The sequence below is a fragment of the Parasteatoda tepidariorum genome, chromosome 6 (genome assembly GCF_982258835.1).
Source record: "Parasteatoda tepidariorum strain Cologne lab strain chromosome 6, Ptep-v5.0, whole genome shotgun sequence".
Classification (NCBI taxonomy): Eukaryota; Metazoa; Arthropoda; class Arachnida; order Araneae; family Theridiidae; genus Parasteatoda; species Parasteatoda tepidariorum.
In genome coordinates this window covers 82,386,131-82,517,639 of record NC_141760.1, presented here as the reverse complement: position 1 = coordinate 82,517,639, position 131,509 = coordinate 82,386,131, and the positions used below count along the sequence as shown (strand labels likewise).

General features: G+C 28.5%; 2 protein-coding genes and 1 long non-coding RNA gene across 19 annotated transcripts; 1 reads left to right on the top strand and 2 right to left on the bottom strand.

Moving 5' to 3' along the window:
* Nucleotides 1-12,068: 12,068 nt before the first annotated feature.
* Nucleotides 12,069-72,330, bottom strand: LOC107439300 (Copper transporter 1A). Of its 5 annotated transcripts, none has more exons than XM_016051852.5 (5): nucleotides 72,191-72,330; nucleotides 21,618-21,841; nucleotides 16,586-16,652; nucleotides 14,770-14,935; nucleotides 12,069-13,976 (listed from the first exon to the last, which is right to left on the bottom strand). In XM_016051852.5, exons 2-5 carry the CDS (start codon nucleotides 21,813-21,815, stop codon nucleotides 13,775-13,777), a joined length of 633 nt encoding a protein of 210 aa, XP_015907338.2. In that variant the 5' UTR covers nucleotides 21,816-21,841; nucleotides 72,191-72,330; the 3' UTR covers nucleotides 12,069-13,774. The 5 variants fall into 5 exon arrangements, with proteins under 5 accessions (XP_015907338.2, XP_015907341.2, XP_015907340.2 ...); XM_016051855.5 differs by lacking the exon at nucleotides 72,191-72,330 and adding an exon at nucleotides 41,315-41,448; XM_016051854.5 differs by lacking the exon at nucleotides 72,191-72,330 and adding an exon at nucleotides 28,342-28,610.
* LOC122271405 (uncharacterized) lies at nucleotides 18,918-83,816 on the top strand. The gene is made up of 3 exons (XR_006226356.3): nucleotides 18,918-19,048; nucleotides 82,383-82,491; nucleotides 83,455-83,816. It is a non-coding gene; the product is annotated as an uncharacterized LOC122271405 (long non-coding RNA).
* On the bottom strand, nucleotides 81,652-129,194 carry LOC107439298 (FK506-binding protein 15). 13 transcript variants are annotated; one of them, XM_016051847.4, is made up of 31 exons: nucleotides 128,956-129,194; nucleotides 127,231-127,319; nucleotides 124,398-124,492; nucleotides 123,125-123,197; nucleotides 121,821-121,890; nucleotides 121,657-121,731; nucleotides 121,339-121,437; nucleotides 119,738-119,890; nucleotides 119,578-119,643; nucleotides 118,533-118,676; nucleotides 117,281-117,384; nucleotides 116,698-116,752; nucleotides 114,707-114,820; nucleotides 112,668-112,815; nucleotides 110,865-110,953; nucleotides 109,477-109,698; nucleotides 108,357-108,458; nucleotides 105,548-105,642; nucleotides 102,614-102,716; nucleotides 102,345-102,513; nucleotides 99,845-99,987; nucleotides 99,706-99,753; nucleotides 97,301-97,405; nucleotides 96,849-96,941; nucleotides 96,630-96,761; nucleotides 95,944-96,051; nucleotides 94,076-94,145; nucleotides 91,357-91,659; nucleotides 89,001-89,116; nucleotides 87,134-87,232; nucleotides 81,652-81,863 (listed from the first exon to the last, which is right to left on the bottom strand). In XM_016051847.4, exons 2-30 carry the CDS (start codon nucleotides 127,287-127,289, stop codon nucleotides 87,146-87,148), a joined length of 3,240 nt encoding a protein of 1,079 aa, XP_015907333.1. In that variant the 5' UTR covers nucleotides 127,290-127,319; nucleotides 128,956-129,194; the 3' UTR covers nucleotides 81,652-81,863; nucleotides 87,134-87,145. The 13 variants fall into 13 exon arrangements, with proteins under 13 accessions (XP_015907333.1, XP_015907334.1, XP_015907330.1 ...); XM_016051848.4 differs by having other exon boundaries at nucleotides 87,134-87,229; XM_016051844.4 differs by having other exon boundaries at nucleotides 87,182-87,229.
* Between the last annotated feature and the right edge of the window lie 2,315 nt (nucleotides 129,195-131,509).

Below are 131,509 nucleotides of genomic sequence, written 5' to 3'. Positions count from 1 at the left end.
ATATGTTTGTTGCATTAATTTAGCTGTTAAAAAAGTTCGATAAACTGGATCATCTATAAACTGGTTTTTTATCTGCCATATTTTAATCCCAAAACCATTGAATGTTAATCAGTAGATAGTAGAATTTCCGTCTCCCGTTTTACTTACTTTTCTTGAATTCTGCTGAGTGCTAATTAAAAATATCTATCGGTCATGTTCTATGTCTCCTAACTTCGTTTTTAGTTCTGAATTGTGATCTCCCTTTGTTAGTATTATTCCCTTATGCTATTACTTTCATGTTTTTGTAATGCTACTAAAGGATGAAAAATTAAATATTTAGTTTGTTGATATAGCAACATTCCCACCTAATGTATTCCTAAATGTTCAATTGAATATTACAGTTTTTGCAAATTTTAGTAAAGTTTTGCATGTGTGTATCTATTGAAATTATTTACTGGTTGTGTTTAGTTACAAGTAATTTATCTAAATTTCTGTAATTTAATTTTTTTAGTCTTATTATCTGTTTTAAAGTATTAAATTTGGGACCATCTTTTGATTCCGTTAACAAAATTTCACTTGCTGTTACATTTTTAGTAGATTAATGCTACAAATGTTCAAAAAAGATTTATATATATATATATATTTAATATATGTTTGCTGAAAAAACTATAAGAATTTAACAAAAATGACTACCTTTATTGATTTTAGTCTAGTTATATCTGTTAATTTCTTGATGAGAATTTTAACAAATGTAAATATTAAAAATTACAATTTGTATGTTGAATTCAATATATTCTTATATATCCCAATTTAAAATGTATTTTTTGCTTAACCCTTTTGTTACGGTTGTCCACTCTGAAGTGACACCATTTAACCGTGCATATTGATAAACTAATGTTCTGATTTTCTCATTTTAGTTTTACATTTGAATATATTTGAAGATTTTGCAAGTATTATAAATAGAAATGTAATTTAGGATAATTCAAAAGAATCTTAGTAATTTATTTCTGTGTGATAAATTTTGAAACAAGGCAAACCAACTTCTGCCCTGTGCGTATGAACTGGGGCTAAATTTGGTGCTAGTACACAGAGGGCATCACATGGATTTCGTCTAAATACAGCACTTGTAATGAAAGAGTTAACATTCAATACTAAGCATAATTATATTTTTAGAAATTGACTATAATACAATATATAATTTTATTGTAATAAAGTGTAATGATAATATTTTTGTAAGCTAAAATATCTTTGTCATATTTTTGAAAATCAAAAATTTAATTATTTTTGCATTTATTCATTCTTATTTGTTATCTAAGAAGAAATCATTTTATTTTAACTATCTTTTTAATTTTATTGATAGTTTTCATTATAAGTACAGGTTGGATAAATGTTCAAAAAATAAACTTTTGTATAAATGTTATCTCGTGCTTTTTCTATTTGTCTTAGAGTGATATCTGAAAATTTTTTACATTGTGCATTTTTGGCAATTTGTCTTCTAATTTAGGTGCCTTTTGTTATAAAAATGACTGCTTTTAAAAATATTTTGGGAATTGTTATAATGTGTACTGTTGCCATTTTAAAATCATATTTCAAATTGATCATATTCATTATGCTATGTAAACACCATAAAATCAATATTATTTATTCTGCACCAAAAAAACAACTCTTCTTTTTTTCTATTGGGAAAGTGCAGCAGAATTATTTTTAATACAATTTTGCTGTGAGACTTCACACTTAGAGGGTTAAAATGCTTATAGTAGACTTGATGGTAGAAAACAGCGTTTAATTATGCATGTTTTTCTGCACAACAAATCTGCTTTTCTCACTTTCATTGAAAACTCTGTATAAGAGTGAGATATTTACACAAAGTTGCCTACTTGCAAAATAATTGGCAGTTAATAATATTTGTACTGTTTTCTTATATAAAAATAACTGATTAATTTTAATAGTTTATGAATTTAACTTATTCTCTCATGTGTTTATTTTTTACTCTAAATATTTTAATTCAGTTTGTAAATAATCTGAATAAATATTTAAAGATATTATGAACTAGTGTGCCCAATGTGCATAAGAAAATATTTTTTTAAATATTGAGTTTCGTGCTAAAAAATAGTAACTTGCTGTAGAAGATGTAAGCAAATGATATTAACTGTAATTCTAAATAATTTAGAATTGAATGTTGTTATACCTATAATACCAATTCTGCATAATCTTTATGATATGGCATTGAGGGGAATGGTTGTTTAGATGTTGATAATATTAAAGTTTCTTTAAATGGTCTCAAAATAATTGAAATGCAAACAATTATTTATATTAAAATTTATAATAATAAGATATTTTTTCTCAAATTGTATGCAATTCTTAAAACTGTATAGAATAAATGATCCTCGTGATAATCAAAATTGTAACTTATGCTTTTTAAAATATTGCAGAAAAGGGACCTTTTTTGTTTTGGAATAAATATACCACAAATTAAACTAAAGCACAAATTAAACTAAAAAAGTTGTAGAAGTACTTTAAACATGTACCATCATTAAGTGCCAACTCACATGATGATCCAAGCTACAAATCAATCATCAGTGCCAGATCATGAGTCTTGGCACTGAGGATACTTGTTTATGCCATTGATACAGTAGTATGCCTGTAACTCTTTTATTTTGCCAGTTTTCTGCTTCATTTGTCTTTCTGTATTTACTCAAATGATGGTAAATGTATATTAAAGTAAGATTAAATTAGAAACCATTATTACTTTAACACATTTATGGTACATAAACTTTTTATTTCTCCAAATTTGTAATTTAAATCTGAAAAAAACGTTAAGCTCCTTATATTTATTATTTGCATAAGTTATAATCTCTATAATATTAATTTCTTAAACAAAAGTTTTGGTTACATGATAGCTAAATATTTTTTATAAATTAAAAACATCATTTAAAATTGTATGTATGGCTCTGATCATAGCTGTAAAAAAAAGAAAAAATATACAGTCTAAATTGAAAATACCTTTAAAAATGAAAACTGGCTATCAACAGCCATGCTCTAATGGTTGTAAATATGTCTTTTTATATGAAAACAGCTATATAGTTCAAACAAAATGCATTCCTCTTTCACTGAAATAAACTTAGTTTATTTAAACTGGTGTTTATAGTGAAATAGATGTTGACTCAGAGGGCCTAGTCATTAAAAATATATATATTAACATATTTGTTTTTATGTTGACATTATTTGTTGAAATTTGTTTTAATAGTGCATTTTTATTCAGTTGAGTCTGTTATTTATGTGCCCTTAAAGTTCTTTTGGCAAGTTTTGTTTAGATATTTAACTGAATACTTCCATTGTAATAGTCTTGCATATTTTCTCAGGGGGTGATTTAATTTCGAAGTTTCGTGAATTATAACCGTTCTACCTTGGACATTGCAGGGTCAGAAATCTTTGCTCCTTGTGCATGTTTAATCTGATACGATTTAACCTGGTTGCTTTCCTACATAAGATTCTTCCTATATCCTGTGATTGGAAGTTGGTACATATGTTCTTGGTTATTTAGGGGTTTTATTTTTTGGAATGCAATAAGCTCTAATCAATGTTTTTCCAAATGTTATTGCTTTATTGACGATAACGAACCTTTCGATTATTGATGGAATAAGATTTCATTCAACTGGCTTCCCCGATTAGTTTCACTATTGCCCATCCTGTGAATCTAATTTTCAGTACCTTTTCTATGGTTTTTTGTTACATTGCTCAAACAAAATCCCTCAAATAATTTGTGAATTACTTGTATAGCGACGATTTTCCGTTGCATTTCTTAAGAAACAGTCTAAATGGCATCAAATCACAGTTGCATAGAGGCCTATTGATCTCACTCAAATGGCAGACCATAGGATCACCAAACTTAATGTGAGAGAGGTTGGTTGTTTTATAGCTATTGTGGCTAGTGATGTCATCCTGCTTATACCAAAGGTTGTAGTAGATCAAGTCTTTACTCTCCAATACCATTGAAGTACACTCCACTACCATTGAAGTACTCTCCATTTATTTTAATGATTCTAAGTGTATACTTATAAACATGGGGATCCTATTTAATATCCACTTGCATGCCTCTCTCCTAAACTTGCGCAAGTTTTTAGTAGTATTTCCAAACGTTGACTGAATGAAAAATTATTTATTTCAAACCTCGGAGATAAGATTTTGTACCCTTGTCAAAAATTCAAGCTGAATCAAAATGGCATATTGATGGCTCAAGCAGTTAGTTATAAACAAAATAACCCACGTGTATACAGTGATTGATATCATTAAAAATAGTAGAGCACTAATCAGACTTGGATAAAATTGAAAACTACAGAAAATCTCTTTAAAAAAAACTTTCTGTGAGCAATTATAATTAACTCTTAAATATCACAACGCTAATTAACTCTTAAAACTAGTTTCAACCCTTTCATTACTGCCTAGTTGAGCGATTGCTGATTTTTTTAAAAAATATCTTTTATGAAACTCTATATTGATTATTTTACATCCCTGAATGTCAAATGCAGTGACGTAATTGCTGGTAAAATAAAGCTATTAGAATTGAGAATCCGTTATCAGTTAGAATTGAGAAATTACAACTGTTTTTTCAAACTAGTAATACCAAAATATTTTTTGCAATATTGAAAATTATTGACTACAGGATAAAATAAGGGAATTTCGACAGTATTTTGCTTCTATTAAGCTATGTTAAAAATCTTCTGCGATTGGCACAAACGGCATTTATTCATATCTGGCACCAATCGTAAACTAACATTGAATTCGAAGTGCAGCCCGATTTTATCTGCCAAATCTATAACAGCCCGATTTGATAGTGCATGAGATTTGGAATGGTAATTAGTAGATTTATTATTTTATTGGTGATAAATACTATCATGAAATTAAATTATGAAATATAACTCAACAAAGTACATAAATCCTACTTTATATGTTATTACATATATCTCAAACAATCGTGAACTGAATAACTGTTCATGCTACGCTACTAAGCTGTGCTGCAGCCATAAAAAAATAAATCTGGTATTGTTATCATTAGAGTAAAGCTCTATCCTATTACAAACATTCCTGCAATTAAGGTCTGGAAATCTAAAAATTCTACAGATCCCTCAATACATCATATATATATTCGCATGAAAAATGCCTCTCCATATTTGCCACTGAAATCTCAAACTGGATCTAAAATGGCTTGAATAGTGATATACTTATAATGGAATTACAGCAACTGACTTATGTAGTTTTTTTTTTATTTTAGTGTTTGTTACATAACTTTTTTTTAATACAGTAGGGAACCGATTATCCGGAACGATCGGGACCATTGCTATTCCGGATAACTGATTTTTCCGGTTTTCTGAATTGCTACAAAAAGCCGTTTTTTTTATTGTTAAACCCAACTAAAAAAAATTTTTTTTTGTGGAAATAATCTTAAAAAGATGAAAAAACGATGGAGATACACTAATGATTATTTCCAAAATGATGGTAAGGTAAACATCTTTCAAAAAAGAAAGAAAAATCCTAAAATCTTATGAGGAAAAAAAAATTTTTTTTTCAATAAATGGCGGTAAAATTTATCGAATTTTCGTTCCGGTTTTTTGGTTTTCCGATTTTCGGATAACGGGTTCTGTACTGTATATGTAATTAGATTTTCCTTGACATTACTTCCATGTACTGTATAAGCATGTTTTGCATCTGTATGAATTGTTTTGGTCACAGAATTTGAACCTTTATTTTTAAAGTAATGGATTTGTTAACAACGAGTTTGTGTATTTTAAGTAATATTTTATACAGTCATATGTACAGTCATTCGAAAGCTTCAGAGAACAATTAGCTCATCACTTGCATGTATCACCATTGTAACCTGAATAAATATTTCATACTATACACTTTGTTTTGCATACTTCATGCTTCTTTTCTCATGTTAACCTAAGGTTTATCACTTCAATATTTTAATTAGGCTTAGTTTTTTTTACAAAAACAAATATTTGGTCTTAATTATTTTTAACATTCAATTTTAAAACAAATTCCTTTTTCTATTTTTTAAAAAATTTGATTGCATGGAATTTATTTAATTTACATGTTTAAAAAAATCTTACAATGTAATTAAATCAGAAATCTGTACATGCTATAATCAAAATAGGGGGAGTCGGGGAGTACAACAAAGCATATTCATTTGTATAGATTATTGACCTTTGAATGGAAAATCTTAAGAAAAATATTTGGTACAGTCCATGAGAATAATAATTGCAGATCCTTTAAAATTTATCTATAGTTCAAGCAGTCTGATTTTATTTCCTTTTTCTATTTTTTAGATTTAAAAGTTCCTTTTCCTATTTTTATTTTTATTTGGTTGCATAGAATTTATTTAATTTCTATATTTAGAAAAATCTTGCAGTGTAATTAAATCTAAAATCTGTACATGCTTTAATCAAAAACGGAAGTACAATTTAGCATATTTATTTGTATAAATTATTGACTTTTGAACGGAAAATCTGAAGAGAAATATTTGGTGCAGTTCATAAGAATAATAGTTGCAGATCCTTGTTTAACTTTAAGCAAGCAACCTGATTTTATTTAATGCAATTCGCGATCGCAACGCTCGAGTACGCCCTCTATCGGGAGCCTGTAAATATCAGACATTAATTTATCACGTTTTCATTTAGTTCCATCGAAATCATCGGCCATGACGGACGCCATTTTCTTAGCAGCAAATAAAAATTTCCCTAAGGAACAGCTGAAGAACTTGAAAAAACTAACCAGAACATGCCAAACATTGAAGCAGAACACGCCAAGCATTTGAAGAACAATTTCACAATAATTTTTACCTTTCTATTACCAACAACATAACTTACAATTTCAGGATCACTTGCTGTTACAGATGTGTATATTACGGTAAAATAATTTTTTCTGTCTTCAATTCATTACAAATTAAAATGAAGTCAACATTGCTTTCGTCATTCCAATAAAGAAATGTGAATTCAGAACGTCAAGAACTGCAATAGTTATAGAATTCTTCTTTGTTATAGAACAGTATATATTTCTGTATCTATATAATTCGGAAAACAACAATAAAGAATCAACCAAATTACTTGAAATAGTGTCATTCGTGCTGATGATTAATAATTTTTTTATCGTTTTCTTGGTAAGTATTTCTTAGTTTTAAAAGAATAGATAATTTCAACTAGAATTCAGCTGTTCTGTTTTTAAGCTACATATTCAAATTCATATCGAGATCTTACAATTATAAAATTTTATGTGTGGTATGTTATCTAAAAGTAATAAAGGGATAATCTATGCACATATTACTTACTTATCCTCTACGTGCCTTGGGCACTTAAGGCCTCCAGCATATCCCTGCTGTGGCGTTAATACATAAGTACCGAATTTTTGTTCATACTTTTCTGAATCATATTACTTGAAACATTAGAATATGCAAAAAGTATACATAAACACATAATGTTATACCATTTATGTTCTCAAAAAAAGTATTTTGACAACAGTTTTATCAAAAAATTATAAACTATAAAACGGAAAATAAAGAATTCTTAGGATAAAAAACGATTTTAAGAATTCTTTACATTGAAATAAAAACTTTCATATAGTTTCTTTTCTTATTATTCTTATAGTTTAATATAGTTTAATACATAATACAGACGTAAGAAACCATTCTGTAGAGAACTATCATCAAATAAGAAGAAAAAGTTTTACAAGCTAATTTTTTTTTTAAAAAATCATAACACTTACCTTCTTTATAAATCCGTAGAGTTCCAAATGAAATGTTCTTCGTTTGAAAGTTTTATTTTCAAATAATGCATGCATAGATTATCCCTTTATTACTTTTAGATAACATACCACACATCAAAATTTTATAATTGTAAGATATCGATATGAATTTGAATATGTAGCTTAAAAACAGAACAGCTGAATTCTAGTTGAAATTATCTATTCTTTTAAAACTAAGAAATACTTACCAAGAAAACGATAAAAATGTGTTTTATCGGGATTTTTATTTATACTGGTGATAGACTGGATTATGCGAAACAGCTTGAAAGATGAAAAAAAAGGAATAAGGTGGAATTTCACAACTACTTTAGAAGACCTTGATTTTGCTGATGACATCGTACTTATTTCATCCAAATGTACAGACCTTCAGCTTAAAACAGACAAATTCAACAAATATTCAAATAGTGTAGGTTTATTCATGAACAAGAAGAAAACTAAAGTTATGAGAATAAATCAAAAAAAAAAATGACAAAATTAAAATCGAAAATCACGAAATAGATGACATAGAGTCACTTAGCTGTTTAGGTTCTATTGTAGATAAAAAAGGTGGAAGTAGTGAAGATATTAGACAGAGAATAATCAAAGCAAGAACATGTTTTAAGGGATTACATAAATTTTGGAGAGAGTCAAATATTGAAATAAAGACAAAAATAGTTGTTTACAAGGCCATTGTTAGAGCAGTATTATTATATGGCGCAGAAACCTGGAAACAGACTAAGATCGAAATACAAAAATTAGAAACCTTTCAAAACAAATGTTTAAGATTTATTTTTAAAATTTTCTGGCCTTACAAAGTATCAAATCAAAATCTATAAAAGAAAGCTAAAATAAAAACAATCGAAGATGAAATTAAAAAACGAAGATGGGGCTGGCTCGGACATATCCTTAGAATGCCCAAAGAAAAAATTTCATCTGTTGCGCTTACATGGGCCCCTGATGGTAAGAGAACAAGAGGAAGACCCAGACTTACCATCCAGCGCATGTTTTTGGGCGAATTAAAAGAATGTGGAATATCTGGCTGTCAAAATCTATTGCTGGAAGCAAGATCTATTGGCTGTTTTTAAGTGTCGCCAATCTACAACTAAAATTTTTGTGACAAATCATAAAACGAAATACTTTATTTAAAACCAAAGTAGTTTATCGGATTTCGGTGGACAATGGGCAAAATATTTCGCTCCAGAAAAAATAAATTTGCATCTTGTTCTATTTTTGGCAAATCCCAAACACGCATTTTCGTAGCACTAAAAAATGGTAACAAAAATCGAAGAGCAAATCATTTTGGAATTCTTCTGATTTATAAAGCAGATAAGTGTTAATTTTTATAAAATAAAAAATTTTACTTTTAAGTAGTTTTTTTCTTGATGATAGTTTTCTATAGAATGGTTTTCTACGTCCGATTATGAATCAAAAAAGAAAAAACATGAAAGTTGTTTATTTCAATATAAGGAATTTTTAGAATTTTTTTTTTTTTGTATCGTAAGCATTCTTTACTTTACGTTTTTCAGTTTCTAAATAATGGTTTTTATTAAAACTTAAAATTTTTTGATAAAATTACTTGTCAAAAAACTTTATTTACAAAATTAAATTACATAAAATTATGAAGCTTACGTATACTTTTTGCTTATCTTAATGTTTGAAGCAATATGATTCTTAAAACTATGGAATGTAAAGTTTAAATAGGCCTTTCAGGTTATATCATTAAATTTAGTAAAACTATTTCTCAGGCATTAAGTTTTAACTCTAATAAGAAGATACATATTTTTTTCTGTTTATTTACAAATATTTTTCAGATGTGTTTTGGATGTTCCTTCTTTAAAAAAAAAAAGAGATACCATCTTGTTTTCGGTTGTATAAGAAAGGATATCAAACATTTTTCTTTTTTAAATTTAATAAGCCACTTTAAAGAAGGAACGGTACAATGCTACACGCTACATTAAAGACGTCTCCAGAGTAACTGAATGACGGTTCATATAGAAATCGCAGGTATGCGTCTCATACAACAACGCCCCCTATAGTTCGTTGCGATCGCGAATAGATTAAGATGGCTCAAACGTCTGCTCCGATCTGATAATACAAATTTAGTAAAAAGGCTCACTTTCACTAATCCCATGGCGAACAGAAAACTAGGAAGACCACCAATTGGGTGGCTTGACTGTGGAGATGGACTTTCATATAGTAATTAAGGGAAACTGAAGGAGCCTTGCTGTGGATAGGACCAGATGGCAAAGACTAATTAGGAAGGCCTTGGATTGCAATAGCCTTGAAAAAAGATATTCATGTGGATATTAAAGTGTTATTTGTCCGAAATAGTTTATGAAATATTCATCTATATTTGAGCCATCCAGTATAGGAACTGTTGCAAACTGAAGAGTTTAATGGAAAATTGAGTTAACTGATAATTTTTTCAAAACTTGTGATTTTTGGATTTAAAAATGTATTGTGATTAGTTGTAAGTTTCTTCTAGCATACATTTACTCTTCTGAGAAATTAAAATAAAATGGAAAAATATAATTTTTAAGCAACTTCTTAATGGTTCTATTTGGATTTTCTAAAACTGATATTCTTAAGTTCGCAAGTGGTCTTATAACATGTCTATAGGCTAAGTGGGGTTTTTTGCAGTAAAACTATGTGTATATTGGTACCAATTTCAATTTTGTCTCGATTTTTCGTATGAGTAATAAACGATTGAATTTAAGTAAGGGTCCCCATATATCAGGCAAGGAAGTGTGCTTCCACCATGTTAAACTGTGTTGTTGTTGTTGTTGTTGATTTACGTCGCACTAGAGCTGCACAATGGGCTATTGGCGACGGTCTGGGAAACATCCCTGAGGATGATCCGAAGACATGCCATCACAATTTTGATCCTCTGCAGAGGGGATGGCACCCCCGCTTCGGTAGCCCAACGACCTGCGCGCGAAGTCGAGCACTTTACGGTAGCACAGTTTAACGAGGACCAATACCGCACACCCTCAGTCCCTACGCAGACTGATCCAAGTGGGTCACCCACCCGCACACTGACCGCAGCCAGTGATGCTTGACTTCGGTGATCTGATGAGAACCGTGTCTTAACGATCAGTCCACTGCGGGACGTTAAACTGTGGAGAATTAATAATTTCTTTTCTTATTGAGTAGTTAATGCGTTTGAATATTATTTGTTTCATTTTATTCATTCAAATGTGTTCTATTGAATTTGGTTTCTAAGTATTAAGGCTGAATACATTTTAAAAGCTTTTTCAAGTGTACAGGGACTTGGAAAAAATTTAAAAATATCTATCTTAATATGAAATATGTTAATAGGTTATGATACTAGAGTCAATGTTGAAGCAACATTTTTTAAAAATAGCCTGTTATAAGCATACTATTTCAAAAAATTGACCTGATTTTTCCTATTTTATGAAAATATTCCGAACTTTTTTTTTATCCTTTACTAAGCCAGAATACCTAAGTGTCAAGTATTAAATATGATTATTTTATATTTTTAATTAGGGACTAATGATTGTGATGTTAGTTTAAAGTAGTTTCTTGTGGTAATGGTAAATAAAATTTTTTAAATAAAAATTATATAAATCTTTTGTACATATTTTGAATAAATTTTTAAATGGCAGTTTTCGTTAATTTTTTCATACTTTATCTTTAAAGCATTTGTCATTCTATAGATTTACTAATGGATGCTATAGAATATTTATTTTTTATGTAAAATGCCTAGGTAAAGAATTTAATTATTCTCTTGTTTAATATTCAGAGATGATTGAGCTCTGGAAAAAATCCTGATTTCCTGATTTTTCACTTACCACGAACCGGAAAATCAAAGGTCCATAAGTTTCAAGAAATCACTGATGCATTTATGTATAAAAAATTCTTGTGTATTTTATTTAAAAATATTCGAACAAGAATTACGATGCATATAATTTATTTAGAATTTCATGTTGTGAAAATATCAATGTTTTAAATTTATAAAGACATAAATTTTTTGAAATGCGTCATTAATGATTTTACTCAAGAAATTTTCAGGATTTTTGAGTTGAGCTAACAATCACCCCTGAATATTTTAATAATTAATGGATGTAAAATGTCAGGTATGCAGTAAACTTATGGTTAATAATAATGGATATAAAATGCCAGGAAAATAATTAAAATTCTATAGAATGCTGGTATCTAAAAGTGACATATAAAAACTATTAAAATGTCTGACGTTTTTAAGTGACACTGCCTCTCAAATTAAGCAGGAAATAAAAATGTTTACCCCTAAAGTCGTTATATTCTGTTAAAGCGATTATAAGGAGGCATACACGTTTAAGGTATACATATATTTATTTACATGTACATAATCACAAACAGTTATAAATATTCAATATAAAAATTTACAAATATTTTTTACATTTGTATGTACAATTCAGATGATGCAATAGAGATCAATTGTATATTTAAATATATGAGATATTCATGATTTACATTCTTTGTATTGCATCACTTATTAGGTTTAATTACAAATATGCAGTTTCAAATTTTAATTTATATATTGTAAATAATTAATTAGTTTAATTTCTCATTATAATATTAAATGTATAAAAAATGCACTTATACAGTAGCTGTATGTATATTTTTATTTAAAATATATTTTTAAATCTGACAGAATTTATTTCTAAAGATCTGTATATTAATTACTGAAATTAAATATGCATGCTTATTATATAATAATTACATAGTATTTCAAAACAATTCTATGCAAAACGTAACAAGTGTTAAGTATAATCTCCTTTGAAGAAACATTTAAGTTCCTATCTCTTGTAAAATAAGTTGATAATTTTATGATTAATTATAAATAAAAGCTGTACATCTTTTTTTCATATTAAAAATATTTCATATTTTTTGGCATTGATATTAAGACAGCAATTTTTGAAAAAATATTTAAATATTTATTAAAAGTTATGCTTCTTAAAATTACTAATTTTTAAAATTAACATCCTTAAAATTATCAATATAAATGTTCAATTATTCTAAATTTTTTATTAAAAAAAATTCATATTATTTGAAAAGACATCTTAACTGTTTTAAACTTTTGTTGTAAAAACTGAATTTATTTCCTAACGAAATAAATTGGCAAATGCCAACGTTAAATATAAATATTTTAATGCACTTTTATTTAATGAAACCAAATATTCGCAATATATTTATACAAAACTTATACAAAAAATAAAATGGAAATGATGAAGCTACCACTGATATAAATTGTTAAAGCTGAAGAAAAAAAAATTCTTAAATATTATTTCCATTATTGCACGTAAGTTCATCACAGTCATATGAAAATATAATTCCCACAATGAAATTGTAAAATCTTCCTCAAAATAGACTTTCAGCCATTGTAGAATGAATCAGCAGGTGCAAGAATTTAATACATAGGTGGGGGTGTACGTTACATAAGTGGGAATATCTATATTTGCTGATTTGGAGACATGTATGAAATCGGACAATTTCTTTTTTACTAGTTATGAACCGTCATTAGCTTTTTCTGTAAGACAACGTTGAAGGTTAAATGTGATAAAAATAATTCTATCGACATCCAATGAAATTATTAAGTGTGGCTAGTTGACTAATTCCGTTACAGGAATTGACATATTTATATCATAATCAGAGTTAAATCATAAAGTAGTTTAGCGGAAAAGCTCGATATTACTTTTGTAAACTAATTTCAGTAGTCTTCCTTGGTTCAAACATGGATTGAAAACTCGTCATTGATTTATCTTACAAAAATAGATATTGCAATTTTCAGTACTCCTAGGTTACGAAATCAATCAATCAACACGTACAGTTAAGGGAATTGTTGTACATATTTATATCAAAATCAGATTTAATTCGTTAAATAGTTTGACAGGAAAGCTCGATATTACTTTTGTTAACTGATTTCAATGGTTTTCTTTTCTTGAAACACAAGAAGCGATGACTTGCTTTGAATTTATCTTATGAAATTGGTAGTTTACTTTCTAAATGTGTCTAAAAATCAATGGCAGTGTTCTGTAATGTCCACAACAGATGCTTTCCTCCATCCAAAGACGAAGTAACCGACTCCGGAGCCCAAGACTACGGCTATGCAAAGCCAACCATTGTAGGTCATGAAAATAAGCATCAAGAAATAGCTGACCACGATTTGAACTACGTGAAGACCAGTTTGAATCGCATGTGCATAGCTCAGCATGCGATGCCTGAAAAAGAAAAATTGCATGCAATGACCAACAGTTTTAGATGCATAGAAGTACCTAATTTATAACTTCAATCTTTTATCTTTGTGTCACTTACATTTTAATGGAAGAAAATCGAGCAAATAAGCTAAAGGTTTTGTTTGAAGCATTTAATATAAATTGCGCTATGTAAGTTAAAACATTTGTTCTTAAAAGTATCGAGCATTTTTGAGAAAGGAAACAAAGTTTTAAAAAAAATAGTATATTTTTGGATTTGAGGACTCAATGAATTTAAGTTTCGCGTTCCACTTTAACCAATCCCATTTTAATAGTTAATAGATGACGGCTTACTTCTTTAGTAAAGAGTGGAAGATTGCAAGTTCGATAAAAATAAAATAAGTGCATTTGGTGCCAAAAAGCAGGACGCTATATCACTGGGAAAAACTTTTCATGAAAAATTCTGTTTCAACTTCCATTGGTAACTTTAAGTATAGAAAAAATGAGTTTAGGTAAACCATAAAGTTTTTAACATTTAACTTAGAGGTGAAACTTAGAAGAAAAGTATGCAGTTTTACATTGCTATGTGATAAAAAATATTGAGTTCAATCTGATTATTTCATTGAGTTTAAAACGATTAAAAAGACTTCTTGAAAAAGAATTATGTGGTATTTCTAATGAGTTTGATAAAAAAAAAAAACAGCTTTAAAATGCTTAGAAACATTAAAAAGCTGTTCGCAAAATATCTTTTCCCAACGAAAATCGCCTTTAATAGCAGAATAACAGAAAGAGACATAACACGTTTTTTAAAATTGATTACCTTTCCACTTTGTGGACTTGGTTCACCTTTCCACTTTCTGCCGTGATGGCGACTGTTGAGAATTCGATGGTGGATACGTATTGCTTGAAGAGATGTTCTCGGAAATATTTCAAACCCTCGTACAGCATCCCCAGGATGAAGATCCCAATCACAGATGCGACCATACCTGAAATAAGTAAACATTTAAATTCAAATGAAGATAGGATATGCTTCGTGCTACGCATGAACAAAGCAGAACAACGTGAATTAAGCATTTGTGTCCATTTTTTCTGCTTTATTCATGCGAATTTGTCAGTTTATAATTTATTAAGTTTTTTTTTTAAATTGTTGACGAGCATTGTTTTGAGACCAGATTAATTTTGGTAACAGTTACGAATTGAAGTAAAAAAATTAGTTGTGTATTATAAAGCAAAATAAATGGAGGAGTGGTACTATTTCGTTTAAGAGAGCGTAAATTATTAGGAAAACAATTACTGACGTCAATGTTGCGTCATTCATTTTGTTAATAAGTAGATACTAACTGAAATTAAAAAACTAAGCTATGTACTGATTCGTTATGGGGAATCGTGAAAAGTCGCCATACTATCATTGGTGATAATGATGCTTAATTTTGGTAATACTTGCATTATAATAATTGTTGCAGTTTTAATAGGTACCAAATAAACTTTTATATAGGTTCAAACTATTTTATACTATATTTGGTGCCTATTAAAGCTGCATTAATACTGTGCATTTTCGGGGTAAATACTGCGCAAATAAGTTTTTTAAGGCCCCTCAAAGATATAAGTACAGGAGAAAGTTGCTTGAATAAGGTAAATTTTAAATATTATGAGTTCAACAACATGAGAAATGATACTAAATTCAATTAATCTCTATTTTGATGGGATATACTACTAAATACGTGTTTTGCTGAATCTAATAACGTAAAATAACCTTGAGGGGCAACAAATAATAATAAATAATTTTTTAAAAAAACATTGGAATTATTTTAGCTTTATTATTTGTGTCGGTGTTTGTCTTTCAGTTTTGTGTATGCCTTTATAGAACAGAACTTGACAGTTCAGAACTGATTCTGTTTTTTCACCCTGTATAAAATACGGGTATTCAACTAGTCTAAAATAATTCATCAATACGGGTATTCAGTTTGTCTAAAATAATTCATCAATACGGGTATTCAGTTTGTCTAAAATAATTCATCAATACGGGTATTCAGTTTGTCTAAAATAATTCATCAATACGGGTATTCAGTTTGTCTAAAATAATTCATCAATACGGGTATTCAGTTTGTCTAAAATAATTCATCAATACGGGTATTCAGTTTGTCTAAAATAATTCATCAATACGGGTATTCAGTTTGTCTAAAATAATTCATCAATACGGGTATTCAGTTTGTCTAAAATAATTCATCAATACGGGTATTCAGTTTGTCTAAAATAATTCATCAATACGGGTATTCAGTTTGTCTAAAATAATTCATCAATACGGGTATTCAGTTTGTCTAAAATAATTCATCAATACGGGTATTCAGTTTGTCTAAAATAATTCATCAATCTATGAAGTACGGGTATTCAGTTGGTCTAAAATAATTCATCAATCTATGAAGTACGGGTATTCAGTTGGTCTAAAATAATTCATCAATCTATGAAGTACGGGTATTCAGTTGGTCTAAAATAATTCATCAATCTATGAAGTACGGGTATTCAGTTGGTCTAAAATAATTCATCAATCTATGAAGTACAGGTATTCAGCAAGTCTAAAACAATTCATTAATCTATAGTATGAAAATGAAATTTAATTTAAATCATAATAATCCTACCTCCAACTGTAGTAATCTTCCAGTCGGCGAAAAGGACAACTTCGTGCACTCGGAAATGAAAAAACATCTAAAAAAATAATAAATTATTTGCAATAAAAATTAAGAAATGCTATTATTACACAAGTGTTTCAAAGAAAGCAACAAATGTGTTATGTAGCAACTTTAAATGTTTTGATGCGCACTGATTTCAACTCTATGTACTTTCTCTTTTTAAACACTCTATGAAATTTAAAAATGTATTTAGTTTTATTCATTCGAAATTTTTCATTTAACAAATTGGATGATTTTTGTTCTCTCTTGGAGGTGTTAGGCGGAAAAAAGTTCACAAATCAATTTAGTTGCATCGCTACTAAGCATGTGTACATAAAATGGTTTTTGTACCATGGATGGCTTTATAAAACTTTCAGAAATCACAATAAATACTATGAATAAAAAGGTAATCCTGTACGTAAATAATAAAAAAAGTTGCTCACAATAGGAAATGCAGAACACATCCTGGGAACGATTCCACCTACTCGATTTCGGATTCGCTTGATTAAACTGAAGTTAAAGCTTCAAATTTAGAGATTTTTCAACGACTATTTAGGAGAATGTTGGCTTACAAAGAAGCTTAGTGAGAAAACGTGTTACTTAATATTTAACTGAATTTAGAAATATGCGTTTTTAACAAAACATCTTTTCTCGTTCTCGTTATATAACAGGCCATGCGCAGATGAATGTAACGAGTTAAGGACATATGTTTTCAAGTAAAAATTTTAATAAGCATTAGTTTTCAATAAACTCTTAAGATTAAAGCTAGAGTTACTCAAAAGCAGAAATGACCGAGGGGTTTCAACTTACTACCAAACGCTCTTGGAGGAAATGGGTTCGTAATCCTGAATGTATGTTTGTGATGCCCTACTCTAACTTGTCTTATTTGTTCTTTAATTTAACAGTTATTATAAACCTTACTTTACAATAAGTACACAAGTTTGCATAAGAATGAATAAATAAATCCAAAATGTTTCGTGGTAGAACAATACGAACCGAGCGGTATCGCCCACCAAACGCTGTGCGTAGCGTGGATGTAGCGGGTTCGAATCCTGCTGTTACTCTGGATGCTGTCCTTCTCTGCATTGTGCTATCTGTTCTACTTGACAAAGGCTTAATTAAGCACACAAGTCTGCAAACGTATGTTGTACCAATAAACAATGCGAACAAGGCCTATAACGGGCCTCCCTCTGGCAGAGTAGTACCGCCCTTTAAGCGCACTGTTAAACGTGGAAGGAGCGGGTTCGAATCCCGTCTTAATCCTGGATGTATACTTTGTTTTCTGTATTGTGCTATCCGTCCTTCTACTTGACAAAGATTTGTTTGCCTTAATTGAGCCGTCCCGCAGTGGACTGATCGTTAAGATGTTCCCAGCAGATCACCGAAGTCAAGCGTCACTGGCTGCGATCAGTGTGCGGGTGGGTGACCACTTGGATCAGTCTACGTAGGGACCGAGGGTCTGCGGTATGGGTCCTCGTTAAACTAACTGTTCTATCGTAAAGTTCTCGACTTCGCGTGCAGGTCGTCGGGCTACCGAAGCGGTGGTGCCATCCCCTCGGCAGAGGATCAAAATTGCGATGGCATGTCTTCGGATCATCCTCAGGGATGTTTCCCAGACCGTCACCAATAGCCCATTGTGCAGGTATAGTGCGACGTAAATAAACTACTACTACTACCTTAGTTGAGCCCACTGGTCTGCAAATGTTTTTATTTATTTATTGGAATAACATACACTTGCAGGCTTGTGTATGCTCAATTTAGGATTATAAACCTTTGCCAAATAAAAGGACAGATAGCACAATACTGAAAATTATAGCACGATGATAATCCAAGGTAACAGTGGGATTCGAACCAGCTACCTCCACGCTTTGCAAATGTATGTTGCATTAATTAATAAATAAAATAAACAAGGCGGATAAGCAAACGCAGAGAGTTCGTCTCACTTTTCTGCAATCTAAATAAGGCCTATACGCTCCAAGGCATGTGTGTGTTGTTGTTGTAGTTGTTGTTCATTTACGTCGCACTAGAGCTGCACAATGGGCTATTGGCGACCGTCTGGGAAACGTCCCTGAGGATGATCCGAAGACATGCCATCACAATATTGATCCTCTGCAGAGGGGCTTCGCTTCAGTAGCCCGACGACCTGCACGAGAAGTCGAGAACTTTACGTTAGAACAGTTTAACGAGGACCAATACCGCACACCATATGCAGGCTGATCCAAGTGGTCACCCACCCGCTCACTGACCGCAGCCAGTGATGCTTGACTTCGGCGATCTGCTGGGAACCGTGTCTTAACGATCAGTCCACTGCGGGACGCATGTGTGTGTAAAATTACAGTTTTCGCTATTAAATGTGATTGTCTAGTTGATTGAGATTTTGTCTTCAACTGCTTAGTATCAAGCAATTGGCGAAGAAGAAAGAGTCGACTAAAGGTAAATTGTAATTATAATTATGTAAATCATGTTATTATGTTTGCCGTCATATAACCTATTCGTTTGTACAAAATGTGGTCATTAATTTCTAGAATTGATAATAACCCCTAAAAATATGTGTTATTGTTATTGTTGTTAATTTACATCGCACAATGGGCTATTGGCAAAAAATATATATGTTAATATATACCCATTTAATATAGTTTGAAGTTAACTTTACCTGACGTAATGCACTACTGCACCGGGCTGTAAGATATAAATTTTTAAGTCCATTCCTGGATCGCCCTTTGGTTCAGATAATACTTTCATTTTCACACTTTAAATTACAAATTCAGAATTTTAATCATTAGAACAATCAAGCTCTACCGTAATCTCCTTGTCTGTCGGTAACACTTAGCAATAGAGTTATTTTCTGATGTTAAATTGTGATCGGAAATTCTAAAACTCTCAATCTTGATCAAATATGTCAAAATTAGGTTTTAACATTTGCGAGTGGTGAGTTTTTAAATCTGGACTCAGATCGAAATGCGTGTTTACGGAAATGGACACCACTGGAAAAGCGTGTTTAAGAAAATAGGTACAGTAAAATGGACAGGCGAAAATTTCATCGATACGCACATCAATGAAAAAGTATTGACATTTATCATTTATATAAATTACACATGGTTCGTTGTCCTGATATTCCTTTGAAAAAAAAAAACTTTTGTCCTTATTTTCCTTGATTTCCAAGTTTTTGTCCTGATATTCCTAATTTTTGTGTGTGTGCTTAGAACATCAAATTTTCTTTGAATGCAAATGCGGATTTTAAAGTAAACGATTTAAAGAATCGAAAAATTTGGATTTTCGATTAGCATTTTTTATTTTTAATTAATAATGATAGTAAAAATCTTTTGATTCGATAGTTAAAACTTAGAACTCATCCATTAATTGTATACATTGTTCATGCATAAAGCCTTACTCGCAGGATTCATTGTTTTAAACTTTTTGGAAATTCAGTCATTTTGTCAAAAACCCAATTGCTAACTTTGCTTTATCAAATTTTTATGGTGAGAAATTCAGTGGTTTCACATTTATGTATTATTTTCGTCAAATGCGGTAACAAATCTTGTGAAATTTTGTAGCTTCTAAATCATGGATTCGTCACTGTCATCTGATTTTGAAAATAATCTATCCCTATCAATACAGTATAATTTACTTTTGTACAAAAATGTAAAGGGGCATAGTTACTTAGTTTTCATCCCAAAATTATAGAAAACCTTTAAAATTATTTGAGGGTCGTGGTACCTCAGAGGTACCATGGCCCTCAAATATTCGCAATTGGAGTTGGAAATAACGAACCCCCATCACTCTGACTTCTGTCAGGAGGGATGGGGGTTCGATCCTCGAAGTCGCTAAGACCCACAGAATACATGCGATATATATGCTCGTAAAATCTGTGGAACCGAAAGTCCTGTGATCAGTCACTGAGCCGAACCACTGGTTCAGAGATCTAGAAAAAATTTCCTTTCCTTCAGATCTATGTCTAAATTGTAGAAATGGCCTTGCGAATGTGTTGCTTTACTATCTATGAGTGAGATTCTGAGCTAAGTCGCAATTTCACCCTTGTGGTGCTCTCTTGTCACACGAAAAGAGCTTCTTCCGAACTTAATTTGAAAGGACAATGGCTGGTGAGCTTGGCTGGTCTAAATGCCATTAGCGACAACAACAAAATTATTTTATTAAAGAAATCTGCATTTCGATTACAAATTTTAATTAAACATTGATATAAGGGAATATTAACTAATTGGTACTGACTATGCTTTAATGTAACAGTTCTATAAGAATCTTTTATAGATTCATCTCAAACTATTACAAATTTTTCAGAGACTCCATTAATACAATTGTTTTGAGAACTGTTATAACTTTCTAAATAAACATTTGACTAAAGCTTTCTAATCAAACATTTCAAAACATTTTAAGATTTAAAAAAAAAAAAAAAATAATTATTATTCTTTTACAAAAAAATTTGCCCTTATTATTCTGAATCAGAGCTAATTATTGTTATTTTTTTTTTTTTTTTTAAGTTTGTCGTTTGCGTTTTTTAAAAGTAGTCTGGTACACGTAAACTGTTCTAAAAAATTTCACGATTTTTTAGAAAAATATTGTCCTGGCGATTTTTTTCTTCAGTTCACTATGAAGTATGAATTAAATTTTTACGAAAAATATTTTGGGCTGTGTATGAATGCATATTGTCGAATTCATTTTTTAAAAAAATTAAAAAAATTTTTAAAATATCCCCCTAAAAATTTATTTGAGAAAAGAATATTGATAAAAATGGTGAATTACAAAACTGCTTTCTTATTCGCGAAATTTCTCTTTCTTCTTTTAAATAATATAAAGCACATCAAGTGACTTTATTCTCAGGTAATGAAATGATCTTCAGTATATGTTTGCGAGAACCTAATTTTGAACAGTAGTAGACAGCAATTTTAATAATACTTTTAAAATAGGCTTAATAAAATTACTATATGTTTTTTAAGTATGAACTCAGCAGTAATATAAAAGAAGGTTTTATTGGAAGTACACTTACCGACATGCCCATGTCGTGAGTGTCATTTCCCATGTCCATTTTATCATGGTCATGGCCATCGTGTCCAGGATGCTCCATGGAATATGATTGGTCCATTATCATTTTTTCATGAGGTGCATTGGTAGAAGGAGCTGCGGAGTATGCCAGGGCGCATAAGCCCAATAAGATGAGGGATTTGTAGGTGAGCGGCAACATCATGATGGATAGAAGATTCTACTCTGAAACTGCAAAGATTTAAAAAAATTCATTAATACGGTTATCATATTTAGATATTTAAAACTATAATGCTAGTGGCAAATTCCGAATATTGTTCAAATGTATGCAATGTTGTGGAAAAATCAGAAACCACCACTAGATGGCATCATTAATGACCATAACTGTAAAGGTATTCTTCTCGGGGGGGGGGAATCCCTTTGAAATTACCATGCCGGTTTTAATACCACAACTTTATTGAGACAAAACACACAGAACTTAACTACATAATACATGAAAATTAACATTTACTAATCACGTGACTTTGTGCTGCCATCTATATTTCATTTCGTAAACTACTTTAAACAGAAACCTTCTTAAAAGATGCTTGTAAAAAAGGACGTGAGGAAACAACCTAACACTAAAAGGAAAAACCTTTTAGTGTAGTATCATCCATTGTCCTGTATTCATCATGTTGATATAATATATATTTTTTTGTAACTTGCCCCTTAGATTAGTTATTTATCATTTGAGTAGTTTTCCTGTATTTCAAGAATACGAGATGTATTCATTAATAATAGTTTAACCAATCTTCAGTCTAATTATAAACCCGATAGAAATAATTGAAGTCGGAAGATAAAAATTTAAAGTATGGCAAAGTAACATCAGCAAGATTTACTTTTGCTCTATTGATTATATTTTCACGTACTAAAAGCCAATCTTAACGGTGCAAGGGGTTGATCTTAAATATGTCAGTTAATAGTGCTAACTACAAATTAAGTTACAAAATCAGACACGCAACGGTTTTTCTCTGAATAAACATACCTTCTTTTTCCGACGGAATTTTTGAATTTTGATTATGAAGTGTAACTGCAATCTGGAAAATTTTGTTGAAATAGTTAAGTCTGGAAAGTGTCAAAAGTTGTGATCCTTTTTCTTATTTCTGCCAATTTCTAAAAATTAAGGGATTTTTTTTAAGCCTATCAAACAATTTTTAAGACAGTTTTAAGATTCGTTTTCCTCAAATAATAATAATTCCCAAAATAATAATAATAATGTAATAATTTTTTAATTACCTTATTTAATAATGGTGAAAAAAACTTAGAAATTGTAAGGTACATAAATGTTTACGTAATTTTAATTTACATGATTTTAAATGACAAAATCTAAAATTTAAATGAAATCGGTCAAATAGTTTTTGAGTTATAAAATTTGGAGAGGAAAAAAAAGAAAGTAAATTCCCAAAATCTATTCGTTTAATACTTTTTAAATCTTGGATTTTTCCCTTTAAAATCGTATAATTTAAAATGTTGCAAAAATTTACGTACCTTACCTTTAAAAAATTTTTATCGACTGTTATTAAATAAAATAATAAATGATTATTAAAAATTATTCATGCATGGAATTATCTTTATATGAACGGTTATAATGGTTGTGCAAAAATCTTTCGATTCGTTTATAATGTAGCAGAGTTATTTCTATAAATACGCAAAAAGATATATTAACATTAAGGGACCCGAAAAGAGATATTAACATTATGGGACCCGAACTTCCAAAAGCTCTCCTGATTATACTATTGGAAGAAATTTTTCCAAATTGTACCTACACCCCCTCATATTTTGATTGTTAAAAATCTAAATTAGTTGGAAAAAAACGCATATTTATTCAACGAAAATACGTGTTTTGTTTGATTCTGTAATTTAATTAGTAATAACTACTGACTACTTGGCATGAGGTCAACTTTTTGAATTTTTAAGACTCTAATTTAGGATTTAGTGCGCGAAAATATCCGATTATTAGAGCAAAAGTTATTTAAGGGGATTTATATCTTTTTTTTCTCCTTTCTCTTTCACTATACATAACATAGACTTAGAACTTTTTAAAACTATAAGAGGCTCCTGGGCCCCTTCATTAATTGTTCAGAGATTGCTCAACAATTATATGTTATGCCTGCGAAATTTACTGACTGCAGAACACTTTTTAAAAACTCCTTATATATTAGATATTAGATCCTAAACAAGGCGATTTGAAATAAAAATGCATGCAATCTAAAATTCAGATAGTATTTTAAGTTCGTATTCAAACTTATTCTCAAGACTTTTTTATTATGACAAGTGCACTTTCGAGCGAAATATACATAGTTCTAATATTAGAACATCGAAATTCAGAAAAGCGTGACAATGTCATCTACACCACTCTTACATGGAAACACAAAAATAACTTGAAATTATTCCGAAGTTAGCATTTAATATCGGAATATAGCTAGTATAAATCACGCATACAGATACCGTATTTCACTATCCGTAACTTTAAATTACAAGTGGAGAACTGTAAAATAACTGGCTTACTTAAATTAAAACCCTATTCTTTTACTCGCGAATTTCGGCAAATACCATTCTGAAAAGGGTTGTTAGCCCTTTACCGCAGATGGGACATCAATGTCCCTATTGTATATATATTTTTCTGACCCTCTAATTACAAGCAAAAATATATTTTGGTATTTTTTAATTATAAAAAATAATGTAATAGTTCTAAAAAAATTTCTTAGATTATCGGAATTATATTTGCCCTAAAATATAAAATCCAAAAAACAAAAAAAAGTAGTTGTAATTGTTTTTTCATTCATATTCAAAAATTTATCAGTAATTGATTTCATAAATTAAAGAAATTTCAATGATGAAAAACCGTTCCTCTTAAATCAGAATAACTGCAAATAAATGCAAATTTGAAAAATTATCGTTTGGAAGTGAGCCGAGTTTGGAAGATTTTATCTTGAACGCGAAAAAAGACATGGTTTTCATGCGGTATTTTACAACAAAAAATTATTGAAAAGCTTAATATCATAGTTTCATGTATTTTGACCTAATTAATACAAAATGACAAAAGTATGAATTATGTTCAATAAAAATTCTGCGTCAACAAAAGAGCAATGTTTGCCATTTTTAATTTAAGAAAAGTTAAGAGAATTTGACAAAGGGAACATAGGAACAACACTAAGTGTTAAAATATTAGAATACAATTAATAATTCCAATAATTAATCTTAAGATATAGACATAATAGATTTAATGCTGTTATTTTTTTATCCTTTTACATAAACTTAAATTTAACTAAAGCAAGTTTTGGAAACAACCTTTACTTACCTGATGTAACTATTAAAAGAACATCCTAAAATAATATTTCTACTTGTTAGAAGAGATAATTAACAAACTTGACTCCCGTGAGTGTTATCTTGTACGTGACACAATACGTGCTCTGTTGTTATATTATCTTGCGATAGCGTATGATACAGTCATACTGGTTTACACTGATAAGTGATAACAAATTTAATTCGGGTTACTTAAACTGCAATAATCTCATTGACTCGAGGCTTTAATGGCTATTATCTGAGCGAGTTTTTAAAGATAAGGAATTTTTGATTTGCGTGTTGATTCGTTACAAATAAATAATAAGAACTACAACTGGAAGTAATTTATAAATAAAATATATGTATGTAATAAAAATGTAAAAAGGGTGAAAACATTCGAAGTTTTTTAAAGATTAAGGTTTACACTTTAGGGTTATTCCCCCCCCCCTGTCGTATAGATGTCATATAAATCTGTAAATCAAACATCACTTGTATATTATACAAATTATTTGTTGCTAAAAATTGACTGAACTTTAAAAGAAATATTTTAAATACTATTAAATGTTTTTTTTTTATATAAATCGTATTAAAATTAATGAGTGATTCTCAGTTTCATATTTTTGTGCATATTAATATATATTGGATTGCAAACGATTTTAATTTGGAAACCGTTACATTTTCTGTAACTATTATTATCAGCATAGAGGTCGCTAGCTAAACATAGATAAATTAAGAAAACATAGTCATGAATAACCCGTATGATCTCATAACAGTTCTAACATAATTTTAGATAAATGGCGTTATTTTATATTATGATAGAATATGTGAAAACTGATATAAAGAGAAGGGGGGAGCTTTAAATTGGAGGAAAAAAAACGAGCTCACTATATAAAAAAGTTATATTCCTTAGAACAAGTGATAAAGCATGTAAAATTTGCATAAAATTGTCTTAAAATAGTAATAAACATTATGTTACCTCTGCTAAGTAAACTAGTTTTTCTATTTGCCTTCAAAACTTCAATTTAGCTCAAGTCTGTGGGATATGTGTGTGTATTGTTATTGCTTAGTATGCAAGTCTCATTTAAACTGGTTGGTCTAAAAATATTAACATGTGAAAAAATATAATCTCAAGTTTTGATCACTTATTAAGTAGCATTAATCAGCAAAATTACGATCAGTAAAATTCCTTGTTTTGTAAGGTTATTTAAAATAGCCTCTATCGTTTGTCTGAATCAGAAGAATCAGCATTTACAGAAATATTCCATATCAATTTTGTAAGCAATACATCAAAATATCTTGCTTATGCAACGTCATTTTAAAATGTGTAAAATCAGTAAAAGAAATTGAATGAACAAGGTGCGGTTATAAATTTGCAGATATGGTCTAATAACTCCTGAAAATATTATGCCAAAGTACATACCTATTTAGTATGTTCAGATGTAATTTCCACCTGTCGTGATAAACTTCGTTACTCGGCTGTAAAAGTTTTAGAAACAACTTCTAGAGTTCTCTTTCGGAATGCTCATTTACTTCTAACAATCTTACTGTTTTCGAAAGCCTTACACCTTGTTCTTTAGCAAATTTGCTATTTTCAGAGGTTGTAGAACACTCCAGACTTTTTGGACCAATTTTGTGACTAAAATTGAAAATTTTGATAAAGGAAATAGGTTTAAAGATTTCGAAGTCATTAAGAACAGAGGGTTGAGGAACGTTCCAAACGAGGATTTAAAAGTTGTTTCTGAAACTTTTACAGCGGAGTTATAAGTTAATTACGACAGATATGGAGGAGGTTACTCGCTGACTCTTTGTTGATGACTCTTTGCTTAACCATGACGAATCTCTAGCTGACTTTTTATTTCCGATATTAAAAAATTTGATAAAGGAGCTAAGTTTAAAGATTTCGAAGTCATTAAGAACGGGAGAATTGAAGATCATTCCGAACGAGGACTTATCATTTGTTTCTGAAACTTTTACAGCGGAGTACAGAAGTTAATTACGACAGATGGGAGAGGTTACTTCAAAATATATTAAAAGAGCATGTAATACATGTATTATTTTCAAATGTAACTAAATTAGCAAAAAAATAATGAAATGCACATGGGATGAAGCGACTGACAAACAATTTTTAATCTTATTTGTTATATTCAGTTAACCTACGGTCGGCAGCAACAGTTAATTTCCCCCTATATCGGCAAGGTCTATTAGAATGTTTTAAATAGAAAAAAAGAATTTTTACGAAGTACAAGTAAAAATAATGACAGAAATGGTGCACTGTTGAAAATGTTATTCATCTTAAAGTATAGTAAGGAGGTATCAGAATAATTTTAGATTATATATTTTCTAATTAATAAATATTTTGATTTGAAGTTTAATTATACATTTTGAAAATCAACGTGAGTGCAATTATTCATTATTTTTTATAAAACAAATAATAAAAGCTATTTATTATGTGCTTTCTTTTGAAGCTAGTGTATTGATTTATTAGCGAAAAGTAATACACTTACAAGTAAACTAGGGTACAGGAAGTCCTTATTAGAAAAAAAAATATTTTTAGAAAAATTATTATGCTTATTATACCTATACTTATTATTTTATACTTAAATCATTTTATACTTATTTGTTTTTTTGATTAGCTTTCATTTCTACAAATTATTAAAATAGTGTGCAAGCTAAAATTCTAATTAAACAGTAAACTGTAGATGCCTTTTGAATTTATTCAAATAGAACTTCGGAATAATTAATATCAAAACTTCAAACTATGGTGATAATTACAAGAGTTAATAAGCAAAGTTGTTTACGAGTAAATTGACAAATTCTGCATAATAAAATGGTATATAAATTGCAATATAAAAAAATAATGAAACAGAAACATTTAATTTGGATTCGTTTGATAGAAAAAATTTGGGGAATTTCAAAACTCTATGTTTTTACAAATAGAGTGGGAGATTTAAATCTATTTTTGAGATGATGCATCATTTTCTAGTGCTTATATTGCACTTTTTCAAGCGTTATTTAATAAAAAAATACATCTAGATTAACAGACTAGAATATGCAGTAAATTAAAGAATATCACCGTTCAACTTCAATTTTTTTAAAATTTGAATTATCTAAAAATTTCCCATTTTTATTTCAATTAAAATAAATAAAGAATGAACATAAGAAAAATGGCTGAAGAAAAAAAAAACGGTAGCAAAAAGTGTTAAAAAGGTAAGACCAAAAAGTTTTAAAAGATAAAAATTTAATTATTTAAAATTTTCTCGTCTTTATCATCCTATTTTAAAGACAATGCAAGAATAACTTTAAAAAATGTTCGATACCAATTAAGTTATTAAAAGATAAAACCATGGCTGAATAAAGATTAAAAAAAAAAATTACTCCATAAATTGAGATATTACAGGAGTACTCACCTCCAAATCGGACAGCTAACAATACTCGAGAAATCATCCGAAAATATTCTCAATAAGTAAAAAAATAAAAAATAAATATTTACGGCTCTAAATTAAATGTGATGAAATCAACGAAAGATACGACACGCTGCATAAAAGGAAACAATTTAAATAAACAATAAGAGAAGAGCGCAGGCGCGCAAGAGATAAACACAGGTATGAATATAAGTTAGACAACAGGCATTGAAATGTCCATTTGCTGAAGTAACACTGATACAGTAGAAGCCATTAAAACAGTTCTCATGAAAATGAAGGTAAGATTGCAATAGGTTATTTTAAGACCAAGACTTGAATCATTTTCGTTGCTAAGTGGTATCATAGACTATGAGGAATTTGTTTCTCTGGAAAGGCGATAAGAAATGACCCCTGTTTGTCAAAGCTTAAACGTTTTATGTATAATTTATACTTAAAAATATATATGTATCCTTTCTTAACCCTCTTGGTGGCGCTTACTTGAAATAGTTTTACTCTTAAATGGGCAAACATATTTAAAGGAGTTCCCCCTGAAATGGGCAGGAGTCAGACAAAAGGAATGCCTCCCCCCTTTTCTTCCGTTTGCTGTTAAGGGAATTATTTACGCTCTATGTGGTCAGCTTTAGGATGGGAGGGTCAACCAAGGAAATGACAGTTTGATGGATGAATTTCGTTTTGTAGTTCACTTTTCAACTATCTTTTTTGAATCCTCCTGCAATTCAATGTTTGTTTTTAGAATGTTTTAATCTTTTTACAATTTATATTTAAAAGACATGACTGAATGGTTCTCGCCTTTCTCATTGATGAAGATTGTTAGACAAATTTTATTCCAGTTTAAGATAAAAATAAAAAATTAATTAATGAAAAATTATAATATGAATTTTGAAATAAAAAAAAATAAAGTTGAAAATAATTTTTAGTTTAAGTTTCTTTCTTTTTTATTATTAAATTTACATTGATTTAGTGCTTATCATCACTAGGCATATCGTTTATAACTACTTTTAAGATCCTTTAATTTTCTATAATATTTAATTTTGCAGAGTGGCAATCTTTTTCTTTTATTTAATCTAAACCATGATCATTATCTTCTTTTCAAGTTATATATTCTCTGATTTGGAAAGTATATAATTTTAAATATAATTTTAACAACAATATTCAAAATGTAGTTACTTGTAATTTTGATTCGTGTTAGTTTAGCTCTCTAATTTTTATAAAATTAATGCTTTTTAACTCCTTATGTATCAAATAAATTTCATTATAGTTTATAAATAGTAATTCCTTGCAGAAACTGGAAATTTTACACTAACTGAGTAATTACCATTATTATTTGCCTCATTACATTTTGGAAAGTTCCAGTCAACTATCATTATTTTTAAAGAAATGACATGGCTTGATAGCCTTTGATAAAATACTTAACTATTGAAGTCTGAATAAATCTTTGTAAATTTTTGCCCTATAAAATTTTATTCTTCCATTAAGGATTAGTAAACTGAAGTAGTATTTGAAGTAGCAACTGAAGAAGCACATTTGTAGCTTTTCTTAGAGAGAAAATATAGTTAAATTTTTTCTTCCTATTTCTCTGCTGCTTGATCTTTATCGATAATTTTTCCAAAAATTTTGGTTTTATAACGCATACGCCATCAATTAAACAGAATTGTTTATTTTTATTTATATATTTATTTTAGATGACATTTTCCTTATACAGTTGCCCCACTTAATTGCATAACTGATATTTGAATAACCCGCTTGCTTAAAGTAGTAGAAATTTTGAGAACCAAGATATATTGTATAGAAAAAATATTTAAATTTCCCCCGGGCAACTATTTAAGATTTTTTATTATCACATAGAAACCTACCTAAAAGGAAAAAAATTTGCTCATTTAAAGTATTTTTTCGCTGCTCGGAGTGTATATATATATATATATATATATATATATATATATATATATTAAATGCCATTATATTCCACTTATATGGCAAAAGCTGCTTTTCTCTCGCTATTTCTGAGGAAAAAGCATAAAATAACTGTTATGATATGTTTTAAATCAAATTGTTATGAATCAACTTGTTTTAACTAAGCTGATATTTTTGAACTGATGCTTATAAACTGATATGTTTGAATATATGAAATAATATGTTTTAAATAAATATTGTTGGTAAAGTTTTGATATAAGTTTTTAAATTTTTAATAATTATTTTTGCAATCTCATTTCGAAAGCAATATAAATGGTTTATTAAAATATGCAAACTTTATTGTGTTCTTTTTAATCTCATTTCCGTAGAATTTTCATGGTTTTGTAAATTGGTAATAGTTTATTGCTAATAAAGGGAAATAGTTTTCTTATTCGATACTAAAATCAGAACTTTGGCATTTTGGAACATTTTCTTATTTGGCAGTCTTCAAATTAGTAAGTTCTCAAATAACATTTTATTTTTTTTGAGAAGCCAGCTTTCAAATTCTTGTAAAGAATAAATTAGAAAGTTTAGAGACCAATTGGATGAATTTTATAAAGTTATATAAACATTTTCCTTGCTAAACTTTATCACATTTCAAATTGAAATTTATTTCAGGAAAAATGAAATAAGGAAAGAGAAATTTCTAAATAACATGATGGAATATTTAAATTAGTTTGAAAATAGTAATGCGTATCCTTTAAATCGTTATATTTCTTGGTTCAATGCTATTATTAACGTATGAAAATTTTAAAAATTGCCCGTAATATTTTTTAATCGATGCAAACTATGTGTTGCATGGTTATTAGCTTGGTTTGCTATTATTCATTTTGTTTCTGATCAAAATTTTTTATTTTTCTGAATTTTTCAGAATTTAACAGATTTAATTCTATTTGAATTTTCAGGCATTCAAAAATAAATTTAAAAAAATGTACAAGTAAAGTACAGGAAATATAAGTGAAAATTCTAACTTGAGGGAATTCTGGCCCAAATAAACGTTGGTGTTAATAAAAACGAGCACACCCCCTAATCACTCTAAAAAATTATTCATTGTATAACTCAATAAAAAATTTATTTTTTAACTTTAATATAAGAAGATATCCAAAGAGCATTCATTTTCACATTTCTTTGCAGTTCTCCGATTTTTTCTTCAGTTTTTAGATTGACTTGAAGGTGGATACCTCGAGAGCAACTATTATTTAAAGTAGGCTTGATTTTAAATAGTTCAATGTTTCAAACAGATTGTATTTGAAACATTTTGGCAAAATCTTTTTTTGTCTATGATATCTATGAATATTCAATAGTATTCATCACATTATGCATGCCATAGACATTAGGTATAAACTATAAGATAACGATTAAGAGAATAGCTTAAAGCATGTTTAAAATGAAAAACTTAGGTGGTTAATTGCAAAATTTTTATAGAATTTCCTCTTGTGGTTGTTTTTACTTAAAATCTCTACCTTTTTTGGTGTAAAGAAGAATAAGGGAAGAATATAAACTTAAATTTACTATTGATTTCAACATTTTTTTTTCCGTATTACTTTTATTGGAATTTTGAATTGCATAAATTTTTTTTATTTTATAACGAATCAATAATTGAACAAAAAAAGAAGAAGAAAAAATTTGTTGTAGTAATAAATAAAACGGACCTATAATAAACAAACGTAAATTAAAAAAAATATACAAAGATCATAGTCTACATTTATGAATTTATATCCTTGAAATGATTCCATTTTTTGTGATTTCTTCATAATTATTTATATATCCAGTCTCTATCCATATCAGCAAACGTCATAGAAAGAAATTACAGATTGATCCAAACTGCGGTCAAAATTTTTTTTTCCAATTTCTTGCATAGTCATAGATCCTTTGCACACACCAAGTTTAAAAATATGTAACCCTACTGAACAGAATTTTAACCTAATTTTCAGTCTAATAATATGACCAGGTTTAGAATTTCAATCAGGGAAACTGAATATTTCAATCAAACTTCATATTTTGTGATTTAATTTAAATGTTGGTTTTTCTATTGAAAATCATATGTTTTAGTTTTTAAAAAAATCACTTTTTAATAAGAAAGTATTCTCAGAATAAAACAATTTTCTACTCATAATGTTAAAAAAAAATTAAATGAGCACTCCTATGTTTATGTTTAAATTCTCTATATTTTTGTGTAAAATTTCAATTTCCTTTTTTTACATATTCACATTTTTTGGAAGCTCACTGGCGTAAGAGCATGATCGTAGTCTTACTTCTAACTCCTTGCACGAATTTTGTTTTACAAAATATTTTTCAAATCTGATAAATTGAAATATATTCAGCAATAACGAAATGCAAATTAGTATTAAAAGTCTAAAGTTAAGATTATCAAAAAATTTCTTATTAGCTCTTGAGAAATTTTTAAAACTAGAAATGATTTTAAAGTGGTAATTAATTTGATATAAAATAACGCATTAAAGAAAATCTTTTGTTCAAACTACTATTCATAAATTTCTGGTAAGAGCTTTATAAAAACAGCTTTAAAATCCTTCAATTCTAAAATCAAAAAATGTTTTCATTAAATAGAACAATTTTATGATGACTGATTAGTTCAATATAATTATATACTCAGTAAACACGAATATACGCGAACTGCATTGATTCTGATACCCCTATTAAAATTTAAAGTTTATAAGTTAGTAAAATAATTATTCTGAAATAAGAATAGAAATCAGATTGAGAAGCTGTGGACAAATTATATTGAATTTAGTTAGGAATTAGTGATCTAGAAGAAGGAAAAAACAAACATTATTTAAGAAATCACGACTTCATGAAAATCCAACACCAATAAGAGATAATTGATTTAAAAGTTTTTGCAACATAAAATATTTGCAGTTGACAATCTTTTTACCAATTAAATATAGAGTGAAAAAATTCATTGATACAAAATCTATTTTAGACTTTGAGAATGGTCTATATTCAGCTTTTGGGAGTCTTGAAAGAGAGTATATACTCGCTTTATTTACACTACTTCAAAGTTTTATATTAAATCTACTTTTACTAGATGACATGACCATTTTAGTTATTTTATTAGTAAACTTTTTAGAGAAAAAAAAAGGGGTGGCATATTTCATTTTGCGCTTTCTTTTGAAGCAATAATACATTCGAACTGAAGGAAACTGAAGATATCCTGGGGTCAACACTGTGTACTAAGTGTTAGTTTTCAAAGAATGAAAGCAAATGTTGCAAGAAATTTCTTGAAGAAGAATTCTTTCTAAGATTACAATAGGTGTATTCAATGCATGGGGAAATGGAGGATTGGCGTTTTGAAAGAGTGATATTTCCTTCTCTGCAAGGGGTCATTTCCTGTATAGCAGCCCAGTAGTTGCTAATTGTGTGGAATTCCAAGCTTTGTACATTTCTGGAAAAAAGGATAAATCACTCACTGAATCCTTGACACTCTGTTTTTAAACCTAGTCTTTAAATTTCTCTCTTCTCTGCCGGTCCTCTTACAAGAAAACATTTCCGGAGAAAAATTATTGCCTAATAGCTTGCAATGAGAAACGTATTTATATATGTAATTTGAAAAAGGAGGGATAGAACAGAACTTAACTAACAGTAAACAAATTAAAACCAAACATTTAATTTATTGTCCAAAATTATAAAGTAGTGCATAAAAATAAAATACCTTCACAGTAAAATAAAATTTGAAAATAAAATGTCCTTTAAAGATCATCTTTCTATGTAATAGAAAAGCAATAAGAAATAAATCTTATCAGTTGAATCTGCTAATATACCTTTTTGAATAATATACTTTTAGATTTATTGTCAAGGCTCATCTTGAAGAATTCGTGTTCAAAATTGCAACCATTGTCAGAATGGTTGCAATATATATATATATATATATATATATATATATATATATATATATATATATATATATATATATATATATATATATATATATATATATATATATATATATATATATATATATATATATATATATATATGTAATTTTAAAAGTTATCCTTACTTTATCTCGCAAATAATTTTATTGTGACACCTTCAACGATGTTTTCTAGAATTTTAATACCTACCAAGATTGCAGGACCATCATATTTGATATTTTTGAAACAAATGTTTTGTTATTAAATTTCTACGACAGTTAATTCATAAGTAAAAAAATTAAACATTTTTTGAACCGTTCGAAATGTTATCTTGGCATATATTCATTTCGCTAAATTATCTAGTAAAAATAATTTTCTTTAATTTCTCAAATATTAATTTTTGAAAAAAATTTTTTTACACCTTACTAAATAAATATTAGATTGTTTGGCCTTTTTTTTTTGGTCAAGTAAAAGTAAAGAACTGTGTAATACAAAAAACTTAACTTTGCGTTGCCTTTTCCTTTGATTATTGTCCTTTATATGTATTGATTATAATTAAATCAGAGATTTGAAACAAATACATAAAAATAGTATTATTAAAAAATTTTGATTGAAAAAAGAAACTTTTAAAAAATAAAAATTATTTTATACTCTTTCTTTTACCTAGTCTTGTTTTTTGTAGTAAAATGAAGTTAGTTTTGGATACATTTTTAAACAATATTAGTTTATTAAATAATAGATAACTTTATGAGGAAGAAGAAAACTACTAAGCAATTTCTTGTTAAATAATAAGAATCCGAATCCGAATAACTATCCGAAGTCCATGCTAATTTGCAATTCGTTAAATTCCTTTATTATGACGCAATAAAACAAGTATCTTACTTAGTTTTAAGAATTTTACTCTCATTATTAATAAATTGCTTGATAGTATCACTTGATATTAAAATTGTCACAGGAAGTAATCAGAGTTTAGCTGGGAAAAATTGCTTCAAAGTATTATTATATGGTTTTAATATAAACTTAAAACTTTTAATTAAAATTAAACCTAAAAAGATATTTAATCTCGTTGGTTTCTTTGTAGTTATAAGATTTTTGATTTTGCAAAAAATGTTTTGAATATGCAAGTTATTTCTTAAAAAAATTCAATAACTGTCTTTCGTATTCTGTTTTTTCAAGATTTTATTTCTGTATAAATTTCAGACGCGATAATTAAAAGGAAATGCTTAAAACATCAAGAAAAAAAAAAAGCAGAATTTTATTTATTCGCTCTTTATTTATTTATTTATTTATTATTTTTTTTTTTTTGCATTTCCTTCTTTGCTTGAAAATTTTTAAAATAATGTAAAGAAAAAAAATGACTCTGATTAAAATAATGTTTGTAAAGTAAAATTTTAACATTTCAAAATTAGTGAGCTTGAAAAATAAGTAAGGAGTACTTTCTGGCAGTTAGAAAGAAATAAAATAAGTCAAAATCTAAACTAAGTTAAAATCTCTTCCAATTAAGTTCACAAAATAAAATTCAGTTAATGAATATTATCAAAATATCGAATTTACAGTACTTATAACGAAACTGCAGAACATTATTAATAGAGATATTCAAAAATTTATTCAAAATAAACAAATATTAAAAAATTTGAAAGTAATTTGCGATAATCTATTCACCCCTCCCATTTTTCTAATTTTACCACGAAGAACTTCAATTTAAAAAAAATAATAATAATAAAAATTAAACAGCAATGAAAGCAACGAAATGTTTGATTTGGTATTAGCAAAAGAAAAAAAAAATTGAAATAAATAAATAAAACTTTAAATTAATTTTTCCACTTCACCAAAACCTTTTCTAATCAGTACCTTTTAACTACTAATGTACTATGAACTCTAAAATAGACTCACAACTCCTCTGTTATAGTGATTTATGATGACAGCTATCCCCACCTCTCAATTAGTACCCAGTCGGCGGTCGTAGGGGAAGGAAAAAAAATACCAGCGAAAAACTCGGGCGCGCCGCTAGAGAGGCAGATAGGCAACCCGAGTTATTCCGGGCTTGCCGCTTTGCGTGTAGATATGATTCCCGAGTTATTACGGGTCCGCCGCCAGGAGGGTTAAATACTTTGAATCCTCTACCTATTTTTAATTTTTAATGTTGGATTCTATTTGGAGATTTTTGGGGTTTTAATAGTTTCCACAAAAATATTTTCTTATTATGCACTGAATTTATTCAAAATTGATTCTGTTTTCACTTACAACAATCTTATAACTTTGTATCTTTGATATTTGAATTAGAGAAAATATTTTATTTTTTTTATTTTATTTTGAAAAAGAGATATAAATTATCTTTTAAAATACTAAAAGATATATTCCAGCTTAAAAGTGTTTTCTTGTAATGTTTTAGGAATAAGAAAGCATTTTGTATTCACATTTATTATAGGAAAGTATATTAAAATTTGTCTTAAAAGTTGTCCTAATTTACAAACTCCGATATTTGTTCAACAAAAAGTGCATTATATGCTTCATTTTACGCACAAAAATAATATTTAAAGAGAGAAGAAGAATAAATTTTTTTTAAAGCAAACGATACTATATATGAGAGAGGTTCAGAATTATTTACAAGTAGAACGTAAAAAACTTGAAGATTAATTTTAACGTATATTTTTAATTTTAACTTGAAAATATGAAAGAAGACTTTTCCTAATATTTAAAACCAGGAAACACAATATTTATACGAAAATAATTGAAGTATTATTTAAAAAAAAATCTACATAATTTCAGCTCAAAAATTTCCTAGAACAATTTATCATCATCAAATGGCTAAGGAATGTATTGAATTCCAGTTAAGAAATAATCATGTTTTATTTATATATCTAAGCGTGACGAAATTATCTTCCAGTAAGTTCTTCTGTTTTGTCAAAAAAAATTCTTAAAAATATTTCTAAGAATGACGCATTTTTTTTTACTACATCTGCAAGCCACGGGTATGTTGGAATGGATATATTTTGGCATTTATCCCCCACATGGATTAAAATAGAAAAAAAAGAACAAAAGAAAATAGTAGAACCTTTTTCAGGAAGTATGCTTCTAACCAACACATCCTGTAGTGAGGAGATTCCTAATTGATAACGTCCTGAAGTAGATGATGTTCGATATGATGTAATACAGAACTGTTTCTATGCTCTTGTCATTGCATTTAGAACTATTACTGCATTTAGAACAGTTGCAGACAGAAATTATCCAGACTAAAAGAACGATGAGTCTGAGATACTGTTGATTACCTTTTTCTTCTGTGTCAGTAGGGTCTCAGACTATGGTGATAAGTTACCATAGTCTGTGACAGTAATCACGGACTATGGTGCACTTAGGCCTAAGGCCAGAACTTCGGTTTAGTGTTCCCTTTTTGAAAGGAGTTGTTTTAAATTTTAAAAATGTCACTCTTCTTTTAAAACAAATTCTAAAATGTTAGTGATTAGTTCTAAAATATTAAATGTGAAAGAACTAATTTCACCTTATGCGTATTTCGCTATATCTCGAGAGCTTACAAAGATAATCAAAATAATTATGCGCAAAATAAAATTCGATTATTTGAAGATAATTCAACGTAAAAAATAAATTTTAATAATTATTTGTCATATTTTATTATTTTATTTAATAATAGTTAAAAATTTGAATGGTAAGGTGTAGAAATTTTCATTTAATATTAAATGATAAAATACAAAATTTGAAGGAAATTGGTCGAATAGTTTCTGAGTTATCAAGTTTTAAATATGCAACTTTTCACATTATTCCAATATGTGCGTTTCGGTTAAAAAATTGCTTTTTCATACCACATAATATTAACAAATATCGGCGATTATGAAATTTGGAAAAACGTTAAAACAGAAAAAGTAACAGAAGAGAATTGATGGAAAAAGAGAGTTGCATAGTTTTTGGGCGCATATAGCTGTTCACAAATTGTAATTTAACTTAATTCAACTGGCTTATAAGAAAGTTGACGGTTTAGTTATTAAATCCTTAAAACGTAATCTTAAAAGTCCTCTGAGTTATCTTTCCTTCATATTTAACGCCGTGCTATTTGTTGATTATTTGAATAAATTGTCTTATTGCTTTAGTCTTATGTAGCCGTTGAGCCAAAGTAACAATATCTGATTAGGAAAAAAAAATTGGTCATATAATTGGCCACAAAACATTCTATCAATGAGAATGTTTCTTTTTGCTTGAAGTACAAGATCGTAATCTTATGTGTTTACACACAACTTTTAAAGGGAGATGGCGGCGCTCGTAAGATATCCAGAATCATGAATGTAAATATAGTGGCGCCAGATTTCAAATGTGATCATGAATGAGTGCATTCCCCTTGGAAACAGGAATCAACCGCTTTAGCTTTTTTTGTTTGTAAACATAATCGATCGCTATGGATAATCACGTGAAAAGCAAATGAAGGATTAACGAGGCATAATGATTATTTTATTATATATAAAAATGGGGGAACAAATTTTGATCTTGTACTAGATCTTGCCTAATTCGGGTGAGGGGAGTTTCAAATCTGAAATTAATTTTGCTCCTAAGACTACAAATTTTTTTTAAAATTGAAATTTTTAGTTTTTTTTTTTTGTGGAAATGCACAAGTTTAAAAACGTTATGTGTGACAGGGGGACGCAGAAATGTTGTGACCAACGTTTTAACGGGTTAAGTCATATCATCAGGATTAAAATTCCATCAGAACTCATGCCCGAAACTGTCATCGTACGCGGACGCTTCCCTATTATGACCTATATAGAGTCACTCGAAGAAACAGTTCATGATAGAGGAGGACCCTCAGTGGCATATAACGACATTTTTTGGCATGGGTCCCTATGCAATTTTAATCTAACTACTTTAAAAGTTTGTGCAACATTTATGCGTCTCCCTGTCACATATAACGTTTTTAAACTTGTACATTTCAACAAAAAATAAACTAAAAATGTCATTGAAAAAAAAATGTAGATTTGCAATGCAGATTTAAAATCAGCGAAATGAAAGTATCAAAGATCTGTTAAAATTTCTTATGCAACAGTAAGAAAAAAGGTTCCGCAGTATAATCTTTCATAATTTATTTTAAGCGCTATTAACAATCATAATTTTTAATGTCATTCATTTTATTTATTAACTTTTGAAATTGTAAATATTATTTATTTTACATCTTTCTTAATTTTACAGACATAATAAAATAAGCTTTGTGATTATACTCAAAAGTTGAAGCCAGTGACGCGCAGAGAGGAGAGAAATTGGTATCTATTTGACCAAAGGACACTGTACTACTGTTACGATTATTTTTATTACGAAATTAAATAGCTAAATATTAGTCTCAAGCTAACTATTTCATAAAGAATAAAGTATGATTTTGGAACAAACTTAATTATAAAATTTCAGGACATTAAAATTAGAATATTTTTTACATTTAAGAAACACTTATTAATACTTAAAAATACTTTGTTGAAAATAACATTTTCAACATAGAAAAATTTCCGCGTAATTTTAATAATTTAATTTTTAACATAAAAAATGAACTTAAAATATGGATTTATATTTTTATGAATGTATGCTTTTCTGAATGTTCTTATTTTTTATAACCAACGTTGAACAGCCCACTCAATTTTGAGTTTATTAACTCCGTAACCTTGTAATTTTGAAATTAATTAAGAAGACAAGTGAACTCCTGGATCTGTTGAGGACTGTTTGATGGAACTAAGCCGAATTTGCGTTACATGGAGAGGAAAACCACGAAAACTTCCCACGTTTAGCGCGAGGGCAAGGAGTTTCTAACAAATGATCCACGTATGTTTTTTTCCCATTCTAGTAATTATACAATTCATTTTAGGAGTATCTAATCGCTGGGTTCATCCCACAGGTATCCTCACACTATAACACGACATCGGTAGATGCTTTCGTGTTAATGAACGATTCGTGTTCGATTATTAATGAACGCCATCCGCAGGAGAACAAATAAAATTCATTAGAGTCCCCTGAACTTCAATAATATAATATTTAATAATAGTATAATAAATACTCAATACTATGAATAAAAATAATACTTAATTAACATGATTCGTACGCAATAACATATTCTTTCATCTTATATTCTCCATTTTTGACTTTTCAACAAGGAAACAGTTTTTAGAAAATTTGTGTCAAATAAAATGATCCTTATATGATTTTTTTCCGTATTGACCACTTTTTGTATGTATATTTCGGTTTTAATGAACTATGGAGTAAAAAAAAGTATAGACATTAGGAATATCAAATTAATTACTGAGTAAGGAAAGTAAAAACAAAAACGCTATCGAATCTAACGAGTCACTACTGATGTAGGTGGGACATAAAATAACAAGACTTGTTTGATTGTCATGGCCAGTTAAAAGAATAAGAGAGAAAGGACTTGAAAGACGATTATTATAATCAAATCAAAATGAGATCTCTTAAGCAATCAAACGGGTTTCGTTATTCTGTACACCTTCCTTCATCAGTAGTGATAAGGTTTCAATACAATTTTGGTTTTTTTCGTAGCTTAATTATTTCTTTGCAACCCCTAATGCCTATACTTCTTCGATTTAATTTTTGACAAAGATTCTAAAAATGTATGTTAAAAGCGATCATTAGAGTACACCTTGTGTATCATTTTTCATTACCAGACACACATAATCAACACACACATAAATCCTAATTTTAAACGATTATTCCAAGTCACTGTCATGCCTAATAAAAGTGCAAGTATATTTAGTTTTAGTTTTTTTTTTTTTGTTTCTGTCGCTAACAAAGATGCTTATTAACATTTTTCGAGGTATTTATTTAAGTTTTAACAAATTTAGATGCGCATGAAAGATATTAAACTATTTTTCTTTTTTGTTCTATAAAAAAAACTCCACTTTTCCTAGGCTTAGTAACTAGGCTTAATTTTCTGTAAATTTCACTAAACATTAAAAATAACATGTTTATATTATGATTAAGCTTAAAAACGGATAAAATACCATCGAAAAGCAATACTTTTCTTACATTAGATATTAGAAATGATATGATATATACGACTTCAATTATTAATTCTCTAAAAATGAAACGCTAATACATCTCAAACAACAACGTATACTTAAATATAATTGTTTACTTACTATTCTCAACTTTGACAGTTTACATGGAACAGGAAATTAAAGACTGTTATGATTCTCAGATGAGGTTAAAATGTAATAAGCCAGGTATATGTAGTAAAGCATTAAAAAGTAACAGTCAAAAAACGAAAGTCGTAAAGCATGATTCTCTTAAAAGCTTTAAAAGGCATTGTTTCTTATCTTTCATGCAATGGAATCATTTTCCTGGGAAAAACCTCTATTTCGTAAAACGTGCAACTGCGTCGTTTCTATTTGCATAAAATTTTTATACCTTAAATACAAATAAAAAAAAAGAGAAATGTTTGATAAATATTCCTTCTTTAATTCTCGTAAAGCCAATGTTCGATAATATTGGAGATTAAACCCCTTGTGACCTGAATAATTATCTAAATGTAGGAATTCCTTTAGTGTCAATTGGAAATACGTAATTTTTTATTTGAAAATATTTCAGCGTTTTACATAACCAACAAAATATTTGTTTTCTAGTCTAAAAAAGCTGGCAAAGCGCTCTTAAGAGGTAAATATGTAAATATACGTTTAATGCGTGTTTACGTTTAATACGTGTGTAAAGATACGTTTTATTTAAGCCTGTTTTGAAGTTTATTTTCGGAAAAAGTTGTCTAAAAATAAACAAAAATATCAATTATAAACAAACAAGGATATCTTTTCTCCCACAAACAAACATATCTTATAAGTACATTTAATATTAAATAAATAATCCTAAGAAATTGAAGTGCAAGGAAATACATTTTATCCCGAATCGCATCTCTCCGCTACTGTTGTTTTTCTTGTTCTGTTTTACACCTTTTTTCTCTCTCGGCTACGGTGGGGTTTTATTTTCTAGTTTGTTTATCTCCTTTATTTTTCCATTCTTCGTTGGCAACTCTTCCGTTTTAAATTTCAAGTCACTTTTGTTTCTTCTCATTCACTCCCGGCAAGTCTTGAAAATAGGCGCTTGTTTTTGAGCGCTTGAATTCCTGTGTGTTCTTTCCTATTTATATATATTTTTAAAGCGAATAAAGTTTTTAATCAGGTAATGCATTTAATATTAGTTTTAATTATATGAAGCAATAAGTATTTAGCTTGTAAGTTATCGCTTGATAGTATCATAAATGAGAACCACCGCGAATACTCAAAACTTGGTGCAAAAGTTCTCCCAAATGCAGAACTAGTTTCAGGTATGGAAATAAAAAAATTAGAGACTTAAAAAAAGTGCATAAAAATATTAATACATCTCAGTAATTTATAGTATCATAACTATTATATCTATATTTTAGCTTATTGGTTATTAAAGATAACATTATTGATATTAATTTCTCTTTTTGTTACCTCCATTATATAAGCAATTGCGATTGACAAAAGCGTTAGTACAGAGCATCTCCTAAAGAATTTGAGTATAGCTTATCATGGTTCATATGAATTAATATTCGAGCATTTAATTGTAAGAAGAATTTACGAAGTAATTATATTTAACTTGGCGATGGGGAAATGCTAAATAAAAACGAAACGTCGATATTATTATTTTTATTCCGAATTTTTAAACGAAAAATATAATAATCTGAAATAAATCTGATTGGAATATATTTATTACTACTATATAATATAAAAAAAAAGTTAGAATTTCTTCGATACTACCGAACAAAAGTATGAATTACAGTACTTCGATAGTATTTTAAATATGTTATTTATATTTCAAACGATATTTTAAGTTACGAAATCAGACACAAAAACGAACTTTCTCTGAATGAACATACCTTTTTTTTCAACGGATTAATAATTATTTCCCTTTTTTTTATAATTATCGAAAAAAACTGAATGGTATGTTACACAAATTTTTGCATCATTAAAATGATTTTAAACTGCATTTAAAAAAAAAAAAAATGCTATTTTAAATGGTAAAATACAAATTTAAAGCACATTCGTTAGAATAGTTTCTGAGTTATCAAATCTTAAAAAACCATTTATTTAATATATACTACATATTACGATGTAACATTTTGCTGTGTTCGTTAAAGTATAGATTTAAATAGTACAACATTTTGCATTGCTGAAATAACAACAATAAATATAAACCTTCTTAGAACTACCAGCATTTAATGAACATTTCAAAAGTAGAACACGAGACGAAATGATAAAAATATTCGCAGATGGTTTGCGCAAAGAACAATTAAGACAATTTAAGAGAACAGCAAATCAGTGAGAATCAGAATTTGTTGAGGAAAATACGCATATTGGGTAATTTTGATACATTTTTTTTTAAATCAGTGTTTAGTGCCAGGAGTACGCGGAGTCATTCAGAATAATAATAGGCCGTGAAACGCAGATGAGAAAAATACCTGTTTGTGTCAGGAAGAGATATTCTTTTGGATTGCTGTGTCACTTACAATTAAACTGTTTATTGCAGCAACCTGCACTTAACAAATTTTCTCATTTAAGATAAATAGCTTATTCAACATGTTGTAGAAACAAAAGAACTGTATTTTGTAATTAATTGAAAAAGTAATAAAAATTGTACAGATATTATTTTAATAGTGTAAAAGTGTCTTTGAATTTAAAAAGAAAATTAAAAAAAAAAAGAGGAAACTATTAAATTTAGGATTTTTAAATTAAATAAGATTGGATCAAAAATCATTCGACTATTATTAACATGCTTTTAGAAATAGTGATATATTTTAGGGAACTAAAATATAAAATTCGGATAGTATAAAAAAAAATTTCAAGTACGTGGAAAAATCTTGTTTTAAAATAAACTAAAAAAAATATTCTGAAATAAAATATAATGGAAGGAATTTTTTTTCTTTAAAAATTGAGTATATAATTTTAGTTAATTACATTAGTATATAATATACTTATGTAACAGAGTTCACAATAACAGTGTTAATATACTTATGTAACAGGTTACATATAGACATTAATTACATAGGCATATAATTTTATACTTTATAATCTATTATTTCTAATTTTAAAAATTACGAGGTAAGTTAAAGCATATAAACTAATCATAACTATTATTAAAATGTTTATGTAGTTTTACATACACACACAATGTAAAATATTTTATGTAAAAAAAGTATCCGCACGCACATGTTGACTTTTGTTAACCCCTTAATGCTCGCATAATTTTGAAGAAAAAGGTCATAAAAGTGTATATTTCTTATTTTAGAAATATAAAACTAAGCCTATATACAATATATATATATATATATATCTTTGATAATTTAAATAATTTTTCTATGTGCTAATCCATATCGTGCAAATCCGCGGCTAAAATTATCTGCAAAACAGGCAATTTATGTTTCTCTTTTCTATTTTATACTTTTTCTTAAATAAACATCTATCTTCTAAAACTATTTATGATCAATTTTTAAAATTATCCAGTATAATATTACCTTGCGCACATCCATTTCGGGCTCATCCTTGGTAACTAACAAATCAAAACTCAGAATAACAAATCACTTCAACAGTGCAGTAAGAACGACACTTTAAAACCCTCTTGTTACACTCAATTTGCGCTTTTGTTTTCATCTTTTGTAATCTGGCAATCTTTCTTCGAAAACATTTTTAAATCATTCTTGAAAAATATCCGTCCATGTAAGTTGAACTGATTTTGCTGCTCGCTTTATAGTCCCCCTTTTTTAATGTTTTTTATTTTTATTTCATTTTATTATCTGTTTTTACATGTTATTTTTACTTATTTGTACTTTTTGTGATCTTTTTCATTTGTTGTTATTTTTAAAAAAAAAAATTTTGAGTGCTCCTCACACTATTGTATTAATTTATTTAGCTTTGGCTTTATTGATACAATATCAGAAAGCACTCTGTTTTGCGGATATAATCGTGTGGGCTGAAGAAAAGATTATATCCTTTTTTCCGGTTTTTTAATTAACATTTCATGTTTTTTTTTAATTATTATTTTTAATAAACTGTTGATTGTTATTTTTTACTTATTATTTCCCCCCCTTTTTCATTTGTATATTATTTTTCTTTGTTTTATTCTTCGTTATGAACTTATATATATATATATATATATATATATATATATATATATATATATATTCAGTTTTAATTTTTGTATTAAATGTAAATATACATGTTTGATTACTGCTGACATCTAGTTTAAAATGAAGTGTCTCTAAACACATTACAAGTAATCTAATAATGCCATCTGGTGTATATATTAAGAAATAAACACGATTCCGAGCATAAGAAATAGATAGTTTTTAATTTTTTTGAGAGCTGCTTTTGAACATTTTACCCTGGATGCACCACAGGCGCGGGAAATAAAGGACAAATCTTCACCCCGAATTTTATGACGGAAGAAAGAAGGGATTAAAGCGAATTAAAAACATTGAACATCATGTTTTAGTTAAATAGTTTAGATTCGCAGAATATTGCAACAAAGAAACAATGTTTAGTTGATAAAGCATATTTTAAAAATTTGAAGGCGTGGTAAAAAATTAGTAAGCATAAATAAAACTAATCGTTACTAATACATTAAAATGTTTTTGTTTTATGCATACAAATAAAAAGTATGTAATATAATATTTCATATAGAAAAAATACTTTTACATTCGTTGTACTCATACTATTGCACGAATTCTTCTAAAAAACCAATAAGAAATCACAAATTTTCATATTTTTAATTAGAGGAATTTTATAAAATTTAATGGAATATGATATATTTTATAAGCAACTTGTTAAAATTTTAAAATTAATTATTAAAATACTAATTTTAGTTTCAACTAACTCTAAGCGGAACAGAAAATTTTTTTTTATGAAAAAGAAGAGTCATTTTCATAAATCTTATAAAACATAGTTTAATGAATTTGAGAAAAACAGTTTTAGAATAAGTTTGTTTAGAATATATCAGTTAGCTGCAGATCAAAATTATTTCTCCTTTGAAAATTACTTTATTAATGTTCTATGCTTATAATATATCATAACATGTTCTTGAACACTAGAGTTTGTGAGTAGAATTAATTAATGAATTGCAAAATTCATCGATTACATAATTGATTGAGTGCATAATTGCTTGATACTTATAGCCTGTCGATAAATGTTCTCACAGGCAAGAGAATTTGAGTACAGAATTAAAGTTCTTATCTTACAGTCTATCATACATAATATATTCCTGAATTTGAGAGTAGAATAAATCAATGTTCTTTACTGACAACAGTTTATGATAACATGCTCATAAGCAATAGATTTTGAAAGTAGAATTGATTAATGTTCTTTACTGTCATAAAACTTTCTTTAGAGCATGGAAATTTAAGTGCAGAATTAAGATGCGAGTTCCAGCGTAATTCCAAAAAAACGACTAAGACATACTAAGCAAAGTGATCCGAAAATGTTTGGCTAAAATTTTCAAGTGGTTAGTGCTATTAATTAATCTCAGTCATTAATGTTCTTATCTTCTAGCCTATTACGGTTAGAAAGGTCAAATGCAAAACATTTCGCACTACTATGCGTGTCCGAAAACGTGAAGAAACGTGACCAGTTCATCACTTTATTCCCGAGATGCAGAATTTTTTTTAAATTGATGTACAAGCTTCTGATCTTTGTGCTGAAGCTTTGTGCATGAAGCTTGCTCTTTATGGTTTACTGCAATTTTTGTATTACAAAGTATACTTTCAATTAGAATTTTCTAATATTGCGTTTTGAGATGAAGGTTTAGCCTCTAAAGAAAAATCCTGAAATTGTAAAAGAATGATATTATAAGTTATAATTATGTTATCATATAATATGTTATCTTCTAGCCTATTACGGTTAGAAAGGTCAAATACAAAACATTTCGCGCTACTATGCGTGTCCGAAAACGTGAAGAAACGTGACCAGTTCATCACTTTATTCCCGAAATGCAGAAACTTGTTTAAATTGATGTCCAAGCTTCTGATCCTTGTGCTAAAGCTTTGTGTATGAAGCTTGCTCTTTATGGTTTACTGCAATTTTTGTATTACAAAGTATACTTTCGATTAGAATTTTCTTATATTGCGTTTTGAGATGTAGGCTTAGCCTCATATGTTGAACTATCCTGAAATTGTAAAAGAATGATATTATAAGTTATAATTAATCCAAAGATTCCAGGAATGAAACTGTTATTCAACTTAAAAAACCCTATGGGGCAACAGAAACATTTTTACTGAATCGTTAAAATGCTGAATGCGTGAATGAAAGTCCAGCTTCCTACGTAAGCAAATCTTTATTTTGCTCAATTTCAAAATCTATAACTGCTCGAATGTTCAGTACTTCTTTGTCAATTTCATCGCAGACATTAACAAAACTTATTAATTGATCTGATACAACTGCCAATTTGATTGAAAATGCCACGCACTGCAAAGTAGTAGCACAATGACTTAAAAATCCACAGATAAGAAGACAAATAGACATAAACCGATATCCAATCAAACACACAATCAAAGTTGCAAGAAAATAATTGACTTGCTTCACAGCATTTGTTATTCGTTCATAGTTACTGACGATTGCAGATAGTTTTTTTTTTAATGTTGTTCCATTCCATTTCTAACAACCATTTTAACTGTGTAGCTGTAAGATTGAATGATAGTTAAGTAGCGTTAAGTAGCAGATGACACCAGCTGTGTACTGTAGAAAAAGTGAATGATGAACAAAAAAGAATACTTTTTACCGTTTTAATGTAAAGCTGATCGAAACTGGCGGAATTTCTTTGACCATGAGGTATTTGAAAGGAATTGTTATAAAGACTCATTCTCTGTGTGTTAACTTTCACGAAATTGTAAAAGAATGATATTATATGTTGTAATTAATTCGAAGATTCCAGGAATGAAACTGTTATTCAACTTAAAAAAACCCCAATGGGGCAACAGAAACATTTTTACCGTTTTAATGTAAAGCTGATCGAAACTGGTGAAATTTCTTTGACCATGAGGTATTTGAAAGGAATTGTTATAAAGACTCATTCCCTGTGCGTTAACTTTCACGAAATTGTAAAAGAATGATATTATATGTTGTAATTAATCCGAAGATTCCAGGAATGAAACTGTTATTCAACTTAAAGAGACCCATTGGTGCAACAGAGACTTTTTTGCTGAATCGTTTAAATGCTGAACGCGTGAATGAAAGTCCAGCTTCTTTCGAAAGCAAATCTTTATTTAGTTCAATTTCGAAATCTATAACTGCTCGAATGTTCAGGATTTCATTTCCAATTTTATCGCAGATATTAACGAAACTTATTAGTTGACATGATACAACTGCCAAACTGATTAAATGCGCCACATACTGGGTACTAGTAGCTAGATGACTTAACAGTAGATACAGGGCAAAACAAATAGATATAAACCAATAACCAATCAAACACAAAATCAAAGTTGCTAGCAAATCATTGACTTCCTTCACGGCATTTGTTATTCGCTCATAGTTACTGACGATTGCAGATAGTTTTTCTGATGTTATTCCGTTTCTAACAACCGCTTTAACTGTGGAACAGTAAGATTGAATGATATTGCAATTCTCCAACTGCGTTAAGTAGCAGATAGCACCAGCCGCGTTTGGCAAAAGAGTAAAAAAAGCGAATGATGAACGAACAATAATATTCTTTGCAGTTTCAATGTAGCTCTGATCGAAGCTGGATGAATTATTTTGACCTCCAACAGAAAATAAATTAAAAGGTGATGGTATGTCGACTTCGTACACGTTGTTTTGAGAAATGTGAACAGTGAAATAGGTGGATTGTAAAACAAATAAAAGAATCGGTAACTTATTAGATTTCTTTCGAAACGTTTTGGTAAAATAACAGATTTCAATACGACGCTTTGACTGCACTTTTCTCAACAATTCTTTTAAAATTAAACGGAGATTTATGGAAAGAACAATATCAATAATTACTTCAAAGGTGGCCATTACAGTAAAAACGATGTTTACCCTTGAAACAAGGAATGAAGCAATTGAAACATATAAGACGGACACTATCCACAAAGAGTACAGAGCTGCATGAAATGCGATGCATACTTTTTGAAAAAAATTGTATTTTAAAGTTGCATCTTCCATAATTGCGATTCCAAATATTTTTAAAAAGCTAATAAAAAATTTCCAATCGTTTGGTGATTGAAGCATGGGATTTTTAATCATTGCAAAAATAGCTTTATGACTTACAATTTGCGAAAAATAAATGTGAATACCACAGTCATTTATTTAAGATTGTAAGTATTTGATTTTCAAAGAAATTAATAATGATTCTCTATTAAAGAAACTCAGACTTTCCGAGTATTTGTCTCTAAAAATCTTTGTTCTTTTAAACCTCACGCATAGTTCAAACTTCGTTGTTGTTTTGACTTAGATCTTTTAGGATCTGTCTGCAAAATAGATCGTATCACAGCGTTCCACTTATAATTCTGTTGCTGTTAATTAATAATGATTCTCTATTAAAGAAACTCAGACTTTCCGAGTATTTGTCTCTAAAAATCTTTGTTCTTTTAAACCTCACGCATAGTTCAAACTTCGTTGTTGTTTTGACTTAGATCTTTTAGGATCTGTCTGCAAAATAGATCGTATCACAGCGTTCCACTTATAATTCTGTTGCTGTTAATTAATAATGATTCTCTATTAAAGAAACTCAGACTTTCCGAGTATTTGTCTCTAAAAATCTTTGTCCTTTTAAACCTCACGCATAGTTCAAACTTCGTTGTTGTATTGACTTAGATCCTTTTTGATCTGTCTGTCACAACGTTCCATTTATAATTCTGTTGCTGTTAATTAATTATGATTCTCTATTAAAGAAACTCAGACTTCCCGAGTATTTGTCTCTAAAAATCTTTGTTCTTTTAAAACTGACGCACAGTTCAAACTTCGTTGTTGTATTGACTTAGATCGTTTTTGATCTGTCTGTAAAATAGATCGTATCACAAAGTTCCATTTATAGTTCTGTTGCTGATTTCTGTATTGATAACGACCGAGTTTATCCGTAAAAGAAAACTTTTTTCAAAATTTTATGTATATTTAAAACTGGGTTTCTAACCTCTTTAAAGGGAAAAAGGACAGCGTTTTTAAATTATCTGAATGAATACAATCAAAAGTTTCGTTTCTGTTGCACTTTTAACAATGATAAAATTTTCTTTGTCATTTTTAATCTCTTTAAGACTCTTCTTTATTCAGCCGTTTTTATTAAAATTGATAAAGAATTTCACTCAATTATCATGTCATTGTGGGGAAACTGTTATTATGAGCTATTTTTATAATAATGAATAAAAAATAATTCGATTTTCAAAATAAGCATTAAGCTTGAAATTTAATATCTTTAAATTGTATCAAATAACTATTTATCAATAATTTGTTCATCTATATCTCAGTTGTTATTGCGTGAGAAACAGATAATATACAGTTAAAATAATTTTTTATAATAATGATTTCAATATCAATGGAAACATTTTAATTGTAAAGAATGTAATATTATAGAAGTACTTCATGTTTTATAATGCATTATAAGATAATATGAGCAATAACATGGTTGCCGAGAGTTTTGAATTACTTATACAATGCGGCAAAAGTTTGAATGAAACAATTTTCGTAAAATAAATAAAGAAGTAAAATTCAGAAAATATTGTAACATTTGAAAGAGAGATAAATGCAAATCAAACTAGATTTTAGTGATTTCCCAAAATTAAAGTATTTAACTTTTGTTACAATAGCAATGCTTAAAAATTTTTCAGAATGATTTTCAATTATTCGGGGAAACATAAAGAAGAGTAACAGTTTTGAAGACACACTTAAAACCTTTATTTTACGCTTTTTAATGTTTTTATAAACCTAGCAAGTGCGTTTCATTTATAACCATTAGATAGTTAGGCTGTACACTAATCAATCATGTGTAATGAGAATGTACACTAATCAATCATGTATCATATTCCTGATAATGATTACAATCACGCACACGCACCAACATTTTACCCCGCACCTATGGGGCATTTATCGGTAAATGGTTAAGGTTGGAAGAGACAAGACATAGAGATAAAAGAAAACTAATAGCAAATAGAAACAAAAAAAGAAGATAAAAACCAATACAAAATGTAAAAAACCCAGCAAAAACTGATAAAAAAAAGATTTTTCTATTAGTTAGGGTATTTTGATTAGAAAGTATCCAGAGCTAATTGGTCAAGCTTAGTAATTATTGGTGCTCACCATTGCAAAATTTTATCATTTTTTCATGAAAATTACTTCAGGATTTCCTCGTATTCTCCTGGAAAATTAACCAGGTGGGTTGCCATCTGTTTCAATTTAGGATTAATCTCTTCAAGGCTATGAGCAATTCTAGCTTTGATTGCTTAAAGTGGTAGGATGTGGTAAGCGGACATTGTATTGCATAATGCCACACTGTTCCTACTCCTCCACAGGCACATATGTGCTGTCAGTAGCCAGTCAGAAGCGTTTAAGTCGCTTTGGTAAATGTCCGAAATATATTCTAGGTCTAGTTAAGTGCCACTGCCCTGTATACATTTGCTTGGTATGCCCTACATCAATTCAGTACATTAGATTTAGCGCCACTAATATCAAGGGAATGTCAAACTTATTTTTACAGAGAGTATAATGCAAAGTTTTCATAATATCTTTGCTTGCGATCTCGAAGTTCTGTGAGGGGCTTGACAACATGAGGAGGGAAATCGTAGCTTCAGCTCGAAGAGAAGAATGAACCAGCCATTCTCTTTTCTTTAGCCCTGGTGTGCAACACTCTTTCGGGCTCAGAATGTATGAAATATAGGTTAAAAAAAACATTAAAAAAAGGGATTAATAAGGGGTGTGACTAACTTCTAAATAAGTGATTTTATAATGGAAACAAAAAATTTCTAAGTTTCTGTGGAGATTGTTGTACCACGTTTATGAACGTGTTCTACTGCCACAACATGCAAGTTTGCCTTTCTAAGAGAGTTTCAGTCACACTATGCATAAGGTTGAGACATACAATGCAGAGTCATCCGAAAATGTTTGACCAAAATTTACGAGTTGTTGTTGTGGCTTATCCTCCAATGCCTGACGAAGTCAGACAAAGTCCTTCAGACCATTGACCCTAAGAAAATCGAGGACCAGAAAGGGGGATAAGTATATGTCCTCTCTGGAAAGTCCCTAACAGTCCAGGATGTGTTCGGGAGAAGCCTGCTCAGTTTGACATTTGGAGCAGATCTCGAAGATTCTCCTGCCTTCGAAAAACGAGAGACTTTTTGTGTGATTGCTTGCTAATCTGGAAATTGCGGATTTAGAAGCTCTGTCATAATTGAGGGCGAGTGAAGAACCTGGCTCTTTGCCAGCATACCAGTGATGGCAGGGAGGAATCTTCCCCTTCGAAATTTCAGAATTAACTATGGATTGATGTTCAAGGAAGTAAGAGCTGAAGAAAATTTACGAGTGGTTAGTGTTAATAATTAATGTCAGTCATTAAGATGCGAATTCCCGTCTCATTCCAAAAAAACGACTCACCATACTATGCAGAGTGATCCTAAAATGTTTGTCCAAAATTTTCAAGTGGTTCGTGTTATTAACTAATCTCAGTCATTAACGTTCTTATCTTACAGCCTATCGTAACATGTTCCTAAACAAGGGAACTTGAGTACATAGTTAATTAATGTTCTATACCTACAGCATATTTTTAAATATGGAAGTTGGATGTTTTCTTTGTTTGGCATGCAAATCAAATCTCAGAAATAATTAGCAAATATGGAAAACAAAACTTCTCACTGAAAAGAAATTACAAATGACGAGGCACACTTATAAACTGTTATTATAATTTTAAAAAAAAAGGCTAAAAAAATTCAGCTTAGGGAAGGGAGTGAGTTGAAAATAAACAGTTACAATTAAACAGCCTTGATGAATAAATAGCATGAGGAAGTTTTTCCCTTGTGGAATTGCTCATCACTGATCGGTAATGATCAAACAAAAGAGTGGAAAAGCGGGCAAGGTTAGTTTCATTCCCCTAACTAGGGCTGTCGGTCAATGTTACCACTAAATGCGTCCGCTGAAATACTCTTTTTAATTCAGTTCTCACCATGTTTACTTTCTCAATTTGCATATACATAGCATAGGTCTACTTTCTCAACTTGAATACACATATGTCTTCTTTCAATCTTAATTTGCATACACATAAGTCTACTTTCGTAATTTGCATTTGCATGCTTACTTTCTCAATTTAAATTACGTATAGGACGTGTTTACTTTCAGAATTTGCATACACATATGCCCACTTTTTGAATTAGGCATACACATAGTATGTGTAAACTTCATTAATTAATGTACACATAACATAATCCCACTTTCTAAAATTACATATACTTAATGTTTTCACAGCACGTTCTTTAACACTAATTTTTACTTAACAGAGAACAGTACCAAGTGTAACATAACATTTTGATGTGAAATATAAGTTTTATAGCACGTTGGATTTTGCGATAAGTATATAATTTTTTTGAGGTTACTTGATTGGTTTTTATAACATCCTTTTCAATAAATAAATAATAAGATTAAAAAAAAATGAAAAAAGTTCGAGTAGAAAGGTACACTCTTTCTGCCCACGAAATCTCCGGTTCAAAATTCAAGTCGAAAAGGGATGTTATTGTGTGTACCTATAATTTATGAGTTTTTATATACTTCGTATTATTTTCGGTTTTTAAAATTTTTCTTAATGTATTTTTTTTAAATTCCTATCATATCGATTTCTTTCGATATAAAGAAGGTAAAAAGCTATTTGCAAAAGGGTCTAATCCACCTATGTTTGAGTTCCAGCGAGCTATACATTATCTTAATTGCAACCTCGTTTAAACAAATATATTTCACATAAAAAAGGAAAAAAACTACTTAAAAATTCCGGTTCATTTCTGGTTTCATATGACCAAACTCTTAAGAAGCAACAGAGCGTACGAAAGTAAAGCTAAACGCTCGATTTGTAGAATTAATTATTTCCCGGCATTAATAACCACCAATTGTTCTACTTCGCTAGAAAATTCTATTATCCTCCGCTATTTTTGAATTCTCACTGCCGTTTCCTCCATTACGGAAAAAATAGGAAAGAGCATGAGAATACAGATATAAACAAGTTTTTATTGCATTTAGTAATTGCGAACATTTTTCTACATTGCTAAACTGAAAGCGACACAACGTATAATGTATTAATTTATAATTTGGACGGAATAAGTTTAAAATGCGATCTTCATAATCGAAGCCACGTAAATTTATTTAATTTTCGCTTTGTTCAATTGAACTTTTTAGACTTCATATTACTTTTGACTATGATAAATTCCATTACTCATATTTTTTTTTATCGTTTTCAATCAATGATTAACCAAACATCATTGATCAAAATTGAATCATAAAATTTTTTTTTATATAGTTTTCGATCAATGATTAAACAAACGATAACGCTCAACACTGACTCTTAAAATATTATTTTTTCAATGTAAAAGCATCCTTTGCTAAGAAAAAAAAAACTTTTAATGAAACACTCATTAATATTATGAACAAGCGAAGTTTCCGATAATAAATGAGACTGATAATAAATGACGATAATAAATGAGACTGATTTTACTTATTTTCATATTACTTTTTACTATGGTAAATTCCATTGCTCATAACCTTTTTTTATCGTTTTCTATCAATGATTAACCAAACATTCATTGAAACTGATTGCTCATATTTTTTTACATAGTTTTCGATCAATGAATGATCAACCAAACGATAACACCTAACACTTCCAATTGGGTATAATATGAAAAAAACACAACTACTTCGATTTAGTAGGAACAACATATGACGCAATGCTAAACGAATGGAATTTAGTTGTTGTTTATTTAGTTATTGTTATTAGTAGTTGTTGTTATTTGTTTTAGTTGTTGTTGTTTATTTAGTTGTATTTAGTTTCAATAACTTTTCTTTATAATGCAATAAAATCTGGCGAGCAGCTATTTAAACGATCGAACACTTCGTTTGTTTATTTGTGGCTTGAAGTTAGGCTCGCAGAAAATGCCGTTCATGGGTTAAATTTAGTAGGAACAACACAACCTGTGACGTAGGCTATATTATACCCAATTAAAGTATTTTTCTTTCAGTCTAAAAATATCGTTTGCTATATATACGAGTGGAGCTTCTGAAATGTAAAATAAATGAGGAAAATCTATTAAAATTACTATATTTTCATATTTATTTTAGATCAAAATTACGTACATTTTAAAGCGTTTTGAACCATTGATTTAAACCAAACGACAATGATATATAAATTTATTTTACGAACACTAGCAAAAAAACGGGAGAAAAATCCCCCTTAAAAATGCCAGAAGTAAGTCATGCGTTGGTGAAGAATATTAAATTGCAAGAAAACTAAATACGCATTTTTTAGGGACGATAAAACAAACGTTTAAAAATTATTTATTCTTAATCCAGGTTCAAACAGTATTTTTGAAGATATATCTGAACTCTCAAGAAAATTTTCACGCAGCTGATCCTTTTGTATACCTCAAAATAAGATTTTTTTTTTGTTTTAAAAAAAGGAAGATAATTGAGTTTATTATTATTTTCAGAATGCTCATTTCCCATGAAAAATCGGAGAAACATAAAATACAATCAGAAGTTTAAGGAAAGCTGGAATTTTTTATGAATCGTTCGTCAAATTTGTTTTTCATGCCTTAAAGAACTATAAGCTAATAATTTATAAATTAAGAAGCGAATGTAAATTTCGATCATGCACGTGGCTTTGTTTTCCGTTGATAAACAGCGTTGATTTCGTTCATTATGGTCTTTTTCCCTGGAGGAAAGAAATTTTATTTTTATTTTATAACCGTCGTTGAACAGCCGACCCAATTTCATGGGTTTACGACTACTTACGTTCAACTCCGTAGCCTTGTAATTTTGAACCAATCCAGAAGACAAGGAAACTCCTGGATCAGTACCCCCAGAGGTATTGATTTGCTGTGGGAACATGGAGGACTTTGAGACTCGACAGATTTAACGTGCATCAGTCACCATTTACTACACGGGGAGTCTTCGGCCGGCGAGGATCGAACCCACGACCTCTTGGATATGGGCCCAGCGCCCTACCGACCAGGCTATCCCGGCCAGAGGAAAGAAATTGCCAAAAATTCAGATGCAAGATTTTTTCTTTTATCATCTCTTCATTAATTTTACAGGCTTGCTAAAGACTTTTCTTGCGTGTCTCGCAGAGGGTTAATTTTTTCGGATAGAGACTGATTCTACATACCCAGGTTACCCTAATAGCGCTCTTATATATATTTTTTAAATTTTGTTTTGCGTCAAACTTTGTTTTGTGACGTTTCCTTGAGTGTGAATCGTTTACGTTTAGCGCTACATAACCGACTGTTGTCTAATCTGCACATCCTCGGTGTTTAAAAAAAAAATCAATTAAAAAAAAAGAAAGTCAGTTTGCTGCATTCTGCTTAGGAAACAAACTCTTATGTCTTAATAGAAAGTTCTTCAACAGATAATTCTGCTGAGAAAAATGTTAAAAACTTTTTCTTTTAAAATAAATATCTTTTTTTTTTTACAAGAATGTGCAGTCAGACGACACAATCATCCATATAAATAGTTTAGTTTGTATATGTCTGATATTCAGTAAAAAAAATTTTTAATGGTTTCTTTTTTTTTCAATCGAAAGATTCCTTTCATGATAAACTTAAAAGTAATTTTGAAATTTGGGGAGAATAAAAAACTGTATATTTTTTATCCCCTTCTTAATTGATTTTCGAAATTGTCAGTCATTTTTGGGATTCGCGGTACGCGCATTGACAAAACATACCGTAGATTATAAACGTGGCGATTGCAGGTGGAATTGGCGATGGATTACGCGTAAATGTGGTGGGAGAACGAAATTACATTAACCTAAACAGTGTAATTCGATATTCTTTTGCTCCTCCTCGACTAGCCATGATGAATAAAAATAACTCATTAATTCTTTTTAGAAGAGAATTAAAAAAGAAAATGATCTTTTTACTGTCAGGATCACTTTACAAATACACTGTATTCATATTTTATTAAACGCTATAATTTATATTTTATAAAACGATCTAGTTTTTTGATATAACAGATTCAATTTTTTTTTAGAAGAATTGTGTTGGCAATTCGCAAGAATTGTGTTTGCGAAGAAATAAAAATAATTTATTAATGAACCAATCACAAAAAATAACGTAACATTTTATTACTATGTTTTATTGAAACGCTATTTTGAAGAATTAATTCTATTTAGTTTTTATTGTAAGAAAACATAACCTGTTTTATTTTAGTGATATTCTCTATTAAATCAATATTCTCTATAAAAGAATAATGTAAGCTTTTTTATAAAGATTATTTTTTTTAGAAATTAACAAAGACATATTATTTACTAGAAAAAAATAGAGTATTCAAAAATGTTATCACACTTTAAAGTACTAATAGTTTCTTGTAAACGAAATAATCAATATTTTTTAAATAAAGTTTGAAAGCATTTGTTTCATTACTAGAAGCATTCATTATAAAAAAAATATATTAAATTACTTTGTTTGCATAATTTTATTAAATAACTTTCTTTTTTCCATGAGACGAGATCTTAAACTTTGTGAAAAATTGATTCAATTCCTTAATATATATAAAAGTCGGTAAATACTTCATTCATTATGGAGGTCATAGATAACTTGATACTTTTTCAATATAAGAATAATAAATGCAATTAATGGAAAATGCACAATTTTAAAAATATATTTTATTTGCATATATTGCGTACAGGTTATTCTGCAACTATCATGCGTAACATAAATTTATAGATTACTAAATACTGTTATATGAGTTTGGTAATTAAAAATATAATTAAAAAATAACATAATTAAAAAATAACATAATTAAAAAAATGTCAACCTTCAATTAAAAATTTCCTGTTGTCAAATATAAATAATAATTATAATTTTTTAGCAACTTTTTTGGGCACAAATTTTTAATTCTCGAACTTAATACTATCCTTCATATGAAAGTATCAGAAAATTTATAAGAGAAAAACTTTATTTTAAAATTGAGACATTGGCGACAACAGAGGTTAGATGTATGTGCTGAGTTTAAATAAATTATATGTTATAAAACTCACATTTAAGAGTTAGATCAATGTATTATCAGGTCATAAGAGTGTTTTTTAATAAATAAATGCAGTGGTTGTTTGATTAATTTGATTTGATAGAAGTGATTTGATTTGTATTACAATTGTAAGTCCTGGGTGTTTAATGTTAAAGTTATACATTTCTTTAGAAATAATATTTGAAATATGCAAAGCAGGGCGGCATTCATTTCAACTTAAAAATCATTAACTTAACTTTCAATAACTATAGATAAATGAAAAACAAAAGTTTGATAAAAACTTTAAATGAAATACTTTTAGAAAAATTCTTTCTAAATAATATTTAAATAAAACACAATCTCTTCGCCTGAGTGATTTTGTAAGGAATTCTAAACTTTATAATTTTACAAGTTAGGTGAAAAGTAAATATCTTACAATAGTAGTAGGGAATTAAGGAAATTCTAAATCTAAAGTTTGAGTCCTAGAACGTAAACATCTGATCATTAGATCAAAAGTTAGTTTTAGATTTTTCGTTTACTGCTCACTGTACACTAAAACGCGATTTTGTTTTCTTTTGAAATTTCGATTTTAATGCCCTTACTTCAACCTCCTTCGAGTTATGCTTATTTGTGTAAATTTAATCTCAATTTTATTTTTCTCTTCACTTTTAAACTGTGAAAGACTTTTTCTCTATTTGTAAATTATGAAAAAAGTTATTAATCTGATTGCGTAAACAGTTAATTTATTAAAATTGGGTATTCTCAATTAATTACTTTTAATAGTCATTTATATTATTAATAATAATTATTTGCACAAAATTATAATAAAGGAAAAAGTTTGATTAGAAATTTAAAAGTTCTTGTTGCGATAATTAGGGAATTTCTATTGACAAATTCGAGTAATTTTTTTTCCGGAGCAAAATGCATTTTTATTTAAAATGGAACAGTGCTGACTGAATATTTATACGATAAAACACTCTCTAATCGCTAAAACCGATGACAAGAAAAAATTTCGTTTTTTTCTTCTTTTCCACAAAAAGTTTAAAACTTAAAATGTTGTTCCTTCATTATAAAGCAATCGCATAATAATCTCGTATCATGTAAAACTTTATGACGAAGTTACTTATCTACCGTTTTACATGTATAAAATGAAATAATTATGGAATTCTACTTGCATTTTAAAATGTAATACTCAATCGTTCAATGACTTTTACGATTATTTTTTATAAAACTGTGTATAATGAACATTTCAACTAAAATAATTAGTACAAAATAGCTGCTAAAATTCTCTTAAACATTTATAAATATTATACATTTATAAATTTCAGCTTTTCGCATTATTGCTAAATCTCTGCGTCGAAAAATATTTAAGGAATCCCATAATAACTGAAAATTAAATCAAATTTTAAAAAAATTGTAAATGGTTATCGAGCAGAACCATTAAGTTTAATTAATGAATATAGAATTAGTAACAAATTCTCTGCTAATCAATAAATTTTTTTTAATCTTTTAAGGAAACAAACTTTATTGTAATAAAATCATTTCATTATTAAGGATTAGAGGTTATTGCGAAATTATAATTTTAATTAGTGGATGAGTAGGTAAAGAAGTTCACTACTCGAAATACATTTAATGAAAGTTATGAAAATACAGAATTATGGAGGTAATAATATATAATTTTTTTATCTTAGTTTTATTACGACCTTCTAAAAAACGCTAATAAACACAATTATGTCAACAACAGATACAAACGATTATGTCGGAGCTATAAAAAAAAATACGCTTTATATTTCATTTAATGCAGAAGAATCTAATGAAGACCCGCTTAATTGAAATGTCGCACCCATATTTAATTTGTTGAATGTTATGCGATACCGAAAACAAAAACATAAGCACCCAGCTGTTTGGCGATTTGCGAGAACGCTCCTTTAACGCCAATTGAAAGTTTCGCCAACCCCTTTATAATCTACGGTATGTTTTGTCAATACGCTCGCGGTACATTCATTTCAATTCTTCCATGTTTTAAAGATGGAGATATTTTAACCGCTTTTACACTGTCTTATGCATATGTTTGCGCAAAAGCTCGAGGGTCGTTCATATGCAAATTACATAACTAATCTTAAGACTCACCAGGGTAATTTAAATGCAAAATCACTTTTCTTCGCAATTTACCTAAGCAATGCGCTCGTTAACTTCCGTATCGTTCATACCTATGTTTTCCTATTCCGATCAACTAATTTGTCGATTGATTGTATTAACTTGATTCTTTAGGTATTGAAAAATAAATAAATGATATGTTAATTCCTTTAATTCTAATAGTAGTTTAAACCGTTTGATTCTTTGTATTTTATTTTTTAAAGTAATTGATGATTGATTTCATTAACTAACACGCTAATTGTTCAATTGTAGTAGCTTGATTTTTTTGACAATGAAAAATAGATAAATAAAATTGTTGATTCGAGCTTACAGAAACGTTTTTGTTCCAACTAAAATCTTATTTTCACTTAAATGAATGCCTAGTAAGTAATTCGCAGAGATTACCTACGTAAATTGAGAAATGAATCAATTTTGGGATCACACTGTGCATAATCTGCAACTTTCTGCACTTTATCGGAAATACATATAACGATGTTCCTGTTAAAACTATAATAATTATTTCATTCTTCTTCTTAAAATTTTCATATTGGTTTGTATAGTTTCAAAGTTTAAGTTATTATATAACTATAACAACATAATGAATAAGATTCTGGATTTTATAAAAAATTCGAAGTACATGTTTACGTTCAAAAAGTGTGCCCGATTGATAGAGTAAAAGGTTAAGAGAGGTCATTTTAGGGCCTCTTTCAAGGGTTTGTTTACGTCGTTTGTTCTCCGTCTTGCTTATCGAGAAACAATATTTTCTGAGAGATCTATTTTAAGCAATCGATTCAAACACTATTTCTAAAATTATCCATCACTTTAGTGGCTTCAATATTTTTCTTCTTTCTTTTAATCTTCATGATAAAGAAAAGCATCGCGTTGTCTTTCGTTTACTTTTACACCTGGTTCGAAAAATGCAAATTTAAAAAGGAAAAAAGAACAAATACATAAACAATATTGCACGGAGGTGTAGGAAAATTCGAAATAAAATTTCGAAATTGTAGCTGAAAAGCTATTACAAAAAACTTTAAATATTTTTTGCTAAATATTAAGTGAAATAAATGAAAAAAAAGGGTATTTTCATACATAATAATTGATACAGGTCGATAATAACCTGTATAGAAATTTCGGAATGAATATTTTTTAAACCTATGGTACACTTTTTGTTGCCATCTTTAAAAAGTAAACATTTTATAAAAACTACAAATTATTTATTGAAAATGATGTAGGAAAATGTACTTCAGCAAGGAAAGTGTGCTACACGTTTTTCAATGTCATCTTCAAGAAGTAAACTATTTGCGACATTTTGTAAGATCTACTCTTTGCTTTTTTAAGAGGACATTAGAAAAATTGCTACACTAAGGAAAATTTGCTACACATTTTTCGATGTCATCTTTAAGAAGTAAATATGTGACATTTTTTAAAAAACTACTCATTGTTACTTATTGATGACGTCAGAAAGTGTGTCACACCCAGCATTCCGGAGTTTTTATTAAAAATATTAAAATGTGAATGACATAGTAACGCTCAAGGCCTAATTGGGGCCCAGGGCAAAAATTTCTTCGGGGGCCCCTCTGCATCACTACTTCAGTAATAAAGAACCGAACATTATGGAGGTATTTAAATTTTCCCCTCATTATATATATATAACAAGAAAATTGTCTAGAAGCTGAAATAGCTATAAAGCCCCCCCCCACTCTCCAATGGTCAGACGAAGTATCAATCTGTCCATTTTATTAATTTTCTGAGAATTCTATGTCCATCATGCCAAATGCAGTTTTCTGATTGTTAACTTTGTCATCTAGCTGCAAAAAATTCATATCCTTGCTGACATTAGGGCGGAATACAGCTAAATTTTTGCAATTAAATTATTCAATTAAGCCAATCAATAAAAATCAGTAGTTCAATTAATCAGTAATTCAATTTGTAAACATATCGTATTTTGCGATTTGTAAAAATATAGGCTTTTGATTGGTCAAATTTGTCCACAGTAATTCTAAAAATTTAGCTGAATTCCGCACTAGAAAGTCATGGATTTACGAAAGATAGATTTTTTGTGTTCTTAGGATAGATTAATAAAGAAGGTAACACAAAACTGACGGATTTTACATTGTACTTATATTTTGTTTGAAAAAAAGTTCATTAAAGAAGGAAATAAAAAATAATCTAGGGACCCCCTCTAATGTGGGGCCCGGGGCAACTGCCCGTATTCCCCTGCCTTATTCAGGCTCTGATAACGCTTGATGTCATCGTAAAGAAGAAAGAAAAAGAAAAATTGTGCCATTTTATTAAGAAGAAAAAGTTAATGGCTCATGTTTTTCGTCAATAAAAAGTGCTGTGCATATTTTTTTTCCATAATGTTATTTCAAAGTTTTCTGTTATCTCCGTTATCTTCTGCATAGCTTTAAGGTTTAAATATCTACTTTGCATATAAATGATAATTTTTCTTAATCAAAAAAAAAAAAATCAGTTGAATACTGTTCGATAAACTATCAAATAACAATCTAAACGTTGTCAGGCATAAGTAAAGGAAGATTATAAAACACTTATAATTTCCGAATTTAGTTGAGATTTACTATCACTAGGTTTGTTCTTCAATGGGTGTCAACGAACTGTTTCAGATAAATATAGTGTATCGATGGCGTATATCGCGCAGGATGACGAAGTTTCAAGAGGCCTTGACTAGATCATATCAAAGTTTTAGTTTCTATCACAAACTAGTCTAATTTTCCAATGCCATATTATATAACAATGGTTTGCAAATTAACTACTAAGAGATAAATAAAGTAATGCTTGAAATATAAAACGTTACCCTTTATATTAATTTCAACCAAACGATTGGATTTTTGGTTTTTAATTTCATTCTTCATAGTTTGGAGAAACCATTCAAGATGTTCTATTAATGAATTAGTTCAAACCATTGTATTCTTTGAATTTTTTATTTATTATTAATTTTTAATCGTACCTTATGCCAGTCGTAGTCGATAAGAATTCTGCATCCGGCTTGCATCGACTACAGTGCTGACGTAAAATATCCACAATGGTAGACGTATTATGGGTTAGAGTCCCCTTGCCGTCAGGCTAACCGTGGGAGGTTTTCGTGGTTTTTCCTCTTCATGTAACGTACACGCGGGTTAGTTCTATCAAAAAGTCCTCCACGAAGGCAAATTTTTCCCAATACTTGATCCAGGTGTTCTCTTGTCTTCTGGATTGGGTTCAAAATTACAAGGCTACGAAGTTGAACTTTAGTAGTCGTAAACCCAAAAAATTGGGTCGACTGTTCAACGACGGTTATGAAATAAAATAATCTTACAGTATAGACAATACTGTTGATTTGAAAGGCTTTGAAAATAAATATGATTCAAAACTCTTACAGTATTAGATTAAATGTAAAAGTGTTTTCTTCTTTTTTTTTTCGCTTAAAAAAAAGGTTTTACATCATTACCCTGCATATTATGTTCATCCAACAAAAAACTAATTCCGACCAGTGCGGCAATAATGGAAATAAACTTAATAACTTAAACTTAATATATATTTTAAAAACTGACAAAAGATGTATTATTTGTCTCGTACTCTTAAAAAAAGAAAGAAAGAATCACCAAAAGATATATTAGAGAATGCTAGACATCCAAAGGTTTGTTCTATTTTTAAATATAATCTTTTCGATAGTTAGATTTTTTTTCAATATTGAAATAATTCATTGAATAATGGCGATAATTTTTTGATAAAAATGAAGTGTCGACCTTCTAATGATATCCAAAATATTTTAATCACAGTTTGTATCGTACTAGCTGAATACCCGTTCTTCGTAAGGGGTGGAAAAAAAATCAATAATCAGTACTGATGAACAATACTACGAATTCATGCACAAAATTGAAAGACAATTAATAAAGCTGAAGTAATTCAAAATATTTATTTATTAATTATTATCTGTCTTCCTTCCCCGCGGCTTTGCGTTATAAAATTAAGCAAAACACGTTTTTTGCAGTTGATCCTACCAGAATAAAGATTAACTGTATTCAGTATCACTTTCCATGATGATATTGCTCGCTGCCAACTCATGGTAGTCAAAATCGTAGGCATATTCTGTAGTTTGAAGTTCTCAACCTGATTTTGTGACAATTTAAAATTTTTTTATGACGAATCTAAACAAAATCTCTAGAATGCTCAAAAAGTATATTATTTGTCGATAGTTATTACTGAAATATTTGAAACATTTTCAAAGTTTTCGTGGGGAAAAAAGATTTTTATGAAAAATAAGCACAGAATTTACAGTTTCCTTAAAAAGCATATTCACTAACATTTTTGGGTCATATATACAATTTCTGCAAGGTCATATTCTAAACTCGCAACCTAAGAAAAATTACAAAACTAGCGATAACTCTCCAAAAAAATAAGCCAATCCCAAGGAAATTTGAATATGTTTTCAAATAAGATTAAATAAGCGTTGTTAAGTAAAACTGCAAACTAGTGGAGTTGCAATGGAATGACGTCATCTGCAATGAGCATAAAATTGTATGTTTGGCCGCAAGCCTGGTGTGTTTCTAAAATTAGATATTTGTGATAGTCAATTTGTAACTGACCTCCAGGCATCATTTGTCCCAAGAACTGCGATAGAGATCTATGGGAAGACTAGAGGCAGGACTAAGTCAGATAGAAGTGGCCAGTTGGCTAAATGTGAGCCCTTCTGTGGTTCATAGACTTAAGCAACAATTTCAAACCACAAGTTCGGTATTCAAAAGGTTCAGCAAGGACAGCCAAATGCTACGATGAGCACCGATGACCGATATTTATCGTTGTGTGCACGAAGGACTCACGACGCACGAAGTGACAACAAATTAGTTGATAGAATGAGAGAAACAAACATTTGAACTTAAACGATACAGAAACCTTTAATGCGCATATGTAGATAAATTACTGAAAAACTTGATTCCGCATTTTAACTTATCACCCGAATTAATCTGTGCATCAACTAGGTAATGTGCCTAGGTAGGATCGCCATATTAACGACTTTTGAGCAAAAGCAGTAAATTGTGAAGGTCATTCTTGTTGCTACTTTGATCTTATAATACTTATATGATTACCAGGCCACGTGTGCTTACATTTCAAATAGTTTTTTGACATTGAAGAAAATTTCTCGGCTGTCTGATATAGATTAAAGAGACATTTCTACCCGAAATAATCTTCAAAATATGTGACCTTGATAATGAACTTGATTTAATGTATGTATTTACTTGCATGTGTTTATGTTATAGAAATCTCTGTAGATTCTCCATAACATCCGGATAAAATCGGAAGGGTGTTTACATTGAAGAATGGTGGGAGTGTTGTTGTTATCTGAAAATAACTCTTTTTCCCCTTCATTGATGGCCTAATACGAAAATAATTTCTTTAAACATTTATTAGCAATTTCTTTTTAATGTCTGGCAAAGACTGAGTTATTGTTATAAGCAAACTGTAGATTCAGCTAAATTACTGAAGAGTAACTAGAGCAATTTTACCCTTCGATGCAGGTAAGGACATCGGTGTCCCTTATATATGTAAAAAAAAAAAAATTCTGAAGCTGGAATTAAGAGCAAAACTATATTTTGTTATTTTTTACTTCTAAAAAACAGTCTAATAGTTACTAAAAAATTTGTTAGATTATCGGAATTAAATTTGTACTAAAATATAAAATAATAGCTTTAAAAAAAAAAAGATTTTATTCATTCATATTCAATTATGTATCAATAATTGATTTTGTAAATTAAAGGAATTTCAATGATGAATAATTGTTTCTCTTTGATCTAAATGACTACAAATTTGAAAATTTATTGCTTAAAAGTGGGCCGTGTTTAGAAAATTTTACTTTTAATGCAAAAAAATTAAAAAAAAAAAAGAAAAAGAAAAGACACCGACTTTTTATACAGCATTTTATACTCAAATTTGCAGATTTTTATGAACCCAGACAATGCCGCATTATATTTTATCACTCCATATTCTTATTATTTCGAGCCTAATCTAGAAGACAAGGGAACTCTTGGATCAAGTATCGGGAAAATTTTGCTTTCATGGAGGACTTGGATATAACTAACCCGCATTGCGTTACATGGAGAGGAAAACCACGAACAACTCCTACAGTTAGCCAGACGGCAAGGGGACTCTAACCTATAATCCTCCGTTTACCACTGAGGATATATTTTACGCCAGCACTGTGGTCGGTACAAACCGGGTGCGGAATTCGAATCAACCAGCCATTGCCGGCCGGGATTCGCACCCGGTTCACCTCTTTGGGAGGCGAGCGCTCTCTCCCCTGATTTTATGACTGTCGTTGAACAGCTGACCCAATTAATGCAGCATTACAGCAACTTTTTAAGATTTCTAAAAATTAGACAACAAATGTTTTTAATTTTCACAAAACAGTAATTCTTTTACATATTGGCGTTTTGAGGCATTTTCAGAATAAGCTTATAGAGCAATGGCTTTAGATACGCTCAGCTTGACCTAACAGTTATGAAAAACTCTTGCTAACTCACACAGTTATGAAAATAGCATATTATTCGCCAAAAAGCATCAGTTCATATGACGACACAGCCTTCAAAAAACAGCATAAAAAAGCGCACTTATTACTTATTTTTTAAAAAAAAATTTATTTTAAGGATATTTACATTAATATAAATCCAATTCTTTAATCTGTCTCTAATAAGTGAAAATTATTTAATAACAAATATTTATTATCCCAATATTTGTTTTTTTGCATAAATTTTAATAACTCAAAATTTCAATAGTAAATTTCTTTGAAAGTCGCACTTCATAAATTATTTTGCAAAAACAAATTATTTTTCAGCAAAAAATAAATATTTCCGAATAAAAATATTAGTAATAGATTTAAATATTTACGATCCATCGATTGCCCATGATGGTACCAGGCAGTACCTGGTACCGTTGCCTCTTCTCCCTTATGTCAGCAACTGCTATAACTCACGTATTTGAAAAGCGAACCTTAAGATGTATTACAGGTGAATGGATGCACACGAATTCAAGTCGTTAATTTAGCTTCAATAGCTCAGCAGTAGAAAGGTTAATCGTCATCAAAAGTAAAATATTTTATGGTCAAGATTTTCAACCGCAAATTCCTAAATAACAAAGAACACTTTTTGGTTCGAAAATAATAAACAAACGATTTTTTTCCGGAGCATTTAAAAACCATAAAAGTCATCTAAACAACATCGTTGAATGTATAAGACATCAAAAGGAAAAATACATGACGTGAGAATGACAAAAACCACCATATTTCATTTCTGTGGCGTGCTCAGTGCAAAACGTTGTCACCATTGACAGATCACGCATTATTATAGCTGGAAAAAACGGCCATTGAATTGAATTTTAGCGGAAAATATTAAAAACGCGGTAGAGCCATTTATGAGAACTTCCGAGTGGTTTCCTTGCATAATTATTTATTTTTATGGTATATATATTATTTAAGATGCTTCGAGAAGTTCAACTGTTCGGAAATGGTGGCATAATTGAGTCAATGATGCGTAAAAGCGAAGAAAAATAATCAAAAGGTTGAGTGAAAGTGCAGTTTTTGTTAAATTTTTTCATATAAACATCGATATTCTTTTTAAATTTTTCAAAAAAGAAAATATATTGAAGAATTTTTTAGACATGCATCAGCACCAGTAGTAGTGTACAAAGTGTAAAAAAAAAAAAAAACAGTATTACCAGATTAAAAAATTTATTCGCTTAAAAATATAGCGCCTTTTGAGCCAAGCACTATTTTCAGCGCTTGAAAAATGTCGACTGTTATATACTATTTATATCTTATTTTATAACCGTCGTTGAACAGCGAACCCAATTTTGTCTTTACGACTACTAATGTTCAGCTCCGTAGCCTTGTAATTTTGAATCCAATCCAGAAGACAAAAAAACTTCGAGATCAGTACCCCTAGAGCAGTGTTTCCCAAAGTGTGGTACGCGTACCCCCAGGGGTACGGGAACAGTTTAGCGGGGGTACGCGTTCTTATGCTAAATATCTTGCAGCAAACGAAAATTAAAGCTAGCCATGAAAATTAACGATTACGTATTTTTCTATTGGCTTATTTTTGCTGAGTTAACAGTTAATAATTAGTGGTGCCAACAGCCAGTTGTGATTTTTAACTTTTGTGCAATTATTTTATAGAAAATAATACATTCATTTTTTTACTAGTGGTACACTGCGTTGCGAAAAATTTAAAAAGGTTACACAAAAGTCATAAGTTTGGGAAACACTACCCTAGAGGTATGATTTGTTATGGGAACATGGAGAACTTTGTGACCCAACAGATTTAGCGTGCAACATTCACAATTTACTACAAGGGGAGTCTTCATCCGGCGGATCGAACTCACGACCTCTAGAACATGAGCCCAATGCCATTCCAACCAGGCTATCCCTTGCCCTTTCCTGTCTGTATTAAAAAAAATGTGATAATATCCAATGGCATCAGTTTCTATGGATCATTTGTTAGAAAAAAAATTATTTAGTAGCGATTCTTTACAACTATTTTTAACGTTAATTAAGAAAAGAAACAAGGTTCTAACGCAACTTATATTTCGAATTTGTGGCGGTACATATCTTCGCGGATCTGCTAATGGCCGTAGATTTACATATAACTGATATTTAAACTAGCTATTACGAATAATAGATAATCACTTGGGTCACACTTTTCTACGAGAATGTATTAAACTTGTGAAACATAGATGTTATTTCGAAGGACGGGAACATAATTTCGATGTTCTTAATTTCGTTAAGAAAAAAATTAAAGAGTATTAAACACTAAACAAAATTGCAAGTATTTGATAATTTCCTCGCATTTCTTAATTTTTTTTTTGGAATAACAAAACCAGCTCACGTAAACATGAATAAATATTTCTTAATAATTCTTCATGTTTAAGATAATTTCTTATTAAAATTATTTTGAACAAAGGTACAAATTTAGTTTTTTGGCAAAGTCTCCTTAAAGTAGTGAAGTAGTTACTACATTTCGAAAATAATTTGTAGTCGCTACATTTTTCAGAAAATGTAGTTCTTGCTAGCTACATTTGTAACAAAGTAGTTGCAGTGCGCTATAAAAATGCATTTTTCCGGCCACTGTTGTTGTTGGCGTTGGCCATTACGGGAAGGGGTTCGATTGTTCTTGTTTTCCAGTGACATCTATGGACAAGAATTTATGCCACACCCGTTTATAGGGTGGATACATTCATACATCCATTCATTCATCCACAGATCGTAATTTTCACCAGAACGAGAGAACGATCAATCTCCAATTCAGCCCTCCCAGAGGTATAATTTGTAATGGGAACATGGAGGACATTGTGACCCGACAGATTAAGCGTGCACCAGTCACCATTTCCTACGCGAGGAGTCCAGCGCCCTGCCAACCAGGCCCTTTTCCGACCACTAATCCAGAAGACGTTAACGTTAGTTGTTAAGAATATTACTGAATTGAATTTAAGCCACACTTTCCCTAAAGCTGACATAATTACATTAAACTGTTTCTTTGTATTGTTCCATGATAGGTTCTTAATTATTTTCAGGAATTTTAGATAACATCACAATACACAAAAGTATCTTATTGCCTCATAGACATCCTTGCATTTTTTACTAAAAACTCTCCTAAACGCTCTTCTGAATATTTTTCAAATGTGTCTTATTTTAAATTCCCAATCCCGTAAATTGTTCTAAATATCATTGATATTTAACCCAGACCCTGGAAATAAAAAATATTTATTTTTAAAGTAATTTTTTTTCACGAATATAAAGCAGCATATTTTGCAAGAATATTATAGATATTTATTGTCTATATTAACTGTTATTATAAACTTTGTATAAATTGTGGCAGAATTCGCACTTTTTACAATTAGTTAAAATTTATAAATATAATTATATCTAAAACATTAGTAAAATAAATCTCCTTAGTAAAATAGTCTCATTTCCGCTTTATAAGTTTTTACCTCGATGATTCATTTTTAAAAGAAATTCTTTGATTTGAAATTAAGAGACAACTATATAAATTAACTATTTTTAAATTAAGAAAATTAATTGATTCAAATCTTTAAAAGAAAGTTTTAAAAATAGGCAGCACATAATTCATAATTTCAAAGTTTGGAGACACAACACATATAACGTTTCATTCCTACAAAAACTCGTAAAATGTAGCAAACAAAAATAGCTAAAAAAGGTAAGAAAATTAAAAAAAAAAAAGTTGATCAATGAGAAACATCATTTAGTAGTTTAAAAGTAAGTTATTCTGAAAATTTATAAAGTTTTTAAACAAACACATATTAAGTTAGAAGTCGCAACATTGGCAGAACTAACAAATCTCACTCATGAAAAGTCTCTTTTTTTTACGGCAGTATTTCTGGTAGATCTCAACTGGTTATATTCTTTTCCTAGTTTCATTAAAACTCATCTCTCTATCTCCAGCGAAAATTATTTAACTTAAGTAAATTATAAATTACAGTTTGAAACCTGCGCATTATAGAATAATCAAAACAAAAATATAAAGCAGTTTGTTTCTAGTTTTTCCTTTCCGCCCAATTCACAGCTCAATTAGAGTCGGCTCTTTGTTGCCAGCGGGAGAAAAGAAATTTTCTCGGTTTTGCGACCACGATAAGCGTTTTTTTTAAAAATTAGAAGATAATGCTACAGTTAGTATAATTTGATTTGCCCTACTAATTACATCATCATAAATTTATAACACGGGTCGCATATGCTATCTTTCCCCCCTTTTTTTTGATTTTCCCTTTATTCTTAGTTCAGATTTAGTTTATAACACCGTTTGATTTTGTTAAATTGAGTACAAAAATTGGTTTTTGACTCAGTAAAGTAGTTTCCAGCTTTACGATACAATATGGAAGATGGTTAATACAATATGGAAGAGAATTATACCGTCATGCATTACGATTTATAACATATAGAATATTTCATAGATTACTAATATTAGATTTAAAAAATAAGAATTTTCATTCTTTCCTTCAATCATAAGAAATGCCCCCATAATACTTGTAGTTAAAAAATTTTAAAAAATTGTGAAAATGTAAGATGTTTAAAGAATATTGTTTAAATAAATAGATATTCTTTAAAAAATAATGCAATAATAAATGAATATTGTTTAAGGAATATTGCAATAAGATTTTTTTTCTTCGTTTGAACGAAAAAAGTAGTACCGGTTCTTTTATAATTTAAAATCGTTTTTACGTCAGTTACGTCATCTTTAATAAGAAAAAAAAAAACGATTTTTACATAAATAACTAATTCTTTAAAAAATTTTATTTTATTTCAGTCTCTATTTTAATTATAGCTTGTAAAAAAAGCTTTATGAATAAAAGTCTTGGAGCATAGTTTGGATTAATAAAAATATTAATCGAAAACAACATTTATTTATAAGTTTCTAATTGTAAAAAAATTCTTTAATTATTCATTGAAAAAAAATTATAACAATTTGTGCATTAAAAAAACAATTAATTCAATTATGATGGAATAATTATGTAATTAATATTTTATGCATGTAAAAATGTTAACTATTAAATAAGGGTTAAAATTAAGCAAAAAATTTCATTTAATTTTTTTAAAAATATTATTATTTAGTGTTACCACCGCAACAAACGAATACAAGAAAAAGAATCGATAGATAGTTCATCAGTATCTAATCACTCTCGTATTAAGAACAAAGTGACACTTACCTGAAAGAGGGTGGGAGAAAATATCAGTGTGAAATGGAATTAAGGGTGTTAAGTGGCAGAATCAATGGAGTAGAATCAACTGTCCGTCACCGCCTCCTGTCATTAATCGTCTGCTCTTGATATCAACCATTGTAAATAATAGTCAAAATTTCATTATCGCCAAAAAGAACGAGGAAGTGAAGCCAACCAGCAATAGGACGCCAGTTATTACGCCAACCTCAGAAATAATTTTTAAGGAAAGCATTCTCTTTTTTTCTTCCTTCTGTATAAATGTTATGATCCGTGGAAACTTTAATTAACCCTTGAACGCTATTTCAGAATAAATAAATTATATAAAAAAACGCGCATGAATGAAATTTAAAATTTTGTCTTTTAGGATTTTCGTCATTCTGTTAGTTTGAAATTTTGATAAATTAAGTTCTTTATTCATGTGTAAAAAATGATACAGGGTTAAATTTCAGTGAATTTATATACATAATTAGTTCTTAGTTAAAAAGATAAATTTTATTTAATAGTTTAAGTTAAAGTGGCCAAAGCATTTTTAAATCTAAAAATCAGCAATGATTAATAATTTTTGTTCCAACGGCTGTTTATTTTTAAACTAAAAATTATCATTATAAATTTCTGCAACGATTTGTGACTTTTTATTTAGCTAGTAAAAGAAATATAACATGATAAATCGTAAAATATTTTTAATTTTTCCTTTTAATATTGATTGCAAAAAGGAAAAAAAAAAGTAAGATATCAAATCTTTTTTCGTGGTTTCCCTCTCCATGTAACGCAAATGCGTGTTAATTCCATCAAAGAGTCCTCCACGAAGGCAAATTTCTCCCAATACTTGATCCAGTAGTTCATTTGTCTTCTAGATTGGGTTCAAAATTACAAGGCTACGGCGTTGAATATTATTAATCGTAAACCCCAAAAATTTGAGTCGGCTGTTCAACGACGGTTATAAAATAAAATACACTGATTTTAGATTATTTTAATCCATCCCTTTTTCGCATTGATCTCAATAAAGATTGATCAGAGCTTTGGCCAAGGATCAGAGCATGGAAAAAAATTTTTCTAGTTTTAATATTAATTTAAACTTGGTGACTTAATATTTTCAGAACTTTCTTACTTCATTTTCTACAAGAAGTCCAAATTTTACAAATAAGTTTTCTTGTATTGTCGAACGATATTTCATAAGAAATCCAATATTCGGGTTAAAAATTTGCTCACACAAATAACTTTCTGAAATTACTCTACTTTGGCTAAGCATAAGCTAACTTGTAGAAGTAAATTCAGTTATCGTTTTTTATAACAGCACTGTAAATTCTTGCCTTAAACTAAAAAATATAATAAAGTAAGCTTACAAATTTTGCAGCAATTGCCATCAAATTGTGAACCAAAAATATCTTAAGACACTTACCTTTATTTTTTTCCCGTTCCAATCAGGGATTATACAAATTACCTTTTACTTAGAATCTTTTACTAATTTTAAATGTTTAATTTTTGTTTAGAATTAAATTTAACGACGTAATTAACCTTATCGAGACACTCTTTTGATATTGTTGGGTTTGAAAGCCGTGCAGTTTTCTCATTAAAAATCTTCATTTATTTTCTAAAAAAAGGAAACGAATATCTTCTAAACTGAAATAAAAACTATAAATAATTACGCGGTACTCAATTTTATCACATCTTCGTAGCAGTGAAGAAAAATACAACTGCATTTACTGTATGTACATCTCCTGAGTGCATTTTGTAGACAATACATTGATCTTCATTATAGATAGGTTACTTTAAACAAATATTTCTCCTTAACTCTATACGATTAACTGCCTCCTAAAATATTTATTCAGAGCGATATTCTAGTTCAGGTAATAAACGGAGATGATAAACACCTCGGGCGTAAGAATAACAAAAGAAAAACTGTTTTAATATTGTCTTTGGCGAAGTTATTCCGATTTGTAAAACGTTTTTTCTCAACAGACAATAAAATAAATTGCGAAATTAGACTCAAAGACGTACTTTCTCTGCATAAGCATACGTTTTTTTTTACCAGACAGATTATGATTTTTGGCCCCCAAAATATAGGAGAGTAGCCGCAACCTGGGAAAACTGGTTCAAATAATTTGGTCAGGAAAAGTCCACAGTTTGGACCCGTTGTTAACTTTACTTTTTGCTTATTTCGCCATATCTCGCGAATTTTCAAAAGTGAACTGAAATTATTTTGTGCACACAATTATAAAATTCTATTTATTCAAGGATAACTTCATACAAAAAATAACTTTTAGTAAATATTTATTAAAAAAGAATTGAAAATTTTTTCATCTGTATAGTATAAAATTTTTTACACCATTTCAAAGAATGCAATTTTACAAAATTTAAGCGAAATCGGTCAAATAGTTCCTGAGAAATTGAATTTTAAAAATAAGACTTGTTTAAAATTTGATTTCCCAGGAACTTTTCGTCCGATTTCGCTCAAATTTTGTATTTTGTCAGTTAAAATTATAGTCTTTAAAATGATGCAAAAAATTTTATACCTTAAAATTCAAAATTGTTTCGACTACCATTAAATAAAATATAATAAATATTTACTGAATGTGATTTTTTTTGCATGTAATTATCTTTGAGTAAAAAATTTTATAGTTAAGTATAGAAATTTTTCAATTAACTTAAAATGCTTTCGAGATATGGCAAAATAAGCAAAAGTTTTTTTTATTTCCAAAGAGCTGCACAATCAGTCTTCCCGATGAGCAGACCTAGTGCATTCTCCAGAAGTGGTATCCACTCTTTTAGGACCACCACAATGGATGAGATACCGTACGGCCATGTTAATTTGGACGTCTAGTTTCTGCCACACTAGATGGCAGCACCGAGACTCTATTTGGATGCTAAAGTGCACTAGGAATTTAATTTTGCCGGAAATGCCAAGAGCCAATAAGGCACTCTAGGGATCTTTTACATGCCCCATAATCATACGACATGGCCGTTGAGGATTTTCTGCATCCCGAAATACCGGTGTCTAAGCCGGGGATCGAACCCGCAGACTTGGGCTCAGAAGGCCGACGACAAACCAACTGCGCCACATAGCCATCAAATTAATATTTCAGGGATTAAAAAACAAAAAATCTAGCGAGGAAGACGGAACTGAAAAAAAAATAATAAAGTCCTGTTTGATTGCTGGAAGAAACAGATGTTGAAAGAATTATAACTTCCGAGTATCTTCCAGCAATCAAACAGGTCTTGATGTCTTAAATTCTGCTTTCCTTAATAATGGTCCGCTAAATTCCTCTAATTCTCCCCCCCCCCCCATCCTTGCTTTTAAGGTTTTACAAAAACGCGATTGAACACTCGTTATATTTTAATACGGATTATCTTTTTTTTCCTGTGGTTAAGTAATTATTATCAACCTTTATGAATTCATATTTGATAACAATTCTAAATATATATATATATAACGTCGTTGCCGAGTGGAAGGATTAAAACAGGTCATAGGTCGGGAAGGAGGGTACAAAATTTATTTATTAATTATTAGACAAGAGCAGTCATGAGAATGAGTAAAAGTGCACATGAAAAGTTGCCCTCCTTGGTTATATGTTAGGGAAAATCTTGCAAAGTAAAATCCGTAAAATGTCTTAATTTAGGGAAAAAGGGAAATCTTAGTAGTTGCTATTGGTTTATGAAATGGATCGAACGTTTCCCACACAAGAGCAAAGGGAAAAATGTCCTGCTCTTAATTAAATGCATACTTGAGCCAAAAATAGATTTAAGAACAGGATGTGGCTTTTAAAAGTGTGAGAAAGTATTTCAAATAGAATAATTAATTAGGAAGAAGTTTTATAGCAGTGAAACTAACATAAAAAGATTAATTGAAGCTTTTTATGTTACATCCCCCCTCGCCAATAATGTTTAATTACAATCCAAAATTTTAAAAAAATTTCCATTTGCAAAATCCTCCCTATGGTAGAAGTACAATTAAAATAACCAAATTTGTAATGGTAACAATATATAAAAGTAATATAACTTATAAAACATTTACATATGTTCTCATGGTAAAAATTTTAACACAATCAAAAATCTGTAGTAGCATCATCAGCAAATTTAAAATTTTCATTTTCAACAGTTTTTTTGACTTAACAGTTTTTTCAGTTTCAAAAGTCTTTTGTTTAAAAATCACAACACAGCTTTTTCATTATAAGAATTCTTCATAATAATACAATTTAAGTTAACTCTTCAATCATGATGACAAAAATTTATAAACATTTGTTAAAAATTTGTAATTTAAAATGTAAAACACAAAATACAAAAAACAGTTTAACTGGAAAAATTTCAATCTGAAATTATATTTGAGTGTTGTTTACCTTTTTTGAAAAAAAAAATAGAATAAAAAATCTCACAGTGGTTGTTATTCTTAAGACCAAGACTTCAGTATTGTCTTTATTTCACTTTATTTATTATTTACCTTACATATTTATCACTTTAATAGCTAAATATCCGGAAAATTTTTTTTTTTCTTTATGTCCAAAATTTGCTTTCTGTAACATATTTTCTTTTCCTTTTCTCTTTTATTTTTCTTTCTACTTTCTTTTCTTTCTACTTTCTTTATATTTATTTATTTGTACTTTTATTTTCTTTCTTGGTATTTTTATTGCAATTATTAACCCGGATTTCAGGAAAAATGTAAAGACAAATTGCTTTTATAATCAGAAAAGATGATCAGTCTTCTCAGATTTTATATTACAACCCGTTTAACACAATTTATCGCTAATTGAAATCCAAAACAAAGCTTTCAAATTTAATATGGTATTAAGGTAAATCAGTTTTTAAAATTTGACTGACCTAGCTATTTTCCTTATTTTTAATCTGAAGTGCAAGTTTGGTTTATTTGCAAATTACCTTTTATTTTATTTTTTTTCATTTATATCTTTCATTCTTTCTTTTTGGACATAATTTTTTTTTTTTTTAAATTTTAGCTCGGATATTTTTTTAAAGTAATTTTTGTGCAGAGATTTTAATTAGTAATTTAATTTGTCACAATTGTTAGGGAAATCAAATATTTTCATTTCTATTTCTTACGTGTTTTTGAAGTGAATTTGGTTACTAAATTTTTCAATTTGTGTTTGATCATTTTCCTATCTGTATGCTGTAATTAATGTTCAGAAATAAAGAAATGATTTGTTTATGGAAATTACTGAGCTAGAACAGAGCTATGAACTAATTACCAACGTTGGACTCAAACATTAATGTTTGGTTTAACATTTCAATTCAAATTCTAACAACAAGTATTTTGTTCATTTTTCTAACTATTTGTATGAGTTATAACATTTCCTAATTTAATTTTTGCCACACCGTAATTGCATTCATATATCAAAAGTGAATCTCAATAATTATTGCAGTTGCATTACGAAGAGAAAAATATTTAAATGGCATTTTCATTTAAACCCTAATCACTGTAAAACAAAAATATAATTTCTACTACTCAAAAAATCATAGAAGCTGTAACACATAAAACAATATGAAAATAATTTCTCGAAACACTTTTCAATCAAATAAATCAATTAACTGAAAATAAAAATTTAAAGAAATAAAAATTTCAACAGTAAATACTATCAATATATAAAAAGTAGTAAATAAAAATTTCAACAGTAAATATTATCAATATATAAAAAGTAGTTTCACTTTGAAACATCAAATATGGGAAAAAATTAAAATCATAATCATTTAAGAAATTGATTTATGAGAAATGTAAAAAACTTTAACTCAAAGGATACCTGAAAAAGTTCGAATTAGTCCGAGATATTTTGAAAACCACAACAGAGATGGGAATGCGTTGAAATTCCGTAAACACAATTCCAAAACCAAAGACGTGAGCTGCTAGGGAAAAAATTTGTTTCTTCGTTAAGATGAATCGTAAATTAACACCAATAGTGACGGAGAAATTGAAGCTTATTTTTCTTTTGAATGTCGAATATTTAAGTAGACCATTGTAAACCATTCGGGGTGTGAGAACAATTATTCATCGACGATAAAATCCAGCTCAGCACTTAATGGCAAAATCAACGCTTTCTCCATGGGATAGGGTTTCAATAAAAACATTTTAATTAACAGGAATTCGATGCAGTTTTTCTTTTTAGTCCAAGGAAGGAATTGAAGCTCAGCTTTCTAGTATTCTCAGGAACGTAGACAAAATATGCAGCATAGACATGGAAAACGGATGATCGTTTAGTTCCACTGTGCGTAGGTATAATTTATAATAAACTAAACGTTTGATGATTGAAGAGATTATTTTTTTTTTTTTGATGAAGATACAGGATGAATTAATTATTGCCATAAGTTGAAGAAGAATTTGACTGCTTATTTACCAAATGTCCATTTGAATAAATGATTTAAAGTTATTCCATATTTTTGATGTACCCTCTTTCGTAGTTAATTTCAAATGAGAGATATTCCATATCGTTGATGTACCGTACCCCGTTCCCGACCGTTTAATCCTGTCGACTTATAACGTCGTTGCCGAGTGGAAGGATTAAAACAGGTCATAGGTCGGGAAGGAGGGTACAAAATTTATTTATTAATTGTTAGACAAGAGCAGTCATGAGAATGAGTAAAAGTGCACATGAAAAGTTGCCCTCCTTGGTTATATGTTAGGGAAAATCTTGCAAAGTAAAATCCGTAAAATGTCTTAATTTAGGGAAAAAGGGAAATCTTAGTAGTTGCTATTGGTTTATGAAATGGATCGAACGTTTCCCACACAAGAGCAAAGGGAAAAATGTCCTGCTCTTAATTAAATGCATACTTGAGCCAAAAATAGATTTAAGAACAGGATGTGGCTTTTAAAAGTGTGAGAAAGTATTTCAAATAGAATAATTAATTAGGAAGAAGTTTTATAGCAGTGAAACTAACATAAAAAGATTAATTGAAGCTTTTTATGTTACATATATATTATGAGTGGTTATTACAAAGCATCCTGTAGATTAATAATTTTATTCTTGTTTCAATTAAGCTTTGCTACTTATGTCCAGATCTAACCATAAAATTACTATACAAAAGAGTAACATGCTAAATTTTTTGGTTGTCTGGAAAATTCTAACAGATTTTGTAGAAAAATTGAAACACGGTATATTTAATTTTGGTATACATTCAATAAATTATATAAATACAGTACAGAACCTCTTATCCGGAAATCAGAAAACTGGAACGAAATTCGATAAATTTTCCCGCCATTTTTAAAAAAAAAATGTTTTTTTCCTCATGAGATTTTAGGATTTTTCTTTCTTTTTAAAAGATGTTTACCTTACCATCATTTTAGAAATAATCATTAGTGTATTACTTTATTGTTTTTCTTCTTTTTAAGATTATTTCTAAAATTTTTTTTTTAGTTTGGTTTGATAATAAAAAAACTGCTTTTTGTAGCGATTAAAAAAACCCGGAAAAATCAGTTATCCGGAATAGCAATGGTACCGCTCGTTCCGGACAATCTGTTCCCTACTGTACCATATTAAGCTTTTATAATTATTCTACATCTTCAGCCATAATAATTATTCTACATCTTTCAGTCTATCTTGAAAATTTGCCCATGTAGAAATCTTTGGGCATTTCAGCAGAGAAACTTGCTGCATGAACAAGAGTTGAAGTTTTTTACATTAAGAAAAATTTTGTAAAGATCGAAATAGCAGAAAATCATGTTCTCCGATTATGTTGGAAGGGGTAAAACATCCCAATTGAGCTTTAAGAATTTTTTTTTTTTTTTTAATAACCAAAAAATTAAATTGTCACATTTCTGGATGTTTTTGTTCAATTGCTGTGTGCGTCTAACTGGGAGCAAAAGCTTTTAAAATCTGTCTCTCAAAATCTGTACAAAACCCATTTGATTCCAATTATTTTGATATATTCAGACTGGTACAATTTGTTTATTTGGGAGCAATTGTTTTTCAAATTCTGTCTTTTAGAATATGTACTCATATCATTTTATTCCAACCATTTGCATAGATTCAGACCTGTTTATATGTAAATCTAAATAAAATATTGTCACTACTTCCCAAATAACAGAAAACATTATAAAAAATTGCTTCGTATAACTAGAATTAAAAAAAGCTATCTGAGGACCTTATTATCAATGGATGACGGACAAAAATGAATACGCAAAGCAATATTTTTATATGCACTAAAGATTAAAAGAAAAAAAAAATGGATAAATTTGAAAACATCTCATTTTCAACTAGATAATAAAATAGCAATTAACAGTTTAAATGTTATATGCAATTAAGCGGTTGATTAAGTAGGGTGAAGAACGGATAATACGTAGAATTATTTAGAGATATACAAACTTGATTTCTGACACATTACAATAACAATAAGCAAATTATAGTAATGTTAATGCTTGTTGTATATTTAAAATTTACTTAACCATTTGAATAACAATAATTGAAGAAAAAATTTTAGAATGTTTGAGAGTTATTCTATAAAGGTTACCCAAATGAAAAGTGGACAAGTTTGAATTAAAAAAAAAACCTTTCTTGAAAATCAAATATATCGCCATGGACGCAGTGTTTAGGCAGCAGCTACGCCCACTCCATGTGTTTGCTACCCAAAGATTGTGGTATATTCTGGAGAAAGTCCTGTGCAATTTCCTTCACTGTGTATACCAACTGGAAACGTGTCCCGTGTAGTGGTCTCTTAAGTTACCCAAAGATTAGTCACGGGGTTACGAATCTGGACTGTATGGCGGGTGTTCCAACACTTCCCAATGGATATTTAGCAGGGTCGTTTGGCTCTTACGAAATATGTGTGGACAGGCATTACAGGGAGAAGAATCACTTGTTGTGTGAGAAGGACGTGCAGTTAGCTTTTAAATGCTTTCCGTAATTTCGTCAGAGTACTGTATTGCGTCGATTTAATAGTGCTCTTTGGAGTCAGGAAATCAATCGTTGTACCGGTCAGGACGCATCCATGTACAGCAAGACTTTGCTCACGATCAATTTCCTCCTCTACCACAAACATTTCACTGTTGAAAGCTATATGTAGTACATACCTTCCTTATATCCCTGTTCAGTGGTGCTGTTATAGCTGCAGACATTTCAACAAAATTGCAAGAGCTCACTTTTCATTCGGGCAACCCTTATGGAAGAAACAATCTTTTTTTTTTTTTTTTTTTTTTAAAGTTTACAGAAAATATTAGACTTTGCTTTATTTAAGGGTAAAAAGTTATATTTTATAGTTTATATATTACTAATGCAAAAATGTAATATGTAAACTATAAAATAATAATTTACATTTTAAAAAGGGTGAACAATATTTTTCAATATTTTTATTACCTTGCTGTGAAAAAATTATGCAGTGAATTTAAAGCCCACACTAAAATTTAAACAGCTATTTTAATGTCTCTTTTAAACTCAGCCTTTTCAATGTTACTATCTTTTAAATTAATTTTAAAAGTCCTTTCCTCCTTTCGCAATAAACAGAAAATATGAGAGCAGTTATATTACAAAAAGATTTATTAGCTATAAGTATATATTGTAAATTACAAAGTGTTCAAAAATAAGGATTAATATATTCATATGTTATAAATAGAATTGAAATAAATTGTGAACTATATATAGGTAAATTTCATAAATAACTATTTGAGCCAATCGTCGTCATCCTCTTCAGAATCATCGTCAAATAGAGGAGGGGGCTGAGGTCTCCAAACCTATAAATTCAAAACACCAAATGCATAATTATCTAATATGGTTGCATGCTGATGAAAATATTAATAGTCAAACTTTATAATTATAACAAAGAATTTTGTTATTAAATACATTTTAATGTTAATATGTTAAAAAAGTATTTTTTTAAGCTAACATGACTAATTAAATTAGTAGTCTAGCACTTGAATGGATTGTTCAAAAGGCTGCTTTTTTTTTTCTGTTCAATTAACCCTCTTCTCATATTTGGAACTGCATTCATATCATTGTATAGTAAAATTAGTTTTTCTACATAGTTAGAAAAGAAAATATTTAAAAGATTCAGTTTCATGACTTATTTAGTTAAGGCACAGATATTAATTTAATAGCCAATAAATTGATTAACTTAAAAAATAAAGAGTATTGAAATGTTCACAAAAAAAGTTTATATGTAATGGGAAATTGCTTGTTAAAAGCAAACATGACAAAGAGTAAAATATTTATTTCGCTATAATTTTTATGTAAAAGAATATTTTCTTTTTTAGAAAGAGAGCATATAAAAGATATTGGAAATATATATGCATGAAATGATAAAGGCCAAGCAAGGTAACAAGATTAAAGTGGGATGTTTTCAACATTTTTCACCATCAATAGGTACAAATTTTAAAAATTAATAATTGGAGATTTAAGTTGAACGAAAAAATGTCTTTTCTGATTTAAATATTTTTATTTGTTGAGAAACAGCAATATAAAAATTAGACGAGGTAAAGTCAATAATTTCGGGTGGTTCCGAATAATTTCAACACATTCATGCATGCATTATTCGGAGTGAAAATATTTATTTTGGGAGGTTGGCAGCACAAATAGCAAAAACACGCAGCCACCAGGAATTCCTTTCCGATACTGTCTGCATAGCTGCATATCATTTCTGACAAAGAGAATTTGTAAATCTTCAAACTTTAAATGTCATTCATTTTAATGATAAATAAAAACATCAAAGTTGGACAAAAGCAGAGGGAAAGTGATGTTGGAGATATTATATGGGCATCATTGAGCACAAATTTATTTATGAATAAAAATGTCAAAGAATTTTATTTGGATATCTTTAAGAGATTATGAGATGCAATCAGATAAAAACAATCTAAAAATGGGACAATGTTCTACCACACATGGCTCTAATTGTAAAAAAGTACCACGCCAGACAATCTGAAACACCCTCTTTATTTTCCCGACCTAGCACCAGCCAAAAATGAAATTGAATGGACACCGTTTTCTGGATCCAGATGAGGTCATCGAAAATGAGAAGCAACTGAAGGACCTCTGAAAAAATTTATTCCAAGAGTGTTTTGGGCAGTTATATGTAGACACTGGAAAAAATGTGTGGATGCAAGAGGAAAGTACTTTGAAAGTCAATAAAATAAAATTATTTTTCTACTTTTTCACAATTTGTAACTGTCCTATTCCAGGAATTTTTTGACTCTACCTAGTTTTAATTGATTTAAAAAATTTATTTTCTTCTTAATTGACTAACATGCAGTTTCATCATATTCAAACTTAAGTTGCAAATCTTTAATAAGCTCAAGGTTTTTAAATAACGATATAAACCCTTTCTTTCAGGCAGTCCACCCAGCTTGAAGAGACGTCACTGAGCTGTGCACAGCATTGTGAAGTTTGCACATTAGTTTTTACACTCATGCTTAGATTATCTTCTTTAGTCATTTGCACTGCAAACGAGGAAGAAAAATATTGTTCTGACTTAAAATGTATTAAGTACATTCAAAATATACTTTTGGTGGTTTTAATCCAATATAGGTCAATGGAATATTAGACAGTGGCAGTTTAAACCAGTTATCCAACAGTATTACACAGGCTAAATACGGCTCCCGTAATGAAAGTGTTAAGGAGAGCAATCTCTTAGTTTGACTCTGCATGTAAAATTTTATATCTAAGCATGTATGAATAAATATCCATAAGGGAAAGATTGATGAATGTTTGGCAACCAAAAGGTTAAAGATATGAAACTCTAGTTCATCTTCAATTAAGAAAGTAAATGCTTTCTAATTCCAGTGCTCTAAATCTTCTGAGAGTACATAATCATGCAATATAAATTACTGCAAGCAAAATTTTAAACAGTGCACGTATTCTAGAGCCAATTATATTACGGTGATACACGTATTTCATATCTCTAGCACTAAAAAATTATTTCAGAACAATTTAGCATCAATGGATTATATACACGAGCAAAATGTTTTGTTATATCAATAGTCTTGTAAAAGAAAAAATATATAATTTTGATTGAAGCTTAAAATTCAGAAACATCCAAAGAAACAAAAGGATTTTTTAACAAGAACAGAACATTTACAGTTTTAACAGTAGGAAGGATGTTTAGGATAGTTACTCATGCAATAATCAATCATCTACCCATGCACCAATCCACAATATAGCATAGATTGTCAAAAGGGCAAAGAGAATTTTCCCAACAACACTCCATGCATCACACTTTAAAGGGAAAAAGAAGAAAAGGATATGTTAGAGTAAGGACTCAAAAAGAAAACTCATACTGCTCACCTTATTTTCTAACACTAAAATATTCATAAAGACAATGAAATCTTAAATAAGTATTTTTTTCTGCTCCAAGAGAAGTACAAGATAAACATCAACTTAAAAACTTTCCTTTGTTCTTACTATTTTCTTGATATAAATTGTGAAGCATGCAAATTACTAGAGGATAATGAAACCCCATTAAGTGGAAATGTCTTGTATATTGTCCTGTCATTTTTAATTTTACAAATTGTTCAAGGTAGGGGAATTTATTTAGGTTTGTTAACATTTTGCATAAAAACTGAAACCTACATGATTAAAAAAAGATGCAACAATCGTAGCGCCTTCTCTATACAATCTTATTTAAGAGAGTGAGATTATAATTTACATGCTTTTAGTCATATTTTTTTGTGTGCATGGTTACTGCTTAATTTATTCTATGCAACATAAAAAGACTGGAATGGGCAGTTGAATGTTTTATATAAGTTAAAATGGTAAATTTTGATAAACCTCTTCAAATTCCACTGCCCAATTTTTAAGTGTTGAGCAACCTATACTATTTTTGTGATTATGTCTAGCTCAGAGCTGCAATGGCCCGGTGATAAATCCACTGAACTGCCAGTGCAAAGGACTGATGTTCAATGTTAGAAAATAAGATGAACAGTATGTATTTCTCTTAAATAGGAAATACCTGAACTAAAAATTAGAAAAACTCTTTTGAATAAACATACTATTTATTAAATAACAATATGAAAAACGAGTTTTAAAACTTTGTAAATCAAACAATAAATTTTAGCATTTGTGTTTTAACTTGCTATGGAGGAATAAGGCAGCTTTAATTTTAGTAGTATCAAATTTTACCACCGATTTTCGAAACAATAAAATAGGGGACAACATCATGCTAACTAGGAAATTAATGTCTTATTTTGTTAATATTTTGTAATTTTAAATTCATAATTTTTCATTAAAAAAATTATGACATAACTGCAAGTGAACCTTCTATGCATAAAAAAATAGCTGCCTGTAACTCTTAGAGGTAAACATTTATGTTAAAGCAACAGATCTATAATCTTATGTTAAAGCAACAGATCTTAGAGCAGAAAGACTATAAATCATTTAATGCTTAAATTTAAAAAAAAAATGCGCATTATGAGGTGTGTGCAAAAATATTGCATTGGATTAATAAACAAGGCTTGGGATGTATTACTTAATCACTTGAATGTTGGTAACACTGACAAAACTAAGATGCATGTTAAATTTTTCCATGAACATAACAACACTCTGTTAACATAAAGTTGCAGAGTAAATATGTTTCAGTGAAAGTCAAATTTTATTCTGGGGCAAAATGATGAAAGAATTGAACAACATATCTGCATCAATTTTGTCTCAAGTTTAAATAATTATCAAAAATAAAGTGTTTGGTAATGAATTGATACTGGGTGATACAATCGCTTCATAAATGATCACGACGGAGATTGTGGTGAAATCACCTGTGTGCCATATACCAGTGTTGTTTACAGCAAAAAATCATTGCAACACAAGGAGATAACTATAGGAACTATTTGTAGGAGATAACTGTATTTCAACAAACGTTGATTTTATGGAAAAAGGTTAGATACTTTTTTTACAGGACTTCATAAATTAGAACTGTCCTTAAAAAGGGATATTAATCATTAATATGTTATTTAACCTTTAAAACTTTTGCTTTCATTTGAAACAAACAAGTTTTCTTTGAAATTGCCCAATAACATAATACAATAAGAAACAGTTGACATTTTTTCCAAACTAAACATTTTTCGGGTGGAGGTAGGATAAAAAAAAAAAGCTAAGGTAAGTAAATTAAGAAAACAGACACATAAGTTATAATGTATATAAAACAATAGGGTAGTAATATGATATAGTAGGGATGTGTGCAAGCCACATAATAAACTAATCAAATTTTGCTTCATACTGCACACAGGTAAAACTATTAAAAAAAAAACTAACATAAAATTTTTTGATGTTTGATATTTTGCAATTGCATGTAAATATTACAAAGAAAGCAACTTTAGTTTATTATTCACCTGAAAGATTTTCTCTTCATTTATATATTTTCCCTTCTTTCTCCATATATCAAGTGAGATTTTTTATAATTTACCAGTGATTTCAACATACATAATGATAGTGATAGGATTTGATCACTTGTTAAATAAGAAAAAAACTGATTAATAGAGCTATCGATCAAATAAAAAAATATATAAATAGTTATGGGCATAATCATAAAAGTAACAACACTGAAAGAGTATAAAACTTTTTTCCTCCAAAAACAGCCTTGAAATATGTGTTAGTAAATTCTACAAAACTAGTAGAGACTTTTTTTTGAGGAGTTCATATATGTATATCAATTATTCCAAATTCTAAAATAAAATGATGTACTCAGTACAAATAATTCCTTAAATAAAGAATTTTTTACAATAATGATTAGGAAAAATTTCATAATAATAAAATGATAAACACCAATTTGAATGTTAAAACATTACTTTAGACAAAACACACTAATTCAAACTAAGTTCCAACTAAAATTATCATTTTTAAAAAAATTGAGGGAAAAAAAGAAATAGATTACATTCCACAATTTAGCAAGTAAAAAAAATAGAGTGACAACGACCAGAAAGCAACAAAACAGACTAAAAAAACATTCAAGCAAAGGCAAGAAAAAGCTACATATCCCAGGGTAGCAAGAATAATAAATGTCATGCAAGTGCATATAGAGTACCTTAGCCAACAACTAATAAGCATGCAAATCAGAAGGCTCATCTAATACCTTGGTGTTGACAGAATTAGAAGTATCAGGAATGTTAGCTGCAGAAAGCTGCTAAATATAAAGCTCTCAGTTAGTGATGTAAAAAAGAAAATATAGCAGTTTAAGAAAATGTAAGCTTTACCAATTAAAAAGACACATTTTAGAATGTTAGCAAGGGGAAAAAATGTACTTTATATCCAAATAGCAGAAAGGTCTGTATTGATCTGTAATACCGTGAAAAAATTCTACAATCTATCTGCAGAGCATGTGATAAGATACTTGTATTTACTGCTTTCTGTCTGTAAAGGAAAACAAAAATCTGCGGTGCCCATTGCTGTGACACATTAATTCTGCTACTATGCTTTATATAACATAAATATACTTTTAGTACTATAAAAGAATTGTTTTAATTATTATGCTGCTTATTAATTTAATGCTTCTATTATTCTGCTTATTAATTTAATGCGTTAATCTGTTTAATCAAGTGCAAGTTAAATAGGGGGGAAAATATGTTGAAATGGAAAATAATCCATTCTCGTTGAAACTGAGATAGAGGTAATTAATTTAAGATTTAAAAATTCCTTTAGATTATGTTTCTTTGTTTATTTTGGTTGATAACAATAAGTAATACTTTATTTTCACAATTTATAAATTTAACAGTTAATAACTAATAACAATTTAACAATTACAAATTAATAATTAGGTTAAACGCATGTTGCAACACTAAACATGATTAAGAGATTCGTAGTCAAACGATGAAAAGCTCATGAAAATGAAACTTCAACAAATTATATTAAGATAAATAGTAGCTAAAATAGCAAAATCTGTTGTCTTCTTTATTTATTTGAAAGTTAAAATTTTTGATTTGTTTATTAGGCTGCTGAGAATTAGTTCCATTAGAGATTTTTTTTTAAATAAATAAAATAAATAAAATTAGTTAAGTTTTTCTATTAAAAAGTTATATATTACAGCGTATATACCATACAATGAACTTTTTTAAAGTTGTTCATAAATTCATCATAGTCAAATGTAACAAACATAATGAATTTACAGTATTTAAGAATTTACTTCTATAGCTTTGTAACATAGTTGAGTTAGTAAACATAGTTCAGAAGACAAATTATAAAAATTTGACTAAAAGTGCATAAATTAAAAAATATATAGATTTTGTTAATTGGATTGTGGTACCTCGTATGACAGTTAACCAAACTGCAGATAATTTTACATATTCCCTTGAAACATATTTTTTTTTAAATAAAAGATAAGAAAATCTATATTTTTTAAATAATTTATCTTTAAAAAAGGGATTTTTTTTCTTGATCATATTTTTAGTAATTGAACTTTCACCTTATGATTTTTACCTCACTTTTTTGAATATTAAAAAGTGAAAATAAAAATTTAGCTATTTTTCAATGCATAAATAATTGAACATAAAATCCAACACACTTGTTGCTTTTCACCTAAGGTTGATTTTTTCTTATTTATAGTACTTTTTCCTGTATTTAGGTGCTGCAGTTTTGGAAAAAGCTTGACAAATCAATACAACCTTTAAGTTATGTAATATTTTCTTTGATTAATTGAGAAGAAAAATTGCAATAGAGGCTTTTTTTTAAAAAAAATACATAGGACTTCATAAGAAATTAATTATTAGTTTTCTTTAAAATTTCAAGTGCCAAATACAGATAATCAAATTTGAGAAGAAATAATATTGAAATAAGACAAAACACTCTAATGTAATACAGCTATATAAGAGCATGTTATAATATTCATAGGTATTGCAAAATGTAATAGCTTTTATATTTAATTTCAACTTAGGTAAAGGATATAAGAAAGGACTTACATCAGGAGATTCTCGAGATTGACTAATTGTTTTACTTTCCTCAGTTTTCTCCTTTTCAGATTTTGATGATTCTTCACTTACACTAGACTTTTCTAATTCTTCATTTTGAGAGTCTATTTAAAAATATATATATATATATGTGAGGGGGTGCTTTCTCGTCAAAGGTGAAATACCAAAATTTTTTATAAATTATGCATTTGAATAATGTATTTATATAAAAAATAATGCAATGTATTTGAATAAATTGTAATTAAAATAATGTATTTGAACAACAAAAAAAATATTTTGATCAAAAATTCCTCTTAAAAAATACGAAAACTTAAAACTATGAAATTAATGGTGGGTCCAAGTCCACTAAAATGTGACTAAGATCACCAGAAAATAATAAAAAGTGATCTCCCAGACCAGCGATCAATGTAAAGGGATGGAATGCTGTTATGGATCCTTGGTTTCATGTTTTGGTCAGAGTTTTTGTCACAAAATAGCAGACATTACAGTATTGCAATTTTTCATATTCACTTTATTAACTAAGGAAAAAAAAACAGATAAAAAGAGGTATTTGTACCAGTCACAATAAGTACAGACAAGTAGTATCTTTTAGTTACTGATCCTTCAGACCAGTGACTAACTTTTCTTAATTTCTACTCTTGCTGTTGATTAAATATTCAAATCTGTATACATAAAAACTTCCAAATGACAGAAAATATTTATTTTTATTTTTAGTAAAATTAAAGAATATAAAAGTTAATAAAGTCATTTGTGGTAAATTTTTTAATAAACTACTAAATTTTGACTTCAAATTAAAATAGGAAAATTATTTTTATTATATTGTCTGTAAAAGTTGTGATATTTATGGGATGTATTATTCCTAGAAAATGCTCTAAATTTAATACTCATTAAAACATTAAAGTGTTTTAAACGTTATAGAAATTTCTATTTCTTGAACATTGTTGCATAAAAACAGAATATCCTTATTTTTGCAAAAGCAAAAATCATATAAGGCATGTATTCTTCAGATGGATTTTAGTGACCACTTCACTATTATGCAACAACAAAATGGAAAAATGACTGAATTATCATATATGCAGCAGTTGCATACACTGTATGAAGAATATATTGATATGCAATGATCTCAGATCATTTGCCATATGACAATCTATTTACAGATCTAAAAAAAAAAAAATTCCTGATCTTCAGTATGTCAATATTTTTTCTGATGGTACAGCAGAAACATTTTAGATGATAGAAAAACTTGAATAAAAAAAAAGTAATAGCTGAGTCTAGCACAGATCCAAAGAAAAAAACTATCTAACTTTTCTAATTTTTCCTTACAATAAAGTTTCTTGTGGCATTGTAAATTTATTACATTATTTCTTATTTAATCACAAACATGATCGAAAAATGATTTCCTTGCTTAATAAATCTTTATTTTATCACATCATTTATAAAAAAAGAGTGTACAAAAAGTAGTTGCTTTACTCAAAAAATTATTAATACTTTTTCTTGCGTATCAAATATGTTCATAAAATCATTAAGATTATTTTTTTAATTATAAGTCACTTTTTTGAAATCTTGAATGATTCTCATGTTGTAAATGCTAATCCATAATCTCAAATCAGAGAATGTTACGTTCGTTGCACCAAATATTATTAATTAATTAACAATTTTCATAATTATGCGTCACAATTTTTAAAACTTGAATGTTTTCGAAAATGTTATTATTTCCTGAATATATATTAAAAAACTTTTCCTTTAAAGTTTGGTATTATTCAAAAAAATATGTAAACTAATTGTTCACTGTGAATTTTGATAATTGTGTTTGTTACATCTGTAAGTCCTTTATTTTTAAAAAAAAAATTCCAATTCGGGAAAGCTAAAAAGTTTCAGAACAAGTGCAGAGGACCTCGAGAGTTAACAAAAAAAAACATTAAAAATAGTTTATGATTTTGAATTAAGTTAACAGTGAATTTGCTCAGCAATACCAGGTTAATTCACTTAGTGTACCCAGCACTATAAATAGAATTATGTATATAATGCTGTCAATCAAATAAATAACATTAAATATCAGACATTTCACACCAAAAGAAATTACAAAAATACTTAAAGCTAGTTCAATGCAAAAAATAAAAGAAAACTCCAAAATCATTATATAATTTTTTTTTTTTAAATAAGGCTTGTTTTGTACTAAAACTTAATAGAAATCTTATTTTTGCTTTTACACAGTAATTAAATTTAGTATATTTAGTTTGATTAATAAGGTTTCAAAGATTTTTTTATAAACATTTTTCGTGTTTTTAGCACATTAGTTTTAAAAAAGGAGCATATTATTGCATGGATAATATCAAATTTAACTTACCTATGTGGTTTTGCAGTAGTTCGTCATTTGAATCACTAATCGCTGAATCACTTTTTTCTACTTTATTTTCAGTTATTTGACTATCTGAGACACTATTTTCAGGATTTACGGAAGATTTTTCTTCAGCACCTCCTGTTGCTGCTACTTTAGTTTCATTCTCTACAGGAAGCTCATTGGACAAGGGGGCAACACCGTTATCTTGCACAAGAGAGACTGCTTCAGGAGGGTTATCTTTTGAAACAGAGTTCTCAACAGTAAAATTTTCATTACTGTCGGCATTCATACTCGACACATTAGTGGCAGCTACACAAATAAATGTTTATTGCTAAATTATTTGCGAAAATAATACACAGGCATGAATTATAACATATATTGTTTCTTATTATATATTTGTATATTATGGTATTGTAAAAAAAACAGTTTCATGCATAAACATGTGCAGAAACTTCATACAGATTTGATGCAAGAGGCCATAATAATAATTAAAAAAAAAAAAAAAAATACAAACATTCTAATATTAATGAATTTTTTTCTTCAAATCTGAGCTAAGTAATAAATTTTTTTTTTTCAAAAATAAAATTTCTTTTGGTTGTGTAGCTAGATTTGCTCAATGCAAGAATTCATCTGACATTGAGCATTTTGCTCTTGCTCAATGCAAGAATTTATCGTCCCGCAGTGGACTGATCGTTAAGACACGGTTCCCAGCAGATCACCGAAGTCAAGCATCACTGGCTGCGGTCAGTGTGCGGGTGGGTGACCACTTGGATCAGCCTGCGTAGGGACCGAGGGTGTGCGGTATTGGTCCTCGTTAAACTCTTCTACCGTAAAGTGCTCGACTTCGCGCGCAGGTCGTCGGGCTACCGAAGCGGGGGAGCCATCCCCTCCGTAGAGGATCAAAATTGTGATGGAATGTCTTCGGATCATCCTCAGGGATGTTTCCCAGACCGCCGCCAATAGCCCATTGTGCAGCTCTAGTGCGACGTAAATGAACAACAACAGCAAGATTTCATCAACAAGGAAATGGCTAAATTAGTTGTTAATTTATATTTTCAGTTATTTTTCATTCATTAGAAAATAAGTCAGTTTCATACAGATGTGAAGAAATAAAGTCCTGAGAGCACAATGATAAATTTTCTACTATTTAAATACCCTAATAATTTATGAATCAGAATAAATAAAATTGTATTAATCTAGAATAAAAAGAGGAGTTGGTGCTAGTGCCTTGAAATTCGTACAGCAAGTGAAAGGGGAAATTTTAGTCCCAAATCCTAAAGAATCATTTAAAAATTTCCAAGTAAACTAATTTACATTTATTTTACACTCACTCCAACACATTAATAATTTAAAAAGTTTACTTAAAACTTTAATTCACTTCAATCATCTAGTCATAAGCGTTTATAACCTTAACATGATTAAATAAAACTCTGGGAAGTGTTGGTTTTAATTTTCTACAACTTTATACAATTTTATAAAACATTTTGTAGAAACCAGAGTGATTGGCATCCCAGCAATATGAGAAGTTTTATTCAGAAAATTATCAATCATATTTTTCTACAAGCATGCGTTGAGTTACATTCAAAACATTATCCAATTTTTTTAAAATTTAAATTTAGGACATTAAAATACAGCAAGGACAAGACTTTTTATTTCATAACTGGAGTTAAAAGGCAGGCACAATTTTGAGTTTACGACTATCAATGTTCAACTTTGTAGATTCAAAATTTTGAACTCAACCCAAAAGACATGGGAACTCCTGGAATAAAGCAATGGGACAGACTAGTCTTTGAGGAAAACATTTTGGTTGAACTAACCCCCATTTTCGTTACATGAAGAAGAAGATGGTAAGAGGATTCTAATCCATGATTCTTCTACCACTAAGGATATTTTATGTCAGCTCTGTGGTTGTTGGGACACGGAAGCAGAATGCTGGGTTACCTCATTAGGAGGTGAGAGTTTAAGATATTAACTTATTCATAGTATCCTCTTTTAGAAAATAAACTAAAAGAGTTCTCCTTTCCAAAAAATAATCTAATGTTTTTGACCACTGCTTATTCTTCTACCCAGACTGAGACTGGACTAGATTTGTTCTTTTGGCCAGGTTTAAAGGTTGAGAAATCTGCAGATATGGCATTTTAGTGTTGTCTAGATTCTGATTAGACTAAATCTTCTTACAAAGCTGTATTTGTTAAGATTTTTTTTTTTAAACGTTTAAACTTTCGCATTAACTTAGAAAGATGTTTCGCACATAAATAATTTTTAAATTAAAAATTTCTTTCAAACACACTTCAAACCTAGAAATATTTAATTCTTTAAAATTAAAATAAGCATGTTTACAGCATAAAATAATAGTTCATGTATTTTAGCATAATTTTTCCAGAAATGAAATGTATTTAATATGAAAATTTAAAATTAAATGAAGATGCAAATAGGAAATTAAAATTTTTTTCGCTATTCACAATTTTAATTTAGTCAAAATTCAAATCTTGATTCGGCTTTAATTTAATAAACTTTGTTAATCTTATATTCAAATACAATTTTTGAAAAAAATAAATAAAACAAGGCCAGTTAAATTTTCAAATTCATTAAGAGTTGTTAAACAATTTACTCTTAAAGTTTTGACAGCGAACAAATGCAATAATTTAAATTTAGGATAGAATATAGATTAGTAGTTAACATTTTAAAAAATATTTTTATAAAAATCCAAAGAAAGTTATATTACTAGATTCTACTTCCTTGGCAATCGTATCTGATCTTTTTCCTTTCCTTTGCAGCATCTGAACAGTTAAGGTCTAGAAAAAACACAAGTCATTAATCAGGATTGTATAAAATATGTAAAATAGGTAATTAAATTTATACTGGCTAAAAAATATATAAGATATACTGCACCGAAGAAATATTAACAAATCTTATAACTTTATTATTTAAATTTTCCAGCTCCTTGATGCAAGAGAGCATTGTTACTTAATTGAATAATATATTGGGTTATTTGGAAAGTAATTGTAGTTTTTTTTTCCAACGAAGGACATATAGAATTTTTTCGCAGTCAACTTAACACCTAAATCACATAATCATTATATAGTTTGGCAGCTGATATAGCAAGACATGCTTGTGAAAGAGTTTGATAGATTCTTTCTTCTCAGAAGTTTTCGGTTGGTGCCGTTTAAACATGGAAAGTGAAATAGTGTATTCTTTGTAAATTTTATTTTTTTACAATTGAAAGGATAAAAATATCCAATTTGTATGGAGAATATGTATAGACCGAATGCCAGTGCCAAAACTAGTTTGCAAAATTTCAATCACACAATTTTGATGAAGAAGCACCAAGGCCGTTTAAAGCTAATGAAGGCACAATAAAGGCATTAATTGATGTAAACCGGTAATTAAGAATTCATGACATTTCTCAGAGATTAAAGATATCAAATTTGACCATTCATGATTATTGAAACACTTAGGTTTAATTTCACAAAGCTTGATGCATGGGTTCATATTTTTATGGATAGAGATTTGCACAGACGCCTATAACTTGCTTCTGAAATATTAAGAAACTGATCTATTTTTGAAGCGCATCATCAGTGGGGACAAAAAACAAGTTGTCTACAACAATGTTTTGATTTCTAGAAAAATTTTTAAAAGGGGCAAAATCTTTATTTCAAATGAGGTGATCAGAAATCCCCTGGATCAGTTTTTTGCCAGCAAAAAATAGAAATTTTATGAGCAATCAATTATGTTATTATCTGATAAAACTGCAAAAGGTATTAGATCAGAATGGAAAATATATGATTCAATAAAATATTTATTTACTAGTATAAGAAAATCTTCTGTTATCTTCATAAAGAAAAAGTTAATTTCTGATCAATTCAATACAAAGAGAAAAAAATATTTTTGAATTAAAAACATGTTCTAATTTAAAATGAGATAAAGGTTGCTATATTAAGAGTTCAAATTTAAGTAAGTGATTTTAATTTTACTCTCTGGCAATTTATATTGAAGATATATCATGTTATAAAACATGACTAGGAGATGTTAATGAACATTGTATGGCTCTAAACTTAAACTTGTTTCAATTTAAAGTTTTAGGAATAGAAATTCATGGAATGGTGAGTGTACAAGAAACTTCAAAAAAGCTATATACCTAAAAGTTATAATATATTAAATACAAAAAGCCAACAAAATCAAACCTTTTTACAAACTAGTCAGACATAAAACAAAAAGAGGAAACAAAGTAAAACAATTAAAAAAAAAAAACAATGTGTACAAATTCAAACATATGTTTATAGTTTTAGATGTTAGGGCAAAGAAAAAAAATCACCCCACACACTTTTATAGACAATGAAACTAGAGTAACTGTAAAAAAAGTGAATGTTTAATGAAGATATAACTTGAAATGCAATCAAATTAATGATGTAAAGGCATTACTTAATGTTATGTAATGGTCTTACTTAAATGGTATAGGTATTACTTAAAATAAAGGTATTACATAAAGTTAGAAAAAAATTTGCACCAGTAAAAGAATGAAATAATAAGAAAAGATATCAGCCAATATTGAATTGTATAAATACAATGTTAACATAGCAAAATGGGAATTACTCTTATTGCTTGTAATGTTGTTTCTAACACTTGGGTACCAGAATAAGATGACGAAGGTTCAAACTTTCCTTGCAACAGCTTATATAAGATATTCATCATTCTTTTAATCTATAGTAAAAATATTGATAGTTAACATTCAATCAAAAAAAATTAACATGAAATATACATTTCATAATGCATATAAAAAATATTACAGTTTTAAACATACAAAATTCTTCACTAAGAATAAAATAATTAATATATTTATTTGTCCATGTTTGGACTTGAGAGCATTTATGAGAACAAAATTTAACTTATGACAGGATAAACACCGCTTTTAAAGATATCAGGTTATAAGCAATTTTGAAATTTATCTTAATGAGTTATTTTTCAAACTATGAGAAAAACATTGTTTAACATTTAGAATATAAGACAAATCACATTACAATCAAACTACTTTGGCAAAATTGATTAAGGTGTTTATTGAAATCTATGTGACTTCTCTTATTGTCTAAACTGTTGGGTCACACTGTATTTACCATTTTTTAATTAAAATGCATATGCTCTTGAAAATAAAGCAGTAGAAAAACAGTCAATTAATTCAATAAAAACAACAGAACTAACTGATTAAGGAAGTTAGTCACAAAAACTGTCTAACATGTAGGTATTTACACTATTTACATAAAATAGATTTAAGAGAAAAATACCTCTCCAGAAAAATCAGGAGATTCTGTTGACGCTACAGAAGATTGAGCCTGCTGTAGTTCCGCTTCCAGCTTTTTCATTACGCTTTCATAATTTTCTTTCATTTGCAAAGTTTTCCGATAAAAGACCTCATACTAAATAAATAAAACATTCATAAAATTTAGCAGGGAGAGAATGCATCATAGAATGCACAGAATTGCATTTTAAGAAAAAATACATACTTTTCCTTTCCAAGGTAATGCATTTTGAAGTTCTCCTTCAAGAGCGATCACTTTTTCTTTCAGCAAGGATTCAGATTTCATTGTGGCAGAATGCTACAGAAAAATCAATTAATGGAATAGAATATACTTATTAAATTACAATGATTTATTACATACCAAACAGTTTGTGCTAAATAAATTGATAGTTTTTCGTCAGTACAAAAATAAATATTGTCCTTAACTTTTTTTTTAAAAAAATAAAACATCAAACTTTGTTTGTGTGATAAAGAATTTGTTAAAACAAAAAAGAATAACACGATGTGATCAATGAAGATTAAAACCAATAAAACGTAAATGAATCTTATATTCATATAATATAGTAAACAAAAAGAAGAAAAAAAACAGAATTATAGCAAATAAAATTATTTTAATGTTCTTTCGATGTGTCAAATAAAAAAAAAGTGTAGCAATACCTCTGTTGCCATATTTTTATACTTTGATACTAGAGCATCATTTTCTGCTAGAGCTTCTTGCAACTTCCTTTTCAAAGCAACAATTTCTTCATTATTTGAGGACACCTAAGTGAAATACAGAAATATAAATAACTAAAGAAATTGAATAATAAACTAAAAGAACATATTATTTCATAGATTTTAAAAAATTAGACTCACTTTAATTTTTTTTTAAAGTATCCTTTACAATTACATGATCAAATAAATTTAATAAAAAATCCCAATTAACAGAATTTTATACGGAGTTTTTCTTTACTTGTCTAAAATAAGCTTTAAGAATAAAATAATTATTTTAAGAATGAAAATTTAAAAAAAAAGGTTCTATTTAAATATAGCAAAAATTTAAACTTAGCAGACAAATTATGCAATAAAAATAATAAACACACAAAAGAAATGCAACAAAATACTAAAAAAATAATATTTTTTTTAAAAATTGCATTACAAAAATTTCATATTAACTTTGTTTTCAATACGTGTGCTTATGATTTGATTCAATTTTTAATGCATTTGACTTTTGTCCTTTAACTTAAACATACCTACAACATAAGCTGGTTTTTCTGTATGTTATTAGTACAGTAAAAAAAAATTGCACAAAGGGACTTTCTACAGATTTTTCACTCAAAAATTAAAAACTGTAAAATAATTAAGAAAATCCCACAGCATATGAAAGCAACTTTGAAACATTTAACATAAAATTAAATCAATTAATGCTAAGTAAAAATTTAAAAAGTTAAGAGTTATAGACTTATAAATAAAAAGAATAAAGTAATGTAAATTTTTAAATCTATTTCGCTTTAAAAAAAAGCAATTTTAATATTTTGCTTACAGCAATGAAAAAAAGTAAATGAAGCAAGCTATAAATTTTAGGGATTCAAATATAGGGCTAAAAAAATTTTCAAATTCTTATATAATAAAACTTATACGACTAATAAAAAATTTATGTAGCGGATTTAAAATGCAAAGAACAGAAAATTATTCAGATAATAGAAAAGCATAAAATGGTTACATGACATTCAAAATGTAATGTCAGATTATTTAAAATTATTTATTATATTGATTATATTAAAAATATTTTTCATACAATAGAAAAGAGAAAACTGAATAGTACCCACCCATAACAGAAAAATAAAATACTGGCACTTATTTGTAGGGAAAAAAATTCAGCTAGAATATACATAGCATAAGTTTAAAAATATGCCAAAAAAAAGGGACCACCCTAAATAACTTTTGATCTAATGAGCGGATTGTTATGTTCTAGGACTCAATCTTAATGGTTCTAGTAGGGGACCTCAAACATGCTAATTAATTAGAGCAGACGATAGTTTAAGTAACAGAATCAAACATCACTTTCACAGAATAAACATACCTAATTTTTCGACGGATATTGATTTCTGACCTCCAAAAAAGAGCTGCAATATGGGAAGTATGGTTCCCATAGTTTGATCAGGAGAGCGATCCAAAGTTTAGACACCTTAGTGTTCATCTTACTTTCTGCATATTTTGCCATATCTAGAGAACTTTTTAAGTGAATTGAAAAATTTTACACTCAATTATAAAATTTATTTGTCCAAAGATAATCCCATGCCAAAAATACATTTTTATAAATATTTATTATTCCTTTTTAGTTTATTTAATAAAAGTCGAAAAAGTTTAAATTGTGTGGTCTACAATTTTTTACATCATTTTACATGACAAAATACAAAATTTGAACGAAATCGGTTGAATAGTTTCTGAGAAATTGATTTTTAAAAAAGTAATATTTTTAAGATTCGATTTGGCAGGAAAAGATACAACCGATTTCGATCAAATTTTGCATTTTGTCAAGCAAAATTACATACTTCAAAATTATGGAAAAAATTTTATACCCTACAATTAAAAATTTTTCGACAATTATATAAAATAATAAATATTTAATTTTTATGGAATTATCTTTAGGCAAACGAATTTTATAATTGTGTGTGTAAAAATTTTTCAATTCGAAGTTCCTGAAATCTGATGAAATATGCAAAAAGTAAAACTAACATTAAGGGGTCCAAACTTTGGATTGCTCTCCTGTCCAAACTATGGAGATCATATTTCCCAGTTTGCGGTTACCCTCTATATTTTGGGTGTCAGAAATTTGAAAAAAAAAAAGATATGTTTATTCAGAGAAAGAACGTTTTTGTATCTGATTTTGCAACTTAAAATATCATCTGTGCTAATTAATTTAGCATATTTGAGGTCACCCCTATGAATCATTAATACTGAGTCCTAGAACATAAAGATCTGATCATTAGATCAAAAGTAATTCCAAGTAGTCTGTTACTTTCATGCCAACTGTACTCACATTACCAAATGAAAAATTACAATTTAAAAAATTTACAAACCTTTGAAGCTGTATCGCTATCTATTTGTTCCTGCAAAGTTTGCAATTCCTAGAAGGAGAGAAAATTTACAATCAATACTTAATATAAAAAATGATTAAAAATATATATATTTTTGAAATAAGATAAAAAGTATACTTGCTTTATTTTTTCCCGTTAGATCTTTGCTTAGTTTAGCATATTTTTCTTCCCAGGATTTTATTTGAGAGTTCAAAACAGTTTTTTCCTCAGATAGTTCCTTTATTTCTGTCTGAAGTATGTTTGTAGATGATGAACTCTCAGATTCTAGACACCAAACAAAAACAGGTTACAAAAAGTATATGCTTCAATCGGATAATACAACCAAAAAGAAATTTAAAAATATTTGAAGGGTAAAAAACTATTAGCATACATCAAAATATCAATACATATTATAGTGATTACTTCAAGCTCATAAACTCAAGTTTATGTAACTTTTTTTAATGAGGAATTTTCTGATTGAGTAAAATGAACCAAAATCAGTCTGTATTATTAAACATGTAGGTTTTACTAAGAATGCAGCACAGATGAAACAGTCAAATTGGAGAATTGACTAAATATTAACTTTATTGAGCTTAAATTAAATTAATTTTATAAACAGTGAACAATATAACTAGCACCTTGAATAACTTTTGATCAAATGATTTGATTTTCAAGTGCTAGGACCATATCTTAATGGTTTGATGGTCTAACCTTGAATATACTAATTCAATAAAAAATCGTACTTCCTCTGAATAAACGAACTTTATTTAAACAAACTTGGATTCTCAACCTTTAAAATACAGGGGATAACTAATACGTGGAAAATATGGCTCCTATAGTTAGGTGAGAAGAGCAGACAAACTTACAAAAATTTTCTTACTTATTCAAATTATAGTTTTTCTCAATAAAATTTGCTCTCAGAAAAAATAAAACCAAACCATAAATCAAAAGTCATCCCTCACCCTGAAACTTAAAGTCAGTTATCAGTTCAGAATTTATTTTACATAAAAACTGAAATATTTTTATCTTATGCTTAATTATGGTCCGTCCTAAAACCATTTTCTTAAATTCAGTCAACCTGATGAGAGGCTTTTGTTTCTTCTGTAACACAAATTAAGCTAATTTTTAAAACAAAATCAAACCTACAAAATAATAAAAACTTTAAAGCAAAGCATATGAAAGTTTACTATAAGTAAATTCCAAATGTAGTATTGGACATGTATATACAGTGAATTTGCGATAACTCGAATCTGATAGGACTGGCGAAAAACTTCGACATATCGGAAATTCGACTTACCGTTAGCTTCGGTTTTGGACTTTCAAAATATTGTTGGATTATTTATTACAAATTATTAATTACAAATCTTCTAAATGCTTACAATATTTAAGATCATTTTTCTGACAAGCCATTTACGATAAGACTGTTTGAAGCACTTTATGAAACCCTGGTCCATCGGCTGCAACTTTGCTGTTGTGTTTGGCGGGAGAAACTGCAAGTTTACGGCTTTCAAATTAGGTAGATCACTATGCGCTGTGCATTTATCCATTAAGAGTATCACTTTTCTTTTTTTAGCGAAAAATTTCCGATCCAATTTTCTACATAGTCTTCAAATAAAACTGATGTCGTTCATAATTTTTTGTTAGACTTGTAATCCAAAGGATACGTTTTTCCATTCTTGAAACATCGGGGATATCGGTATTTTCTGTTAACAAGTAAGGGCAATTTCTCTGTCCCAGACGCATTTCCTCCAACTAGGACAGTCAAACGTTCCTTGGACATTTTGCCCCCTGAGCAGTTTTCATTGTTAAACATCATAGTCTTATTTGGAAGACATTTAAAAAATAAACCCATTTCATCAATATTGAAAACATCATTTTCACTGTATCCTTGAAGTAAATTTGGTAACGTTTCATTTAACCACTGTTCACATACTTCAAGAGGGACAGCTTTAGCTTCTGCATGAAGAGTGCGAAAGACATTGTGTGTGTTTTGCAAAGTAAGGGGGCAAGATATCAGCTCCCAGATTTCTTTTCTTGCTTTAAAAGGTCCAAAAAAAATCGAGTTAAAGGGAGTAAAATTCGAGTAATCGAGAATAATTAACATGAAATTGAAGATAAAAGGGTCGGGACCTCATAAAAAAATCGAGTTATAGTAATACTTGAGTTATCGTACTTCGAGTTATAGCGAATTGACTGTATATATATATATATATTCTAGTATGATAAATATTTTTTAAATGTCCAAGATTGTACAAAATTGTACAGTATCGTCTTGGTACAAACTTCAAACGCTAATTTTTGGATTAAATAATATAGAAAGAGACCAATTTTTGTAACAAGAAGAAACCAGTTAAAAGTTTCCAAAAACCTGAAAATAAGACCCAGAGTTATATAGAATAAGAGATACAAGTAACAATTATAATTCAGCATTTTGCGCAGTTAAATGTTGCACCATTAAATATTTATACTGAAAGTGATTTATAAAAACAAAATAAAAACTACACTTATCTAAATACACATTTTGAAATGAAAATGAAAAATTTAAAGTATATTACAGTAAAAAATTTAATTCAGGAAGAAGAAAAAAAAGATGAAATTTAAAAATTAGTGTTAAACATGAAGAAGAAAAAAAAATTAAATACCTAATTTTTTTCTTAAAGCACTAAGTTTTCCATCCAGCTCTTCAGCATGATTTTGTTCCTCTTGTAGCTTTTGCTTCAATTCGATTTCCTGTTTTTGATGGCTGGCAAGCTCAACTTCTACAGATCCAAGTTTACGAAGAGCATCAGAAAGTTCAGTGGACAGTTTTGCCTGCAAAATTTTAATTAAATACAGTCCTTGAAATCTTACTTGATAAAAAAAAATCAGTGACATTAACATCTTTTATTATAAGTAAACAGTTTCTAAGTACCTTTTCCTTTTCCAAAACTATAATTTTAGCTTGAGTTTCAGCAGAGGCTGCATGAAGAGAATCACTTTTCTGTTCCAACATACTATTACTTTCTTCAAAAAACCTGAAAAATGAAATATCAATAACTGTTGTTAAGGTGGTGCAAGCAATACATTTGCTTGAAGCCGTGCAACAGAGATCTTAAAAAAAACTTTATAATCTTAAAAATTAGAGCTTTTAAATATATTTTTTTTTTTTATATTGAGAACACAAATTATTATTTTTTCCCTTTGATTCAATCCTATTAAATGATAAACTAGGCATGACTACTGAAGGAGGATTTTTAGAGACCCACATTACTAGAGACACTACACAACAAATAATAATTTTAAAAAAATCAATAATGGAATTACTAAATAAGATGTACTTAAAACATTTTTAGATGCTTATTTCAATGAAACTCATATCTGATATATCATTAGTAAAAATTAAACAAAAGCAAAAAAAAAAAAATTTAAACTAAAATTAAAAATTACATGGAAAAAGTGAAGAGTTGTTAAACTCTTATGAATAAAATATGAAAGGAAAAAACTTGCACATTAATTTCTATAATTAAGGTAAAAAGTTATCAATTTTTCTACAGGCCCCTGCAGAAAAGAAATATTTAAAAGGATCCATAAATATCATGACCCTTGCAAAGTCTAGCGACAGTTCTGAAGAACTTACCAAACTATGAACATAAAGGCAAATTTAATTTAAAATAAGGTTAAATTACGAAATTCAGGTAAAATTTAAATTGAAATTATAAAGAGATAATTGTCCTAACAGGTTCTTCTTATGGCATGTTTTATTAAAGGTGTATAGTAATCGAATGTTATAAACAAAAAAAAGTTGTAATTTTTATTAAAGTTAAATTGATAAATGCATTAATTATGTCACATTCTCCCATTTCATTTTGAACAGAGGCAAAGTAAGGTGATGAGAATTATTCAAAAAATCGAAAAGGGTTAAAAATTATTTTTGTGAGCCTTAGCCTTGCCATGAGCCTTAGCTTAATGCAAAATGGTGTTTAGAAAGTTTGTTTTTGGTTCTGAGTTGTGGCATACTTAGAAATATATTTTTAAATTTGAAATACAATTATTATCCAAAAATGCAAAGCTTTTATCATAATAAAATACAATACAATATAATAAAATGTAATATAATAAAATGTAATATAATAAAATACATAGTTGACAATGAAAAGGTAAAAGTGCTAAAATTCTAAAACAAAAGCAATTACTTCGTATGAACTACATCTCTTTCATCAATAAATAGATAAACAGTAAAACCTCTTTATGTTCTACAAAAAAAGGTCATTAATGGAGGTTGGTTGTTCTTGAGGGTTAGCTCCATTAACTTCAAAATGTTATCAAAGTTACATGATTTATCACAAGCGATTTTAATTTCACTTAGTGTCATTTTCTAGGTGCAGAAATGCCACTTGTGTTGGCATCATAAAAACCGGATTGCAGAATAAAATTTAGCGTCATTAAAAATGATATAATACTGATATAATTATTTGTAAAAATAAATTTACAAATTCTGAATGATAAAACTATTTTAAATAAATAATCAAATATGTTTTTGTTTAAGTTTAACATTTAATTTTATATCATAAAAATTAATTTAAAAAATTAGAGTTTTTTTTTTTTTTTTTGATGCTTAGTTTTTCTCTAAAATAACTTTCTTTTCCAATTTAACTTTTAACTCTGAAACTAAATCATGATAGCATCGTTTTTAGTACACTCTGACTCAGGGCTCGAAAAAACTCAGAAATTTTACCCGTCCCCGAGGACGGCTTGTCCAACAATGCACCCGTCCTCCTTTGAAACTAACCCGTCACTTCTAAATAAATAAAAACATAATTTTCTCTTATTTATTGCAAATATTTATATAATTGCACAATGAATTAGTAGTTACTAGGATTACAAATACTAGGATTACATTATACAGTAATAAAAGATATACTAGGTTACTAATAGTAACCTAGTATTTCTTTTATGAAATAATTTAAATGACAAAGGTCAAGTTATCTGGAAAGTCGATTTATCCGAGGGTACTGCGTTTTTTAAATGAATCAAATGGGACGTTTGCCAGTTCTACAATCAAGCCAATGATTTACAGAGGTTTCTGCACAGAAATCTGAAAGGGGTTTTCCATTTAGGTAGATGTTCATAATTACGTTCAACACTTCTTGTTTAGGACCAGTACGTAATGTTTTTTTTTAACAGTGACGCCACGAGCTGGGCGGTATGTGATCAAAGGAATTGTTAATTCCTTCGTTAGAAATCCAAATGCACATGCACAGAGCAGCTTTTATTTTGTTTACCGATTACGTGAGCAAGCGCACTTGGTCAGACGAAAGAATTAACGGAATTTCTAGATTAGAGGATCATTTTATAAGTGAAGCGCTAAACTTTTGTAACAAAAATTGAAAATGCATCACGAACATTAAAGGGCAAATGGCTGTCCGCGCGGACGTCAGATTCGAGAAATTCGTTGTCCGCGGGGAATTTTTGACCGCCAAGGACGGGCAGTTTTTCGAGCCCTGCTCTGACTGTAACATGAGGTTGTCAATCTCCAAAAAGAGCTCTCTAAATAAGAGGGACTCATGCACATATATTTTGAACACATTTAAATCTACTTATTTGTTTTAATAATATTTTTCAGTTTGATACTTTTTTATGTTTCCTTATTTGACCTTTCCGCATTTGGCTCGGAGGTTCGCTCGGTTCCTGGGAGAGGTTTTGATGGTCTCTCCTAAAAATTTTCTTCAACACTAAGTCAATGAAAAAAATTCCTAACAAAAGTGGTCGTAAATAGAGAAGGTTGTTACACGGAGGTGGTCTTTCTCAGAGGTTTCACTGTAATATTATGGAGCGACACATTATCATTAATAAATTCAAATAATACCTTTGATTTCTTTGTAAGAGATCATAAATTTTTTCATTCAGCGATTGTATCTTGGAGTTTTTAACTTCAACATCTTCTTTCAGTTGGCTGTTTTCCTAAATTAAACAAATATAATTGGAAGAAAAAAATTAAAAATAAGTTAAAAAAAATAATTGCATCTGGAAAGTTACATTATGATAGACAAGTATTGCCAATTACCCCAAATGCACCTCAACTGCATGCAACTGTAACTTTACATTAAACCCAAAAGATGGATTTTATTTTTTTAAAAACTTGAAAATATTGTAAGATTGTTAAATTTAACAATATCACATCTAATCCAATTGATATTAAAGATTTTAATGATAAAAGTTCTCCTAAATAAAATTCCTTATTTACTTACTCTCTTCCTGAGACTTGTGTTTCGATTTTGTTGAGATTGCAGAGAAAATTTAAGTAAGAATAAAAGTTGTATTTATTGTATTGTTAAGCAAAACTTAAATATCAGATTATAATTTATATATTATGTCAATTGAGATTTAATAGTAACTAATTTTGGTAACCAAGTGCTTCATAATTACTAATGAAGAATCAACCTCAGTTAAATTATTATAAATATGTTTTAAATTTCTAGATGAGAGTTAGAGATTTGGTGTGAAGACAAACAATTATCATAGCTAAAAAATAATGGAGTCTCAAAAAATTCTTTTGTAAAATCTGTTTCTTTACAGATAAGTCTAAAGCAGATGTAAGCAGCATATAAGTTATACTGTTGAATTTCCTTGAATTAGTTTTTGTGATTTTAAGCTAAAAAATACTACAATTCGCATTGTCTGGTAATTAAGTCAGGCTAACATTTTGTCTATTTGATATAAGCTAATTGCAATTTCGAATTGCTCTGTTGCTTTATGATTTCCATTATTTGAATTAGCGTTACAGCTCAGAATATGATTCCTTAAAGAATTAAAAAGCAGTTTATACAATACAAACAAATATTAAATCAATAGATTTTCACCAAACATAATGCCGTCAAATCTTCTTTAACAATTATCTCTAAACAATAGTAATCTCTAATTAACAGTCATATATTAATTGAACAAAATGACTTCATTAAAATTAAGATCTGGAAAAAAACTTAAACAGCTATTTTTCATAACTACCGCATGTTGCTGGTGAGAATTTTATATCAGGGCGTATTTTAGTCGAAATTTTTTAATCGTAAATTTCAGATAATTTTTACTAACCATTACTAAACAGATTATAAATTAGTCAATTTTGTCTAGGATGTAAGGAGCAGACAGAGGTAAGCAATCATAATGCTGAAGAGGTAAATGAAGTCACGGAAATTGATCTAACTAGTTGCAGGAATAAAAACATATTCTGATATTCTAAAAAATGCAGTAACTTTTAGATTTTTACTATCATAAAGGAATCACGCTAGTTCAATAATAAAGGCACTGGCTGTCATTGTTAAAGGCTGAGTTTCTATACCCAGTGGCAGCTAGAAGTTAACTCAATTTTAGATTTATAGGTATCACTAATTTGTCTGGAAATTAAAGGCAGCCAATGTACAATGCCAATCACAATGCAGTAGATCTTCAATTGATCGTTTCTCAAGGGACCATTCGCTATGAGCAACGATGCGTAGATACGGGAAAACAACGAATGTGGGTCAACTTTATATATCAAATAATGACTAGAAAATGTATGAAAATTAATAAATTTACAATAAATATAAAAAATGTTAATTGAAAAAATTTAGTACTGCCTGCAAAAATATTTACATTGCAAAAGAAGGATAAATAAATACATTTATTTATTTAAAATATTGAAAAGTTTGTTTCTCTTTCTCATTTACAGTGCAAGCAATAAATTCTTCATTTGTTATAGATTACTGTTCATTTTCTAAAAGTTTGTGTAAATACAAAAAGAACCTCAAATACTACAATGCCTCTCACAAATGCTTGCTCTAACTGAAGGTGTTAGGTCTGTTCTTTATCAATATCACTATGCCCTTCTTCAGCTACTACAACCATTTCTTGAACAGACAACATTAAAAGTTTTTTTTCAAGTGATGCTTAAACACACCCGTTATTTGAGGCATTTTACCTAAACTGTAACAAATCCACATTTTCTTCATTATTAGCATCAGGAGTTATTTCTCAAAACAAACTAACTTCTATGTTTTCTTCAAATATTGGTAGAATTTCTGAACAACAGATGCAGGAATTTGCTAGTTTAAAAAACAATCGAAAAGGGAATTGTTATGAGAATAGCATTTGTGAAAGAACCTTTAAAACTGTACAATACTTACGAGAACGAACGATTGAGGTTCGACTGTACCATCATTATGTCATTGGATTCCAAATTATGAAGCCATACCTTATTATGACCACATCAATACATGGCTGTTACAAGAGCAAAAAACTTCATGGCTATATTTTTAATGATGAAGAATTTTATCATGAAACTATTAATATCATATCAAATCTGAATATAAAAAACAATTTTAAAAAGGAAAAACACCTTTGAATAACTGATTTCTTTGATTTTCATAGTTTATTCATAGTAGGGTAATGAATAGATAAATTAACTAAACATTAGTAACTTTTTAGTTGTGATTTAGTTTACATTTTTGTTGTTTGATACTGTTAGATTTATTTATTATTATATTGTGATAAGTACAATTGATAAAAACTCTGAATAGTGATCCCTTCTTAACACCAGTTACAATGAAAAAGTCCTGCAAAAAGCCATTATAAAAGGTTTTACTGTAACAGTTTATTTTAAAATTCTAACTAGAGAAAAAGGGTTAATACAAAAAATTTACCTGAACAATTTTTTCTATGCTCTGCAAGAGCAAAGAACTATCCATATGTGATGAATGACTCAATCCTACTGACCTTCCTTGATTATAGCGTACATCATCTACCTAAAATTAGTATATCGGTTTTATTCATTTGAAATAACTTCTCTTTAAACATTCAGCGGATGGTTTAATAATATTTCTTAAAACTAACAAACTACTTTATAAATTTTTACATCTCTTGTTCTTTCACATTAAGAAAAAATATTCACACATTCTTTTAAAGTTAATTTTTAAATTTTTTTTCTTTCAAATTGTAAATTACTTAGTATCCAAAAAGTGTATTAATATGTCATATGTTAATCAAAAGCTCTTAACTGAAATGATTTTAAAAAAATATGCCATTTTTAAAATCATTTATGCAAAAAAAAAAAAAAAAAAAAATTCTTGCTTCAAACAAATATTTTTTTCATAAAACAAAGTACAGTATTATACCTTTTGATTACAAGCTACTGTACGGCAATACCTTTTACAGTGATATTGATGAAGCGTCAATATATAGGACACAATAGAACTAATAAATAAGATAAACAGCAATGTGAATGAAATATGAATAGGTGTAAAAAAATATTAAATAAACTAGAGTAAATAACAATGGATATGAAATATGAATGCAAGGTGAACAGAAATGATTATAAAGTATGAATGCAGAAGAAACAAATTTTAAAAAAATGAAATGAAATTTTAATGAAATGAAGAAGAAACATTAAAGAAAAGTGAATGCAGGGGAAACGACATTAAGGAAAAGTGAATGCAGGGGAAACGACATTAAGGAAAAGTGAATGCAGGAAACAGCATTAATGAAAAATTAAAGCAAGGGAAACAACATTAAGGAAAAATGAATGAAGAGGTAACATTTAAGAAAAGTGAATGCAGATAAAACATTATAGAAAAATGAATGAAGGGGAGGCAACATTAAGGAAAAGTGAAAGCTGAGGAAACAAACAACATGAGGGAAAAGTGAATGAAGAAGAAAGAATAAAGAAAAGTGAATGAAGAAGAAACAATAAAGAAAAGTGAAAGAAGAGGAAACAACAAGAAGGAGAAGTGAAAGGAGAGGAAATGACAGTTTTAAACTGTTTACCTTTTGTATCACAGTATCTATCTTCTCAGTAATTTTAGACAAGCTTAGTCTCACTTCAGTGTTTTGACTTCGAGTTTCAGTAATTAACATAGGTAGGTGAGTGTCCACCATACTAGTTGTCACCTGTGGGACCAAACTTGGCATGCCTTGTAGGGAATATTGAGACAGTTGATATTGACTAGTCATTTGTGGTTGAAAAGCAGGATAGGCCCCAGGGGATGGCTTCATGTATATAAACAAAAGGCTAATCAAACATTACTTTAAACACATTTAAATATTCATCTCAATGATAAAAAATAAATTAAATAAATGAATCAATAAATAAAATATAAATTAAACTTTTGATTTCAAATGCACATGCAAGGTTTTAATCATATTTTATAAAAAAAACACTCTACATTTTTAACTTGTGGCTTAATGCAAAAAAATTTGGAATTGAAAACGGTCGGACACAATTTATTTTTCCTTTTTTTAAAAAAAAAAAGCCCATCACAATAAATGCTTTTGAATTTACGAAGTTATATTTCTCGGACAACAATTTTGTTTAAAAGTGCTATTACTATCATGAAAAAATCCTTACAACGATAAAAAAATTAAGCAACTGTTTATAGCTATAACATTCTAAAATATTTAACAAGCAACAGATTGTATTTTAAATTAAAACAAGTTATTTTAATTGTAAATGAATTACATGTTAGGAAATTAATAAAAAAAATGCATTTACAGTGATCCCTCGTTTTTCGCGGTTAATGGGGACCAGAACCTTCCGCGAAAGCTGAAAAACCGAGAGGTAGGATTTGCCCCTAGGAATTTTCGTGTATGCGGGTACACAAATGTCTTAAATATGTAAACAGTATTTATACTTTACACATTTAAGACAAAAATTACAACAGTATACGTATTTACTTAAACGTGTCAGTGCTAATTAATAAGGTTTATTACAAAACCTGATACAGTAATAAACATTAATCAACATTGCTTTCTGAGAGAAGGGAAGAGTTTTGTGTTGGTGGCAGATGAGAGGCTCTCACTTGACTCATAGAAGTTTTAGGAATATATATGAGAGCAGGGGGTATATGTACTCTGAGTCAACTTATCTCTTTGTTTGACATGCAGGGATACTTTTCTCTCGCGCATCAATATGAAACAACGCTCCTTTCCACAATGTGGCTGCCGACAAGGTTGTATTTTTTAATTTTTTGATTAATATTTTGGAAAAACGAGAGACTGCACTGAAGCTGCAAAACATGAAGTGTGAAGTGATGAGGGAACACTGTACTTTTTAAAAGAAGAAAAAAAACTTAAAAACAGTAAGTTGAAGCTACATAGTTAACAAAAAAAAATTAACTAAGTATTTAACAAACAATAGAAAGATATATATTTCTTACATTAAAAGAGGGGTGATTAGTTAAAACTGCTGGTGGATAAAATGGTACTGATGCACTTGGCTGTTGATTGGCATGAAATACATTTGCTTCTGTAAAAATAAATAAAAATATAAACAAAATATCAAAATTTAGGGCGACAAGTAAAGCTGTGTATTTGAAGATACTTGCATTTTAACTCTTTTTCCTTCAGAGCAAGTCTTAAAATTGTAAGGATTTTTTTTTACACATATGTAATTATTTGCTTAGAGGTACTACTTATATATTTTACAATTATTTGAAGAGTATTTCTTTTTTTAACAATTTGACATTTTATAACGCATAAGCATTGCTCATGCAAAATCTTGAGAAGCAAATTGTTACATTTTTGTCAAATTTGGTATTTAGGAAAATAATTTGCCAAACCTATTTCTTTTTTGTGTTGCTATTTAATTACAACATCTCACAATCAATTATAGAGATACACTTGAAATTTAGATAAAAATATGTGGAAATGGAAGAATATTTGAAACTATGACGTAAGAAGAGTAATGTAATTGAATTAGCTAGTGTATATATATACGCACACACACAATCAAACTTCTATTACTCAAAGTTTTGATAATTTTGGTTTCAAAAATGGTCCTGGGTTTCAAAAATGTATTTTTGAAACCCAGGCGAAAATTCCAAATGTAACTTTGAAAGTTTTTCTTCATTACTCCAGAGTTTGATCAGTGGATTTTTTCAACAAATCAAAGAAAATTTCATTTCACAAACATCAATTTTAATCTATTAGTCGATTTAAAACAAATTTACAACCTAAAAATACTTTATAGATTATAAAACGATTCTCAGCTAACAGCGCAGGGAATAGAAAGAAACCAACAACTTTGGGAAGGAAAATTATCTAAATTTCCCATCATTGTTATTATTATGAAAAATCTACGCAAAAAATAGTAAATAGGGACATACATAAATCCTAGTTTTATTTCAGGGTGGCACAATGAAATGTGTGACAATTACCCTCACTTTTTGTTTGGGAAATGATCACTTTTGTATGAGAAATGATGCACACAGTTTTGGATATTAAAAGATTGTTATCAAAAACCTTCGACCACATGCAGTTACACTAACATGTGTTTTGTCGGAGAATTCTGGTTTTTGTTTGTGTTTCATAACTGTTTTGTTTGTTAGTCTTTTGATGTAAATGTTTTTGAACATTGGTATAAATTTAGCATTAATTTGAAACTTTACAAAAACTTAACAACATGGGTGATGGGTATAAATTTTGAATACTGGCTACCAAAAATTTTGAATTTTTTTTTTTTTTTTTTACTACTTACTGAAGAATTGTCCAACATATCCTATTCAAAATTATGATTCAAAATTTGCTATCCATAAAGCTTCTCTTCTTTTTACCCAAATTGATATCGAACTGTTATACTATGGTTCAAAGCTAAAGATAACATATTTTAATCAGTTTTCAATTAATCGAATTTTCAATAACAGAAAGTATTTTTTGCTTGCGAGGAAGCTTTGAGTTATAGATATTTCACTGTAATATATATATATATATATATACATATATAACCATTTATGCATTGATTTATTATAAATATTATAGTACAGATTTTATTATAAATATTATAGTGCACCTTAATATCAGAATAAATATCTATATTTGATACAATTTAAATCTGAATGGTAATGACATTCCAAAGCACCTGACTTTTTACAGCACAAAATAAGATACCATCTTTTTTTTTTTTTTAAAAAAATAAAAAAATAAAACATTTGTTACATCGCAAGGTGACAGTAAATTCTTACCTTGAACAGATTGAAGTTGAGCAGGTTGAGCTGAAATCAGATGATCAGAATTCTTTCTAGAGGAAGATCTCGAAGCAGGTTTAGGTGAAGATGTTCTGGATCCACCAAGTTGGACAGGAGGAGTAGCTTTTGCATCCTGAACATCTTCCTAAAGAATAAGTAAAGGATTTATCCATAATTATATGCATATTTTTTAATACCATTACACTTCTAGTGACTTAGATTAATTACAGCAACCATTGATATCATAGTTGTAGAGTCAAAAAATAGTTTCACAAGATTGAGAATTTTTCTATGCATGGGAAGGGGTCAAAAGACAATTTTAAAACAACTCATTAAATTACTGCAATTTTCTATCCTTGCAAAAACAATGTAGGGAATGTGCGGAAAAGTTTAAATTCCTGCATGAAACAGTATCATATGGGAATTCACAAACCTTTTACATAATTTTTTCTTTTTAATATGACTGAAAAACTTAGAAATTATTATATGGCATTCTGAGAAAAATAAAATTTTTGAATTTAAAAAGTTTAGCAGTCCTTTGTAAGACATAAAATATTAAATATAAAATAAGTTACAAATGTTTGTTCATTTTGGATAAAGACAATTTGCAAAAAATTTTGTGATGTTTCTATAGAATCTAAGACTAATTCTCATTAAAAAAAAAAATGTCACTTAAGATATTCTCTCACAAAACGATTAAATAATGTTTAACAAAAATTATTTTATTCATTACGAAACATTTTTTTCCTATTTTTTTTCTTTTAGAAATTCATTTTTAGATTTACGCCTCTGATAAGATAATTGAAAATGCACAACTATTAAGGCAATAACTAGTTTTCTGATATTGCTTTTTTTTTTCTCAAAAAAAAGGAGAAAGAAAAATTAGAATTCTAAGAAAATGGAACAATATTTAAACACCAAAAAGCATATTATTCCCTAAGAGAAAAAGTACACTGTACCAGCATAGTCCTTAAAAAGTACACAAATGAGTTACTGATATGTTTTGACTCAAATACGCTTCATATGAATGATATAACAACTAGATAGCTTAGTTATAAATTAAAAATAAATTCATCATTTATTAGAAATTCTTATAGCATTATAATTTTATGATGACAAAAATAGTGCTTGTTGCAAATAAACAGTTTACCTTTACCACTACAATTAATTATGGATATCATGCAATTCCTTGAAACTCTTTGGCCTTTGGAACTTACTTGATATTGTTTCTTTCGCCAAGAAATCTAAATAAGTTGTGATCTGGATGGTTAAAGTTTAGATAATTGAGAATTTTATTGCTATCATTTAGTCTCATTGTCTTGTAATTACAATTAAATGTTTCTTATCAAAACCCTTATAAACTAGCAAAAATAAATAAATGTGAGTTGACAAACAAAAAAAAATATATTTTAGGATTTCAATTACCCTTGTTCTTGTTTCTACATTTCACATATTTTTTAATGAAAAGCTCATTGAAATAGCTCATAATTGGATATTCTTTGTACATTAAAGTTATTTTCTCAAAATTCTCAACTTTGGATTTGGCAGTGTCTACAAATCAACCTCATCAATAATTATAATCAAAACTTTTCTCAGGTGTTTCCACAAAAACCAGTGATTGTAATTAACACATTACAAGTAACAAAACTATATTAGTAACAGAACCATCAAAAAGTCCTTCATGAAAGCTAGTTTGTCTTAATGCTTGATCCAGAAATTCCCTATGAAATTAGAAGGCTATGAAGTTAAAACATTGATAGTTGTAAATTCTGAAATTGGGTCAGATATTCAATGCGGGTTATAAAATAAAATTTAAAGAAAGTGAATTGTTTATATGAATTGGTAGATAATTTCTTCTTAAAAATTTTTTTTTTTTCAAATAATAATAAATTAATTTCATCTTTATTTGCGAAAACGTTTCAGTACTTTAAGTCACTATAGACCTGAAAACTGTTCTGTAAATTTTTAATTTAAAATTAATAATGTTTAATGACACATAAATATCAATAGATGTACATAAACCTATGGAGACTTACTTCACTTTCAGAATCACTTTCAACTTGAGCTGGAATCGCTCCATGAAAAGGTAAAGTAGCAGTTCCCATTTTTGCCATTCGAGAAATCAACTGAGCCTTATCCTTCTTGGGACTCTGCAAAAAAAAAAAATCTCTGTAAAAATAATTATTACATCAGAATTTAATACATGCATTATTTTCTATTAAAAATAACCCCTTAAAATAAAATTAAAATTTGTCATAAAAAATAAATAATTAGACAGCTGATTGGATGAAATCTTATCAGTCACTGATGGTCTCTCTTTCATCGTAGAACCTTGAACAAAACTTTTTTTTTTAAACCTTCAAATTATTATTGCAATAAATATTTCTGATATTGTGGGTAAAATTTCAACATGATCAACATTTCAATTCAGATCTTTACACATGAAGTTATCTTTACCCATGAAGATAACAGATGAAGTTATCTTTAGGATATGAAGCTGTACATGTAACATATAAAAAGTAACATACAGATTCTAGTAAGGTCTATATAGTATCACATCTATAAGCTGGGATCAATTCGTGAATAAGTCACAAAACTTTAAAAATTATTGAGCTTAGAGAAAAAAATAAATCTTCAAATTTAATTCTAATCCTAAATCCATTCCTATCCTATAGGCTGTGGAAGCATCAAACTTTAATCTGGAGGGGGCAGGGTTTGACCCTCGAAGCTCCTAAGATCCACAGAGTACATGTGATATATGTGTTCATATAATCTATAGCAGGGGTATTCCAACTGGCGGCCCGTGAATTCTTTTTTTGTGGCCCGCGAACTAAAATATATTAGTTGTCATTTTTTGCGGACAATTTTCGTAAAAAATCTATATAGGTTTAAAATACTTTTCTCGTTAATAAAAACCTATTTTCTTCGTTTCTGTGAAACTTAACATACCAACGGTGCAAAAGAAATTATTTCTCAGGTTTTGCATCCAAGAAAATTATTTATTCAAATACAAAAATAATAGTATATGTTGTTCTTTTTTATTTCATTTTTTTGTATTTTGTGAATATAATTTAGCATGATCGTATCAGAAATTTTCTCGAAGAAATTCTCCGATTTAACTTTTTAAAACCACTCATTTAGGACGAAAATATTTACACACACATTTGTAAATATCTATTCTCTGGTGGTTGCAGCAGACAAACCTCAATTTTCTCATTGAACATTTTGTGTGCTACAATGTAAGTTTTAATACCAATCTTTTTGAAGTTTTATATCTTAACAACTAGATATTTGTTGCACATTAATTGTTTAATACATAGGTGCACATTAAAGTTATTGTAGCCCGAATTTTTATCATTTATTTAATATTTTTTTAAATATTATTAGTAACAATTAAGTATTTTTAAAAATATACTTATTTTAATTTGTTATTCAATACTTTTGTTTTGTACAACTTGGTAAAAATCTGACAGTAATATTTAATGTTCCTTCAAACATAAAAGAGTTCTACATAAAATTTTGATGAAGTTGTGGCCCGCCATTTGATTTGTGTTTTTAATTGCGGCCCCCGGCCTCATGTAAGTTGGAAACCCCTGATCTATAGAATGGAAAGTACCATGGTGAGTTGCTGATCAGCACCATGGGTACAGGGATATGAAGAAAATTTTCTTCTTCAGATATGTCTAAATTTTGAAGGTAACCTCACATAAATGGGAGGTGCCGCCATCTATCCAAGAGGTTCTGCGCTAAGTCGCACTTTCATCCTAGCAGTGTTCTCTTATCAAAAAAAAAGTTCTTTCTTCTGACTTAATTTGCAAAGCCAATGAATGGCGATCTTAGCTTGTCTAAGTGTCATTAGAAACAACAATATACTCGGTTACAATGAAAGTCAAAAGTACCAATATTAAAATACTGAACATATAATATTTTTTAAAAGAAATTATAAAACTATTCATGTTTCGTACCAGATCATGCAAATTAAATCAAACATCTTTTTCTCAATATTTTAAATTTATTTATAATTTACCTGTGTTAACTGTTCTGAAATAGAAGCCCCTCGTTGTCGAATATTATCTTCAGAACTAAAAAAAATTATGTTTATAATTAGGAATTTAAAATGGAATTATTATGAATGAATATAAAAATGATTAGTTATAATTATGTAAAATAAACTTTCATTTTAAATGCTAGTAATTTAAATAGAGTTAAAAGGCATCAGGTCGCAATCCAGTACTGCACCAATATAATATTTTGCAATCTAGGTTATACACTCTTTGCACTAACATTAGATGGCTCTTAACTACTTGTACTGGCAAAAAATTCACAGATGTGTTTATGCATTGCAAAGCACTGAGAGATCAATACGTTATAGAAATCAGGAAAATCTTTTTTGTGATACAAACTACAAATGACTTTTTTTTTATTTCTGTGATAATTCCCTACTGCTATGTTCAGCATGCATTTGACAATTTTTTGAGAAAAGCATCTTGTGCACAACACTTTTTTCCAGAACAAGTAGTTAAATGTGACAGTCTTAAATCAAAAAATAAAGATCAAAAGAAGGTTACCATTTGATCAAATGGAATTACAGGAAAAAAAATCATAAAAACCTTATGGAGGAATGACGAGGCTGTACTTCAGGTTTTTTTTCTGGTAAATTCTCTGCTGCTTTTAATGGGCTCGGTGAATGTGAGGAATCTCGAGATACTTTGACCTACAATTAAAAGTAAAAAATACTTTTGCAATTTACAATTACAATCTACAATCAAGGTTTGCAATTCACAAGTAACAAAAATTAAACTATTATTTAAAAAAATTTGAAATATGATTACAGACTACACATGAAAAAAAGGTTTAACTTATAGATTTTATAGGTGCAGAGTCCCCCAAAAAAAGTCCATATCTAGTTTAGAAACTTTAAAATTGCCTTGGACACAGTTGTAAAAGTAGTGTCTAGGTATAGTAAAGGGACTGTGTATTACAAAATGAAACCACTTACAGCTCCATTAGGTGGAAAACTGCCGACTAGTGTCCTTATTTTAAAAACAGTATAAGAAAGAGGGAAAAGTGAATAAAAAGTTAGAGAACTAAACCAATTTAATAACAACAGAGACCTTAGGACTTAAATGTTTGTTTATGATTCTCAATGATGTGAGGCGGCAAAACACGATTTTCTTTTTTAAAAAAAAACTAGTTATCACAAGTAATCTTTATTTCTGATGTACAAAGTTTCAACGAAGTATAAACTTACACAATTTTAGGAGTCCGTGAACATGATTACTTTAAAACCATTGAGCTGATCTTAAAGAAAATTTAAACACCTTTTTGGAAAGAATTACCGAATGATTGAATAAAGATATTTTTTCTTTGGTTAAAACTCACTTTAAAAGCAAGAAATTTTTTTTTGGGCGAAACAAGTTTCTTTTAACATTGAATGTGTAAAGCATTTAGAGTGAAAGTTGTTTTCTTCAATTCATTGAAAAATTTGCAAAACTGAGGTCGAGTTGGCAAGGTTTGTATGTATTGCTCACTAACACCAGCACACAGTGCACTCCATTTGAAGATTATATCAGGAGTAGGCATCTCTGAAATGCTGATGTTTAAAACATCCAACATTTGAATAAATATTTATTTTATTATATTAAGAAGTTTAGAGATAATAGCTTTTTTTATCCTTCAAAACCCCAGTGATGCTTTAATGTTCTATATTAAACTTTGGTAAAATATTTAAACCTCAATACAGCAACATACACTAGAAAGAAAATAATACTAATTGCTTCTAAATAATAAAGTCAAATTATTAAACTTTTAATAATTATTATATTCTAAAAGGGAAAAATGAAATTTAAAAAAAAAACATACTTTAGCTACTATGATTTCAAAAATAAGTGTAGAATTTGGTGGAACCGCACTGCCCATGCCCTCGGCACCATAGGCTAAGTGAGGTGGAACAATTAGAAGACGTCTGGTTCCTTTTTGAGCTCCAACTAAGCCTTCACTCCATCCCTGAAATAAAATGGAGAAGAAAATTATACAACAATCAGTCTAAATATAAATTATACCTTAGTAAATCCTTGAATAACACAGATATGTAAACAAAAATGCTTCAAATTATTTATCTAAATCTGTGCACTATTTCAGAAATTTTGAATTATAAAATAACACAGATGTTTTTTTTTTTTGAATATAAAAAGAAAGACTTTATTACAATAACAAACAGCCATCATACTTAGTTTGCCAAAAATAGAATGAAAAAACCGTATTTAGAAAATAATCAATCCATAAATATATTTTCAAGTCAATTCTAATCAAATACAAATTATTTTAGAAAATCATTACATGTTTGAGTGGATAATATTTGCAAACATTGGAAAAGCGGATGAAAATGAAACTGCAATTTAATGTCTCTTTAAGTGAATGAGAGCACATAGCAAATATTTTTTGTTTAAATTGACTGGACACTTAATCTGAAAAACTACTATTTTATCATACGGTCCAAACTAATCATTTAATTCTTCAAGTATCAGTCTGAAAACGTCATCTTTGCAAAAATGACATGCAGTCAGATGCAATAACAGATTTGTACCATTTACTTAATAAATAAAAAAATCACTAAATTCAGAGTTCCTTAAAATTTTGCAACTCATGTCCTTATTTCTCAGGAACTGCCCATTAGTCATTTTCAACTAAGAGTGACAAATTTTGATGTATACAGATGTGTTAGTCAGCACACACAAACAATGACACGAATGTATAGAATATAATAGTTTATTCTATACTTTAATATTTTAAAGAAATAAAATGACTACCCTATATAAAATCAAACTTATATAAATACGTAACTTTAAAACATGAACTTCATTTACTTGAGCAGTCCTTAATGAAACATTGAGTATAAAATAGATACCTTAATAACTTTTTTCCCAAGTCGCAATCGAAAAGCTGATTCAGACTGCATGTTGGTGTCAAAGACCTACAAAAAGAAAAAAGAGAAAGTTTATCTTCAAGTGAAAACATGTGTATTTGTCTAATAACATAAAAAAAAATAACAACAGATTCTTACTAACTTGACCAAAAACATAATTTGTTAACAACCAGCCAGTATATTTGACCTCGGCAGAGTCTCCAGTATCCAGAGTTGGACCTTCTCCTAGAGTAAGGTCTTGTATTATTAAGGATGGCTGATTTTTATCAAGACTATTGGCTTTAGCTAGAGCAATCTAAAAATAAATAAAAAATAATAATAAAGTTAAATTTATGTAATTCTTTTTAAAAAAAATGGTATGAGGTATTTTTTGATAGTATCAGCAAATATTTGCTATCATATGGTTAGTAGTTTCATAAAAAGTAATAAAATTTGTATACCAGAGAGATTTATTATAAGTTTTTATGCTTTCATTAAGTAAAGCAGAATACAAAATCAATTCAAAAAAATTTCATTTGTAACAACATGCCTGTAAAGGTAATTTTAATATTTTCAATTATTATTTTTGTACATTGTCAGTGGTCTGCAGATACGGAGCAAAAACCTAACCAATTGTAATAAAATGACATATACCAATCAAATAATATATCCAACTACCAAAACTATAAATCTATTTTTATTTTTAAAATAATTTTTTTTACAAATAATAAGTTGGTTACAGCAAATTATTTTATCAAGAATAAAAAATTATTTTAAGATTTAATAATGAAGTTTTAAGTCATTACAATTTAAATGTATAGCATTTAAGAAAAAAATTTAGAATTTTTTTTTAGAAATAATAATTTTTTTTACCTAGAAGATAATTTACAATTATACTAATGAAAAGAAATTTAAAGTGAGGACTCAAATTTTAATATTTTTTTTAAAAATTAAGTTCCCAACACTTCTTTTCAGAGACCTCTAATTCAAGTGTTATTACATTATGCCTGTATGTCATTCAATTACATTATGCCTGTATATCAAACTTTAATATTCATTTAACTCATATTCCTTTTACTAAACTAACCGAAAATATTCTAAATCTTAAGAGTTGCTGTTTTATCGTTTTTTCATTGCTGCTAAGATTATTTATGCCAAAATATTCTTAAATATAGGAATTCATGTCTTCAAGGAATTAGATCGGTTAGACACTAACTCTATATACGAGTATCTTCACTCGTATTTTTGCTACTTTAAGATGGTCAGTGGTCACTTGATATCGTTTGATATTTATAAAGCTTTGTCTCATATATTTTTTTGCAATTTTTTTTATTTGATTAACACAGGAAATTTTAATGAAAATACAAAAAAAAATATTTTAGTTATTAAATAAATTATACTATGAACACTAATAAAAAATGATAAAAACTTGCAAATTATTTTGTTAAACAAAAAACAATTTATATTTTAATTTAAATTTATACGAGTAAAAGAGGTTTTGATGTAACGAGATAAAGAGAGGTTTAAAATGAACTGAGATAAAGATTATTTTTAAACTATAATAAAAATACTATTAGGAATTTAAAGAAAATTTGGAAAATAAGTGATGATATATGTGACAGCACCTATCTTAAAGAATTGTGTAAAAAATAATTAGATAAATAAAAAATATATATATTTCATTATATGCTTAGCTTCTTGCAGTTTTTAAAAACATTTTAAAAACTATTAATTAATTGTATAAAGGATTGTTGTTATTTTTACCTGTTTAGCAAATTCAACAAGGGCTGTTTCGACATCAAAATTAATGGACCAGTTTTCATTTCTATCATCATAAAACATTGCATAGTTATTTTGCTGAACCTAAGAATAATTTAAAATTTAACATTGCAGAAAATCAAAATAGTTAGAAATAACAACACTAGATTTGAAAAAAAAATAGATAATTAACTGCAACATTAAACTGGAAGTTTCTTTAAAAGAACAAAAATCAACAAAATCAATACAAAAGTTAGAATGCATGAAGTTTACTCAAATAATAGTTGCAGAGCTAAAAATATTTAATTTTTTAAAGATACTTACTTGGAATTTAAAAAGTTGATGAATATTACAGGTAGCTACTTTGACTTGTTTTCCTTTATACAATAAGATTTGATACTAAAGAGGAAAAAGCAAGGGGGGAGAAAACATTTAGTGCTACTGCATAAACAATTAAAAATATAAATAAAAATAAATAAAATACATACATTACTAGCTTCATGCCAGCCTAATATTGCACACCCCAATTTTCCTTGCACTGTATAGTTACCATCAACTCTAAAGTAATAAAAATTTATTATATTACATTTAAAATAGAGGGGGAAAAACGAGATCAAATGATAGCAAAAGGGTGAAGTTGTGTGGAGGATAAGACATCAACAATAACCAATAATTTTCATTATTAGTTCCCTAGGACTTATTATATTATGAACTTAGTGACAAATAAAAAAGGAAAAAGACTAGTTCTAAAAGCCTGGAATGCAAATTAAATATAAAGAACAAAAGAGCATGCAGATTTCAAATCAGATAATTTAATAATGTTTGTGCATCACAGGTAAAAGGCAGTATATGAATTTCTTCTTCTGCGATTTTAAAATTTTTATAGTTTCTGATACAGTTTTGTTTCTTTATCCAGAAGTATAACAAAGCATTTTGTTACAAGCCTAAAACCAACATATTGCCACTTAGAAAAGAGACTATAATAGTGCAATTAGAAGTGAAAAATATTTATTCCATGAGTTATGTTGAAAAATTTAACACTTGTTGATGTAATGCCTTTTACCATAATACGTACATGGATATATTGAGTACTATAGTAAAAATTAATAAAAAAAGTAATTAATTTGATAACATTTAAGCCCTTATCCATGCTAGAAGTAGAAAAAAGCTAAACAATAAATTCTATACTATAAATTAAATATCAAATTGAGATTATAACGTGATTAGCAAAAAATAACAGCTTCTACAGACATAGCACGAAAGTAAAATAAAAAAAATTTAAAAAAATGGAAAAAGTATAAAGTTCAAATCACATTCAAATGCCTAAAGCTTTAAAAAATAAAAATAAAATAAAATAATGAAGTATAAATACAATATCAAGCAAAATTCCTGCATCTTAAAGTGTAAATAAAATAATAAGTGGAAATATTGCGTAGCGAAGCATAAAAAAAAATTAAAAGAAAGAAAATGAGTTAAATGAGATTGCTGTTCCAAATAGAAATGATTAAATGATGAACACTGAAGTGGAAAGCAAATATATACTGTATAAGTTTCATTAAACTTTTAAATAAAATGACAAATACAAATATTGTCAATGAGAAAAATCTATAAATAATAAAATATTAATTAAAAAAATATATTAATGAGTAGTACATTTAATGTTTTACATAAAATTCTACAAAATATCATAATTTATAACTAGAAATAAAGCATCTTCTTATTAACAGTACATCTATAAAATTAACTTAGAATAAATGGTACATGACACATAACAGCAAGTAAAAGAACTTACAATTTATAAGCATTTACAGCTGATGCATGGATTAATTTTAAAGTTCCAGTTCCTTGATTGCTTTGAGAATTATCTGAAAACGGTAATAGAAAATTTAATGTTTTATATTGAAATCAAATAATTAGTAAGAAGTGAATAATGATGAAATATTAACTACACAATGCAATCTGATTAGAAGATTAAGTTTAAACATATAAGTAATAAAATACTGATAGCTTTTTAATTTGAGTAATTGATGTCCTAATTATCTAATAATTATGAAATTAAGCTATTATCAAAAAGTCTAAACTTTTGATTAGCCTAAATCATTAGTGTTATTTCAACACATATTATTACAGCACAAGCTGAGAATTTAACACTCATTGGTGGTGCTTGTAACTTGAGACTTTCAATCAAAATTTTCTGAACTTAATTGAAGAAGTAGTACAATTTAAACCGATTCATAAAGTTGAAAAAAATAAGCGAAAAATAGATGCAGTGTTGTTGATTACTTGAAGTTATCACTATCAGGTTTAGTTTATTGTTTGAATTATACAAAATAGACTACTAGCTTATACTGATAATTTATTTTGAAGTACAACACAAAATGTTTTTTTCTTACTTTGCATCTTGCTTATCAAATAAATATCTCGTAATAATCATTATTCTTCTTTCAAGGCACTATGGTCTGTTATAGGCCAAGGCCATCCCAAATAGTCTTTGCCATCTGGTCCTATCCACAGCAGAGCTCTTCTAGTTTCCTTTATTTATTGTAGGAAAATCCTTCTCTACCGAGTCAACCCTGATTGGTGCTCTTCTTTGTTTTTTGTTTCCCATGGGATTCGGAAAAGTGAGCTTTTTTAATGGATTTGTATTATCAGATCAGAACAGATGTCGAAGCCATCATAGTCTATTGTACTACATAAATTTAACAATATCACAATATCAATCAATACTTTTCGTATATTTCAAAGTTAAACAAGGATCTCCAGCGGTTATTCTCATCCGAATATTTTTCTAAAGATTTTTTGTTCAAAAGTCAATAGTTTAGTTAATAGTCAATAGTTTTAAAAAGTTATAATGTAACTTGGTTATTGCCCAGAATTCACTCTTATAAAGCAAAATATGTCAAATTAGTGTTTTATAGATAATAATTATTATAATCAACAAAAAAAATATGTAATGTTTTTGCATCCCTCCAGTGCTGCCCTATTTCTTCAACGAAAAAAGCAAGATAATAACATATACAAAAAATAAATAAGAGACATAAGTATAAGAATATCCTATGCCTTACCATTCTTTTTTGGTTGCTTTGGAGCTGTAAACGTTAATGCTTGGTTGACATCTCCACTAGCTTTCTCAGATTGGAACAAACTCGAAAGTCTTGATCTATATAGAAAAAAAAAGAAAAAAAAAAGAATTTTTTGAAACAAAGCTAACAAAAGATATGATCAAATAAAATTGCAATGAATATTTATAATTTACTTAAATAATTTTGAATTATAATCTTACTGATACAATGTATAATATCAGTAAGCTGATAATCTCAGTGATATAGCGTATGATGAATTGCAACATACTTCTGTAAATCTTCAATTGAACTCAATTTGGAGTAAGACCTAAATGCCTGCCTAAACATCTCAAACTTTTCTTTATTCAACAGGAAAAAAATATTCACAATAAGTTTTTTTTCTTTTTGCACAGTAAGACAATGTGTTGTGTTTGTATAAAGAACTCCCTTTGCCAGTTGTCTGGAATATTGTTGGTGACTATGGTTACAAGTTTGAACTATTCCAAAAAGGGGTGTGAGGTAAACAGTAAAGACAAGTTTTGATAGGTGTTGTTGAGAAAGATATCAAAAGCTTCCCTCAGTAAAAGTTGTATTTTCTTGTTTCTTTAGCAGCAGATAGCACCAGACTCTGAGGCAGAAGGAATTACTTTCTGACTATAGCTGGCCAGTTAAGGGATTTAAAAGAATTTAATAATAGCTTTATATCATGAAATTCATAGATTGAAAATATCAACAAAAACTTCAATTTGTTTTGGAATGGAATCATGGCTGAATGTTTTCTGATGTTTTGCTAAAGTTAAAGAATTGTCGGTTGTTTCCATCAGTGTTGGATTTTCATACTAACTTTGAAGTGATCAGAAAATCTAAATCCATGTTTGAATCTTAAAATCTTAATCCATGTTTAAGCTTTAGTGCAATTGAAAGATATAAATTTGTGAAGAATTTACTATACTGATGCTTTTTTCAAGATAAAAGAATTACCTGAATATTTTTTTTTTTACTCTATCTACATTATTTGGATAATTTAGAAATGCTCAATTTAATTTCGAAGAAATGCGCAGAATCTTCGTATGTGGGTGAAAGGCATATTCTTAGATAGAGGCATTTCGTTTTACATATCACTCAGGAATGTTAAGTTTGCTGCTTTATGAAAAGAGCATATTTGTGCATGAAAAGATTTAATATGCCAGAAGAATTAATTTTAAAAATAAAAGAATTCATTATTGCAATTCATCTGCTATGAAATGATTTAAGATTTGCAAAATTTTAAGATATTTTGAAGAAAAGAAATAATATACACATTTTATGAATGAGTAACTTCAATATGTTTATAGTTTATCATATGCATATTTAACATCCTTAAATAGTAGCAGGGGTGATTGTGAGAATTTCTTGAGTCACAAAAAAAAACAAAAAAAAAAAAAACAGTTTAAGTTGAAAAATTAGAAAAAAATTTAAACAAGGTTTCTTTCCTTTTTCTCAATATTTGTAAGTTTACTTGAAATATATTTAAAATTTTACACATACCTATGATGACCTGGAGAAGTAATTAAAATTTACAAATATGTCCTTCTTTCTTGAGTTTACAATTATAACAGCTATTTACTGATAAAAAATGAATATTAATCACGAATATAAGCTCATAAAGTATCTCTCTGGCTCTCCCTTACAAACAAATAAAATAAACTGTGCTTTTAAGTTCCACCTTTGAAAATTTGATTTCCGGAAACTTCTGTGATCAATGATTTTTTGAAACGTCTGGACCTTCGATCTCCGGAAACTTCAGGATCACTGTCAGCGAAAAATCCGTAAATCTGGATTTTTTCCGGAGCACAAACAGCCCTGTAGTAGTGTTGTGTGTATTTATTGTTTTATTTTTAATAAACTTATAGCAGAATGTTAACAAAGTATGTTTACCAAAGTAAAATTATAGTTTTGTGTGCTTGCTATATTTTAAAGAAATTCGCAACATAGTGGTAACGAAACTGTTGCCCAGAAGATAATATTTTATACAGATCTGCAATTTTTTTAATTTCATTATTGTTTGCAAAATGGATGCAAAGTGTCGTTTAATCATAGTTCTCGCTTTTGTGTAAATTGTTATATTTTATGAAATTTGCCACAGAGTGGTAATAAAACAGTTGCTTGGGGAATAACATTTGCTATAGATTTGTTGCTTTTTTATTTATGAAATGGATGTTTAGTGTTGTTTAATAACATAACAAATAAGTTCTGAATTTAGCAACACAATATAAATCAAAGTTGTCATTACAAATGTCTTCTAAAGTTGGTACTTTTAAAATTATATCTTAATTTTATTAAATTAGAATAAAAACTCGTACAATTTAAAATTTATCAAAAAAGAATTACAAAAGTAACAATAGGCCATAATGTATTCAACTATGAAGTCTCTTTACTTTTATCAATAAACAAAATTATTAAATTTATTAAATAAACTATATAAGCCAATGAATTAAATAAACTAAAATATAAATTTCTGTTTTAAAAAAATCTTTTTGTACATTTAATTAATGATAAAATTCAATAAAGCTATTGAAGCAATCATATATGAACATTCTGTTTCGAACCAAAAACAAATACTTTTACTGTGGTGTTTAGATTCAGGTCTTCATTGAATAAAACTTATTACAGTGGTTATGAACAATAGGTAGAATAGTTAATATATATATATATATATATATATATATATATATATATATATATATATATATATATATATATATATATATATAAAGACAATTTTCGTTGTAAACCTACCATAACATGACAATAAAACTTGTCTAAAAATGATTTCAATAATAAAAAATTACATTACCTAGTAGTGGAATTCACACCAAAATCTCCTTCATCATCTTCAATATTTGGAAATTGCATGGTGGAATTGATGAGTAACTAGTTGAAATTCTGTAGAGAAAGAAAAGATGCATTAATAATTAGATCAGGAAAGTTAATTATGAACTATTTTTTAAATATGATTACTATAGCTATGTAAATAAATATAGTGCATAATTTTATAATTAAAATTACCAACGCAAAATATATCAGAATTAGATAATAAAATGATTAAAAGTAAAAGATATTTAAGACAAAATTTTTTTTACTTATTTTGGAAAAAAATATTTTTAACTATATTTAATGGATTGCTAATTTTAACGGTTAGGAAACTCTGCCTCATGATTGCATTGTAATCCTCCTGCTTTTCAGCATAAAAAAATTTTAGAAAACTAATTAATATATTATAATGGTAGTAAAAATGTGCAGCATAAAAATTTCTTAGTCCCTAAATCATTCTTATAAATGGTTACGTTAATTACTTCTGTTTCTAACATTGCTACAAATTTACAATGAAAACAAACAATTTAACACCATTATATGGTTTTATTAACTTTAAACTATTCTTAAACAACTTTATAAATTTTTATTCCTCTACAACAAGTCAATGACTTTTTAATTAATTGGCAACATTATAATAATTGTGATTAGCCTTTAGTTACACTAATAGAATTTTTTTTTCAATTCAGCCAATAGTTTTTTTTTTTTTCCATTATTATTATTTTCACCTAATAAATTCTATTACATACAATACCTAAAATAATTTTCTTAAAGCCACATCATCTAAATTTTCTTTGATTTTAAAAATTCGTTCAAACATAAATTTAATTGTTAGATACAAGAACATATGTATTTATATTTTAAAAAATATTTTTTTAAATTGGATAATTAATTAATGAGAGCTAATTATTTATGTTAGTTACAGAACATTTTATGACCAATTTTTAAAATCAGCATTTTTCCCCCACAAATGTGAAAATTTCAAATTATTTTCTAATCACTCTATAGTTCTTAATTCCCTGTTAATTTAGTAGCCATAATTACAACTTTTATTAAACATGGTATATATATACTATTGCTAACAACTTTTGTGACTCTTCCGGGAATTATGCATATTATTTTTCATTAATATTATAAAAATTAAGAAAAGTATGGTTACATGTTCACTCATATTTAATCTAAATAATTGCCAACTTTAAAGTGATGAATATTGTTTTTTGCCCTAACTGATAGCGGGTTTATGTGTCAGTTAACAAAGTCATCTATTGAAGAAACAATAACTAAAATCACATAGACTAGATAAAAAGAAAAACTGTAAACTTATAAACAGATAAATTTAAAGATTCGTCAAAAACTTTAAAATAAAATTAAATACTAAAAATATTACAGATTTTCATAGAAGCTATTTATTTTGATAATTTGCAAGAGCAATGAAACAAAATGAAGTATTCCTTTAAAAAGTATGTTATAGTTCGACGACACGCGTGAGCATATAATTGAATTAACTAAAATATTTAAAATTGATAAGTTATCTTTAAAATTGTTTTTTCTCCCAAGAAATAAAATATAGGTACTATTAGAAGACAAAAATGTCATGAACTATGTAATAATTTCTTATAATAATTATCTTTACTTAAAAACATTTGTTATTTTATAATTTGTAGCTAATTTATTGATTAATTAACGAGTGTGTTACAAAATCCACTACCTATTTTTAAAATATCTGCATAGTTAAATTTCTTAAATACAATTTTAAAGACAACATAAAGATGCGACTGAAAATATAACGTGTCTTATACTGAGTACTTATGAAACTTTTAAAGTATTAAACACTGAATAGCTTTTATTTAATATAATTTTAAAAAGATTAATGCGACAAAGGGGTAGAACTAAACTACAACGATGTTTGTTTTCATTTTATCTCAGGTGACAGATGAAATCGTTGCCATCTGTTTAAGAATAAATTTCACATGCGTTTGGTTTCACTTATGGATGGGGAGCCGTATAAAATAAACAGAGATGGCGCTAAAAGTTAAAATTTGTTCAAAGTCTTCCGGGTTGCTACTTCCGATTCATTTTTACGCCTGAGCCAGAAAAAATGCACCATCCAATATTATTATACTTGTAGTGCTTATAATATAACGAGGTCTTTCAATTTAACTGCAAGCGAATTTGGACAAACAAAGGAACTGAACGTTGGGCGACTACAAACGAATTCGAATTACTCCACAAACATGTTATGAAGCTACCCAAAAAATAACAAACGGCGAAATTTTACACAAATATAGCCAAATAGCAGATAACAATAAAAACATGGCCAGCCTTACTCTTTATTAATTTTGGGATATTAATTTTCTCAAATATATTTACAATTCACAACCTTTTAGAGTTTAAAAATTTGAGAAAATTCTTATGAATGGTAAGATTACGCATAAATTTAAACACAAATCACAATAAAACTTCTTAGAATATCAAGCTTGTTCAAACATCTCCTCGTACGGATAACATAAGTGGGGGAAGGTCAGGGAATTAGCCGAGAAATAACCAGGAAAGCAAAACAACGAAAAATAAAAGCAACAGAAAAAACACTGAGAAAGAAACATTGCAACGCGAAATTGTACCTTAATTAAATAGCATTAATTCATTTAGCATTTCTTAAATTAATTTAATATTTTAAAATTAATAATTTTACAAGTGTTATTTTGACGTTTGCAGAACGGAACTCTTCACATTTCATACGTTTTAATACTTTTATTTCAAACTTTTATAAGAGCTTTAAAAATTTTCTAATGCCGAAAATTACACTTATCGTATTGTCATATGATAGTAAGATAAAAAAAAAATTCTAGATTTTTTAGACGAGTAATTTTTTAAAAAGTATTATAATAAGATGTTTATTATTTTGTAGTTATTTTAACTTACCTTAAAATTATCGCCCTAAGAGAGGATTGCTGATGAATGCAGGATACATGATAATATACTAGGAGATATATAATTAAAAACTATAAAATTTTAAAATTTTCTTTCTGCGTACTTCCAAGTAATCCATGTATATAAATAATTTTTTTAAAAATATCTAGTTACATTTGAATAAATATTTAATGGCATTAAATTTAGATTCAATGGTCTGAATGGAGTAGGTAGTTAAATTGAAATAATTTTTGAAGAAAATAACATATCGCCACCATTTTGTACGTCAGGTTTGCAAAGTGTTTCAAAAGAAACCTTTTATTTTAGTGTTTTATTTTTATATGTTTCTTTTTCAGAATGTAAATTTTGTCTCCTGAATATGTTAATTTTGTCTAAAATTTAGCAAAATATTAATGTAATAGATGCAATGTAATAGAGATCGCAGATTATCGAAATTGCCATGGTACGTCTTCGAATCATCCTCAGGGATGTTTCCCAGACCGTCGCCAATAGCCCATTGTGCAGCTCTAGTGTGATGTAAATAAAGTACCTACTTGTAAATTAAAGACATGCAAAAAAAAAAAAAAAATCTTTTTCCCTTCATTTTACTAACATATTTATTCAACCGAACCCAAAATAAGCATTCTTTGTTCATTCAAAGATCAATTTTTCCACTAAAGTCTGCCTCATAGAATTAAAATTGTTGTAAGTTCCAAACCATTTTATTTGTTTTTCTTTATTGATTTTCCTAAATTTATAATTTTTTTCTATCTAAGAATGATGCGAATGATGAAATAAAATTTTATGTAGAATTTAAACGACTTTCTTAGTTTTTATATTAGAAATAAGTATACTAGACATGAATAATATTTTAATTTTCATTATCATTTTTATTTCTAAATCTCATTTCAGTCAGACTATAATTTTCGTGGTTTTCCTTTGCATGTATCATTTATATTCATTATGAACATGAAGCTAAATTTTTCTATGTTCCGACGCTCTTATTATGAAAGGAATATTTACATTACAATTAGGCGGCCTTGTGACCTCCCAAATTTAATCAATACTTTTACACCTTGGCGTGGTGCATATATATATATATATATATATATATATATATATATATATATATATATATATATATATATATATATATATATATATATATATATATATATATATATATATATATATATATATATATATATATATATATATATATATATATATATATATATATATATATATATATATATATATATATATATATATATTATAATAACGAATGCAACGAAATTTGAAAATTATAGGTTTATTTGGAGAAAACATGCCTTCATGTACATATATGCAGC

Coding starts and splice junctions, on each gene's coding strand:
- LOC107439298 (XM_087166104.1), bottom strand. CDS start 127,289: ATGCAATTTCCAAATATTGAAGATGATGAAGGAGATTTTGGTGTGAAT. Junction 99,988..102,344: donor TGCTTTAAGAAAAAAATTAG/GTATTTAATTTT, acceptor TTTGGTGTCTAG/AATCTGAGAGTTCATCATCT. Junction 81,864..87,181: donor CTAATTCTGTCAACACCAAG/GTATTAGATGAG, acceptor TTGAATTTATAG/GTTTGGAGACCTCAGCCCCC.
- LOC107439300 (XM_016051852.5), bottom strand. CDS start 21,815: ATGATGTTGCCGCTCACCTACAAATCCCTCATCTTATTGGGCTTATGC. Junction 14,936..16,585: donor GAAGATTACTACAGTTGGAG/GTAGGATTATTA, acceptor TACTTATTTCAG/GTATGGTCGCATCTGTGATT. Junction 13,977..14,769: donor CAAGTCCACAAAGTGGAAAG/GTAATCAATTTT, acceptor TTTCTTTTTCAG/GCATCGCATGCTGAGCTATG.